Source organism: Lolium perenne, chromosome 4 (assembly GCF_019359855.2).
Source record: "Lolium perenne isolate Kyuss_39 chromosome 4, Kyuss_2.0, whole genome shotgun sequence".
Lineage (NCBI taxonomy): Eukaryota > Viridiplantae > Streptophyta > Magnoliopsida > Poales > Poaceae > Lolium > Lolium perenne.
The window spans coordinates 280,418,122-280,562,300 of record NC_067247.2 but is presented as its reverse complement, the minus strand read 5'-3'; positions in this window follow the sequence as shown (position 1 = coordinate 280,562,300).

Sequence of the window (144,179 nt, the reverse complement as noted above, 5' to 3'; positions counted from 1 at the left end):
GAGAGTGAAGGAAAAAACTGACGTGGTGGGTGAGAGTGAGGTGGTGCATTGGCACCAGCCTTAGATTTGGATAGAAAGAAGCCAACACGGTGCTAGGTACCAGGTGTCCCTCCATTGGTGCTCCACCGCACAAGGCCACACCGTGATTTCTTCATCCACATCGCCGTGTCCAAACCCTTCTTTCCGGCTGGGTGGCCGACGAGCACAGCGGCAACGTGCGGCGCGCTCGATCTACAGAGCACGGAGAGACTGCCGAGCTCAGCGTCATACGGCTCCCACCGGAGGGGATGCCGGCAGCAGCGAAGTGCGAAAGGGCCCTGCGTCGGAGGGTCCGAGGAACTCCGCGCCGAGCTCACAGGAAACCTGCGCGGTACGACTAGACCTAGCCCCCAAAAAATCTGCTCGAGATCGCCCCAATTCCATCACAGGGCCGCCGAGGCGGCGAGGAGCCCTACGATGGTGGGTTCGAGGATCTTTTGGTCAAGCTAATCGCCCACCTGCGCGACGTCGGGGACCATCTCCGCGTGCTCCAGTCAAGTAATCTTCTGAAGGCCGTCATGGTGTTCCTCTCCGCCGGAGCGTCCCAGCGTCGGTGGCTGCCTCCGCGGCTCCCATAGGCTGCTGCGTCTAGGCAGTCGCTCGCCACCGCGAGCGTCCTAGCATCGGTGGCCGCCGCCGCCACTACCACCGGAAATCGCGGCAACCGCGTCTAGCCAGTCTGTCGTCGTTCATCCCGCCCTTCGCTGACGCATCAGCCGTAACTTCGCCTAGCGTGTGCCGCCATACATGTGGAAACAGGTAGGATAGGCGAGAGCACTACCGGCGACACCAACACGGCAGCAGGCAACGGTGCCTACATCGGCCACACTAAGATTTTGGCTCCCAGCCTCCCAGAAGCTGCTGTTGCCGGTGTCTCCAAAGCAGCTTCATAGAGGCTCCAGTGCCACTGGCAAGTTGAACAGAAATGTGGCGTTGAGTTCGGTGACCACCGGCGCGGGGACTCCAGGTGACCCATTAGAGCATGTCTAACAGACCCCTTAAAAGGGGCAAACCCGTATAATAACCGCCAGAATACGGGTTTCGGCTCTACCCGGCCGTCTAGCACGCCCCTAAAAAACGGTCCCCGCTCCGATTTTTCCTGTTTTCGATTACGGGGCGGGACTTCGCCCCCTACTTGTGCGGGCTGGGAGCGGGGATAGTGGGCGAAACCGGTATCGTCCACTCCACTGCGCGCGAAGAGTTTCGCTAAAGCCAACCGCCGCCGCCGCCCGATCTCCTCCGCCCCGCCCTTCCCGGCCGTATCCCGCCGCCATGGACCATCCGCAAGAGCCGCCTACCGCCGGCGGTACACCTCCTTCGGCCGCGGTGGTTGATGTCCCCGTCGGAGGTCCGCCGAACACCGGCGTCGTCTCGGCCATGATCTCCGCCACCATCCCGTCGAAGAGGAAGAGGATTCCGAAGCAATTCTTCGAAGCACCTGCGGCGGCCGCAGCTTCGCCGACCAAGCCCCGCCGGCTGCGAAGAAGGGGGGCAGGCTGAAGACCAAGGCGGTCGGGCCGAGGGGCGCCGCGCCGTCCAAGGTGCGGACAAAGGCAATCAGCCGCATCGGCCTCGCGCCTCCACCGCCCTCCAAGGTCACGACCCCTCCTCCCTCCGTTCCGGCCGATGCGCCACCCGCGCCGCCGCCACCCACCATCGACGTAGACAAGGTGTTCGATGTTGAGTCCACAACATCCTTCATGGACATGCTCAACGAATCTGCGGTGAATTTGGACACCGGTATCGATGCATTCGATGGGGAGTGCAACATTGAAGACCTTGATGATGAGGAGGAGGATGAGGGTGACGAGGAGGAGGTTCTTGAGGTTGATCCGGCTGCCGCCGGTTCTTCGTCGACGCCGAAGCCACGCACGGCGAACTACAGCGAGATCGCAGACGCCATCTTGGTTCGTGCTTGGAGCAAGGTGGGGATGGATGCGTGCACCGGAGTGGACCAAGGCGGCAAGCGCTATTGGCAGTGCATTGAGGATTTGTACCACCAGCTGAAGCCTCGCACCAAGAGCATGGCCGACAGATCCTACCGCTCCCTTGAAGGCCGATGGAACATAATCAAACCAGCTTGTTCTCGTTGGAGTGCTGCCATGGATCAAGTGGCCGACAATCCCCCTAGTGGATGCGTGCCGGAGGACTATGTGAGTTTTCCTTGTTTGTTGTTCTCAATATTATGTTTTGATGATGTGAAAACATCACATACTATTGTTGTGCAGCCCAAGTATGCTCAAGCACGGTACAAGGACATGGCCGGCTCCAAGAACAAGGAATTTCAATTTCATCATTGCTTTTCCATTCTTCAACATCTTCCTAAGTGGAAGTTGAGGGACAACGAGCCAAAGTGCAAGAAGGAGGCACTACTCACCATGGATGATGAAGCGGAGGACATGAGTGGGAGAAACGCCGGCAAACCCGAGGGCAACAAGAAGGCCAAGGAGAGGGTCAAGGTAGAAGGCAAAGCAGGTAGCTTTCGGGAGAAGTTGGATCAACTCATGAAGTCCAAGGAGGCATTGACGATGAAGACATTGGAGACCAAGCTCATCATCACCGACAAGAAGAAGGAGGTGAAGCTTGCCAAGGTGCAAGCAAGGCGGGAAGATGCCAAGCTGAAGGCCGAGCTTGACATGAAGATGATCACACTCAAAGAAGCCAAGGCCATGAAGGAGCTCTTGGCCGAGGAGAGGGATATCATGATGATGCGCACCGACGGCATGGACGAGGATCAGCTGGCGTGGTGGAACGAGACGAAGGCGGACATCGTGGCGAGGAAGAAGGCTGCGCGTCAAGCTCGTGAGGCAAGTGCTCGAGGTGAGTCTCCGGCGAGTGGTGGCGCCGCTGGCGATGGTCTCGTTGATGGTTGATCACATTTGGGAAATTCCGTGGCTTGAACATTGCCTATGATCTTCGCCTTGTGATGTTAAAAACTATGAATTATGCATCATATTTTTTGGATGTGCTATGTATGATCTGAAATTGTTGTCCAAATTGCTGTCTAAAACCCTGTTTTGAGGGGCCAAAACTCGGACGAGCTAGCAGAACCCGTATCGCCACCCCGTAAAACAGAATACCGGCGAAAAGTGAATACAAGGCACTTTACTCGCGTTTTAAGGGGCGAAAAAATACGGGGCCTGTTAGACATACTCTTAGGCCATTACTCATTTCCTTCCCTTAATCGATCTGGTGTTCTCTCTCCCACCTTTTGTTTCCCCTTATAAGTTCAGTCCAATGAACACCATCAGTTGACCACAATGTTATTTTGTTTCCCTTGGGTTCATTCCAGGTTTGCTATTTCAATCTCACAGTAGCGCCAAACACACAAGTTCGCCGCGTCTGTCCTGGTGGCCTTCATCTCTTTCAGTTCTTCGTTGACATGCGTCGTGTCAAATTGGAGAACTTGGTTATTTTGTTTCCAGTGCATTTGTGAACTAAATTGTATTTTACTTCTTGACTCTTGAGCCTGTAGTTAAATGGAATCGATTTATTTTGGTCTCAAACCATGCATAGATATTTATTCCATAAACTTATATTTTTGTTGAGGGTCTTTGAAGTTTGAACTTATTTCGGCTGCCTTCAATACTGATATGATTTTACTTCTAGATCTTCGAAAATGCTACAGTGCATGGAGACATTGTTCTTGCTGTCCCTGTCGAAGTCACTGTAAAAGAGGTGAGTGTTATTTTATAGATCTATATGATTGGCTTGCAAACATCTTTATAAGGGAATTTTTTATCCTCTGCATCGTACTTTAGCAATGATAATATTTTAGTATGTGTCATCTGGAGATCATCAAACAACCACAATTGTGTCATAACCGACTCTACTTTTTGAATACAAGAAAGAAATTTTTTTGCTGCCTCTGAATATTTTGTGTGTAAATTGATTCAGACAAGCATTCCATATGTCTGGTGATGTCCAGACGTTCCCCTGATGCTTTATGTATTCATAATATCCCAGTTATGGTTTATATACCTCCTTCTGGTATTGCTAGGAGCCAGAAATGGCAGGTGTATATTACTGATGGTAGGTGTGGGTTGCCGCTCTTTCTGTATTTATTTTTGTAGCAAGTACTTGCATTTTCCAATTGTTATCTGATTTATGATTTACTTGTGTTGTTTCTTCAAGCGAGCATGTTGTTGTTACCCTCTTGAGGTAACAGGCTGATCTATTTGGTGCTGATGGATTCATGGAGACATCACGAAGTTGGCATGCCAGTAAGTCGGTACTCAGGTGATGCACTCTCTTTTTAACACCATTTTTTTGTTGTCTTTGGTTGGTATTTTCTCTTCCTTTGTGATCTGTTCTAATTGCAGTGATTTATGTTTTGTAGGCTTGCTGGCCTTCAAAAGTACATTTGTTACAAGATGGCACGTTAATGCGCCTATTCCAGAGATTGTTGTTGTCTGAGAGAGGTTTGTTCTCAAGAGATTTTTGCCTGTCCCATGTCAGGACTGCTATTTGTTTGGTAACATGTTCATTATGGGAATGCTACGGGTCTAAGCATCTGTCATTGCTTATTGAACTACACAGTGAAATCAAGGTCGTGCTGCATAAACGATCGCCTAGATAGCGACACTTGAGCCAAATGACATTATTGTATTTTAGTGCCCTACGGTCTGTCCTTTTGTGCATTCTCTGATTAAATCTATTGTTAATTGTGTTTAGGGTGAGCGCTATAAAGTATCTATTGGAATTACTGAAATCCTTGCATACAAGGGCTGGGATTATATAAGCTGCAAAGAGTGATGGAAGAAAATTAAGTTAGAAGATAGAGTATATAAGTGCCCTTGATGCCCTACTGTTATACCTCTCACAAGGTATGCACACCTGATTGCCATGTCTTCTGTTTTTTGCGAGATTTGATTTTTCTTTTGTGACGGATACTTATGTCGGTTTTTCTTTTTCTTATGTCATTGTTCTGTCAGGTATAGGTTCATTGTTCGAGCAGTTGACACTGGTTCAACAGATTCTCAAAATACCAATTCTGTAGACTTTCATTTGTTTGAGCCTTGTGGAGAGATTGTCATTGTGAGATTGTCCTCAAAATTTCTCGATAAAATGCCAAACTGCATATGAGCGACTAAAAGGAAAATTGGTTCAAATCACCAGAAAAGTGGCATTGCAGCTTGTGTCAAGCGTGAGAGGGCAGGCTAACACCATGCCCTAGGCTTTGCTTGCCATCATGGGAAGGGAATTCAGTATTGTTGCTCCTAGACGTGAATCATTGGATGCATTGCACAATCAACTCCAGTTGCAGATTGTTGAGCCGATCATTTTGCCAGTGTTGCCCAGCGGCACGGCATAGATGGTTCAGCTTTAGGTCAGAGCAGTGAATGCCTCTCTACTCCTGAAACTCAAAAGCAGGCTCGATGTCCTGGTGAGACTTCAGTTCCACCTCCGTCCATGGATCTCATGCCACAAAGTACATTGTCGTCAGCATCTGCTATCAATGAGGTATATCTTTATGGGAAAAAACTCAATGAGGTATAATTTGACAGTCTTAGCAGGGTACTGCTGTTTTGGGGTTTCTGACAGACAATATGTTTCTGTTGTAGACTGGCTCCGATGCCGCTGGAGGAAGAAAGCGCAAGAATGTTGGTGCTGGAAAGAACCCCAAGTCGAAAAAGGGGTTGCATTTCTCAAATGATAACTAGGTTCTTGTGCACATGTCCGTGTGCTTAATGTACCAGTCGCACGGGATGTGAAGAGCAAGATGTTCATGTTGTCTTTTTGCTGCCGTTTCTGCTGTCTGCAGACTGCTCTTTGGCTGGTGTGTGCAGACAAGAAGCTCTGTTATGGGCTCTGTTTTGTGTTGTTCAAGACCCATACAGTGTGTCTGCTAGAATTTTTTTCGCCAGCTGGAAGCCGTAGCTCGCAGACTCTTCTTCCGATGACCTGCATTTATCCGCTGGAGCTGTGTTAGCAGAGTGCCAGGATATGAGCACAAGTTACTCAAAAGGTGTGATCTCTAAGAGGAGAAAACTCCTTAGTCGTAGTGGCACCATATGATTTGTTTGCTTTTGGACAGAAGTGTTTCATATAGTATATTATGGTGTGATATACATGCATTTTTGTATTCAAGCACATTATGGTCTTCAATATATCTACTTTGCTGAGTTTATATAAGCTAAGGTGTATATTTAAGTTGGCGATAATATTTTGCTTCCGGATTTAGATGGTTACAATGTCATATGCAGGGCCGACCCATAAGACGGGGCAGCAAGGTGCCCGCCCTGGGCCCTGGGAGGTAGGGGCTCCAGCCTAGGCAGAACTTCGGTACTCTTAAGTTCAGGTAAAAAGAATAGACTTCTCAAAGAAAAAAGGTAAAAAAGAATAGCGCAAGTTCAAGGTAGCCTATTACATTTATTGGATCTGTACTGCTAAAAGAGGTAACCGATCTAGGTTTTTGCCTTATTATGGACCAAAGGCTCCTAACCCAAGTTTCAAGTCACATAGAACAGCGGCATCGCTGCCATACAGCGGCGCAATTTCCTTCCCCGTCAGCTCTCTTTCCATTCTCCTTCGTGCTGATAGTTTCGGCCTTAAGATCAAGGAATCTACATCGATAATTTAATACCAGGTCATATGCCCATATGCAGGTGTTTCTTATTTTTTCGTATTGACTGCTTTTTTGCAAATTGTTTGATGCCATGTCTGCCGGACAATGTTTATCTAGTAATGATAAAAGGAAGACATAAAAGAGGTCGGTAAATAGTACAATCCCAAAAATGATTAACGAAAAATTATTTTAGATCTTCCAGAAACTCCATGCATCTGTTGAAGACGAAAATGATGGCATCACATTTAGAACACCGATTTCTTGGGCCCGGATTAGACGACTCCTCGAGCTGTATGCATTGTCCTATTTTGAAGAACTATATTGCTTCCTTACTGTCATGAAGCAGTTCTCTCCCATATTACAAATAAATAGATTATGGTGTGAGTTTAATCGTTCAAAGAGGATCGACCTATGCTATGTACTGAAATGGTTTTGCAACACAATGCATTTTAAGAAAAAATGTCAACAAGGGCCCCTTTTATCGTCTTGCCCCAAGGCCCGAATATATATGGACCGACCTGGTCATTTGCAGTTTCAGAAACTATGGTACAAATCAAAGTTCAATGATTTCTAAATAAGATGTTTTCTGGTGATTTCGTGTTTTACTTTACAATGTGGGTCATTGACATCACCTTGGGCATTTTGTACAGGAGATATGGAGGTACCCCTCTGTGATACTTGGTTAAAACTATATGAAGAAAGTCTATGGTAATCTAAAATAAAGTAGCATGAGGTGTGGTTGCATGTACCAAAGGGCTTGAGACATCCAGACTATAAGATGTGAAGCACATAAATCGTAGTTGCATTACTTTTACAACATAGTCGCAGTTAACCGCAATCTTTTGAAAGTAAAGAAGGACAAAAGAACACTTGGCTGCCTATATTTTATGAAATGTAATGTCTTTACCCAATCACAATGTTAATGTTTTTAGCTCCCTATATTATGTGCTTCACTCCGGTGGTTGTTTTTTTCCGTTGCCAGATCACACACCAAGGTGAAAACAATGATGAAAACTATATAATTGTCTCATTTGAGTTCAGTTTAGTCTGAACATGTATTAGAATTTAAGAAGTGTATCCATGTTTTTCACAAAATTTTCCATTGGAACTATACTAGCGCGGCGTGCCGCCGCGCCGATCTTTGCTAGTAAAACCTAAGAGGGAACAAGTTTCTCTCTCGACACTAGCTAGGTTTAGGGTTTCGAGAGTGCGACAAACTTGGACATGATCTCTTTTGAATTAGGGTTTTGAAATGAGGGAGAACATTTGAATTTCACACTTAGAGTTGAGTGATTGAATTTGAAATGAGTTTGAAGTGAAATTCAAACTCAAACAACACATAAAATATAAAGACAATTAATAATTCAAATAATAATATTATAATTGGGTAATATCAATAAGAAAAGAATATGAATATATCACAATAAGCTCATTAGAGAAACATTGAGCTTTATTGATCATCACACACAAGATACATTGTCTTTACAATATTCAAATGGAATAATTATTACATAACTCATTTCAGAAAATGATAAATGAAAAATAAAAAGAAATAAATACAAAAAGAAAAATTACAAGAATCTATAACTAAGGCCCTAACTAATGATCATCATCTTGACCATGATGAAGTGATGCCGCGTGATGCACACGTCCGTTGGGAACCCCAAGAGGAAGGTGTGATGCGCACAGCAGTAAGTTTTCCCTCAGAAAGAAACCAAGGTTATCGAACCAGTAGGAGATGAAGGCCACGTGAAGGTTGTTGGTGGAGGAGTGTAGTGCGGCGTAACACCAGGGATTCCAGCGCCAACGTGGAACCTGCACAACACAATCAAAATACTTTGCCCCAACTTAACAGTGAGGTTCTCAATCTCACCGGCTAGCTGTAAACAAAGGATTAAACGTATGGTGTGGAGAATGATGTTTGTTTGCGAAGAACAGTAGATAACAGAGATTGCAGTAGATTGTATTTCAGATGTAAAAGAATTGACCGGGGTCCACAGTTCACTAGTGGTGTCTCTCCAATAAGATAAATAGCATGTTGGGTGAACAAATTACAGTTGGACAATTGACAAATAGAGAGGGCATAACAATGCACATACATATCATGATGACTACTATGAGATTTACTTACGGCATTATGACAAAGAACATAGACCGCTATCCAGCATGCATCTATGCCTAAAAAGTCCACCTTCGGGTTAGCATCCGCACCCCTTCCAGTATTAAGTTGCAAACAACAGACAATTGCATTAAGTATTGTGCGTAATGTAATCAACACAATATCCTTAGACAAAGCATTGATGTTTTATCCCTAGTGGCAACAGCACATCCACAACCTTAGAACTTTATGTCACTGTCCCAGATTCAATGGAGGCATGAACCCACTATCGAGCATAAATACTCCCTCTTGGAGTTACAACTATCAACTTGGCCAGAGCCTCTACTAGCAACGGAGAGCATGCAAGAACATAAACAACACATATATGATAGATCAATTAATCAACTTGACATAGTATTCCATATTCATCGTATCCCAACAAACACAACATGTAGCATTACAAATAGATGATCTTGATCATGATAGGCAGCTCACAAGATCTAAACATGATAGCACAAGAGGAGAAGACAACCATCTAGCTACTGCTATGGACCCATAGTCCAAGGATGAACTACTCACGCATCAATCCGGAGGTGGGCATGATGATGTAGAGCCCTCCGGTGATGATTCCCCTCTCCGGCAGGGTGCCGGAGGCGATCTCCTGAATCCCCCGAGATGGGATTGGCGGCGGCAGCGTCTCTGGAACTTTTCTCGTATCGTGGCTCTCGGTAATAGGGTTTTCGCGACGGAGAGAATATATAGGCGAAGGGGCAGAGTCGGGGGACGCTCGAGGGGCCCACCCCATAGGGCGGCGCGCCCAGGGGTGGGGCCGCGCCCCCCTAGGGTGTGGCCGCCTCGCGTCCCCTCTTCGTCTCCTCTTCGGACTTCTGGAAGGCTCCGTGGAAAATAAGACCGTGGGCTTTTGTTTCGTCCAATTCCGAGAATATTTCCTGTGTAGGATTTCTAAAACCAAAAACAGCAGAAAACAGGAACTGGCGCTTCGGCATCTTGTTAGTAGGTTAGTGCCGGAAAATGCATCAAAATGATGTAAAGTGTATATAAAACATGTGAGTATTGTCATATAACTAGCATGGAACATAAGAAATTCTAGATACGTTTGAGACGTATCAAGCATCCCCAAGCTTAGTTCCTACTCGCCCTCGAGTAGGTAAACGATAACAAGGATAATTTCTGAAGTGACATGCTACTATCATAATCTTGATCAATACTATTGTAAAGCATATGAAGTGAATGAAGTGATTCGAAGCAATGGTAAAGATAATGACTAAACAACTGAATCATATAGCAAAGACTTTTCATGAATAGTACTTTCAAGACAAGCATCAATAAGTCTTGCATAAGAGTTAACTCATAAAGCAATAGATTCTTAATAGAATGTTTTGAAGCAACACAAAGGATGATTAAAGTTTCAGCAATTGCTTTCAACTTGTAACATATATATCTCATGGATAGTTGTCAACATAAAGCAATATAACAAGTGCAATAAGTAAACATGTAAGAATCAATGCACACAGTTGACACAAGTGTTTGCTTCTAAGATAGAAAGAAGTAGGTAAACTGACTCAACATAAAGTAAAAGAAAGGCCCTTCGCAGAGGGAAGCATGGATTACTCATGTGCTAGAGCTTTTTATTTTGAAAACATGGAAACAATTTTGTCAACGGTAGTAATAATTCATATGTGTTATGCATAAAACCTCCTATAAGTTGCAAGCCTCATGCATCGAATACCAATAGTGCCCGCACCTTATCCTAATTAGCTCGGATTTCCATGGATTATCATTGCATTACATATGTTTCAACCAAGTGTCAGAAAGGGGTACCTCTATGCCACCTGTACAAAGGTCCAAGGAGATAGATCGCATTGGATTTCTCAGTTTTGATAGATCTCAACTTGAGGACATCCATACCGGGACAACATAGAAAACAGATAATGGACTCCTCTTTTTAATGCTTAAGCATTCAACAACAGATAATATTCTCATAAGAGATTGAGGATTAATGTCCAAGCTGAAACTTCCACCATGATACATGGCTTTGGTTGGCGGCCCAATGTTCTTCTCTAACAATATGTATACTCAAACCATTTAATCATGATAAATCACCCTTACTTCAGACAAGACGAACATGCATAGCAACTCACATGATATTCTACAAAGGTGTAAAAAGTTGATGGCGTCCCCAGAAACATGGTTACCGCTCAACAAGCAACTTATAAGAAATAAGATACATAAGCAACATATTCAATACCACAATAGTTTTTAAGCTATTTTCCCATGAGCTATGTATTGCAAATACAAGGAATGAAATTTTAAAGGTAGCACACAAGCAATTTACTTTGGAATGGCAGAAAAATACCACATAGTATGTAGCTATGATGGACACAAATGGCATGCGTTTTGGCTCAAGGTTTTGGATGCACGAGAAGCATTTCCTCTCAGTACAAGGCTTTGGCTAGCAAGGTTGTTTGAAGCAAAACACAAGTGTGAACCGGTACAGCAAAACTTACATAAGAACATATTGCAAGCATTATAAGACTCTACACTGTCTCCTTGTTGCTCAAACACTTTTACCAGAAAATATCTGGACTGTAGAGAGATCAATCATGCAATCCAAATTTCAACAAGCTCTATGGTAGTTCTCCACTAATAGGTTTAAACTACATGATGTAAAAAGCTTAAACATGATCTATGAGAGCTCAAAACAATTGCCAAGTATCAAATTATTCAAGACCATATACCAATTACCACATGAAGCATTTTCTGTTTCCAACCAAATAGCAATCAACGAAGCGGTTTTCAACCTTCGCCATGAACATTAAAATAAAGCTAAGAACACCAGCGTTCATATGAAAAAGCGAAGCGTGTCTTTCTCCAACACAAGGAATGCTAGGATCCGATTTTATTCAAACAAAAACAAAAACAAACAGACGCTCCAAGTAAAGCATATAAGATGTGACAGAATAAAAATATAGTTTCACTAGAGGTGACCTGATAAGTTGTTGATGAAGAAGGGGATGCCTTGGGCATCCCCAAGCTTAGATGCTTGAGTCTTCTTGAAATATGCAGGGATGAACCACGGGGGCATCCCCAAGCTTAGACTTTTCACTCTTCTTGATCATATTATATCATCCTCCTCTCTTGACCCTTGAAAACTTCCTCCACACCAAACTCACAACAAACTCATTAGAGGGTTAGTGCATAATAAAAAATTCACATGTTCAGAGAGGACATAATCATTCTTAACACTTCTGGACATTACCAAAGGCTACTGAAAGTTAATGGAACAAACAAATTGATACGTCCAAAACGTATCTACTTTCCTGAACACTTTTGCTATTGTTTTGCCTCTAATTTGTGTATTTTGGATACAACTAACATGGACTAACGCTGTTTTCAGCAGAATTGCCCTGGTGTCTCGTTTTTGTGCAGAAATTCAACTTTCAGGAAAATCCCCGGAATCAATGTCGAAGGGCCTATTTTCCCAGAAAACTCACGGAGCCAGAAGACCAGAAGGAGGGGGGCCACGAGGCGCCAACCCCATAAGGCGGCGCGGTGGGCCCCTGGGCCGCGCCGCCCTATGGTGGTGACGCCTCGGGCGGCCCCAGACGCCCCCTCTAGACTACTTAAGGTCTTCGACCTAAAAACGCACGGGGGTTAGACGAAATCGCCAGAAGCCATCCAGAACACCGCCGCCATCGCGAAACTCCGTCTCGGGACCAGAAACTCCGTTCTGGCACCTCGCCGGGACGGGGAATTGGAGGAGATCATCGCCATCATCACCACCGACGCCTCTCCATCGACCAGCCATGTTTCCCCATCCACGTGTGAGCAATTCCCCCGCTGTAGGCTGAAGGGGGTGGTAGGGATTGGATGAGATTTTTCATGTAATAGCATAAGATTGTTAGGGTATAGTGCCTAGTGTCCGTAATTGGTACTTTTATGATATTGTTGCAACTTGTTATGCTTAATGCTTGTCACTAGGGCCCGAGTGCCATGATCTCAGATCTGAACATGTTATTGTTTCATGATGATATTCATTGTTTTATGATCTTACCTGCAAGTTGTATACACATGTTGCTGTCCGGAACCCGAGGCCCCAAAGTGACAGAAATTGGGACAACCGGAGGGGAAGGCGGTGATATGAGGATCACATGTGTTCATGGAGTGTTAATGCTTTGCTCCGGTGCTCTATTAAAAGGAGTACCTTAATTTCCAGTAGATTCCCTAGAGGCCCGGCTGCCACCGGCTGGTAGGACAAAAGATGCTGTGCAAGTTTCTCATTGCGAGCACGTACGACTAAATATGGAACACATGCCTATGGATTGTTTAGTACTTGGATACTGTTTTATTACTATCTGCAAAAGGCCTATCTTGATTGTTACATGAGTTTCTCTCATCCATGCAACGCCCGTTCATCCATCCCTGTGCCTACAGTATTTTAATCCTGCTGTTTACTATAATCACTACTGCTGTCTTTGTTACTCTGCTGCTGATATTTCACTACTGCTACTGCTATAAAACTGTTACTACTGATAAACTCTTGCGAGCAAGTCTGTTTCCAGGTGCAGCTGAATTGACAACTCCACTGTTAAGGCTTACAAATATTCTTTGGCTCCCCTTGTGTCGAATCAATAAATTGGGTTTTACTTCCCTCGAAGACTGTTGCGATCCCCTATACTTGTGGGTCATCAAGACTATTTTCTGGCGCCGTTGCCGGGGAGCATAGCTTTATTTGCAAGTTCACCTGGATTGATATTGTTCGCTGCAAATTCTCCATCATGGGTAAACCTCGCGATACTAAAGTCGCCATATTACCATCCACTACAAGAAAAGGTACAACTCTGAGTACCTCTGCTGCTCTTGATTCACCATCTGTGATAAGTAAACTTGTTTCACCACCACAAGCTTCAAATGCTGGTACTTCTGCTGAATCTAAAAATTCATCTTATAATTTTGATGATGCTTCTGCTGTGCTTGATAATGATGGTTCATTAGGATCTTTTCTAGATGCTACAATTGCTAGGTCTAGACAAATTGAAAGTACTGAAATTCCTAATGAAAATGCTGCTACACCTGTTAATTCACCTGAGTCTGTTGAATACTCTAGTGATGATCTTGATGAAGATTGTGTAGAACTTGATGATGATTTCATTGATAAATGCAATGCTACTACTGATGCAATTAAAATTAAAAAGCTTCTTGCACAACATACTGTTAGATATAAATTGTCTCCTGATCCTAAATTTGCCACATCTCCTATAAATATTAAGGATAAGGATTATGATTTTTCTCTTGATTTATCTCATATATCTATTGTTGAGAAAACACCTTTTTGTGGTACTGAAAAAGAAAGTGCTGTAGAACACATGAATGAACTTTCAACTCTGAGTAGCTTGTTTTCTGATGATATTAAGAAGCGTACTTATTTCGTTGCTAAAATTTTTCCTTTCTCATTAAAGGATGATGCTAAAACTTGGTATAATAGTTTGCCTCCTGATTCTATTGATAGTCCAAAAGATTTGCTTGATGTTTTCTTTCAGAAATACTTTCCTGCTAGTGCTCAACATATTGCTTTGCAGAGAATTTATAATTTTGACCAGAAAGATGGAGAGAAATTGCCTGAGGCTTGGGCAAGATTTTGCTCTCTTATCAGAGCTCGGCCTGGACATGATTTGGAAAAGCATGATTTACTTGATATATTCTATAGTGGACTAACCATTGAGTCTAGGGCATACCTGGATAGTTGTGCTGGTTGTGTTTTCAGGAAAAGAACTCCAGACGACGCTGAAGAATTATTGGCTAGAATAGGCCGGAATCATGATGATTGGACTACACCTGAACCAACTCCGACACCAATATTGAATAAGAGGGGTATGATCAAATTAAGTGATGAAGATATGAGGGAAGCCAAGAAGTCTCTTAAGGAGAAAGGTATTAAATCTGAAGATGTGAAGAATTTACCTCCCATAGAAGATTTATGTAAGATAACTCCCCCTTCATCCATGATTGAGGTACACTCTCTTCAACGCTTTACTAGGGAAGATATTCCGTATTCAAAACCTCCTGCACAATGCTTAGATGGGTTTGATAATTATATTGTTAAGCAAGATAATTTTAATATGAGAGTAGAGAATCATTTAATGGAAAATTCTCGAGCTATTAGTGAATTGCATGGTATTGTGGAGAGAACCTCCAATGATGTTAAGATGCTTGTTAAACATTTTCATATGGTTCAAACTCAAATTGATCAACTCACTAAAGTGCAAAATGACTTGTTGAAAAATAGTTCTAAAGAAAAACATGCTTATGAAGTAACAACTAGAGGTGGTGTTTCTACTCAGGATCCTCTATATCCTGAGGGGCATCCCAAAAGAGTTGAACAAGATTCTCAACGAACTGAAACTAGTGCTCCTTCTAAGAAAAAGAAAAAGAAACATAAAACTGTTGTAGAGACCTCACGAGCACATTAATGATCCTAATAGTATTTCTATTTACGATGCTGAACCGAAAGTGGTAATGAACATGATAAAGATAATGATAAGAATGATGCTTCTGATAAAGAAGAGGTTGAGGATGAACCTGAAAAGCATGCTAAAAATAAAAAGTATACTAAAGAAGATTTTATTGCTAAGAAACATGGTAATGAAAGAGAACCTTGGGTTCAAAAGAAAATGCCTTTTCCTGCTAAGAAACTAAAATCAAAGGAAGAAGAACACTATAATAAATTTTGTGATTGGATGAAAGCTTTGTTCCTGCAAATCCCTTTGACTGATGCTATTAAATTGCCTCCTTATTCAAAGTATATGAAAGATATTGTCTCTAACAAAAGGAAAATTCCTAATGAGGAGATTTCCACTATGCTTGCTAATTACTCTTTTAATGGCAAGGTTCCAAAGAAGCTGGGCGACCCAGGTATACCGACTATTCCTTGTTCCATCAAGAATAATTATGTTAGAACTGCTCTATGTGATTTGGGAGCAGGTGTTAGTGTTATGCCTTTTTCTCTTTATAAGAGACTTTATTTAGATAAGTTGATACCAACTGATATATCTTTGCAAATGGCTGATAAATCTACTGCTATTCCTGTTGGTATATGTGAGGATGTTCCTGTTCAAGTTACTCAAAACTGTTTAATATTAACTGATTTTGTTGTGTTGGAAATGCCTGAAGATGATAATATGTCTATTATTCTTGGGAGACCTTTTCTTAACACCGCAGGGGCTGTTATTGATTGCAATAAAGGAAAAGTTACTTTCAATGTCGATGACAAGGAACATACTGTTTATTTTCCCAAGAGGATTGATAAAGTATATGGAGTTAATACAATTTCTAATTTGAGATCTATCAAGGTGGGAGATATTGATTGTTCAATATATGAGCCTAAAGAAGAATATCAAACTCTTGTGATTGGATCCATATCAATACAATATAAGGTAACATGATTGATTTGAGGTTTATTTCTTCTTATGACATGTAAGATTTATTTGGTAGCAAGACTTGATCAACCTTGTTAACAAGTATATTTTATATGCATAGAAGAGCTAAACAACATTTCTTTCCTTCTCCACTTGTTTTACTCGCTGTAGCACTACTTGTTATACAAGATGCTTAGTTGTTTAGGAGTTTGAAAATCTTTTTCTGCCCTGTAATAATAATTTTGACACCCAGGAATGTGCATTTTTCAAAGTTCTCAAAAATTTACAAAAATTATACTGTTGGTCTTATTTTTCGAAGAGCTACCTGGGAGCACCAGGGGCTGACCAGTGGGGCATCCTGGGGTTGGACCCCATGGGCCGGCGCGGCCAGCAAGGGGGGCGCGCCACCCTGTGGTGTGGGCCCCTCCTTGCCCCACTAACTCATCTCTTCCTCCCATCTCACTCTCTCTCCCGAAAAAACTCGTACTCACTTTCTCTCACTCGCGTTTCTGCTCAAGAGCTCAAGATTTCTCGATCTCTTTGCTCAGCCCAGATTTCTGTCTGAAATTTGGCACATTTGCTCTCCAGTATGTGACTCCTCCGATTATCCAAATAGAATTTTGTTTGGTTGAGTATATCTTGAATATTTTGCTACTGTAGGTAACATGTTAAGTGAGCTTGCATGCTTGTTCTAAGTTGTAAAAATTAGTTTTGATGCATGTTTAGTACTCTACCAAGTTCCTATAGTAGTTTCCCTCAATTTTATGTCTCCAAATCAACTTTTATAATGTTTGTTGAAAAAATTTCAGAAAAGGAAGATGGATAATTATAACTTTGGAGAAGTGTTCGAAAGAGAGACGACAAGCACGGGGAGGCCCTCAAGGGCAGCCACTCGATTCAGACGATCCTATAATGAGGATGTCCTCGCACCGAGCTTCGAAGCCGAAGAAGACAATGGAGTCCCTAACGCTGCATCTTTTCCATGTTATAACTTTTTGAGTAATGCAGGGTTGCTGGATGATTTCTTGGTCCTCGTCGGTAATGGGGGCTTAACCACCTATATGGAAGATGAGAGGGATCAATACTACATGCTAACTAAAATCTTCGTTGAGAGCTTTCAGTTCAACAACAAGCACTATCAACCATCAGTTGCATTCAGGATTTATGGTAATCCAATTACTATGAAGTTGAAGGATTTTTGTACTGCATTGGATATTGCCCCTGTAGGTATAGCGAAGAAGATCGAGAATAATCTCAAGGCTTTGCTGGAGCTCTATCGAGATATTACCAATGATGATAGCCGCACCATTCAGCGCAGCAAGATAAGAAACGTTCAACTCCCTGCCATTAGATATTTCGCTTACTATCTTGCTACTAGCATTCTTGGTAGGGAGAACACTAGCAATATTTCTAGTTATCATCTTGCTTTCTTAGTTGCTGCACTTACTAGAGAGACACCTTATCATCTTGGTGCTCTTGTTGCTCGCAGTTTGTCTAACAAGGGGCCTATTTTTGGAGGAATTGTTGCCTCACGCATTTTAGCATATCTAGATCTTCCTCTTGACCCTACTGATGTGAAATTAACTCCTATAAGGCTTGATATTGCTGCTATGAAGAGTCATCAAATCGTTACAACTGACTCTAGTTTAGATAATATTGTCTATAGAATGTTGTTTACTGACGGGGATGAGAAGGAAATCCCTTTACCGTAGCCAGATTTGTTCAGTATTCACAGGAAACCGTGGTTGCGCTCTAAGGAGGAGGTGGATGAGCAGCTGAAGATACATGGCTTCCACCAGCAGCATGACTCTGAGGACGCCGAGCCCTCCCACGGGTACACCGTCACGTATCCTGGTGCATCTTCCAGCACATACCCGGAACAGGATCCATCTTCATCGTACTACGGAGGTGCCACTTCATGGGCACCATGGGATTGAACTCCACTTAGGCCAAAAGCCTAAGCTTGGGGGGAGGTATACCGGCATCACTCATTCATTGCATATTATAGTTGCTGGATACTTGTACATAATTGTTTAGCTTCTTAAAGTGGTTTTCTAATAAGAGGAAGATGATATTTGGGGAAGTGCTGATTGAAAACAGATTCTGAACTGATACCAAAAAAATTCTCAAAAACAGCCAGAACGTTATTTTACGAAGCCAATTTTTGTGCATGTTCCCCAGGTTGTTATCTAACTTTCATTAGTTGAACACTTTTCGAGATGAGCAGCGGAAGAATTTCTTAAAAATCGATTACTGCACTGCTGTCAAGTTTTGGCAGATTTCTACCACTTTGCTTTTCTGTGATTCTTCTAGCTTTCATTTCCTTGTTTTTGCTTTGTTTCTTTCCTAAAACACAAAAGACCAAAAATATTTCTGTTGTTTCTCTTTACCATTTGCTTATTTTGGTTTCTTATTCCTATTTCACTTTATTTGCTATCGTTGGTTTGCTATAAGAAAATCCAAAAAGATTTTGCTTTATTTGCTTGTTTCCTTTTGTTCTTGTTTCCAATTCGAAAACACCAAAAATATTTGTTGTTCTTCTTTGGTTTTGTAAAGTTCACTTTGGAGTTCAGCGGTCTTCGGTGGTTGGAGCTTGGTTTTCATTCCATATTATTCAAGCTACACAAGTGAAAGGCAATAATGACGATCTACGGCAATCCGACTGTGGTGAGAGGCTGGTATGAACTCTATTTGTTTTCATTTTTGTACATATACTCATCCATGTGGGCATGCTTAGTTGGTTCATGTGAGGTATATGTCATTTAATGAAGTCTATAGTTCATGATCTCTCATGTTTAGCTCCAATTTATTAATATGAGTAGCATGTCGTACATATTTGCTTGTATTGTTTTATTCATAGATAGATATGACATCGTGGTATCCTCCTCTAAATAATTCACTTGAATCAACTTGGCACATGCTCACGCATGCATATGACTGAACAAAAGTCAATTAAGCCTCGATGATTTACTTCACCTCAGAGTTCTTGTATCACTTTTATACCTCTGTTAATTTATTTTGTCGCAAGCATGATTATGACAGTTACTGCTCTCTTGATTGTCGCTTCCCAGTCTATTGCTAGCCTTCACTTGTACTAAGCGGGAACGCTGCTCGTGCTTCCAAACCCCTAAAAACCAAGTTATTCCAAAGTGTCCACCATAAATACCTATGCATGGCATTTCAAACCATTCCAAGTAAATTCTCATGTGCTACCTTTAAACCTTCAAAATGCTTCTCGATTTGTATTAATGTTTTATAGCTCATGAGGAAGTATGTGGTGTTTATCTTTCAATCTTATCATTTACTCCTGACAGACTTTCACCAATGGACTAGTGGCACATCCGCTTATCCAATAATTTTGCAAAAAGAGCTGGCAACGGGGTTCCCAGCCCCAATTAATTAACTTTCATCAATAATTCTCTTCACATGCTTTGCCCTGATTTATCAGTAAGCAACTTAATTTGCAAATAGACACTCTTCCATGGTATGAGAATGTTGGAAGGCACCCGAGGATTCGGTTAGCCATGGATTGTGTAAGCAAAGGTTGGGGGGAGTGTCATCCATAATGAAACTAAAATACATGTGTAAACAAAAGAGAAGAGGGATGATCTACCTTGCTGGTAGAGACAACGTCCTTCATGGGAGCCGCTCTTGAAAGTCTGGTTGACGAGGTAGTTAGAGTACCCACTATCATTCGTTGACAACAACAAACACCTCTCAAAATAATTTTACTTCTGTCTTTAGAAAAATGAAAAGCTCTAGCACATGTTAATCCCTGCTTCCCTCTGTGAAGGGCCAATCTTTTACTTTTATGTTGAGTCACCATCCTTTCTTTGAGCACTTTCTTGAGAGCACAACTGTCATTCTTAGTATAACATGCTTGTCCCAAAATGTGATTAATTGTGGTATAACTTTGATGCTCTTATCTTTGATAATCTCTACTTCCAATCTTTCCATGAACCTCAAAGGTGCCCGAGCATTTATGTTTTGTTGTACAAATACGAGCAAGCAAGATACCACTTTATCATATCCTTTTATGAACATTGCAATCCTGCTGATAGACATGATTCATGATGCTTATTATTAATTTGTTGGTACCTTTTCCATGATTGACATAGCTATTAGATGACTTTATTTGCATGTATCTTATTATGAATTGCCTAAGTACTTGTCCATATCATGAGAATATTTACATCATATGAACAAATGTGTTCGTGAAAGTTCTTTTATCGCACTCAGTTGTTAATTGAATTGCTTGAGGACAAGCAATAAGCTAAGCTTGGGGGGAGTTGATACGTCCAAAACGTATCTACTTTCCCGAACACTTTTGCTATTGTTTTGCCTCTAATTTGTGTATTTTGGATACAACTAACACGGACTAACGCTGTTTTCAGCAGAATTGCCCTGGTGTCTCGTTTTTGTGCAGAAATTCAACTTTCAGGAAAATCCCCGGAATTAATGTCGAAGGGCCTATTTTCCTAGAAAACTCACGGAGCTAGAAGACCAGAAGGAGGGGGGGCCATGAGGCGCCAACCCCATAAGGTGGCGCGGTGGGCCCCTGGGCCGCGCCGCCCTATGGTGGTGATGCCTCGGGCGGCCCCAGACGCCACTCTCTGGACTACTTAAGGTCTTCGACCTAAAAACGCACGGGGGTTAGACGAAATCGCCAGAAGCCATCCAGAACACCGCCGCCATCGCGAAACTCCGTCTCGGGACCAGAAACTCTGTTCTGGCACCTCGCCGGGACGGGGAATTGGAGGAGATCATCGCCATCATCACCACCGACGCCTCTCCATCGACTAGCCATGTTTCCCCCATCCATGTGTGAGTAATTCCCCCGCTGTAGGCTGAAGGGGATGGTAGGGATTGGATGAGATTTTTCATGTAATAGCATAAGATTGTTAGGGGTTAGTGCCTAGTGTCCGTAATTGGTACTTTTATGATATTGTTGCAACTTGTTATGCTTAATGCTTGTCACTAGAGCCCGAGTGCCATGATCTCAGATCTGAACATGTTATTGTTTCATGATGATATTCATTGGTTTATGATCTTACCTGCAAGTTGTATACACATGTTGCTGTCCGGAACCCGAGGCCCCAAATTGACAGAAATTGGGACAACCGGAGGGGAAGGCGGTGATATGAGGATCACATGTGTTCACGGAGTGTTAATGTTTTGCTCCGGTGCTCTATTAAAAGGAGTACCTTAATTTCCAGTAGATTCCCTAGAGGCCCGGCTACCACCGGTTGGTAGGACAAAAGATGTTGTGCAAGTTTCTCATTGCGAGCACGTACGACTAAATATGGAACACATGCCTATGGATTGTTTAGTACTTGGATACTGTTTTATTACTATCTGCAAACCTATCTTGGTTGTTACATGAGTTTCTCTCATCCATGCAACGCCCGTTCATCCATCCCTGTGCCTACAGTATTTTAATCCTGCTGTTTACTATAATCACTACTGTTGTCTTTGTTACTCTGCTGCTGATATTTCACTACTGCTACTGCTATAAAACTGTTACTACTGATAAACTCTTGCGAGCAAGTCTGTTTCCAGGTGCAGCTGAATTGACAACTCCGCTGTTAAGGCTTACAAATATTCTTTGGCTCCCCTTGTGTCGAATCAATAAATTGGGTTTTACTTCCCTCGAAGACTGTTGCGATCCCCTATACTTGTGGGTCATCAGAAATCCACTCAACACAGTAAAGGAGGCAATGTGAAATAAAAGGCAGAATCTGTCAAAACAGAACAGTCCGTAAAGATGAATTTTTTCGAGGCACTTAACAGGCTCAGATGAAAAAGCTCAAATTGAATGAAAGTTGCGTACATATCTGAGGATCACACATGAATTTTTTCAGCATTTTACGAGTTTCCTACAGAGAGATCTACTCAAATTCGTGACAGGTAAAAATCTGTTTCTGTGCAGGAATCCAAATCTAGTATCAACTTTACTATCAAAGTCTTTACTTGGCACAACAATATGATAAGGAGAGGTTGCTAAAGTAGTAAAAACTTCCAAGACACAACAAAATAGTAGTAAAAATAAAAACATCATGGGTTATCTCCCAAGAAGTGCTTTTCTTTAATGCCTTTCAGCTAGGCGCAGAAAGTGCAAATCAAGTATTATCAAGAGAAGAAGCATCAACATCATAATTTGTTCTAATAATAGAATCAAAAGGTAACTTCATTCTCTTTCTAGGGAAGTGTTCCATACCTTTCTTGAGAGGGAATTGATACTTAATATTTCCTTCCTTCATATCAATAATAGCACCAACAGTTCGAAGAAAGGGTCTTCCCAAAATAATAGGACAAGATGCATTGCATTCAATATCCAAGACAACAAAATCAACGGGGACAAGATTATTGTTAACCATAATGTGAACATTATCAATTCTCCCCAAAGGTTTCTTTATAGAATTATCAGCAAGATTAACATCCAAATAACAATTTTTCAATGGTGGCTAGTCAAGCATATCATAGAGTTTCTTAGGCATAACAGAAATACTTGCACCAAGATCACATAAAGCATTACAATCAAAGTCATTGACCTTCATTTTAATGATGGGATCCCAACCATCTTCCAACTTCCTAGGAATAGAAGCTTCAAGTTTTAATTTCTCTTCTCTAGCTTTAATGAGAGCATTTGTAATATGTTTTGTAAATGCCAAATTTATAGCACTAGCATTAGGACTTCTAGCAAGTTTTTGTAAGAACTTAATAACTTCAGAGATATGACAACTATCAAAATCTAAACCATTATGATCTACATCATTCTGAAAAATTTCAACACTTTTATCACAAACAGTTTCAGCAGTTTCAAGCAATTTTGCACGCTTTGTACTAGGAGTAGAAACATTGCCAACACCAATTATTTTACCATTGATAGTAGGAGGTTTAGCAACATGTGAAGCATCAACATTACTAGTGGTGGTAAAAGTCCAAACTTTAGCTACATTATTCTCTTTAGCAAGTTTTTCTTCTCTTTCCCACCTAGCATGCAATTCAGCCATCAATTTAATATTATCATTAATTCGAACTTGTATGGCGTTTGCTGTAGCAAATAACTTAATATCTTTATCTTCATTAGGTATAACTTTCAATTTTAAAAGATCAACATCAGCAGCAAGACTATCAACCTTAGAAGCAAGAACATCAATTTTACCAAGCTTTTCTTCAACAGATTTGTTAAAAGCAGTTTGTGTACTAATAAATTCTTTAAGCATGACTTCAAGACCAGAGGGTGTACTCCTACTATTGTTATAAGAATTACCATAAGAATTACCATAACCATTACCATTATTAGAAGGATATGGCCTATAGTTGTTACCAAAATTATTCCTATAAGCATTGTTGTTGAAATTATTATTTTTAATGAAGTTCACATCAACATGCTCTTATTGAGCAACTAATGAAGCTAAAGGAACATTATTAGGATCAACATTAGATCTACCATTAACAAGCATAGACATAATAACATCAATCTTATCACTCAAGGAGGAGGTTTCTTCAACAGAATTTACCTTCTTACCTTGCGGAGTCCATTCGGTGTGCCATTCAGAGTAATTGATCATCATATCATCAAGAAGCTTTGTTGTAGCACCCAAAGTGATGGACATAAAAGTACCTCCAGCAGCTGAATCCAATAGGTTCCTCGAAGAAAATTTTAATCCTGCATAGAAGGTTTGGATGATCATCCAAGTAGTTAGTCCATGGGTAGGGCAATTCTTCACCAAAGATTTCATTCTTTCCCATGCTTGGGCAACATGTTCATTATCCAATTGCTTAAAATTCATAATGCTACTTCTCAAAGATATAATTTTAGCAGGAGGATAATATCTACCAATGAAAGCATCTTTACATTTAGTCCATGAATCAATACTATTCTTAGGCAAAGATAGCAACAATTCTTTAGCTCTTCCTCTTAAGGAGAAAGGAAACAATTTTAGTTTTATAATATCCCCATCTACATCCTTATACTTTTGCATTTCACAAAGTTCAACAAAATTATTAAGATGGGCAGCAGCATCATCAGTACTAACACCAGAAAATTGCTCTCTCATAACAAGATTTAGTAAAGCAAGTTTAATTTCATAAAATTTTGCTGTAGTAGCAGGTGGAGCAATAGGAGTGCATATAAAATCATTATTATTGGTGCTAGTGAAGTCACACAACTTAGTGTTCTCAGGAGTATTCATTTTAATAGTAATAAAAACAAGTAAAGCAAACTAAATTAAGTAAAGTAAAACAAGTAACTAATTTTTTTGTGTTTTTGATATAAAGAAAGCAAACAAGAAAGAAAATAAAATAAATTAAAGCAAGACAATAAACAAAGTAAAGAGTGTGAGAGACTCCCCTTGCAGCGTGTCTTGATCTCCCCGACAATGGCGCCAGAAAATAGTCTTGATGGCGCGTGATGCACACGTCCGTTGGGAACCCCAAGAGGAAGGTGTGATGCGCACAGCAGTAAGTTTTCCCTCAGAAAGAAACCAAGGTTATCGAACCAGTAGGAGATGAAGGCCACGTGAAGGTTGTTGGTGGAGGAGTGTAGTGCGGCGCAACACCAGGGATTCCAGCGCCAACGTGGAACCTGCACAACACAATCAAAATACTTTGCCCCAACTTAACAGTGAGGTTCTGAATCTCACCGGCTTGCTGTAAACAAAGGATTAAACTTATGGTGTGGAGAATGATGTTTGTTTGCGAAGAACAACAGAGAACAGAGATTGCAGTAGATTGTATTTCAGATGTAAAAGAATGGACCGGGGTCCACAGTTCACTAGTGGTGTCTCTCCAATAAGATAAATAGCATGTTGGGTGAACAAATTACAGTTGGGCAATTGAAAAATAGAGAGGGCATAACAATGCACATACATATCATGATGACTACTATGAGATTTACTTACGACATTACGACAAATAACATAGACCGCTATCCAGCATGCATCTATGCCTAAAAAGTCCACCTTCGGGTTAGCATCCGCACCCCTTCCAGTATTAAGTTGCAAACAATAGACAATTGCATTAAGTATTGTGCGTAATGTAATCAACACAAATATCCTTAGACAAAGCATCGATGTTTTATCCCTAGTGGCAACAGCACATCCACAACCTTAGAACTTTCTGTCACTGTCCCAGATTCAATGGAGGCATGAACCCACTATCGAGCATAAATACTCCCTCTTGGAGTTACAAGTATCAACTTGGCCAGAGCCTCTACTAGCAACGGAGAGCATGCAAGAACATAAACAACACATATATGATAGATCAATTAATCAACTTGACATAGTATTCCATATTCATCGGATCCCAACAAACACAACATGTAGCATTACAAATAGATGATCTTGATCATGATAGGCAGCTCACAAGATCTAAACATGATAGCACAAGAGGATAAGACAACCATCTAGCTACTGCTATGGACCCATAGTCCAAGGATGAACTACTCACGCATCAATCTGGAGGCGGGCATGATGATGTAGAGCCCTCCGGTGATGATTCCCCTCTCCGGCAGGGTGCCGGAGGCGATCTCCTGAATCCCCCGAGATGGGATTGGCGGCGGCGGCATCTCTGGAACTTTTCTCGTATCGTGGCTCTCGGTAATAGGGTTTTCGCGACGGAGAGAATATATAGGCGAAGGGGTAGAGTCGGGGGACGCTCAAGGGCCCACCCCATAGGGCGGCGCGCCCAGGGGTGGTGTCGTGCCCCCTAGGGTGTGGCCGCCTCGCGTCCCCTCTTCGTCTCCTCTTCGGACTTCTGGAAGGCTCCGTGGAAAATAAGACCGTGGGCTTTTGTTTCGTCCAATTCCGAGAATATTTTCTGTGTAGGATTTCTGAAACCAAAAACAGCAAAAAATAGGAACTGGCGCTTCGGCATCTTGTTAGTTGGTTAGTGCCGAAAAATGCATCAAAATGATGTAAATTGTATATAAAACATGTGAGTATTGTCATATAACTAGCATGGAACATAAGAAATTATAGATACGTTTGAGACGTATCATGAAGCTCTGGATGATTTGATCTTCTTCCAAACCTGCAAGCCAAGAAACACAAATCACCACATTACACCAAGTGGCAAAGCCACTTGGCAGATTAGTAATAATGGGAAATTTGGGGATAAGCTTGCACAAGCCGAGATGATCCACTCCAAGGGCACAAGTTTCAACATGTGAAGCACACAGCTCACAAGGATGCTTGCATGGCCACCAACACACATCAGTTTGGCTAGTCACCAAACCAAATAGCCTGGCTGCCGACCAAGGAGCAAAGCGCCAGGGGATATAAAAGCTTTTCAGCCACAAACCCTAGATGCTCATCGACACAAGCACCAGAAGGGTAAGAACAGCAAGAACACCACAGTAGCCAAACCATCCAGTATATATTCCACCAAGAACAAATAACTGTTGAGCAAGAAATGGAGTAGCACCATCACATACTAATCAGTAGGAGCTGGGCAAGCACCAACCCAACAGCCAGAAGAAAATCCTCTACACCAACACCATCTAGGAGATGGAGTGAGGTATACATTGAATCATGGACAAACCAGATGGTTTTGTCCATAATATTGCACAGGCATTCTACATACAAACACACAATGGTGGAGAACCCTAATTGATCATCATTTGGTCATAGACCAAGTGAATCTGGTGAAAATGGCAAAGCATCCAGAGATGAATCAAACTTATGCCCATGGTTATGCCAACCATTCAAATGATAGCATCTTCCAAATGGAAATAGGAAGGAAACCATCCCAGAAAATTACACCATATCTACTAGACTACACTAGCCCTTTTAAAACCATCAGAAAAAGGCAGTAAAAATGTTTCTACCACTATTTTTCAACACCAAAAGCTCCTGGCAATCCAAATGGATCACACAGCAAGCACTTATCCCATCACAGCAAGCCAACAAGGTGGGAGATACCAAAACAGCATCCAGATGCTACTCAGGCCAACTCAACCACACACAAAGCATCCAAGCAGCAAGCCAAACACATATATCATCACCCAGAAGGGTTCAAGATAGAGCTAGGGTCCCCAACAGTAGTTGGCATCCCTCTAGGTCAAGCATATGCATCATAAGATTCATTACTGCAAAGCAGTTCATCTCATTTATCCATTTATTCATGATAAGCAATACATATAAATGAAATAAGCAATTAACCAGCAACAGAAACACTTGCTAAGCATCCAATGGTTCACTGCAAGCATAAGCGCATGCTTTATCAAGCATTAGCAATCACCAGTACATGGTGAGGTGCTACACAAGCACAAGAATAACCATTAGCAAGCACGGATAGGATCACAGTGAGCAGTTCTCAAGTAACTGATGATCATGTGATCATCCACTTGCTAGAGCTTGCTAGGACCAACCAGAGTATCAATAACTCATAATAGTTACTGAATTATCACAGCCAAGTCATAACTGAATTAACAGTAATTGAATAAGCAATTTTATAATTGTATCCAGAAGCACATCAAGGAATTGATGTACCACTGAATCAAGCAACAAAAGAATGGCACAGCAGCACACATCACACATCACTGACACTCGCACAGGCAAGGATTGCTCAAGGCAATTAGCCAGAGACATAAATTATTGATAAACAGGAATATACAATGGCACAACAACAGCTGGAGCAGCATGGCAAGGCCATGAGCATCACAGCATGAGCATGAGCATCACAACATGAGCATGAGCATCACAACAGCATCAATAGCATGGCAAGGCCATGAGTATCACAGTAGCAGTAAGAGCACACACATGAGCTTGAGCACAGCAAGAACATCAGCTAGGGTAGAGCAACATAAGCAAGAGCATAGCAGTAGCAGTAATTAGGGTAGAACAACACACACATAAGCACAACAACAGCATAGCTAGAGCAGCAGCAGTAGGGCATGGCTAGCAGCAGCAGCTCTAGCCATGGCCTAGATAGCAAGGAGCACAAGCACGACAGCAGGAGCACCACTACTGGTGTACTGGAAAGTCCAGTGCACAAGGGCAATGGATGCAGCGCATCCAAAGGAGGAAGAAGGAGTAGATCAAGGGAGAGAGAAAGGGGAGGAGCACATACTAGGCGAAGCAGACGACAGACGCGGCCATGGCGGCCACGGCGACACGCGCCAAACCACGGCGGCGCCAAGACAGGCCAGGCCATGCCATGGAGAGCGTCGCAGTGCCCAGCACGGCACGGCATGCCCCTGGACCACACCAGGGCAAGCCTGGAGCACCGCCGGTGTGGAGCAACGACGGCGGCCGTGACCCTATGCGCCACGAGAGGGTCGAGGACGAGCAAAAGGAGGCGATACCGTCAGATCGACGCGGATGAGTCAACGCGACGTCACAAGACGTGTCGAACGTGCCCCATGGCGAGGGCAGAGACGACCGGAGCTGGCCGGAATCGGTAGGCGACGACGGAGGCGACGCGAAATCGCGGGAGGAGCTAGGGTTAGGGTTCGGACAGAGACGAGGGGAGCGAGTGTGGCCGAGCGGGCCGAACCAGGTTGGGCTGGTCCAGTCTAACCCACTGGGTTCGCCTGACAGGTGGGCCCAGGGGCAAAATGGTCAATTTACTTTTTATTTTTAAAATAGAAACTTTGACATAAATCCATAAATCATGAATAACTCTAAAAAATAGAATAAAATATGTAAACCACTTTAAAATTTATTCTCCATCATAAACAAATACTAGTTAGAATATTTTAACCAAGTGAAAATTAATCATTATTTATCCAAAGAATACTGCATTAATAAAAAGCAATTAAAATAGACCTCATATTTTTAACAATTAAATAAGTCCATAAATTACTTTGAAGTTAACTAATTCTTGGAAATATTCCAAGACACTATTTTTACTCTTAAGGAGTATTATAAATTGTGCTTATTCGCCAACTCCGACATTAAATAATTAAGCATCGGGAAGGGGGAAACAACCCTAAATGTCAAAAGCATGCATATTTGAATCTTTAACCATTGCCCTTATCGAACAATGATGCTATCTTTCAGAAATAGAGGACCAGGGTCAGTCCAAACAATCCAACTACACTATCTTGCAGTCACCAGGCAAGTTCATCACTTGCTCATGTCACTTTGAGTATTTTTATCAAATTACTTGCAAAGTACTACACTTATCACTCTTGCATGAAAAGCAAAAATGCTATTTTTATAACTATGAATATGACTATGTGGTGGGCCATGGAACCATGGTATGAGTATGGTGGAGGTTCCATTGCAAAGGGTTTATATCCATCTAGGATTAACAACAAATGTTGTCCAGTGATTCTTGTGCCGTAAGACCCGTGTTAACCATAAGATCTGGAGTGGGACGGAGTAGCTAGTTATGTTTCTTCCTCTCGTACATCAACGGATGCGCTTACCGTAGTAGTTGTGTCATGCGAGAACAACTGGTGGGTGGGGATCCCATTCTAATTCCCCACGGTAATGTGGTCTATGATGGGTTGCAACAGACTGGCGAAGGTATCGAGGTCGTGGTACCCGATAGTAGTCGAGATCGGATGATATCCAATGGATATGCTGACCGGCGAGGACCCAAGGTCGGAACTGCAACAAAGGGTGGGTGTGCGGGGTCGCGGAGAAACGCAAGATTGGCTAGGACCTTATACCGGGCCTCACACCATGGACATGTGAACGGGAAAGTTCTCCGGTTGGCACCAAGGTTAAGATCTCTTATGGGTAAAGTGATGGGATTCGTAGCATAGAAAACAAAAAAAATTCCTACCGCAAGAACGAATAACAAGCCAAGATCTAATCGAGTAGATGGTAGCAACGAGAAGATCATGAGACTAACCCTCGAAGATTTCCAAAGCCTACGAGATTAGATCTCGTTGTTGCTGTAGTTGATCACTTGCCGCTTTCAAAAGCGCGTAGAAGATCTTGACGGTGCCACAGTCGGGCAGCACCTCCGTACTCGGTCACACGTTCGGTGTTGATGACGACGTCCTTCTCCCCGTTCCAGCGGGCAGCAGATGTAGTAGATCCTCCTCGGAATCCCGCCAGCACGACAGCGTGGTGACAGTGGTGGTGGAGATCTCCGGCAGGGCTTCGCCGTAAGCGCTGCGGGAGAAGAAGGAGGAGGGAGTAGCTAGGGTTTGGGAGAGAGGGAGGGCTTTGGGGCGCCGGCCAGGGGGGCCCTTTGGTGGTGCGGCCAAGTGTGGCAGCCCCTCCCCTCTCCTCCCCTTTAAATAGGTGGAAATCCCTAGGGTTTACCCCAAAATCACATTGGAGTCCAACTCCAAAACTTACCAAATTTGGGAAACCTAGACAAGGTGGGATTCCTCCCCTTCCTTGTGGTATGGCCGGCCAACTAGGTGGAGTCCACCATGGACTCCACCTTCCCACTTGGTGGGTTGGCTAGGGTTGGTGGAGTCCCTCCGGGACTCCTTGATACGTCTCCAACGTATCTATAATTTCTGATGTTCCATGCTAGTTTTATGACAATACCTACATGTTTTGCTCACACTTTATAATGTTTTTATGCATTTTCCGGGACTAACCTACTAACAAGATGCCGAAGTGCCAGTTCCTGTTTTCTGCTGTTTTTGGTTCCAGAAAAGCTGTTCGGGCAATATTCTTGGAATTCGACGAAACAAAAGCCAAACCTCCTATTTTACCGAGACGGACCTAGAACACCGAAGGAGAGACGGAGAGGGGCCAAGGGGGCCCCACACCACCTAGCGGCACGGCCAAGAGGGGGGTGCGCCCAGCTATGGGGTGGGCCCCCCAGGCACCCCCTCGCGCCGCCCTTTCGCATATATATTCCTCGCGACGCGAAAACCCTACATCAATCAATCATACTTCAGAAAGACTCCAGGGGCGCCGCCGCCATCGTGAAACTCCGTTTCGGGGGACAAAATCTTTGTTCCGGCACGCCGCCGGGACAGGGAAGTGCCCCCAAAAGCCTACTCCATCGACGCCACCACCTCCATCATGCTCCGTGAGTAGTTCCCCCATGGACTACGGGTTCTAGCAGTAGCTAGTTGGTACTCTCTCTCCCATGTACTTCAATACAATGATCTCATGAGCTGCCTTACATGATTGAGATCCATCTGATGTAATCGGTGTTGTGTTTGTTGGGATCCGATGAATTGTTACATTATGATCAGTCTATCTATATAAGTTTGTGAAGTTATTGTTGTTGCAACCTTGTTGTGTTTAATGCTTGTCACTAGTGCACGAGTGGCATGATCTTAGATTTGAGCTCTATAATTATTGCTTAGATTGTATCTACAAGTTGTTTGCACATGTCTATGTCCGGAACCCGAGGCCCCAGAGTGACCGCAACTAGGATAACTGGAGGGGAAGGCTTAGATATGAGGATCACATGTTTTCACCAAGTGTTAATGCTTTACTCCGGTGCTCTATTGAAAGGAGTACCTTAATTACCAGTAGATTCTCTTGAGGCTCGGCTGCCACCGGCTGGTAGGACAAAAGATGTTATGCAAGTTTCTCATTACGAGCACGTATGACTATATATGGAAAACATGCCTACGTATAATTAATAGTCTGGATGTTCTGTCTTAATGCTATTTCAATCCTATCAATTGCCCAACTGTAATTTGTTCACCCAACACTTGTCACTTGTTATTGGAGAGTTACCACTAGTGTAGATAGCTGGGAACCCCGGTCCATCTTTCATCATCAAATACTCACTCAATCCTATATGTCATTGGAAGTAGTATCAACTATTTTCTGGTGCCATCGCTTCTGTGTTACTGCTACTGCTGCTGTGTTACTGTTACTATTGCTCTCATATTACTGCTGCTTTCACATCACCCCTGTTACTAGTGCTTTTCCAGGTGCAGCTGAATTGACAACTTAGTTGTTAAGGCTTATAAGTATTCTTTGTCTCCCCTTGTGTCGAATCAATAAATTTTGGTTTTACTTCCCTCGAAGACTGTTGCGATCCCCTATACTTGTGGGTCATCAAGACTATTTTCTGGCGCCATTGCCGGGGAGGCATATCTCTACTCATAAGTTCACCTGGGGAGTACACTCTACCTCTCTCTCTGTTTTTATTTTGTTTTGCTTAGTTTACTTTTGTCTAGTTTATTTGTGCTTAGTTTATTTCTGTCAATTATTATTTTGCTTAGTTTACTTTTGTCTAGTTTGTTTTTTTCTTGTTTTATTTTTCTTATATACCCGAAAATCCATAAAAATTTGAAAAACCGAAAAATTAAAAACTGTTGTTATGGAAGAACCCACAACCTATATGGAGCTTATATAATTATATATGGATTATAGAGAATCAAGAAAAGGTAAAGTTATGAGTGCCGTGTTAGAAAAATTGAATACAATTGCTAAAATGTTGCTTAAACGCCATGATATAAACTGTTGCTCTGAACAGGATACTAAACATCTTAAATTCCAATGTGTCTTTAGTGAAGAAGTTTTAATTGTGAACTATCATTGGAATAACTATATTCTTCTTGGGTTTGAAGAAGTAGAACAATTTGTTTTATTTATGGGAGCCTCTGAGATAGAATCCTTTATGTCTAAAAATTATGAAACCTGTGTTGCTTGTAAGGACCTTAAAGATTATGTCTCTTCCATTCTTGATTATTGCATAGAACATTACATCAATAATCCTTATATCATTGATTATAAAGAGAGACTCATTCATGCACAAGAATGCACTCACAATTTGCAGGAACCTGTGGAAGAAGAAATTGATGAACCTAAAAGCTCATTAGATGAAAAAGAGGAGGAGAGTGATGAACAAAAGGAGGAAGAATGGATTAGCTACCCATGCCAACCTTCTAATGAGAGTAACTCTTTATCTCTTACACTGTTTGATTGTCCTCCATGCTTACCAAAGGAGGATGAATGTTATGTTCCTGTGGTTTCTCTTGAAATATTTCCTATGAGTAAAACTTGTGAGAATAATTATGCTACTGTTATCTATGATAATCCATGCTATTTTGATAAATCTTATGATAATGCTTTGTTTGTGCCTGATATCGAAGTGCATGGTACTAAAGAGTTTTGCTTAGCAAATGTTTATGATAAAGCTCTAGATGATGGTCCTATGTTACTTGATAATATTAATTGTACCACTAATGAAAATGGGATTGGAGAGGTCTTGACTTTATCTAGGAGTCCCATATCTCTTGAGAATGATCAATCATCTTGTTATAGATTTTTAAAAAGTGGGTTTGAAAGTTTTGATCCCACTATTTTTGAGCTTGATAAAAATTATGTGTTTGTAGATAATGAAAAATATGCTTGATGTGATAGTTATATTGTTGAGTTTATTCATGATACTACTGAAAATTATTATGAGAGAGGAAAATATGGTTGTAGAAATTTTCATGGTACTAAAACACCTCTCTACATGCTGAAAATTTTGAAGTTACTCGTGTTTTATCTTCCTATGCTTGTCACTTTTTTTCTTTTTGAATTTATTTGTGTACAAGATTCCTATGCATAGGAAGTGGGTTAGGCTTAAATGTGTTTTGAATTTGCTTCTTGATGCTCCTTTTGCTTCATTTTCTATTTTCATGTGAGCATCATTAAAATCTTTTGCGCCTAGCTGAAAGGCGTTAAAGAAAAGTGCTTATGGGAGACAACCCATTATTTTATTTCCGCAATTTTTCTTTTATTTTTGAGTCAAGGTGCTGTTTACTTATGTAGCAATGCCTTTGTATCTTTATTTTATCGCATTGTTGTGCCAAGTAAAGTCTCTAATAGAAAGTTGATACTAGATTTGGATTTCTGCGTAGAAACAGATTTTTAGCTGTCACAAATTTGAGTTGATCTCTCTGTAGGAAACTCGTAAAATTCTGAAAAAATTCATGCGTGATCCTCAGATATGTACGCAACTTTCATTAGTTTTGAGTTTTCTGATTTGACCAACGGAAGTACCTCGAATAAATTCATGTTTACTGGCTGTTCTGTTTTGACAAATTCTGTCTCTGTTTTTTGCATTGTCTCTTGTGGACTTTAATTAATGCTTTCTAGACGTGGAGAGCTGTAGCTAATGTTTTATTGAGTTCTTGCAATGTGTCACTACAGAACTAAAGTGGATTAAAGTTTTTTTGAGTACTAACCCCTCTAATGAAGTTTATGAGAAGTTTGGTGTGGCAGAAGTTTTCAAGGGTCAAGAGAGAAGGGTGATATAATGTGATCAAGAAGAGTGAAGAGCCTAAGCTTGGGGATGCCCCCGTGGTTCACCCAAGCATATTTCAAGAAGACTCAAGCGTCTAAGCTTGGGGATGCCCAAGGCATCCCCTTCTTCATCAACAACTTATCAGGTCATCTCTAGTGAAACTATATTTTTATTCTTCCACATCATATGTGCTTTACTTGGAGTGTCTGTGTGTTTTTATTTTTGTTTGTGTTTGAATAAATTCGGATCCTAGCAATCCTTGTGTGGGAGAGAGACACGCTCCGCTCTTTCATATGAACACTGGTGTTCTTCATTTTATTTTTCATGTTCATAGCGAAGCTGAGAGCCGCACCACTTATTGATATTTGGTTGGAAACAGAAAATGCTTCATATTGTCTTGAATAATTTGATACTTGGCAATTGTTTTGAGATCTTAAGTAGATCATGTTTAAGCTCTTGCATCATGTAGTTTGAACCTATTAGTGGAGAACTACCGTAGAGCTTGTTGAAATTTGGTTTGCGTGATTGGTCTCTCTAAGGTCTAGATATTTTCTGGTAAAAGTGTTTGAGCAACAAGAAAGACAGTGTAGAGTCTTATAATGCTTGCAATATGTTCTTATGTAAGTTATGCTGTACCGGTTCATACTTGTGTTTGCTTCAAACAACCTTGCTAGCCAAAGCCTTGTACTGAGAGGGAATGCTTCTCGTGCATCCAAAACCTTGAGCCAAAACCTATGCCATTTGTGTCCACCATAACTACCTACTATGTGGTATTTTTCTGCCATTCCAAGTAAATACTTCATGTGCTACCTTTAAACAATTCAAAAGTTATTATCTCTTATTTGTGTCAATGTTTTATAGCTCATGAGGAAGTATGTGGTGTTTATCTTTCAACCTTCTCATTTACTTCTGACAGACTTACACCAATGGACAAGTGGCATATACATCCGCTTATCCAATAATTTTGCAAAAAGAGCTGGCAACGGGGTGCCCAGCCCCAATTAATTAACTTTCATTAATAATTCTCTTCACATGTTTTGCCCTGATCTATCAGTAAGCAACTTAATTTTGCAAATAGACACTCCTCCATGGTATGTGAATGTTGGAAGGCACCCGAGGATTCGGTTAGCCATGGCTTGTGTAAGCAAAGGTTGGGGGGGAGTGTCATCAATAATGAAACTAAAATACATGTGTAAACAAAAGAGAAGGGGGGTGATCTACCTTGCTGGTAGAGATAACATCCTTCATATGGGAGCCACTCTTGAAAGTCTGGTTGATAAGGTAGTTAGAGTACCCACTACCATTCGTTGACAACAACAAACACCTCTCAAAACTTTACTTTTATTGTCTCTATATGATTTGAAAACTTGAAAAGCTCTAGCACATGATTTAATCCCTGCTTCCCTCTGCGAAGGGCCTTTCTTTTACTTTATGTTGAGTCAGTTTACCTACTTCTTTCCATCTTAGAAGCAAACACTTGTGTCAACTGTGCATTGATTCTTACATGCTTGCTTATTGCACTTATTATTTTACTTTGTGTTGACAATTATCCATGAGATATGCATGTGGAAAGTTGAAAGCAATTGCTGAAACTTAAATCTTCCTTTGTGTTGCTTCAAAACTTCTTATTAAGAATTTATTGCTTTATGAGTTAACTCTTATGCAAGACTTTTTGATGCTTGTCTTGAAAGTACTATTCATGAAAAGTTTTTGCTATATGTTATCTATTTGTTAGAAAGCTATAGATCATTGCCTTGAGTCACTTCATTCATCTCATATGCTTTACAATAGTATGATCAAGATTATGTTAGTAGCATGTCACTTCAGAAATTATTCTTTTTATCATTTACCTACTCGAGGGCGAGTAGGAACTAAGCTTGGAGATGCTTGATACGTCTCCAACATATCTATAATTTCTGATGTTCCATGCTAGTTTTATGACAATACCTACATGTTTTGCTCACACTTTATAATGTTTTTATGCATTTTCCGGGACTAACCTACTAACAAGATGCCGAAGTGACAGTTCCTGTTTTCTGCAGTTTTTGGTTCCAGAAAAGCTGTTCGGGCAATATTCTCGGAATTCGACGAAACAAAAGCCAAACCTCCTATTTTACCGAGATGGACCCAGAACACCAAAGGAGAGACGGAGAGGGGCCAAGGGGGCCCCACACCACTTGGTGGCGCGGCCAAGAGGGGGGGCGCGCCCAGCTATGGGGTGGGCCCCCTAGGCACCCCCTCGCGCCGCCCTTTCGCCTATATATTCCTCGCGACGCGAAAACCCTACATCAATCAACCATACTCCAGAAAGACTCCAGGGGTGCCGCCGCCATCGTGAAACTCCGTTTTGGGGGACAGAATCTCTATTCTGGCACGCCGCCGGGACGGGGAAGTGCCCCCGGAAGCCTTCTCCATCGACGCCACCGCCTCCATCATGCTCCGTGAGTAGTTCCCCCATGGACTACGGGTTCTAGCAGTAGCTAGTTGGTACTCTCTCTCCCATGTACTTCAATACAATGATCTCATGAGCTGCCTTACATGATTGAGATCCATCTGATGTAATCAGTGTTGTGTTTGTTGGGATCCGATGAATTGTTACATTATGATCAGTCTATCTATATAAGTTTGTGAAGTTATTGTTGCTGCAACCTTGTTGTGTTTAATGCTTGTCACTAGTGCACGAGTGGCATGATCTTAGATTTGAGCTCTATAATTATTGCTAGATTGTATCTACAAGTTGTTTGCACATGTCTATGTCTGGAACCCGAGGCCCCAGAGTGACAGCAACTGGGATAACTGGAGGGGAAGGCTTAGATATGAGGATCACATGTTTTCACCAAGTGTTAATGCTTTGCTCCGGTGCTCTATTAAAAGGAGTACCTTAATTACCAGTAGATTCCCTTGAGGCCCGGCTGCCACCGGATGGTAGGACAAAAGATGTTATGCAAGTTTCTCATTGCGAGCACGTATGACTATATATGGAAAACATGCCTACGTATAATTAATAGACTGGATGTTCTGTCTTAATGCTATTTCAATCCTATCAATTACCCAACTGTAATTTGTTCACCCAACACTTGTCACTTGTTATTGGAGAGTTACCACTAGTGTAGATAGCTGGGAACCCCGTTCCATCTTTCATCATCAAATACTCACTCAATCCTATATGTCATTGGAAGTAGTATCAACTATTTTCTGGTGCCATCGCTTCTGTGTTACTGCTACTGCTGCTGTGTTACTGTTACTATTGCTCTCACATTACTACTGCTTTCACATCACCCCTGTTACTAGTGCTTTTCCAGGTGCAGCTGAATTGACAACTTAGTTGTTAAGGCTAATAAGTATTCTTTGTCTCCCCTTGTGTCGAATCAATAAATTTGGGTTTTACTTCCCTCGAAGACTGTTGCGATCCCCTATACTTGTGGGTCATCACTCCTCCTTCCATAGTGATTTATTCCGGATGATTCTAGAAACTTCTACAACCTTCCATAAAATCACCGGACCATTCCCAAACTTGGAATGTGACTTTCTATATATGAATCTTATTCTTCGGACCATTCCGGAACTCCTCGTGATGTCCTGGATCCCATCCGAGACTCCGAACAATATTCGAACTCCATTCCATATTCCATATCTACTTAAAACGACATCAAGCCTTAAGTGTGTCACCCTACGGTTCGAGAACTATGCGGACATGATCGAGACTCATCTCCGATCAATAACTAATAGAGGGACCTGCAGATCCATAATAGCTCCCACATATTCAATGATGACTTCGTGATCGAAAGAACCATTTACATACGATACCGATTCCCTTTGTCACGCGATATTTTACTTGTCCGAGGTTCGATCATTGGTATCTCCATACCTAGTTCAACCTCGTTACCGACAAGTACTATTTACTCGTACCGTGGTATGTCATCTCTTGTGACCTAGTCACATGCTTGCAAGCTAATCAAATGGCATTCCACCGTGAGGGCCCAGAATATATCTATCCGTCATCGGGATGGACAAATCCCACTCTTGATCCATATGCCTCAACTCACACTTTCCGAATACTTAATCCCATCTTTATAACCACCCATTTATGCAGTGGCGTTTTATGTAATCAAAGTACCCTTCCGGTATAAGTGATTTAGATGATCTCTTGGTCGAAGGACTAGTAACTATGTATCGAAAGCTTATAGCAAGTTGAACTTTAATGACTTGATCTTATGCTACGTTTATATGGGTGTGTGTCCATTATATCATTCATCTAATGACATAACCTTGTTATTAATAACATCCAATGTTCATGATCACGAAACCATGATCATCTATTAATCAAAAAGCTAGTTATACAAGAGGCTTACTAGGGACTCCGGTTGTTTACACAACACACATGTATTAATGTTTCCGGTTAATACAATTATAGCATGGAGTGTAAACATATATCATGAACACTAAGATATAAGAATAACCAATTTATTATTGCCTCTCGGGCATATCTCCAACAGTTTCCCACTTGCACTAGAGTCAATAATCTAGTTTACATTTGTAAAGATATAACACGTTGGCCTTCTGGTGCTTATCATGTTTTGCTCACGGGAGAGGTTTCAGTCAACGAATCTGACACACTCAGAAACGTATGTATTTTGCAATTCATTTGCGTCTTCACGCATCACTCATTTTCCAAATGAGTCGGCATTAATCATATATGTTCAGTCTTCAGGTGGAACCTTAATTCCGCGGTCTGAAATATGTCACTAATATTGTCACACACAATATAGCTTCAAAGTTCTGACACTATCGGAACTACACCAAGTTCTCAAAGAACTCCTTGACTTTAAACATCCTCAGTCATAGTCAAAACAATGACATACTCTGTCTTCGCTTGTAGAATCCGTCACAATATTTAGAACTCATCTAAATCTAGCATAGACTTCTTCTAGCTCATTGTGCTACCTTTTAAACAACACTTAGTCTAATTGAGATTGAAATTTTATTTTTATATGTGACCAAACTAATATCGGTGCAACATCTTACAGATATTTGTTTGTCATTACCCCATACAAAACTATATATATATATCCTTGGTTCTTCTAAAGCACTCAGGGATATTCTTACTATTATCCAATGATCATTACATGAATCATTCTGGTATATGCTCGTAACACTTTAGAGCACAGGACATCTGATTTTGTACATATTATTCGTGATCTAAAATCACTCATGTGTTTTTACTCATCGAGTGTCAAGTACACTCAAGTCTTGTTAAACCTTCACATGGAAAAGAACACCTTCTTAATATTTTTATATTGAACTACTTCAATATACATTCTATGTACTTTGACTTAAACTTATTATGTGTTTCAATCTATCTTCATAGATCTTGACACTAAATATGTTTCAGTCCATATCCTTTCATTGAAGTTAATTCTCAATGAAACATTTTAATCACATCAAGTATATAATTACATCATTTATAATCAATAATATGTCATCCACATATAATATTATAACTATGTCTCAGCGCTCCCACTTAATTTCTTGCAAATGCAAGTATCTTCATCGTTTCTGATGAAATCAAAAACTCTTTGACTATTTCATCCGGTGAAGATTCCAACTCCGTGATACTCAGTTCATCCAATTGAAGTTTGTATACTTATCTATTATTTCACGGACTAGCAAAACTATTTGGTTTGTATCTAGTATACATCCTTCATACATACTTCTGGTAAGGAATGTATTTCTGTCATCCTACTATCATATCTCATAAAAGAAATATGTAGCGATTACTAGAATAATCCACATAGACTATAAGCATCGCTACGGAAGATCTAATCTTATCGTAGTCAACTCTTTGAACTTTGTCGTAAACCATCTTTCGACAAGTCGAGCTTCTTCAAGGATATTCCATCCAAGTCCATCAATTTTATAGATCCATTTACTTTCAAAAAGTATTCACCTATCTTGGATTTCATGGCGCATAGCCATTTTAACGGAGTCAGGGCCCATCATAACTTCTTTGTATGTAGTTGGTTTATCATTGTTCAAAATCAATCCTTTGTCCACAAATCATTTATTTGATCACAAAGTAAACCATACTAACAAGGTTCAATAGGTACTTCGATCTCCATGGCAAAAACACTTTGTAGTCATGGGAGCCATGATCGTCGTGGCCGCTTCCGGAACCATTTCCGATGCTGCGTTACTTTGATCATTATGCTCAGGTTCATAAACGTTATCATGTTCTATTGTCCTCCCACTCAAATACTTCACTAGAAAACAATTTCTTGGAAATAAGCAAGTAACATTAACAAACACTTTTGTCTTTTACTTCACAGTGGAAAGAATTCCCAATTTGTTTTCTGGGATAACCATCAAAGACATTCATCCGTTTTTGGTTGTAAACTTATTTACTTATGCTATGCATACCAAAATTTAAGAAAGGACTATTAGGGTTTATACCCATGCCATAACTCGTATGGTGTCATTTCAACGGATTATGATGATGCTCTATTTAGTGTAAAAGCGGTAGTCTCCAAAGCATAATCCACAAAAATATAATGGCGTCATTTTATTTTATATCATCATTAACCCAACAAGGTTTGGTTACGTCTCTCGGATACTCCATCATCACTATGATACTCCAAGAAACGTGAGTTGTAGAACAATTTCATAACTCTCTCTTAGATGTTCGCTAAAAACTCGTAATTCAAATATTTCCACCATGATCCAATCATAGATATTTGACTTTTCTATTACGATGATTTCCACTTCATGCTGAAATTTATTTGAATCTATTCAAATGTTTCAAACTTCTTCCTTATCGAATAAATATATCCACATATATATACTCAATTCATTGTTGGAAGTTTTCATGAAGTAGAAGAATCTCCCGCACACAACTATGTCCAGTGAACCACATACATCATCATGTATGTTTCCACTAAGTTAGTTGCCCGTTCAACTCTTGGCCTATGAACGGTATTTCAGTCATTCTCTTTAGAAGAGGTTTGCAAGCGCCAAACGATTCAAAAATCAAATGACTCCAAAAACCCATTTGCATGGAGTTTCTTCATGCGTTCCTTTCTAACATGACCTAAATGGCGGTTCCACAAATAAGTGGAATTCAAATCATTTGCCTTATGGCATTTTAGCGTCAGTGTTATGCATGTGTGTTTCACCATTAAGATTTATAATAACTTATCCATCGTACATGGAGTACGGTCATAACTTTTAACAACTCATTGTTTTTCTTTGACCAGAACAAAACAACAATTATGAAGTACTTTATTATAAATCTGAAGGGCTAGATAGAATGCCAACGATGAACATAATAACACTTTATTTTTGTTCCAGATGTGCATTCCTATCATATTCCTTGTTGGTCACTTAGGCCATTGTATTCTTGTATTGCGTTGTTTTGTATGACACTTCATACCAACCAATATGGTACAAATACCCAAGAATTTCATTGTGTGACCAAACTAGGAATACATTCATAACATGTATATCATCTATATACACCTGAGCTAGAATTTCTAGTCTTTTCTTTCTTTCTACCAAAAATCTTTTGTAGTTTCTCTTTTAGCTTTCCTCATTATTCAGAAAAACACTTCAACATCAATAACTTCTAGGTTTGTTGGTCAAATACCAATAACCTTGAGGTTCTTACTTTGAAGTTGATCATCATATGATAAGTGTTTTGGATTTCACTATTAGTAACCTTTTAATGTGATGAACAATTTCACTTGTATCCATCAAATCATGACATCTTTCTGAGACCATGTCTGTACATGCTAGGCTCGTAAAGTTTAACCTTAGTATTCGCATGTGCAAATCTGGCTTGCACCCGTTGTATGCACACGTAGAATCTATAACACCCGATCATCATGTGATGCTTCGAAACGACGAGTCTTAGCAACGGTGCATAATAAGGACGATCACTTCATGGATATGCGAATATCGTTAGTGCCCAACTAGTTGGAGGATTGGGACGCCTGGCGTCTTCAACCTTCGTACATTCCCATAAAACTTATGAGTTTATGTAGTCTCACTAGATTATATTCTATCATCTTGCAATAAGGTCTTAGATATCAAATATATCTTATACCTCGCTTATTTCTGAAAACAAAATTTCCAGCTCCTTACTATTCAAACGGATTTGAACTTCAAGTTACACGGAGACAAGATGATTTAGGTACTAATTGAAACCATTGTTCTTTGAATCAGCAATGTGAGGTTTACTAAAAGTTTGCAATAAGACTTAATCATTTCTTGCTTCTTTAACAATACGGTACCAGTCTGTAAAGTTACTTGTCAGACTTAACAGTATTTCTATCTCAATTACAAGACTAGCGCGCATGGTAGAAAACGGATGCCAATTGTACAAATTTAATTCAAAATACTATTCAGATTATGTTCATGATAATGAGTTCATGTTTTAATCTAATTACTAATGAACTCCCACTTAATACAACATCCCTCATAGTTGTTAAGTGGCACACGATCCATATCCACTACACCAAAACCGATCATCACGTGAGATGATGTAGCTTCAATGGTGAACATCAACATGTTGATCATATCATCCATATGACTCGTGTTCAACCTTTCGGTTTCCTGTGTTCTGACGCCATGTCTGTACATGCTAGGCTCGTCAAGCAAACCCAAGTATTTCCGCCTGTGCAACATGGCTTACACCCGTTGTATGTGAACGTAGAATCTATCACATCCGATCATCACGAGATGCTTCAAAACGACGAACTGTAGCAGCGGTGCATACGAGGGGAGAACACTTTATTATCTTGATATTAATGTGAGGGGTCATCTTATAATGCTACCGTCGCGATCTAAGCAAGATAAGATGCATAAAGGATTAACATCACATGCAATTCATAATGTGATATGATATGGCCCTTTAGTCTTTGCGCCTTTGATATTCATCTCCAAAGCACGGATACCATCATCATCGGTGTAGCGTCAAGGTCCATGGCGCCGTCTTCATGGTTGTCCACCACATGTAGCAACTATTACAGCTACTTTGAAATAATGCTACTACATGAAATATAAAGACATCCATAAGACTACTGCCGGTTGCCACAATACAATAATGATCATCTCATACATATTCATCATCACATCATGGCCATATCACATCACCAAACCCTACAAAAACAAGTTAGACGCCTCTAATTTGGTTTGCATATTTTACGTGGTTTAGGGTTTTCGAGTAAGATCCAATCTACCTACGAACATGAACCACAACGGTGATACTAGTGTTGTCAATAGAAAGAGTAGATTGAATCTTCACTATTGTGAGAGAGACAGACACCCGCAAAGCCACTTATTCAATACAAGTTGCATGTCGAGCGTGGAGCAAGTCTCATGAACACGGTCATGTAAAGTTAGCCCGGGCCGCTTCATCCCACCATCCCGCAAGATGAAAAGTACACTAACTAAAAATAACAAAAACATCAACGCCCACAAATCAATTGTGTTCTACTTGTGCAACCAATCTATGCATAGACACGGCTCTGATACCACTAATAGGATTCGTAGCATAGAAAACAAAAAAATTCCTACCGCAAGAACGAATAACAAGCCAAGATCTAATCTAGTAGATGGTAGCAACGAGAAGATCATGAGACTAACCCTCGATGATTTCCAAAGCCTACGAGATTAGATCTCGTTGTTGCTGTAGTCGATCACTTGCCGCTTTCAAAAGCGCGTAGAAGATCTTGACGGTGCCACAGTCGGGTAGCACCTCCGTACTCGGTCACACGTTCGGTGTTGACGACGACGTCCTTCTCCCCGTTCCAGCGGGCAGCGTATGTAGTAGATCCTCCTCAAAATCCCGCCAGCATGACAGCGTGGTGACGGTTGTGGTGGAGATCTCCGGCAGGGCTTCGCCGTAAGCGCTGCGGGAGAAGAAGGAGGAGGGAGTAGCTAGGGTTTGGGAGAGAGGGAGGGCTTTGGGGCGCCGCCCAGGGGGGGCCTTTGGTGGTGCGGCCAAGTAGGGCAGCCCCTCCCCTCTCCTCCCCTTTAAATAGGTGGAAATCCCTAGGGTTTACCCTAAAACCACATTGGAGTCCAACTCCAAAACTTACCAAATTTGGGAAACCTAGACAAGGTGGGATTCCTCCCCTTCCTTGTGCTATGGCCGGCCAACTACGTGGAGTCCACCATGGACTCCACCTTCCCACTTGGTGGGTTGGCTAGGGTTGGTGGAGTCCCTCCAGGACTCCTCCTTCCATAGTGATTTATTCTGGATGATTCTAGAAACTTCTACAACCTTCCATAAAATCACCGGACCATTCCTAAACTTGGAATGTGACTTCCTATATATGAATCTTATTCTCCGGACCATTCCGGAACTCCTCGTGATGTCCTGGATCCCATCCGAGACTCCGAACAATATTCGAACTCCATTACATATTCCATATCTACTTAAAACGACATCAAACCTTAAGTGTCTCACCCTACGGTTCGAGAAGTATGCGGACATGATCGAGACTCCTCTCCGATCAATAACTAATAGCGGGACCTGGAGATTCATAATAGCTCCCACATATTCAACGATGACTTCGTGATCGAAAGAACCATTTACATACGATACCGATTTCCTTTGTCACGCGATATTTTACTTGTCCGAGGTTCGATCATCAGTATCTCCATACCTAGTTCAACCTCGTTACCGACAAGTACTCTTTACTCGTACCGTGGTATGTCATCTCTTGTGACCTAGTCACATGCTTGCAAGCTAATCAGATGATATTCCACCGAGAGGGCCCAAAGTATATCTAACCGTCATCGGGATGGACAAATCCCACTCTTGATCCATATGCCTCAACTCACACTTTCTGAATACTTAATCCCATCTTTATAACCACCCATTTACGCAGTAGCATTTGATGTAATCAAAGTACCCTTCCGGTATAAGTGATTTACATGATCTGATGGTCGAAGGACTAGGTAACTATGTATCGAAAGCTTATAGCAAGTTGAACTTTAATGACTTGATCTTATGCTACGCTTATATGGGTGTGTGTCCATTATATCATTCATCTAATGACATAACCTTGTTATTAATAACATCCAATGTTCATGATCACAAAACCATGATCATGTATTAATCAACAAGCTAGTTATAGAAGAGGCTTACTAGGGACTCCGGTTGTTTACACAACGCACATGTATTAATGTTTCCGGTTAATACAATTATGGCATGGAGTGTAAACATATATCATGAACATTAAGATATAACAATAACCAATTTATTATTGCCTCTCGGGCATATCTCCAACACAAAGCAACACACCTCTGCAGAGTGTAACGAATCGTGACCTGTCACTCCCTGTTCTGGGTTATGGAACTGCGAACGCGGTCGGAAAGGAACTCCATGAAGTTCTAGACACCCGATGAAGGCTGACGGATATAGTTCTTTGGAATAAAAGCAACCTTTTGAAGAAATGCTTACGAAAACCTGCATTGGCATTTGACTTTCTGGTCTAATGTCGTAGCTAGTGCATAAAATACCTCTTTCCTATAATCAACTTGTTGAGTACGCTCGTACTCATACTTCTTATAACCCCATGCTTAGATTGTCTGAATCACCTGGAGGAGGCTACTTGTAACATCCCAAATTTTAAAACAAAGAGAAAATGAATTTCCTTGTTTCCAAAAATGAGAACCAACAAAAACTTTTATTAAATAAGGTGCTATGCATAGTACTCACACATAATGCTTGTGTATCTCCATGATTGTTTGTTGGTTACCTTGAACATTCTTCCAAAACCCTAAAACCCTAACCATCCCAAAACAAAGTGGATCAAATATGAGAAACCAAAATAAAATAAAAAGACATATGTGGGCATATAGCCCTAATATGTAAATCTTGACCCCTACCATCCTTCCCTTGCTAAAATGGTGGTGAACCATGGTAAACCCCACTAAACCCTAAAACTCACACCTCTTATCACCATCCATTAAAAACAAAATAAAAAGAGATGATATTAAATAAGAAAAAGGGGCCTATGTAAGCCTATGGCTATCTTTGCAAATAATAAATTTTTCCATGGATACCTTGTGTATATGATTTGAAATACCTCAACAAACCTAACCTAGTACTTACCAACAAATCCAAGTGGGAAACAGAAATAAAATAAACATATGCATAGAGGCATATGTGGCACTTAGCCATAATACCAATTCTTGACCTATGCACCCACACTTTACCAAAATGGTTTGAAACTCTTATCGAACTCAATCTAACCCTAAATAGATCCTAACACATGCCCAATTGGGTCAAGTGAACCAAAATGGAAAAATAAGAAAAATTGCAATTCCACACACACATGTGCTTATGAACATTTTGCAAATCTTTGATCTAGACCAATTTGGCCTTCACCATTAGTTGTATTATGTTACTAAACACTTATTACAACTTTTGGAATCAAACAAACTCAAATCAAATCATTTTTGAACTCAAATTGAGATCACATGCAATGATGGTCAATTCTGCCATTTGCAATCTGGTCACTACTTTGAGCCCCTGGATTTGAAGATTTTCAAACCAAACAAATCAAATTCTTTGCACCTCATCCAAGTACACATGAAGGTGAACAACTTTAGTAAAGACCACCATATCAAATTCATCTTGGATCAAAAACTATGCTCAATCAAAGTTGAGACTTTTTAACAATTTCAACATCACTCCCACTTTGAAAATTTGCATTTCTTTTATTTTTAAAATTCCACCACCACCTTTGTGTGTCTCTGGTCTTTTGCAACCAATCCAACCAACCCAATTTCAAATTTTGGAATGGCTTTGCATAGAGAAAATTTGACAAAAATTTGGAAATGCAAATCCCACTCAAATCCAAAACACTATTTGGAATAGTGTTGGTCCAACCCTACTCAAACACTTGCCTCCTACATGTTCCCTGGTCCCCTCTCACCACAACCCTTGCCATTAAAACCCTTGATGAAGGTCAAACCTGGCCATGGCAATGCCATGCTGGCCATGTTCCACATGACCACCCCCCTCTCTCCTCTCACCACCAAACCCTGCCACCATGTCACATTGATTCCCCTTGGTCCCCTGATCGTGCTCATAAGTGCCAATCGTCAAATGGTGGACAACAACGCCCAGGCCAGCCCATGCCCGCGACGTCCTGGCACGACAGGAGCGGCATGGCCATGCCATCCCGTGTCTGCTGGCGCGCACCACGGCCACACGGCGCTTCGACGAGCTGCGCAGCCCCTGGCCCCCCTCTCTGCACGATAAGCTTCACCGCCGCACCAGGAGCCCGCCGGACACGCTCCTTTGCCCGCGCGAGCGCTGCCGCCGTCGACATCGTCGCCGCTTCTCCGCACACGTGCCGCACGGCATCACCATCGCCAGCGCTCACCCGACCGCCCCCATCCTAGCTAGCAGGCTCCCTAGCATCGCCTGGATGTCTCCTACGCAACCCTACTCTCGCCTGTTCCCTACTCTCGCCTGTTCCCTTCGCTCACCGGAAAGGCCGCGCCATGGTCGACCTCGTCAGCACCCCCACGGCACTCCTCGCCATCTATAAAAGGAGAGCCTCCCCGAGCTATCCAAGCATGATGACCCACAAGTATAGGGGATCGCAACAGTCTTCGAGGGAAGTAAAACCCAATTTATTGATTCGACACAAGGGGAGCCAAAGAATATTTGTAAGCCTTAACAGCGGAGTTGTCAATTCAGCTGCACCTGGAAACAGACTTGCTCGCAAGAGTTTATCAGTAGTAACAGTTTTATAGCAGTAGAAGTAGTGAAATATCAGCAGCAGAGTAACAAAGACAGCAGTAGTGATTATAGTAAACAACAGGATTAAAATACTGTAGGCACAGGGATGGATGAACGGGCGTTGCATGGATGAGAGAAACTCATGTAACAATCAATATAGGGCATTTGCAGATAATAATAAAACGGTATCCAAGTACTAATCAATCCATAGGCATGTGTTCCATATTTAGTCGTACGTGCTCTCAATGAGAAACTTGCACAACATCTTTTGTCCTACCAGCCGGTGGCAGCCGGGCTTCTAGGGAATATACTGGAAATTAAGGTACTCCTTTTAATAGAGCACCGGAGCAAAGCATTAACACTCCGTGAACACATGTGATCCTCATATCACCGCCTTCCCCTCCGGTTGTCCCAATTTCTGTCACTTTGGGGCCTCGGGTTCCGGACAGCAACATGTGTATACAACTTGCAGGTAAGATCATAAAACAATGAATATCATCATGAAACAATAACATGTTCAGATCCGAGATCATGGCACTCGGGCCCTAGTGACAAGCATTAAGCATAACAAGTTGCAACAATATCATAAAAGTACCAATTACGGACACTAGGCACTATACCCTAACAATCTTATGCTATTACATGACCAATCTCATCCAATCCCTACCATCCCCTTCAGCCTACAGCGGGGGAATTACTCACACATGGATGGGGAAAACATGGCTGGTCGATGGAGAGGCGTCGGTGGTGATGATGGCGATGATCTCCTCCAATTCCCCGTCCCGGCGGAGTGCCAGAACGGAGTTTCTGGTCCCGAGACGGAGTTTCACGATGGTGGCGGTGTTCTGGATGTCTTCTGGCGATTTCGTCTTACCCCCGTGCGTTTTTAGGTCGAAGACGTTAAGTAGTCCAGAGGGGGCGTCGGAGGCCGGCCGAGGGGGCCTCACCATAGGGCGGCGCGCCCCCCTCCTAGGCCGCGCCGGCCCATGGTGTGGGGACCATGGGCCCCCCTGGCCTGCCCTTCTGGCTCCGTGAATCTTCTGGAAAAATAAGCCCTTTGACATTAATTCCGGGGAATTTCCTGAAAGTTGAGTTTCTGCACAAAAACGAGACACCAGAGCAATTCTGCTGAAAACAGCGTTAGTCCGTGTTAGTTGTATCCAAAATACACAAATTAGAGGCAAAACAATAGCAAAAGTGTTCGGGAAAGTAGATACGTTTTGGACGTATCAACTCCCCCCAAGCTTAGCTTATTGCTTGTCCTCAAGCAATTCAGTTAACAACTGAGTGCGATAAAAGAACTTTCACGAACACATTTGTTCATATGATGTAAATATTCTCATGATATGGACAAGTACTTAGGCAATTCATAATAAGATACATGCAAATAAAGTCATCTAATAGCTATGTCAATCATGGAAAAGGTACCAACAAATTAATAATAAGCATCATGAATCATGTCTATCAGCAGGATTGCAATGTTCATAAAAGGATATGATAAAGTGGTATCTTGCTTGCCTGCATTTGTACAGCAAAACATAAATGCTCGGGCACCTTTGAGGTTCATGAAAAGATTGGAAGTAGAGATTATCAAAGATAAAAGCATCAAAGTTATACCACAATTAATCACATTTTGGGACAAGCATGTTATACTAAGAATGACAGTTGTGCTCTCAAGAAAGTGCTCAAAGAAAGGATGGTGACTCAACATAAAAGTAAAAGATTGGCCCTTCGCAGAGGGAAGCAGGGATTAACATGTGCTAGAGCTTTTCATTTTTCTAAAGACAGAAGTAAAATGGTTTTGAGAGGTGTTTGTTGTTGTCAACGAATGATAGTGGGCACTCTAACTACCTCATCAACCAGACTTCCAAGAGCGGCTCCCATGAAGGACGTTATCTCTACCAGCAAGGTAGATCATCCCTCTTCTCTTTTGTTTACACATGTATTTTAGTTTCATTATGGATGACACTCCCCCCAACCTTTGCTTTCACAATCCATGGCTAACCGAATCCTCGGGTGCCTTCCAACATTCTCATACCATGGAAGAGTGTCTATTTGCAAATTAAGTTGCTTACTGATAAATCAGGGCAAAGCATGTGAAGAGAATTATTGATGAAAGTTAATTAATTGGGGCTGGGAACCCCGTTGCCAGCTCTTTTTGCAAAATTATTGGATAAGCGGATGTGCCACTAGTCCATTGGTGAAAGTCTGTCAGGAGTAAATGACAAGATTGAAAGATAAACACCACATACTTCCTCATGAGCTATAAAACATTAACACAAATTGAGAAACATTTTTGAAGGTTTAAAGGTAGCACATGAGAATTTACTTGGAATGGTTTGAAATGCCATGCATAGGTATTTATGGTGGACACTTTGGAATAACTTGGTTTTCAGGGGTTTGGAAGCACGAGCAGCGTTCCCTCTCAGTACAAGTGAAGGCTAGCAATAGACTGGGAAGTGATACGTCCCAAACGTATCTATAATTTCTTATGTTCCATACTACTTTTATGATGATACTCACATGTTTTATACACATTATATGTCATTATTATGCGTTTTCTGGAACTAACCTATTGACGAGATGCCGAAGTGCCAGTTCCTGTTTTCTGCTGTTTTTGGTTTCAGAAATCCTAGTAAGGAAATATTCTCGGAATTGGACGAAATCAACGCCTAGGGTCCTATTTTTCCACGAAGCTTCCAGAAGTCCGAAGAGGAAACGAAGTGGGGCCACGAGGTGGGGACACGAGAGGCGGCGCGGCCCAAGCCCTGGCCGCGCCGGCCTAGTGTGTGGCCCCACCAGGACTCCACCGACCTTGCCCTTCCGCCTACTTAAAGTCTCCGTCGCGAAAACCCTACCACGTTCGACGAAACCAGAGAAAACCTTCCAGAGCCGCCGCCATCGCGAAGCCAAGATCTGGGGGACAGGAGTCTCTGTTCCGGCACGCCGCCGGGACGGGGAAGTGCCCCCGGAAGGCTTCTCCATCGACACCACCGCCATCTTCATCACCGCTGCTGTCTCCCATGAGGAGGGAGTAGTTCTCCATCGAGGCTCGGGGCTGTACCGGTAGCTATGTGGTTCATCTCTCTCCTATGTACTTCAATACAATAATCTCATGAGCTGCCTTACATGATTGAGATTCATATGATGATGCTTGTAATCTAGATGTCATTATGCTAGTCAAGTGGATTTTACTTATGTGATCTCCGGAGACTCCTTGTCCCATGTGTGTAAAGGTGACAGTGTGTGCACCGTGTGGGTCTCTTAGGCTATATTTCACAGAATACTTATTCACTGTTATGAATGGCATAGTGAAGTGCTTATTTATATCTCTTTATGATTGCAATGTGTTTTGTATCACAATTTATCTGTGTGCTACTCTAGTGATGTTATTAAAGTAGTTTATTCCTCCTGCACGGTGTAATGGTGACAGTGTGTGCGTCGTGTAGTACTTGGCGTAGGCTATGATTGTGATCTCTTGTAGATTATGAAGTTAACTATTGCTATGATGGTATTGATATGATCTATGCCTCCTTTCGTAGTGTGAAGGTGACAGTGTGCATGCCATGTTAGTACTTGGTTTGGTTATGTTGATCTGTTATGCACTCTAAGGTTATTTAAACATGAACATTGAATATTGTGGAGCTTGTTAACTCCGGCATTGAGGGTTCGTGTAATCCTACACAGTTAGTGGTGTTCATCATCCAACAAGAGGGTGTAGAGTCTAGCATCTATCTATTTATTCTGTTATGTGATCAATGTTGAGAGTGTCCACTAGTGAAAGTATGATCCCTAGGCCTTGTTCCTAAATACTGCTATCGCTGCTTGTTTACTATTTTACTGCATTTATACTGCCTGCAATATTACTACCATCAACTGCACGCCAGCAAGCACTTTTCTGGCGCCGTTACTATTGCTCATATTCATTCATACCACTTGTATTACACTATCTCTTCGCCGAACTAGTGCACCTATTAGGTGTGTTGGGGACACAAGAGACTTCTTGCTTTGTGGTTGCAGGGTTGCTTGAGAGGGATATCTTTGACCTCTTCCTCCCTGAGTTCGATAAACCTTGGGTGATCCACTTAAGGGAAACTTGCTGCTGTCCTACAAACCTCTGCTCTTGGAGGCCCAACACTGTCTACAAGAATATAAGCACCCGTAGACATCAGGAAGCGACAATCAAGAGAGCAGTAACTGTCATAATCATGCTTGCGACAAAATAAATTAACAAAGGCATAAAAGTGATACAAGAACTCTGAGGAAAAGTAAATCATCGAGGCTTAATTGACTTTTGTTCAGTCATATGCATGCGTGAGCATGTGCCAAGTTGATTCAAGTGAATTATTCAGAGGAGGATACCACAATGTCATATCTATCTATGAATAAAACAATACAAGCAAATATTTATGACATGCTACTCATATTAATAAATTGGAGCTAAACATGAGAGATCATGAACTACTAGACTTCATTAAATGACATATACCTCACATGAACCAACTAAGCATGCCCACATGGATGAGTATATGTACAAAAATGAAAACAAATAGAGTTCATACCAGCCTCTCACCACATTCGGATTGTCGTAGATCGTCATTATTGCCTTTCACTTGTGTAGCTTGAATAATATGGAATGAAAACCAAGCTCCAACCACCGAAGACCGCTGAAATCCATAATGAACTTTACAAAGCCAAAGAAGAACAACAAATATTTTTGGTGTTTTCGAATTGGAAACAAGAACAAAAGGAAACAAGCAAACAAAGCAAAATCTTTTTGGGTTTTCTCATAGCAAACCAACGATAGCAAATAAAGCAAAATGAGAACAAGAAACCAAAATAAACAAATGATAAAGAGAAACAACATAAATATTTTTGGTCTTTTTGTGTTTTAGGAAAGAAATAAAGCAAAAACAAGGAAATGAAAGCTAAAAGAATCACAGAAAAGCAAAGTGGCAGAAATCTGCCAAACCTGACAGCAGTGCAGTAATCGATTTGTAAGAAATTCTTCCGCTGCTCAGCTCGAAAAGTGTTCAACTAATGAAAGTTATATAACAACCTGGGGAACATGCACAAAAATTGGCTTTGTAAAATAACGTTCTGGCTGTTTTTGAGAATTTTTTTGGTATCAGTCCAGAATCTGTTTTCAATCAGCACTTCCCCAAATATCATCTCCCTCTTATTACAAAACCACTTTAGGAAGCTAAACAAGTATGTACAAGTATCCAGCAATTGTAATATGCAATGAATGAGTGATGCCGGTATACCTCCCCCCAAGCTTAGGCTTTTGGCCTAAGTGGAGATCAATCCCATGGTGCCCATGAAGTGGCACCTCCGTAGTACGACGAAGATGGATCCTGTTCCGGGTATGTGCTGGAAGATGCACCAGGATACGTGACGGTGTACCCGTGGGAGGGCTCGGTGTCCTTGGAGTCATGCTGCTGGTGGAAGCCATGTATCTTCAGCTGCTCATCCACCTCCTCCTTAGAGCGCGACCATGGTTTCCTGTGAATACTGAACAAATCTGGCTGCGGCAAAGGGATTTCCCTCTCATCCCCGTCAGTAAACAACATTCTATAGACAATATTATCTAAACTAGAGTCAGTTGTAACGAATTGATTACTCTTCATAGCAGCAATATCAAGCCTTATAGGAGTTAATTTCACATCAGTAGGGTCAAGAGGAAGATCTAGATATGCTAAAATGCGTGAGGCAACAATTCCTCCAAAAATAGGCCCCTTGTTAGACAAACGGCGAGCAACAAGAGCACCAAGATGATAAGGTGTCTCTCCAGTAAGTGCAGCAACTAAGAAAGCAAGATGGTAACTAGAAATATTGCTAGTGTTCTCCCTACCAAGAATGCTAGTAGCAAGATAGTAAGCGAAATATTTAATGGCAGGGAGTTGAATGTTTCTTATCTTGCCGCGATGAATGGTGCGGCAATGATCATTGGTGACTCCTCGATAGAGCTCCAGAAAAGCCTTGGGATTGTTCTCGATCTTCTTCGCTGTACCTACAGGGGCAATATCCAATGCAGTACAAAAATCCTTCAACTTCATAGTAATAGGATCATCATAAATCCTGAATGTAACTGATGGTTGGTAGTGTTTGTTGTTGAACTGAAAGCTCTCAACAAAGATTTTAGTTAGCATGTAGTATTGATCCCTCTCATCTTCCATATAGGTGTTTAAGCCTACATTGCCGACGAGGACCAAGAAATCATCCAGCAACCCTGCATTACTCAAAAAGTTATAACATGGAAAAGATGAAGCGTTAGGGACTCCATTGTCTTCTTCGGCTTCGAAGCTCGGTGCGAGGACATCCTCATTATAGGATCGTCTGAATTGAGTGGCTGCCCTTGAGGGCCTCCCCGTGCTTGTCATCTCTCTTTCGAACATCTCTCCAAAAGTATGGTTGTCCATCTTGTTGGAGATATGCCCAAGAGGCAATAATAAAAGTGGTTATTATATATCTTTATGTTTATGATAAATGTTTATATATCATGCTATAATTGTATTAACCGAAACATTGATACATGTGTGTTATGTAAACAACAATGAGTCCCTAGTAAGCCTCTTAACTAGCTTGTTGATTAATAGATGATTAGTTTCATAATCATGAACATTGGATGTTATTAATAACAAGGTTATATCATTATATGAATGATGTAATGGACACACCCAATTAAGCGTAGCATAAGATCACGTCATTAAGTTATTTGCTATAAGCTTTCGATACATAGTTACCTAGTCCTTTCGACCATGAGATCATGTAAATCACTTATACTGGAAAGGTACTTTGATTACATCAAACGCCACTGCGTAAATGGGTGGTTATAAAGGTGGGATTAAGTATCCGGAAAGTATGAGTTGAGGCATATGGATCAACAGTGGGATTTGTCCATCCCGATGACAGATAGATATACTCTGGGCCCTCTCGGTGGAATGTCGTCTAATGTCTTGCAATCATATGAATAAGTTCATAAGAGACCACATACCACGGTACGAGTAAAGAGTACTTGTCAGGAGACGAGGTTGTACAAGGTATAGAGTGATACCGATGATCAAACCTCGGACAAGTAAAATATCGCGTGACAAAGGGAATTGGTACCGTATGTGAATGGTTCATTCGATCACTAAGTCATCGTTGAATACGTGGGAGCCATTATGGATCTCCAGATCCCGCTATTGGTTATTGGTCGGAGAGAGATCTCAACCATGTCTACATAGTTCGCGAACCGTAGGGTGACACACTTAAGGTTTGATGTTGTAAATAGTAGAACTTGAATATGGAATGGAGTTCGAAGTATTGTTCGAAGTCTCGGATGGGATCCCGGACATCACGAGGAGTTCCGGAATGGTCCGGAGAATAAGATTCATATATAGGAAGTCATATTGCAAGTTTGGAAATGATCCGGTGTATTTATGGAAGGTTCTAGAAGGTTCTAGAAAAGTCCGGAAGAAATCACTTTGGAAGGCAGAGTCCCGAAGGGGCTCCACCTCCCATGGCCGGCCAACCCTAGAGGGGTGGAGTCCCAGGTGGACTCCACCAAGGGTGGATGGCCACCCCCCCCCCCATGGAAGGGTGGGAGTCCCGCTTGAGGTGGGAATCCCACCTTGGGTAGGTTTCCCTACAACATGGAAGGTTTTGGGTTGGGGTCTTATTCGAAGACTTGTAGTCCAACACTTGGGGATCCACCTATATAATGAGGGGCATAGGGGAGGGGCCGGCCACCAAAAGCCACCAAGCTCGCCGCACCCCATAGAGGCCGGCCACCCCCTCTCCCCAAACCCTAGCCGCCCCACTCCTCCCCCTCTCCCGCAAAGCTTAGCGAAGCTCCGCCGGAGATCTCCATCGCCATCACCACCATGCCGTCGTGCTGCCGGATTCAAGGAGGAGCTACTACTTCTGCTGCCCGCTGGAACAGGGAGAAGGACGTCGTCTTCATCAACACCGAACGTGTGACCGAGTACGGAGGTGCTGCCCGATCGTGGCACCGTGATCAAGATCTTCTACGCGCTTTTGCAAGCGGCAAGTGATCGTCTACCGCAGCAACAAGAGCCTCATCTTGTAGGCTTTGGAAATCTTCAAGGGTGAGTCTCGATCATCTCCTCGTTGCTCCCGTCTTCTAGATTGCATCTTGGCTTGGATTGCGTTCTCGCGGTAGGAAATTTTTTGTTTTCTATGCAACGAATCCCTACACATCTTTCTTTTCTCAAAATTTTCAACAAACATTACAAAAGTTGATTTGGTGACATATAATTGAGGAAAACTACTATAGGAACTTGGTTGAGTACTAAACATGCATCAAAACTAATTTTTACAACTTAGAACAAGCATGCAAGCTCACTTATCATGTTAGCTACAGCAGCAAAATATTCAAGATATACTCAACCAAACAAAATTCTATTTGGATAATCGGAGGAGTCACATACTATAGAGCAAATGTGCCAAATTTCAGACAGAAATCTGGGCTGAGCAAAGAGATCGAGAAATCTTGAGCTCTTGAGCAGAAACGCGAGTGAGAGTAAGTGAGTACGAGTTTTTTCGGGAGAGAGAGTAGAATGGGAGGAAGAGATGAATAAGTGGGGCAAGGAGGGGCCCACACCACAGGGTGGCGTGCCCCCCCTCCTTGGCCGCGCCGGCTGGTGGGGTGCAGCCCTGGTGTGCCCCACTGGTCATCCCCAGGTGCTCCCAGGTAGCTCTTCGAAAAATAAGACCAACAGTATAATTTTTGTAAATTTTTGAGAACTTCGAAAAACGCACATTTCTGGGTGTCAAAATTATTATTACAGGGCAGAAAAAGGTTTTCAAACTCCTAAACAACTAAGCATCTTGCAAAACAAGTAGTGCTACAGCGAGTAAAACAAGTGGAGAAGGAAAGAAATGTTGTTTAGCTCTTCTATGCATATAAAATATACTTGTTAACAAGGTTGATCAAGTCTTGCTACCAAATAAATCTTACATGTCATAAGAAGAAATAAACCTCAAATCAATCATGTTACCTTATATTGTATTGATATGGATCCAATCACAAGAGTTTGATATTCTTCTTTAGGCTCATATATTGGACAATCAATATCTCCCACTTTGATAGATCTCAAATTAGAAATTGTATTAACTCCATATACTTTATCAATCCTCTTGGGGAAATAAACAGTATGTTCCTTGTCATCGACATTGAAAGTAACTTTTCCTTTATTGCAATCAATAACAGCCCCTGCGGTGTTAAGAAAAGGTCTCCCAAGAATAATAGACATATTATCATCTTCAGGCATTTCCAACACAACAAAATCAGTTAATATTAAACAGTTTTGAGTAACTTGAACAGGAACATCCTCACATATACCAACAGGAATAGCAGTTGATTTATCAGCCATTTGCAAAGATATATCAGTTGGTATCAACTTATCTAAATAAAGTCTCTTATAAAGAGATAAAGGCATAACACTAACACCTGCTCCCAAATCACATAGAGCAGTTCTAACATAATTATTCTTGATGGAACAAGGAATAGTCGGTATACAGGTCGCTTGACTTCTTTGGAACCTTGCCATTAAAAGAGTAATTAGCAAGCATAGTGGAAATCTCCTCATTAGGAATTTTCCTTTTGTTAGAGACAATGTCTTTCATATACTTTGAATAAGGAGGCAATTTAATAGCATCAGTCAAAGGGATTTGCAGGAACAAAGGTTTCATCCAATCACAAAATTTATTATAGTGTTCTTCTTCCTTTGATTTTAGTTTCTTAGCAGGAAAAGGCATTTGCTTTTGAACCCAAGGTTCTCTTTCATTACCATGTTTCTTAGCAATAAAATCTTCTTTAGTATACTTTTTTATTTTTAGCATGTTTTTCAGGTTCATCTTCAACCTCTTCTTTATCAGAATCATCATTCTTATCATTATCTTTATCATGTTCATTACCACTTTCAGTTTCAGCATCAGAAATATAAATACTATTAGGATCATTAATAGGTTCAGAGGATTCTACAACAGTTTTATGTTTCTTCTTCTTTTTCTTAGAAGGAGCACTAGTTTCAGTTCGTTGAGAATCTTGTTCAACTCTTTTGGTATGCTCCTCAGGATATAGAGGATCCTGAGTAGAAACACCACCTCTAGTTGTTACTTCATAAGCATGTTTTTCCTTAGAACTATTTTTCAACAAGTCATTTTGCACTTTAGTGAGTTGATCAATTTGAGTTTGAACCATATGAAAATGTTTAACAAGCATCTTAACATCATTGGAGGTTCTCTCCACAATACCATGCAATTCACTAATAGCTCGAGAATTTTCCATTAAATGATTCTCTACTCTCATATTAAAATTATCTTGCTTAACAATATAATTATCAAACTCATCTAAGCATTGTGCAGGAGGTTTTGAATACGGAATATCTTCCCTAGTAAAGCGTTGAAGAGAGTGTACCTCAATCATGGATGAAGGGGGAGTTATCTTACATAAATCTTCTATGGGAGGTAAATTCTTCACATCTTCGGATTTAATACCTTTCTCCTTAAGAGACTTCTTGGCTTCCCTCATATCTTCATCATTTAATTTAATCATACCCCTCTTCTTCAATATTGGTGTCAGGGTTGATTTAGGTGTAGTCCAATCATCATGATTCCGGCCTATTCTAGCCAATAATTCTTCAGCGTCGACTGGAGTTCTTTTCCTGAAAACACAACCAGCACAACTATCCAGGTATGCCCTAGACTCAATGGTTAGTCCACTATAGAATATATCAAGTAAATCATGCTTTTCCAAATCATGTCCAGGCCGAGCTCTGATAAGAGAGGAAAATCTCGCCCAAGCTTCAGGTAATTTCTCTCCATCTTTCTGGTCAAAATTATAAATTCTCTACAAAGCAATATGTTGAGAACTAGCAGGAAAGTATTTCCGAAAGAAAACATCAAGCAAATCTTTTGGACAATCAATAGAATCAGGAGGCAAACTATTATACCAAGTTTTAGCATCATCCTTTAATGAGAAAGGAAAATTTTTAGCAACGAAATAAGTACACTTCTTGATATCATCAGAAAACAAGCTACTCAAGGTTGAAAGCTCATTCATGTGTTCTACAGCACTTTCTTTTTCAGTACCACAAAAAGGTGTTTTCTCAACAATAGATATATGAGATAAATCAAGAGAAAAATCATAATCATTATCCTTAATGTTTATAGGAGATGTGGCAAATTTAGGATCAGGAGACAATTTATATCTAACCGTATGTTGTGCAAGAAGCTTTTTAATTTTACTTGCATCAGTAGTAGCATTGCATTTATCAATGAAATCATCATCAAGTTCTACATAATCTTCATCAAGATCATCACTAGAGTATTCAACAGACTCAGGTGAATTAACAGGTGTAGCAGCATTTTCATTAGAAATTTCAGTACTTTCAATTTGTCTAGACCTAGCAATCGTAGCATCTAGCAAAGATCCTAATGAACCATCATTATCAAGCATAGCAGAAGCATCATCAAAATTATAAGAGGAATTTGAAGCTTGTGGTGGTGAAACAAGTTTACTTATCACAGATGGTGAATCAAGAGTAGCAGAGGTACTCAGAGTTGTACCTTTTCTTGTAGTGGATGGTAATATGGCGACTTTAGTATCGCGAGGTTTACCCATGATGGAGAATTTGCAGCGAACAATATTAATCCAAGTGAACTTGCAAATAAAGCTATGCTCCCAGGCAACGGCGCCAGAAAATAGTCTTGATGACCCACAAGTATAGGGTATCGCAACAGTCTTCGAGGGAAGTAAAACCCAATTTATTGATTCAACACAAGGGGAGCCAAAGAATATTTGTAAGCCTTAACAGCGGAGTTGTCAATTCAGCTGCACCTGGAAACAGACTTGCTCGCAAGAGTTCATCAGTAGTAACAGTTTTATAGCAGTAGCAGTAGTGAAATATCAGCAGCAGAGTAACAAAGACAGCAGTAGTGATTATAGTAAACATCAGGATTAAAATACTGTAGGCACAGGGATGGATAAACGGGCATTGCATGGATGAGAGAAACTCATGTAACAATCAAGATAGGGCATTTGCAGATAATAATAAAACGGTATCCAAGTACTAATCAATCCATAGGCATGTGTTCCATATTTAGTCGTACGTGCTCGCAATGAGAAACTTGCACAACATCTTTTGTCCTACCAGCCGGTGGCAGCCGGGCCTCTAGGGAATCTACTGGAAATTAAGGTACTCCTTTTAATAGAGCACCGGAGCAAAGCATTAACACTCCGTGAACACATGTGATCTTCATATCACCGCCTTCCCCTCCGGTTGTCCCAATTTCTGTCACTTTGGGGCCTCGGGTTCCAGACAGCAACATGTGTATACAACTTGCAGGTAAGATCATAAAACAATGAATATCATCATGAAACAGTAACATGTTCAGATCTGAGATCATGGCACTCGGGCCCTAGTGACATGCATTAAGCATAACAAGTTGCAACAATATCATAAAAGTACCAATTACGGACACTAGGCACTATACCCTAACAATCTTATGCTATTATATGACCAATCTCATTCAATCCCTACCATCCCCTTCAGCCTACAGCGGGGGAATTACTCACACATGGATGGGGGAAACATGGCTGGTCGATGGAGAGGCATCGGTGGTGATGATGGCGATGATCTCCTCCAATTCCCCGTCCCGGCGGAGTGCCAGAACGGAGTTTCTGGTCCCGAGACGGAGTTTCGCGATGGCGGCGGTGTTCTGGATGTCTTCTGGAGATTTCGTCTTACCCCCGTGCGTTTTTAGGTCGAAGACGTTAAGTAGTCCAGAGGGGAGCGTCGGAGGCCGGCCGAGGGGTCCTCACCATAGGGCGGCGCGCCCCCCTCCTAGGCCGCGCCGGCCCATGGTGTGGGAGCCGTGGGCCCCCCCTGGCCTGCCCTTCTGGCTCCGTGAATCTTCTGGAAAATAAGCCCTTTGACATTAATTCCGGGGATTTTCCTGAAAGTTGAGTTTCTGCACAAAAACGAGACACCAGAGCAATTCTGCTGAAAACAGCGTTAGTCCGTGTTAGTTGTATCCAAAATACACAAATTAGAGGCAAAACAATAGCAAAAGTGTTCGGGAAAGTTGATACGTTTTGGACGTATCAAAGCACGCCATTGTCTTCCCCTCTTCCTCCTGAGTCTCCCTAACCACCTCCCTTCGCCAATTACAACCTCCGCCGCCGCAATTTGATCGGAGACCGCCGCGCCAGTACCTCAGCAACGACGATGATTGGCGCCACCCCCGCTTCCCCCACGACCACCGCTGACCTCGCCATCGACTTCCAGTTCAGCTGCGACCTGCCTCGACCCTCGCCGGAGCTCAGGTGAGCCGCCGGATTCAAACCCTCGCCGTGCCCGTCCTGCCTCTCGTCGACGTAGGCGACGACTGTGCGTCGTTGGATCATCTTTTGATCCAACGGCCCGCATCCTCCCGTACTGCTTCGGCGTGGATGACCCGCTGACAGGTGGATCCCACCGTCAGACGGCCCGTGGCGCATGAGACGCGAAACTGGGCCGGCCCACTTCTCTCTCTCCCTTCCTAGCCCAGTTAGTTTCCCGCCAAGCCCGTTAATTCAAACTCGATTTAATTCTTTTAGTCTAAATTAAAATACTGGTGCTTTGCTAAAATTAGAATAAAACAAAATCCACCCAAACCAAATTTGATGAAATTTATAGTGTTGGAAAGCTTATGAAAGGCTCCATCCAACCACACTGGTTTCACACCAAAATCTTTTGTAGAATTAATGTGACAAAAAGAACAAGTCAGGGACTTTTGCACATTCAAACAATTATTAAAAATCAACCAAAAATGCTATTGAGTTGATTTCAACTCTCATAAATCACACTTCACATACTTTAATTGATTATGCAAAAATATGGTGTGGTTACTCTGAGTGATCATGGCCTAAAGTAAATACAGGACTCTATGGCTATTTTAGTTAGTTGATATTGTCCAAAACTATATAATAAATCATATGAGAGGCTTGCTCTCATTTAAACCTTGTCCCAAGTACTATCATATGAAGTATGACCCTGGTCTAATTACTCTCACATGGAATTACTTGGTGATATTAAATCATAATGATGGTAGTGTTAAATTGCATGAGGTGCTCTACCTCATTTAAATCATTTTCCCAAATGATGATTATGAATGGTTGGCCTTGGTCAACATGGATTCATAGGTTATTCATTTGAGGAGATTAAATCTTAACAAGATTCAATTAGAGGAAATTATTTCCTCCAAGAACTAAATAGAAACTCTAATCTACATAGTGTAATGAGAGGAAATTATTTTTCTTGTAAAACGAAAACAAAGCCAACTCACATACTAGTAAGTGTGGAATGCTAGGATAGTTGTGTGAACCCATAGTGTGTGCTTAGTATAGCTCTTGAACCTTGTTTGGTGATTGTTACTTCGTATCCGTTTTTAGACGCTAGCACCAAAGAGTACCAGGAGGAGGAGGTCTACCACCAAGAGGAGGAAGACCACTTTGACCAGTACACCAACCAAGGCAAGCTGATATTCTTGCAAAGTGCAAAGCTCTGCCAGAGCAAGGCACACCCACCTCTTAATTTATGCTTCATACTCCCATCCCAAGTTTTATCCTTATGATGTCTACGGGTGCTTCTATTCTTGTAGACAGTGTTGGGCCTCCAAGAGCAGAGATTTGTAGAACAGCAGCAAGTTTCCCTTAAGTGGATCACCCAAGGTTTATCGAACTCAGGGAGGAAGAGGTCAAAGATATCCCTCTCATGCAACCCTGCAACCACAAAGCAAGAAGTCTCTTGTGTCCCCAACATACCTAATAGGTGCACTAGTTCGGCGAAGAGATAGTGAAATACAAGTGGTATGAATGAATATGAGCAGTAGTAACGGCGCCAGAAAAGTGCTTGCTGGTGTGCAGATGATGGTAGTAATATTGCAGGCAGTATAAATGCAGTAAAACAGTAAACAAGCAGCGATAGCAGTATTTAGGAACAAGGCCTAGGGATCATACTTTCACTAGTGGACACTCTCAACATTGATCACATAACAGAATAAATAGATAGATGCTAGACTCTACACCCTCTTGTTGGATGATGAACACCACTAACTGTGTAGGATTACACGAACCCTCAATGCCGGAGTTAACAAGCTCCATAATATTCAATGTTCATATTTAAATAACCTTAGAGTGCATAACAGATCAACATAACCAAACCAAGTACTAACATAGCATGCACACTGTCACCTTCACACTACGAAAGGAGGAATAGATCACATCAATACTATCATAGCAATAGTTAACTTCATAATCTACAAGAGATCACAATCATAGCCTACGCCAAGTACTACACGATGCACACACTGTCACCATTACACCGTGCAGGAGGAATAAACTACTTTAATAACATCACTAGAGTAGCACACAGATAAATTGTGATACAAAACACATTGCAATCATAAAGAGATATAAATAAGCACTTCACTATGCCATTCATAACAGTGAATAAGTATTCTGTGAAATATAGCCTAAGAGACCCACACGGTGCACACACTGTCACCTTTACACACGTGGGACAAGGAGTCTCCGGAGATCACATAAGTAAAATCCACTTGACTAGCATAATGACATCTAGATTACAAGCATCATCATATGAATCTCAATCATGTAAGGCAGCTCATGAGATTATTGTATTGAAGTACATAGGAGAGAGATGAACCACATAGCTACCGGTACAGCCCCGAGCCTCGATGGAGAACTACTCCCTCCTCATGGGAGACAGCAGCGTTGATGAAGATGGCGGTGATGTCGATGGAGAAGCCTTCCGGGGGCACTTCCCCGTCCCGGCGGCGTGCCGGAACAGAGACTCCTGTCCCCCAGATCTTGGCTTCGCGATGGCGGTGGCTCTGGAAGGTTTTCTCTGGTTTCGTCGAACGTGGTAGGGTTTTCGCGACGGAGACCTTAAGTAGGCGGAAGGGCAGGTCAGGGGGCCACACGAGGGCCCCACACAACAGGCCGGCGCGGCCAAGGCCCAGGCCGTGCCGCCCTAGCGTGTGGCCGCCTCGTGGCCCCACTTCTTATCCCCTCCGGTCTTCTAGAAACTTCGTGCAAAAATAGGACCCTGGGCGTTGATTTCGTCCAATTCCGAGAATATTTCCTTACTAGGATTTCTGAAACCAAAAACAGCAGAAAACAGCAACTGGCCCTTCGGCATCTCGTCAATAGGTTAGTTCCGGAAAACGCATAATAATGACATAAAGTATGCATAAAACATGTAGATATCATCAATAATGTGGCATGGAACATAAGAAATTATCGATACGTCGGAGACGTATCAGCATCCCCAAGCTTAGTTCCTGCTCGTCCCGAGCAGGTAAACGATAACAAAGATAATTTCTGGAGTGACATGCCATCATAACCTTGATCATACTATTGTAAGCATATGTAATGAATGCAGCGATCAAAACAATGGTAATGTCATGAGTAAACAAATGAATCATAAAGCAAAGACTTTTCATGAATAGTACTTTCAAGACAAGCATCAATAAGTCTTGCATAAGAGTTAACTCATAAAGCAATAAATCAAAGTAAAGGTATTGAGGCAACACAAAGGAAGATTAAGTTTTAGCGGTTGCTTTCAACTTATAACATGTATATCTCATGGATAGTTGTCAATGTAAAGTAATATAACAAGTGCAATATGCAAGTATGTAGGAATCAATGCACAGTTCACACAAGTGTTTGCTTCTTGAGGTGGAAAGAGATAGGTGAACTGACTCAACATAAAAGTAAAAGAAAGGCCCTTCAAAGAGGAAAGCATCGATTGCTATATTTGTGCTAGAGCTTTTATTTTGAAAACATGAAACAATTTTGTCAACGGTAGTAATAAAGCATATGTATCATGTAAATTATATCTTACAAGTTGCAAGCCTCATGCATAGTGTACTAATAGTGCCCACACCTTGTCCTAATTAGATTGGGTTAACATTGATTATCATTGCATAACATATGTTTCAACCAAGTGTCACAAAGGGGTACCTCTATGCCGCCTGTACAAGGGTCTAAGGAGAAAGTTCGCATTGGATTTCTCGCTTTTGATCATTCTTCAACTTAGACACCCATACCGGGACAACATAGACAACAGATAATGGACTCCTCTTTTAATGCTTAAGCATTCAACAACAGTTCATATTCTCATAAGAGATTGAGGTTTTATGTCCAAACTGAAACTTCCACCATGATTCATGGCTTTAGTTAGCGGCCCAATGTTCTTCTCTAACAGTATGCATACTCAAACCATTTGATTGTGAAAACCGCCCTTACTTCAAACAAGACGAACATGCATAGCAACTCACATGATATTCAACAAAGAGTAGATGGCGTCCCCAGGAACATGGTTATCGCACAACAAGCAACTTAATAAGAGATAAAGTGCATAAGTACATATTCAATACCACAATAGTTTTTAAAGCTATTTTGTCCCATGAGCTATATATTGCAAAGGCGAATGATGGAAATTTAAAGGTAGCACTCAAGCAATTTACTTTGGAATGGCGGAGAAATACCATGTAGTAGGTAGGTATGGTGGACACAAATGACATAGTGGTTGGCTCAAGGATTTTGGATGCATGAGAAGTATTCCCTCTCGATACAAGGTTTAGGCTAGCAAGGTTATTTGAAACAAACACAAGGATGAACCGGTGCAGCAAAACTCACATAAAAGACATATTGTAAACATTATAAGACTCTACACCGTCTTCCTTGTTGTTAAAACTCTTTACTAGAAATTATCTAGACCTTAGAGAGACTAATTATGCAAACCAAATTTTAGCAAGCTCTATGTATTTCTTCATTAATAGGTGCAAAGTATATGATGCAAGAGCTTAAACATGAGCACAACAATTGCCAAGTATCAAATTATTCAAGACATTTTAGAATTACTACATGTAGCATTTTCCATTTCCAACCATATAACAATGAACGAAGCAGTTTCAACCTTCGCCATGAACATTAAAAGCTAAGAACACATGTGTTCATACGAACCAGCGGAGCGTGTCTCTCTCCCACACAAGCATTTATTCAAACAAAAACACAAACAAAAGCACACAGACGCTCCAAGTAAAGTACATAAGATGTGACCGAATAAACATATAGTTTCAAGAGAAGGAACCTGATAAGTTGTTGATGAAGAAGGGGATGCCTTGGGCATCCCCAAGCTTAGATGCTTGGGTCTTCTTGAAATATGCAGGGATGAACCACCGGGGCATCCCCAAGCTTAGACTTTTCACTCTTCTTGATCATAGTATATCATCCTCCTCTCTTGACCCTTGAAAACTTCCTCCACACCAAACTCAAAACAAACTCATTAGAGGGTTAGTGCATAATAAAAATTCACATGTTCAGAGGTGACACAATCATTCTTAACACTTCTGGACATTGCCCAAAGCTACTGGAAGGTAATGGAACAAAGAAATCCACCCAACACAGCAAAAGAGGCAATGCGAAATAAAAGGCAGAATCTGTCAAAACAGAACAGTCCGTAAAGACGAATTTTAAAGTGGCACCAGACTTGCTCAGATGAAAACGCCCAAATTCAATGAAAGTTGCGCACCTATCTGAGGATCACGCACGTAAATTGGCAGATTTTTCTGAGTTACCCACAGAGAATTAGTCCCAGATTCGTGACAGACAGAAATCTGTTTCTGCGCAGTAATCCAAATCTAGTATCAACCCTACTATCAAAGACTTTACTTGGCACAACAATGCAATAAAATAAGATAAGGAGAGGTTGCTACAGTAGTAACAACTTCCAAGACTCAAATACAAAATAAAAGTACTGTAGTAAAATAAACACATGGGTTATCTCCCAAGAAGTGCTTTCTTTATAGCCATTAAGATGGGCTCAGCAGTTTTAATGATGCATTCGCAAGAAATAAGAGTTGAAGCGAAAGAGAGCATCAAGAAGCAAATTCAAAACAAATTTAAGCCTAACATGCTTCCTATGCATAGGAATCTTGTAAATAAACAAGTTCATGAAGAGCAAAGTAACAAGCATAGGAAGATAAAACCAGTGTAACTTCAAAAATTTCAGCATATAGAGAGGTGTTTTAGTAACATGAAAATTTCTACAACCATATTTTCCTCTCTCATAATAACTTTCAGAGGCATCATGAACAAATTCAACGATGTAACTATCACATAAAGCATTCTTATTCACATGCATAAAAGTATCATTACTCTCCACATAAGCATAATCAATTTTATTAGTTGTAGTGGGAGCAAATTCAACAAAGTAGCTACCATTTTTATTCTCATCATCAAATATAGGAGGCATATTGTAATCATAATCAAATTTATCCTCCATAATAGGCGGTACTAAAAGACCAATATCATTATAATCATCATAAATAGGAGGCAAAGTATCGTCAAAGTAAATTTTCTCCTCAATGCTTGGGGGACTAAAAATATCATGCTCATCAAAGCCAGCTTCCCCAAGCTTAGAATTTTCCATATCATTAGCAACAATGGTGTTCAAAGCGTTCATACTAATATGTTCCATAGGTTTTTTAATTTTCGCATCAAACCATCCATGTCTTAAATCAGGAAATAGAATAAGAAGCTCATTATTGTCCATTATGCCTAACTAGTGTAAACAAGAAACAAAAAGATGCAATTGCAGGATCTAAAGGAAATAGCTTCGAGCACACACACAACGGCAACAGAAAAGTACTTTACCTGGGACCGGAGTATGAGTACCTTTTACCTTTCCTCCCCATCAATGGCGCCAGAAAAGTGCTTGATGTCTACGGGTGCTTCTATTCTTGTAGACAGTGTTGGGCCTCCAAGAGCAGAGGTTTGTAGAACAGCAGCAAGTTTCCCTTAAGTGGATCACCCAAGGTTTATCGAACTCAGGGAGGAAGAGGTCAAAGATATCCCTCTCATGCAACCCTGCAACCACAAAGCAAGAAGTCTCTTGTGTCCCCAACACACCTAATAGGTGCACTAGTTCGGCGAAGAGATAGTGAAATACAATTGGTATGAATGAATATGAGCAGTAGTAACGGCGCCAGAAAAGTGCTTGCTGGCGTGCAGATGATGGTAGTAATATTGCAGGCAATATAAATGCGATAAAACGATGAAACAAGCAGCGATAGCGATATTTAGGAACAAGGCCTAGGGATCATACTTTCACTAGTGGACACTCTCAACATTGATCACATAACAGAATAAATAGATAGATGCTAGACTCTACACCCTCTTGTTGGATGATGAACACCACTAACTGTGTAGGATTACACGAACCCTCAATGCCGGAGTTAACAAGCTCCACAATATTCAATGTTCATATTTAAATAACCTTAGAGTGCATAACAGATCAACATAACCAAACCAAGTACTAACATAGCATGCACACTGTCACCTTCACACTACGAAAGGAGGAATAGATCACATCAATACTATCATAGCAATAGTTAACTTCATAATCTACAAGAGATCACAATCATAGCCTACGCCAAGTACTACACGATGCACACACTGTCACCATTACACCGTGCAGGAGGAATAAACTACTTTAATAACATCACTAGAGTAGCACACAGATAAATTGTGATACAAAACACATTGCAATCATAAAGAGATATAAATAAGCACTTCACTATGCCATTCATAACAGTGAATAAGTATTCTGTGAAATATAGCCTAAGAGACCCACACGGTGCACACACTGTCACCTTTACACACGTGGGACAAGGAGTCTCTGGAGATCACATAAGTAAAATCCACTTGACTAGCATAATGACATCTAGATTACAAGCATCATCATATGAATCTCAATCATGTAAGGCAGCTCATGAGATTATTGTATTGAAGTACATAGGAGAGAGATGAACCACATAGCTACCGGTACAGCCCCGAGCCTCGATGGAGAACTACTCCCTCCTCATGGGAGACAGCAGCGTTGATGAAGATGGCGGTGATGTCGATGGAGAAGCCTTCCGGGGGCACTTCCCCGTCCCGGCGGCGTGCCGGAACGAGAGACTCTGTCCCCAGATCTTGGCTTCGCGATGGCGGCGGCTCTGGAAGGTTTTCTCTGGTTTCGTCGAACGTGGTAGGGTTTTCGCGACGGAGACCTTAAGTAGGCGGAAGGGCAGGTCAGGGGGCCACACGAGGGCCCCACACAACAGGCCGGCGCGGCCAAGGCCCAGGCCGCGCCGCCCTAGGGTGTGGCCGCCTCGTGGCCCCACTTCTTATCCCCTCCGGTCTTCTGGAAGCTTCGTGCAAAAATAGGACCCTGGGCGTTGATTTTGTCCAATTCCGAGAATATTTCCTTACTATGATTTCTGAAACCAAAAACAGCAGAAAACAGCAACTGGCCCTTCGGCATCTCGTCAATAGGTTAGTTTCGGAAAACGCATAATAATGACATAAAGTATGCATAAAACATGTAGATATCATCAATAATGTGGCATGGAACATAAGAAATTATCGATACGTCGGAGACGTATCACCTTACGAGCTTTTACTTTGATTATTAAAGCTTACTTTTATAGTTAACTTTGGTCTAAATATAGAGTATTACAAGAGTATCAAATTTAGCCTAGAAAGCTACAAGATAATTAGCACCCCTCATGACTAGTTGCTAGTGCTAACAAATAAAATTGACTACTCTAGATGGGAACATGTGAAATGAAATGACTTTGAAGGATTTTGAAGGTGAATGTGACTTGAATGACATGGTGAACTTTAGAAAAACTGATGGTTGGGTTCAGATGCGATACCATTCCAATTTACAAGTACCCCCACAATACCTGATTATGGGTAGGGCTTAACTGGAAGTTTATGTGTCTTAGTATGGGTTCCCTCTAAACAAGCGTCATAGGGGTGATGCCGAGGCTGCCTCCGTTGAAAGTGAACTGATGTGAAATGACATGAAATGAGGTGAATGTCCGGCCCAAGCCCTGTGCAGTTCCCAGGCTGACGGTTTGTTTTCACGGGGAGGCCAAACTCATGGGGAGAGGTGCCTATACTAGGATATGTAAGTGAAAGGTTATGGTTGATGAACCGCGTACTGAGTTACGAATATTCAGGGCTACCCCTGATGGATGTAATCAAATGTTGTGGCACAAGTGTGCAACCTCTGCAGAGTGTAAATCTATTCGAATAGCCGTGTCCACGGTTATGGACGGTTGGAAAGGCCATACTGTTCCGTCGTCAGACCAATTTTCAAAAGTGTGACATGTGAAAGGTGACTTGTGACTTGAACTTGAATGGAATGGTGACTTTGACTTGAATCACAACAGAGTTGTGGGAATGACACTAATGTTCCCACCTGAGTTAGTTAGCAATTGAAGAGTCTTTTACTAAATGTTTATGAACTAAAATTGGCTTTATGGAAATAAACCCAGAGCTTAGAACCCCTTGAATAAAATTGATAAGTACTTACATTAGTTTTAGTTTGCGAGTGCTTTAAAAGTACTCACGGCTGTGTCCCTGGCTATTCAAATGGCCAGACTATGAAGAGGAGCAGCAGTATGAAGATGATGGATAGCAGGACGTCTACGACAACTAGGACTACTCCTGACGTCAAGCGTTGGCCTGTGGACTAGATAGTCTGTTACTACTTCGCTTCCGCTATTCGTGATGTTTGTTGATCAATAGATCAACTATTGTTGTAATATTGGATCATGTGATCTACTTTTGAAAGACGATTATGGGTTGTAATGAATGATGACTTATGATATTCAATTGTTATGTCTCGCAACAACAATCTTCCTGGGATTGCGATGTATGGCATAATAAGCATCTGGACCTGAAAATCCGGGTGTTGACAAGTTGGTATCAGAGCCATTGTTTGACCTTAGGAGACCCTAGTTAGAATGGACGTCTGAAAAACTTAGTTTCAAAACCAATGAAGTTAATATTTATGAAAACCTATTCTCACTCTTATCCTTGAGATCTTTTTCGAAATGAGAAATTCATGCACTACTTTTTCCTTATAGAACTACATAAAACTTTACACACTTGACCACTTCTTTAACTTACTCATCCTAATTGCTCCCAGATGGAGTACACCTGCAAGTCCTATCAGCTTGGCCACGGAGGAAACCTGGTGTTCGAGAAGGATTTGAAGCAGCTAGTTGAATATCTAGGACGCCCGTATCCCGAGTTCTTCGGTATACCCCTCAATAATCACTCAGGAGGACCACCTCGGTGGGAAGTTACCGCAGATCTGCGAAGAAAGCTTGGAGCCCCAATATGGGAAACCATATGGTTTTCTGTAACGGGAAACACTTGGAAGGAAGGACTTGTCAGAGCTATGCAGGAAGCAATCGCCTGTCTGTGTGGACAAAATGATAACAAGATCAAGAACACTCGCTTCATCTACTACCCAAGACATGACCTCATGGGAATACCGATGGTCATGCCACCGCACACGGAGATGAACCACTATGTAGCACACCTGGACTTCATGCTGTACAAAACCCGCAAGGATTTGGACAACGCCCTCGCCTTTCGCCAAGCACATTACCCGTGAAGACGAAGAATCCCCCCCTGAAGAGTAGTATCATTAAAGCACTTTCGTAGGTGTGAGTTTGTATCAGGATCCCCTTGTATCGTAGAACGAATGAATGGTTCTTCAAACCAACGGTGTGTTAGTTTTGTAATGTGTGATGCTTGGTAGGAATGAAAAAGTGTTGTTGGTTTTTACCCCCGCAACACTACTCCAAAATTTCAAGTTATGAACTTTTTAAACTTTAAACCAAACAAACCATAGAAATTTCCCTCTTATCTTAGTATCTACCTCAATGTTCAGATGGCCCCACCAACCCGCAGCACCAACCAAGACGCCATGATGCAGATGCTAGAGATGATGATGGCAGACCGAGAAGCCGAGAGAGCTGAACGCCAAGCCAACATTGCCGCACTGCAACAGATCGCTCAGAACAACCAAGGCCATGGAAACCACGACCATCCTGAGTCAAAGCTGAAGAACTTTCAGAACACCAACCCACCTATTTTCAGCAAGACCGAAGAGCCACTTGATGCAGATGATTGGCTCCAGACAATGGAGAACAATCTGGAAGTTGCGGGAGTTGAAGCCACAGAGAAAGTGCTATTCGCCACCCACTACCTGTCAGGACCTGCAAGAGCCTGGTGGACAAGCGCCCGTGCAATGAATGCGGGATAGATGATGACCTGGGAAGACTTCAAGCTGAAGTTTAACAAATACCATGTGCCCCAAGGATTGATCAAGAAGATGAGAGACGAGTTCCGTGAACTCAAACAAGGAAGGATGCCCGTAGTAGAATACCGCGACAGATTCCTTACTCTGTCAAGGTACGCCCCGGACGAAACCGACACCAATGAGAAGAGGAAAGATAGATTTCTGAACGGACTGCACGACGAAATGCAGACTGTACTGGTCAACATTCCCTTTGCTGACCTAGAAGCCCTGGTGGACTCCGCCATCCAGATGGAAGGGAAGCTTCACCAAGCCAACGAGAACCGCAAACGCCAGATGATGAACCAGAATGGGTCCAACAATGCCCAAAAGTACCACAACAACTCAACTGGAGGGTTCACCCCAAGAAACAACAGGCCACCTTCTCAGAATTACCGCCCAAACTACACCCACAACCATGGAGGACCCCCGAAGCCCGGAGGTAACAACAACAACAATCACAACAACAACAACAACCCCAACAGCAACAACAACAATGGGAACAACAACAAGACCAACACTTGCCCAAGGACTGGAAGCAATGCCATCCCCGTCACCCCCAAGGACAAGTCGACCATAACCTGTTACGAATGTGGAATTGTGGGACACTACTCCAATGAGTGCCCCAAAAGGTTAGCCAAGATCGCCGCCAATACCACTGCATCTGCTCAGAACCAGCGCCGCTTTGCAGCAAGAAGGAACCAGAACAACAACAACGGCCGTCTCTACCACATGAATGCAACAGAAGCACCGGAAGCACCCCAGGCCATGCCAAGTACATTTTACTGTTAATCCAATTGCCCAATCTCTCTTAGGAACCTAACTTTTCTTAAAATCTCGGGACGAGATTTGTTTAAGGGGGGAGGGTTTGTAACATCCCAAATTTTAAAACAAAGAGAAAATGAATTTCCTTGTTTCCAAAAATGAGAACCAACAAAAACTTTTATTAAATAAGGTGCTATGCATAGTACTCACACCTAATTCTTGTGTATCTCCATGATTGTTTGTTGGTTACATTGAACATTCTTCCAAAACCCTAAAACCCTAACCATCCCAAAACAAAGTGGATCAAATATGAGAAACCAAAATAAAATAAAAAGACATATGTGGGCATATAGCCCTAATATGTAAATCTTGACCCCTACCATCCTTCCCTTGCTAAAATGGTGGTGAACCATGGTAAACCCCACTAAACCCTAAACCTCACCCCTCTTATCACCATCCATTAAAAACAAAATAAAAAGAGATGATATTAAATAAGAAAAAGGGGGCCTATGTAAGCCTATGGCTATCTTTGAAAATAATAAGTTTTGTCATGGCTACCTTATGTAGATGATTTGAAATACCTCAACAAACCTAACCTAGTACTTACCAACAAATCCAAGTGGGAAACAAAAATAAAATAAACATATGCATAGAGGCATATGTGGCACTTAGCCATAATACCAATTCTTGACCTATGCACCCACACTGTCCCCAAATGGTTTGAAACTCTTATCAAACTCAATATAACCCTAAATAGATCCTAACACATGCCCAATTGGGTCAAGTGAACCAAAATGGAAAAATAAAAAAAAATTGCAATTCCACACACACATGTGCTTATGAACATTTTGCAAATCTTTGATCTAGACCAATTTGGCATTCACCATTAGTTGTATTATGTTACTAAACACTTATTACAACTTTTGGAATCAAACAAACTCAAATCAAATCATTTTTGAACTCAAATTGAGATCACATGCAATGATGGTCAATTCTGCCATTTGCAATCTGGTCACTACTTTGAGCCCCTGGATTTGAAGATTTTCAAACCAAACAAATCAAATTCTTTGCACCTCATCCAAGTACACATGAAGGTGAACAACTTTAGTAAAGACCACCATATCAAATTCATCATGGATCAAAAACTATGCTCAATCAAAGTTGAGACTTTTTAACAATTTCAACATCACTCCCACTTTGAAAATTTGCATTTCTTTTATTTTTAAAATTCCACCACCACCTTTGTGTGTCTCTGGTCTTTTGCAACCAATCCAACCAACCCAATTTAAAATTTTGGAATGGCTTTGCATAGAGCAAATTTGACAAAAATTTGGAAATGCAAATCCCACTCAAATCCAAAACACTATTTGGAATAGTGTTGGCCCAACCCTACTCAAACACTTGCCTCCTACATGTTCCCTGGTCCCCTCTCACCACAACCCTTGCCATTAAAACCCTTGATGAAGGTCAAACCTGGCCATGGCAATGCCATGCCGGCCATGTTCCACATGACCACCCCCCCTCTCTCCTCTCACCACCAAACCCTGCCACCATGTCACATTGATTCCCCTTGGTCCCCTGATCGTGCTCATAAGTGCCAATCGTCAAATGGTGGACCACAACGCCCAGGCCAGCCCATGCCCGCGACGTCCTGGCACGACAGGAGCGGCATGGCTATGCCATCCCGTGTCTGCCGGCGCGCACCACGGCCACATGACGCTTCGACGAGCTGCGCAACCCCTGGCCCCCCTCTCTGCACGATAATCTTCACCGCCGCACCAGGAGCCAGCCGGACACGCTCCTTTGCCCGCGCGAGCGCTGCCGCCGTCGACATCGTCACCGCTTCTCCGCACCTGTGCCGCACGGCATCGCCATCGCCAACGCTCACCCGACCGCCCCCGTCCTAGCTAGCAGGCTCCCTAGCATCGCCTGGATGTCACCTACGCAACCCTACTCTCGCTTGTTCCCTTCGCTCATCGGAAACGCCGCGCCATGGTCGACCTCGTCAGCACCCCCACGGCACTCCTCGCCATCTATAAAAGGACAGCCTCCCCGAGCTATCCAAGCACGCCATTGCCTTCCCCTCTTCCTCCTGAGTCTCCCTAACCACCTCCCTTCGCCAATTACACCCTCCACCGCCGCAATTTGATCGGAGACCGCCGCGCCAGTACCTCAGCAACAACGACGATTGGCGCCACCCCCGCTTCCCCCACGACCACCGCTGACCTCGCCATCGACTTCCAGTTCAGCTGCGACCTGCCTCGACCCTCGCCGGAGCTCAGGTGAGCCGCCGGACCCAAACCCTCGCCGTGCCCGTCCTGCCTCTCGTCGATGTAGGCGTCGACTGTGCGTCGTTGGATCATCTTTTGATCCAACGGCCCGCATCCTCCCGTACCGCTTCGGCGTGGATGACCCGCTGACAGGTGGATCCCACCGTCAGACGGCCCGCGGTGCATGAGACGCGAAACTGGGCCGGCCCACTTCTCTCTCTCCCTTCCTGGCCCAGTTAGTTTCCCACCAAGCCCGTTAATTCAAACTCGATTTAATTCTTTTAGTCTAAATTCAAATACTGGTGCTTTGCTAAAATTAGAATAAAACAAAATCCACCCAAACCAAATTTGATGAACTTTATAGTGTTGGAAAGCTTATGAAAGGCTCCATCCAACCACACTGGTTTCACACCAAAATCTTTTGTAGAATTAATGTGACAAAAAGAACAAGTCAGGGACTTTTGCACATTCAAACAATTATTAAAAATCAACCAAAAATGATATTGAGTTGATTTCAACTCTCATAAATCACACTTCACATACTTTAATTGATTATGCAAAAATATGGTGTGGTTACTCTGAGCGATCATGGCCTAAAGTAAATACAGGACTCTATGGCTATTTTAGTTAGTTGATATTGTCCAAAACTATATAATAAATCATATGAGAGGCTTGCTCTCATTTAAACCTTGTCCCAAGTACTTTCATATGAAGTATGACCCTGGTCTAATTACTCTCACATGGAATTACTTGGTGATATTAAATCATAATGATGGTAGTGTTAAATTGCATGAGGTGTGATGCGTGCAATTAACACACGTCCGTTGAGAACCCCAAGAGGAAGGTGTGATGCAGACAGTAGCAAGTTTTCCCTCAGAAAGAAACCAAGGTTTATCGAACCAGGAGGAGCCAAGAAGCACGTTGAAGGTTGATGGCGGCGGGATGTAGTGCGGCGCAACACCAGGGATTCCGGCGCCAATGTGGAACCTGCACAACACAACCAAAGTACTTTGCCCCAACGAAACAGTGAGGTTGTCAATCTCACCGGCTTGCTGTAACAAAGGATTAACCGTATTGTGTGGAAGATGATTGTTTGCAGAAAACAGTAAAGAACAAGTATTGCAGTAGATTGTATGCGATGTAAAGAATAGGACCGGGGTCCACAGTTCACTAGAGGTGTCTCTCCCATAAGATAAATAGCATGTTGGGTGAACAAATTACAGTCGGGCAATTGACAAATAGAGAGGGCATGACAATGCACATACATGATATGATAAATATAGTGAGATTTAATTGGGCATTACGACAAAGTACATAGACCGCTATCCAGCATGCATCTATGCCTAAAAAGTCCACCTTCAGGTTATCATCCGAACCCCTTCCAGTATTAAGTTGCAAACAACAGATAATTGCATTAAGTATGGTGCGTAATGTAATCAATAACTACATCCTTGGACATAGCATCAATGTTTTATCCCTAGTGGCAACAGCACATCCACAACCTTAGAACTTTCTCACATCGTCCTGCATATAATGGAGGCATGAACCCACTATCGAGCATAAATACTCCCTCTTGGAGTTAAGAGCAAAAACTTGGCCAGAGCCTCTACTAATAACGGAGAGCATGCAAGATCATAAACAACACATAGGTAATAGATTGATAATCACCATAACATAGTATTCTCTATCCATCGGATCCCGACAAACACAACATATAGAATTACAGATAGATGATCTTGATCATTTTAGGCAGCTCACAAGATCCAACAATGAAGCACATAAGGAGAAGACGACCATCTAGCTACTGCTATGGACCCATAGTCCAGGGGTGAACTACTCACTCATCACTCCGGAGGCGATCATGGCGGTGAAGAGTCCTCCGGGAGATGATTCCCCTCTCCGGCAGGGTGCCGGAGCGATCTCTGAATCCCCCGAGATGGGATTGGCGGCGGCGGCGTCTCGAAGGTTTTCCGTATCGTGGCTCTCGTGATCGGGGGTTTCGCGATGGAGGCTTTAAGTAGGCGGAAGGGCAACGCAGGGGGCCACACGAGGGCCCCTCACGCCAGGGCCGCGCGGCCCCGGCCCAGGCCGCGCCGCCCTAGTGTGGCGGCGCCTCGTGGCCCCACTTCCTTTCCCCCTCGGTCTTCTAGAAGCTTCGTGCAAAAATAGGACCCTGGGCGTTGATTTCGTCCAATTCCGAGAATATTTCCTTACTAGGATTTCTGAAACCAAAAACAGCGAAACAAGAATCGGCTCTTCGGCATCTTGTTAATAGGTTAGTGCGGAAAATGCATAAATACGACATATAATGTGTATAAAACATGTAGATATCATCAATAATGTAGCATGGAACATAAGAAATTATCGATACGTCGGAGACGTATCAGCATCCCCAAGCTTAGTTCCTGCTCGTCCCGAGCAGGTAAACGATAACAAAGATAATTTCTGGAGTGACATGCCATCATAACCTTGATCATACTATTGTAAGCATATGTAATGAATGCAGCGATCAAAAACAATTGTAATGACATGAGTAAACAAATGAATCATAAAGCAAAGACTTTTCATGAATAGTACTTCAAGACAAGCATCAATAAGTCTTGCATAAGAGTTAACTCATAAAGCAATAAATCAAAGTAAAGGTATTGAAGCAACACAAAGGAAGATTAAGTTTCAGCGGTTGCTTTCAACTTATAACATGTATATCTCATGGATAGTTGTCAATGTAAAGTAATATAACAAGTGCAATATGCAAGTATGTAGGAATCAATGCACAGTTCACACAAGTGTTTGCTTCTTGAGGCGGAGAGAGATAGGTGAACTGACTCAACATAAAAGTAAAAGAAAGGTCCTTCAAAGAGGAAAGCATCGATTGCTATATTTGTGCTAGAGCTTTTATTTTGAAAACATGAAACAATTTTGTCAACGGTAGTAATAAAGCATATGTATCATGTAAATTATATCTTACAAGTTGCAAGCCTCATGCATAGTATACTAATAGTGCCCGCACCTTGTCCTAATTAGCTTGGGTTAACACTGATCATCATTGCATAACATATGTTTCAACCAAGTGTCACAATGGGGTACCTCTATGCTGCCTGTACAAGGGTCTAAGGAGAAAGTTCGCATTGGATTTCTCGCTTTTGATCATTCTTCAACTTAGACACCCATACCGGGACAACATAGACAACAGATAATGGACTCCTCTTTTAATGCTTAAGCATTCAACAACAGTTAATATTCTCATAAGAGATTGAGGTTTTATGTCCAAACTGAAACTTCCACCATGATTCATGGCTTTAGTTAGCGGCCCAATTTTCTTCTCTAACAGTATGCATACTCAAACCATTTGGTTGTGAAAACCGCCCTTACTTCAGACAAGACGAACATGCATAGCAACTCACATGATATTCAACAAAAAGTTGATGGCGTCCCCAGGAACATGGTTATCGCACAACAAGCAACTTAATAAGAGATAAAGTGCATAAGTACATATTCAATACCACAATAGTTTTTAAGGCTATTTTGTCCCATGAGCTATATATTGCAAAGGCGAATGATGGAATTTTAAAGGTAGCACTCAAGCAATTTACTTTGGAATGGCGGAGAAATACCATGTAGTAGGTAGGTATGGTGGACACAAATGGCATAGTGGTTGGCTCAAGGATTTTGGATGCATGAGAAGTATTCCCTCTCGATACAAGGTTTAGGCTAGCAAGGTTATTTGAAACAAACACAAGGATGAACCGGTGCAGCAAAACTCACATAAAAGACATATTGTAAACATTATAAGACTCTACACCGTCTTCCTTGTTGTTCAAAACTCAATACTAGAAATTATCTAGACTTTAGAGAGACCAAATATGCAAACCAAATTTTAGCAAGCTCTATGTATTTCTTCATTAATGGGTGCAAAGTATATGATGCAAGAGCTTAAACATGAGCACAACAATTTCCAAGTATCAAATTATTCAAGACATTTTAGAATTACTACATGTAGCATTTCCCGATTCCAACCATATAACAATTTAACGAACAAGATTCAACCTTCGCCATGAATACTATGAGTAAAGCCTAAGGACATATTTGTCCATATGCAACAGCGGAGCGTGTCTCTCTCCCACACAATGAATGCTAGGATCCATTTTATTCAAACAAAAACAAAAAACAAAAACAAACAGATGCTCCAAGCAAAGTACATAAGATGTGACTGAATAAAAATATAGTTTCAGGGGAGGAACCTGATGATGTTGTCGATGAAGAAGGGGATGCCTTGGCCATCCCCAAGCTTAGACGCTTGAGTCTTCTTAAAATAAGCAGGGGTGAACCACCGGGGCATCCCCAAGCTTAGAGCTTTCACTCCTCTTGATCATAGTATATCATACTCCTCTCTTGACCCTTGAAAACTTCCTTCACACCAAACTTCAAGCAAACTCATTAGAGGGTTAGTGCACAATAAAAATCCACATGTTCAGAGGTGACACAATCATTCTTAACACTTCTGGACATTGCACAAAGCTACTGGACATTAATGGAACAAAGAAATTCATCCAACATAGCAAAAGAGGCAATGTGAAATAAAAGGCAGAATCTGTCAAAAACAGAACAGTCCGTAAAGACGAACCTGGAAGGGGCACTTAACTTGCTCAAACGGAAAAACTCAAAACTAATGAAAGTTGCGTGCATATCTGAGGATCACGCACGTAAATTTGCAGATTTTTTTGATTTTTTTACAGAGACTTCTGCGCAAATTCGTGACAGACAGCAATGCTGTTTCTGTGCAGCAATCCAAATCTAGCATCAACTTTACCATAAAGACTTTACTTGGCACAAAAACATGATAAGGAGAGGTTGCTACAGTAGTAAACAACTTCCAAGACTCAAATATAAAACAAAGTACTGTAGTAAAAACATGGGTTGTCTCCCATAAGCGCTTTTCTTTAACGCCTTTCAGCTAGGCGCAGAAAGTGTAAATCAAGTATTATCAAGAGATGAAGCATCGGCATTACCTTGGGCTTTACCCTTACCTTTATTGTTCTTTTTCTTACTCTTTGATTTAGGGAATATATGTCTACCCCCGGGTGTGGAGGTGAATTTTAGGGTGCCTTCTCTCATATCTATGACTGCTCCCAATAGTTTCAGCAGGGATCTTCCGAGTGTGATTTGTCCTGTTCCTGCACATTCAATAACAAGATAATCAATGGATATTGTTCTCCCAAGAATGGTTGTATGCACACCCGCAGCTATTCCTTTAGGAATTATAACAGAGTTATCAATAAGAGTTATTCCTTCTCCCCCTTCAACGAATCCCCAAAGTTGCAAAGATTCATGAATACTCCTAGGCATTAAGCAAAATTCAGACATAATATCACAATTGGCATGAAGAGTTTGGTCACCGATAACAATTTTAATAGTAGGATCCCATAATGAAGGTTCAGAGTTCACTAAAACTTGATCAAGACGGTTACGAACATATCTATAATTTTCATTCAAGCGAGATGCTCTTGTCTCAAGAGCTATTATAAATGCTAATAAGGGCTGAATCAAAGTTATTAGCTGAATCATGTGATGCAACCAACTTTTTTATGGCATTAAAAGCTTGATCCCCATTGCAATGAAGGAAATCTCCTCCCACTACAGCATCCAAGGCATATCTATAGCGAATCATAAGACCAAAATAAAAATTACTAAGGAGCAAACTTAGCGTCATTTGAGGTTCAGCTTTACGATAAGAAGTAAAAATTCTCGACCAAGCATCTGTAAAACTCTCCTCATCCCCTTGTTTAAAAGTAAAAACTAATTCCTCGGGTGAAGAAGTAACAGGTGCAGAGCTAGACATGATAACAAAAGTAAACTAGATGCAAGTAACTAATTTTTTTTTTTTGTGTTTTTGATATAGAGAACAAGACAAGTAAATAAAGTAAAGCTAGCAACTAATTTTTGTGTGTTTTGTTTAAGTGCAGCAAACAAAGTAGTAAATAAAATAAAGCAAGAAAAAAACAAAGTAAAGAGATTGGATTGTGGAGACTCCCCTTGCAGCGTGTCTTGATCTCCCCGGCAACGGCGCCAGAAAAAGAGCTTGATGCGTGCAATTAACACACGTCCGTTGAGAACCCCAAGAGGAAGGTGTGATGCAGACAGTAGCAAGTTTTCCCTCAGAAAGAAAGCAAGGTTTATCGAACCAGGAGGAGCCAGGAAGCACGTTGAAGGTTGATGGCGGCGGGATGTAGTGCGGCGCAACACCAGGGATTTCGGCGCCAACGTGGAACCTGCACAACACAACCAAAGTACTTTGCCCCAACGAAACAGTGAGGTTGTCAATCTCACCGGCTTGCTGTAACAAAGGATTAACCGTATTGTGTGGAAGATGATTGTTTGAGAAAACAAGAAAGAACAAGTATTGCAGTAGATTGTATGCGATGTAAAGAATAGGACCGGGGTCCACAGTTCACTAGAGGTGTCTCTCCCATAAGATAAATAGCATGTTGGGTGAACAAATTACAGTCGGGCAATTGACAAATAGAGAGGGCATGACAATGCACATACATGATATGATAAATATAGTGAGATTTAATTGGGCATTACGACAAAGTACATAGACCGCTATCCAGCATGCATCTATGCCTAAAAAGTCCACCTTCAGGTTATCATCCGAACCCCTTCCAGTATTAAGTTGCAAACAACAGACAATTGCATTAAGTATGGTGCGTAATGTAATCAATAACTACATCCTTGGACATAGCATCAATGTTTTATCCCTAGTGGCAACAGCACATCCACAACCTTAGAACTTTCTGTCACTGTCCCAGATTTAATGGAGGCATGAACCCACTATCGAGCATAAATACTCCCTCTTGGAGTTAAGAGCAAAAACTTGGCCAGAGCCTCTACTAATAACGGAGAGCATGCAAGATCATGAACAACACATAGGTAATAGATTGATAATCACCATAACATAGTATTCTCTATCCATCGGATCCCGACAAACACAACATATAGAATTACAGATAGATGATCTTGATCATGTTAGGCAGCTCACAAGATCCAACAATGAAGCACATAAGGACAAGACGACCATCTAGCTACTGCTATGGACCCATAGTCCAGGGGTGAACTACTCACTCATCACTCCGGAGGCGATCATGGCGGTGAAGAGTCCTCCGGGAGATGATTCCCCTCTCCGGCAGGGTGCCGGAGGCAATCTCTTGAATCCCCCGAGATGGGATTGGCGGCGGCGGCGTCTCAGTAAGGTTTTCCGTATCGTGGGTCTCGGTACTGGGGGTTTCGCGATGGAGGCTTTAAGTAGGCGGAAGGGCAACGCAGGGGACCACACGAGGGCCCCACACGCTAGGGTCGCGCGGCCAAGGCCTGGGCCGCGCCGCCCTAGTGTGGCGGCGCCTCGTGGCCCCACTTCCTTTCCCCCTCGGTCTTCTGGAAGCTTCGTGCAAAAGTAGGACCCTGGGCGTTGATTTCGTCCAATTCCGAGAATATTTCCTTACTAGGATTTCTGAAACCAAAAACAGCAGAAAACAGCAACTGGCTCTTCGGCATCTTGTTAATAGGTTAGTGCCGAAAAATGCATAAATACGACATATAATGTGTATAAAACATGTAGATATCATCAATAATGTAGCATGGAACATAAGAAATTATCGATACGTCGGAGACGTATCAAGGTGCTCTACCTCATTTAAATCATTTTCCCAAATGATGATTATGAATGGTTGGCCTTGGTCAACATGGATTCATAGGTTATTCATTTGAGGAGATTAAATCTTAACAAGATTCAATGAGAGGAAATTATTTCCTCCAAGAACTAAATAGAAACTCTAATCTACATAGTGTAATGAGAGGAAATTATTTTTCTCGTAAAAAGAAAACAAAGCCAACTCACATACTAGTAAGTGTGGAATGCTAGGATAGTTGTGTGAACCCATAGTGTGTGCTTAGTATAGCTCTTGAACCTTGTTTGGTGATTGTTACTTCGTATCCGTTTTTAGACGCTAGCACCGAAGAGTACCAGGAGGAGGAGGTCTACCACCAAGAGGAGGAAGACCACTTTGACCAGTACACCAACCAAGGCAAGCTAATATTCTTGCAAAGTGCAAAGCTCTGCCAGAGCAAGGCACACCCACCTCTTAATTAATGCTTCATACTCCCATCCCAAGTTTTATCCTTACGAGCTGTTACTTTGATTATTAAAGCTTACTTTTATAGTTAACTTTGGTCTAAATATAGAGTATTACAAGAGTATCAAATTTAGCCTAGAAAGCTACAAGATAATTAGCACCCCTCATGACTAGTTGCTAGTGCTAACAAATAAAATTGACTACTCTAAATGGGAACATGTGAAATGAAATGACTTTGAAGGATTTTGAAGGTGAATGTGACTTGAATGACATGGTGAACTTTACAAAAACTGATGGTTGGGTTCGGATGCGATACCATTCCAATTTACATGTACCCCCATAATACATGATTATGGGTAGGGCTTAACTGGAAGTTTATGTGTCTTAGTATGGGTTCCCTCTAAACAAGCGTCATAGGGGTGATGCCGAGGCTGCCTCCGTTGAAAGTGAACTGATGTGAAATGACGTGAAATGAGGTGAATGTCCGGCCCAAACCCTGTGCAGTTCCCAGGCTGACGGTTTGTCTTCACTGGGAGGCCAAGCTCATGGGGAGAGGTTCCTATACTAGGATATGTAAGTGAAAGGTTATGGTGGATGATCCGTGTACTGAGTTACGATTATTTTGGGCTACCCCTGACGGATGTAATCAAATGTTGTGGCACAAGTGTGCAACCTCTGCAGAGTGTAAATCTATTCGAATAGCCGTGTCCACGGTTATGGACGGTTGGAAAGGCCATACTGTTCCGCCGTCAGACCAATTTTCAAAAGTGTGATATGTGAAAGGTGACTTGTGACTTGAACTTGAATTGAATGGTGACTTTGACTTGAATCACAACAGAGTTGTGGGAATGACACTAATGTTCCCACTTGAGTTAGTTAGCAATTGAAGAGTCTTTTACTAAATGTTTATGAACTAAAATTGGCTTTATGCAAATAAACCTAGAGCTTAGCACCCCTTGAATAAAATTGATAAGTACTTACATTAGTTTTAGTTTGCGAGTACTTTAAAAGTACTCACGGCTGTGTCCCTGGCTATTCAAATGGCCAGACTGTGAAGAGGAGCAGCAGTATGAAGATGATGGACAGCAGGACGTCTACGACAACTAGGACTACTCCTGACGTCAAGCGTTGGCCTGTGGACTAGATAGTCCGTTACTACTTCGCTTCCGCTATTCGTGATGTTTGTTGATCAATAGATCAACTATTGTTGTAATATTGGATCATGTGATCTACTTTTGAAAGACGATTATGGGTTGTAATGAATGATGACTTATGATATTCAACTGTTATGTCTCGCAACAACAATCTTCCTGAGATTGCGATGTATGGCATAATAGGCATCTGGACCTAAAAATCCGGGTGTTGACACTACTGAAGGACAAAAAGGAGCAGATGGTATCTGCTATGAAGAACTAGACCTCTCTGAAGGAGTAGAGGGGGTAGACTACATTATCGTGTACGGAACCGGGGAGGTTCCGGAAGAAGACAACGCTTGAGTAACACTAGTAGTAGTAGTAGTCGAGCAGCACAAACTCTATAGTATTTAGCTGCTCGAGTAGAAATGGTGTTAAGCCTTCTTAGACCTATACTGTATAAGTTAAGTAGGGTTAACCTAGAACCTCGGAGTTATCCTCTATGGACCCAGGAGGAGCTCCAATGTGATGTACATATATGGCTTGTAATATTAAGTGAGTGAAATAAAGACCAGCTATGCTTCTGTTGTACTACTCTGAGAGATGTAATACTTGCGGATTGGTACTTCGCACATGTTATATCAACGATTGGCATACTACAACATGCAGTGATATACAGGGTCACCACAGTATCTAAACATGTGAAGAAACGGTGGATTCCACCAGCAGAAGGAATGGCGAAAATAAACGTTGATGCAGGTCTTGCTAGATCGGGTGAGCGTGGTGCTATTGTTGCAATCTGCCGCGATGCTAGTGGTAAATATCTGGGATATTCTGCTGTTGTCTACAAAGTACTGACTGATCCAACAATTTTTGAAGCAATGGCATGCAATGAGGGCCTTTCTCTTGCACTTGATCTCAACCTGTCAAGAATCCTTGTTGTCTCAGACTGCCTAGAGGTTATAACTAATCTGAAGAGTGGTGCCCCTTGCAGATATGCAACAATTCTGTCGGAGATGAAGCACAAGCAACGAATCTTTGTTCCGGGATGTCTCTTTTAGTCATGAAAATCGGATTTTGAATGTACGTAGATGCTCATAATTTAGCTAGAGCGGCATGTTCTCTTCAAGAGGGTCGTCATATTTGGTTACTGAATACTCCAGACATTACTTGTATCCCTTTGGTTATTATAAATAAATAAAGCCCGATTTTCACCCTAAAAAACGAGAATAAAAAATTGTAACCCCTAAAAAAACATGTTCGAATAAAATTTGACCACAAAAATACGTGCTATATGTGCAACCTCAAAGAAAAGATAAATCTAGGGTGTAAATCGTGTGAAATACTATTTATCTAAATCTATACTATTCACTATTGAGTTTATCTTTTTTTGTTTCTGCATATGTAGATGCATTTTTTAGGTGAATCATTTTAGAGTTTAACCGGGCAAGAAACCGGGCATTCACTGTCGAGTTTATCTTTTTACTCTTTTTGAATTTGACGATTCTAAAAATTGTCTAACCGGGTAAGCCCTGGTGAATTCAGATATATTGTGCGGTTTTTTCGAGTTTGTATGCAACCATAAATCCAGTTTGATGATTTTGCAACACAATTTTGCAAAAAGAGTCGAAATTCATGTTTATTAATTTTCAATGGTACTAGATGACATAATACATGGGCATCTCGAAGGATTTTATTTTTTGAAATTTCTATCTATTTCTTTTGTATTTTACAGAGGTAAAAAGACGATCCACGTGGGTTTGAAGTTGCGTGGGGAGCAAAAAAAATCTGTGGCGCATGGAGCTCATGTGCGTTTCTGTGGCGCAACAGCCCATGTGCGTCACATAAAGTCTTATTTTTGTGGCGCACCAGGCAAGGTGGGCCACAAAATGTCCTATTTCTGTGGCGCACGTGGTCCTGTGCGTCACAGAAATAGTGAAACCAATTATTGGGACTGGTTGGAGGTGGGCCCCACCATATTTCTATGTCGCGTGTGTGCGTGGTGCGCCACAAAAATACGCTATTTATGTGGCGCATGCAAAACTGGTGCGTCACAGAATAACATCCCACCTATAGCTAGTTTCCTACTAGCTAGTGTGTAAAACTTTTATTTTTATTTGAATTACCATGATCGTCCTAGCCTTCTTTGTAAATTGCATTTTTGATTGTAGAATTATCCATGCCTCCAAATAAAAGAATAAATGGAGAGTATTATTGACGAAGGTTTTTTTTGGTGTAACAAAGTGTTTTTGGGTGACAGGAGTGTTTTTGGCCAATCCCCTTGAAAAAACACTCTCACTTACTCAGTAATACACTTCAACCTAACAAGTCCTTAGAGGTGATCTTAGAGCATCTCCAACAGGAGCACTAAAAATCGGCGCGGTAAAAATCGTTTTCGCCGCGCTGTAAATCGATAGCGCGCGCTACGCTGAAAGTTGCCCCGCCGGATGTGGCATTTTACGGCGCGTGCTCGGGCGGTAAAAGTGGTCCTCCGCCGGGTGCGCCATTATGCATCGCGCGGCGCGGCGCGAACGGCTAGTTTGATCGTTTTTGGTTCGAAACAAATCAAACAAAACACGAAAAATTAACTAATAATACGAAATATATTAAAAGTTTAACGGTACAGCAACATATTATTTAAACTACCCTAAAATCTACTCCGAGTCCCAGTCGAAGTCTGACGAGTGGCTGCTCAGAGTAGTGTCGGACACCGGAGTAGATGTCCACTCGAAGGAGGAGGAGGAGGAGGAGGAGAGGATGATCGTGGATGGCCCGGTGCCGTTTTTCTTCTCCTCCGCCCTCCTCGCCGCCTTCTCCACCCTCGCCGCCTTCCTCGACGCGGACTCCGCCCGACGCTTCTCGCGGTCCGCCTTCTTCTTTGCCACCGCCGCCTTCTGCTCCTCCTTCTGCGCGTAGAACGCCTCCATCGTGGTGACGTCCTCCGGGAACTGCCGCGCCCACTCGAGGCGGAGGCGCTCGTCCTGCTCCGCAATGAGGAGGCGCTTCTCGAGCTCGCGTTGGCGTAGTTGCTGCTCGTGCGTGACGGCCGGCGATGGCGACGCGAGCTGCTCCGCCTACTCCCGCGTCCACACATCGTGGAAGTTCATCTGGCGGCGGGAGCGGCCGAGGCGCCAGGCGACGGCGTCGTAGGCGCGCACCGCCTCGTGCGCCGTGTCGAAGGTGCTGAGGCGGATGCGCTCCTCACCGGAGCGGATCTCGGCATCGAATCGTCCGCTTGGCCGCGCGCGAACGCCGCGGTAGTCGAAGGCGGAGCGGCAGCATGGAGGCATGCTGTCGTCGGAGACGGAGCGGCGGCGCGGGCGTGACGTGGGAGGCAGTGAGGCGAGAGGAGGGAGGCGGAGGCGGAGCGACACGCGGGCAACTGAAGATTCCGGACAGTTGGCGTGCGCGCCCGCGTGGCGTTTGTAGCGTGCGCCAGCCGAAGCGGCAACTTTCCTGCGCGCGATAGCCCAAAAGCGCGGGCGCGGTAAACTTTTTAGCGCGCGCCTCTTTTTCACGCATCCGCTGAAAATTCACGCGGGCACCCACGCACGTCAAATTGACGGTTTTTTTTTAGCGCGCGTTCTTTTGCCCCGCGCGTTCGAGATGATCTGGAAGCCGGAGGGCAGGGTTAAATCCTCCCGAGGATTTTTTTTCCTTTTTTTTTGTTGCTATTGATCCTCGTCTCGTGCCTTTGCCCACATGGGAAAACTTGTGAAAGCGCATGAACAAGAATGCATGGCGGACCCCAACACGAATGGCCCGTTGCCAAAAGCCACGGGCGGCTGGACTCGTCCAAGAACAAACGGCCCGTAGCCTAGCCGAAAGCAGCGGGCCGCTCGACTCGTCGAAACAACAAATAAAACCTACCCAGCTTTCCAGCTGAACGGAAAAAAAAAAATTAAACCTACCAGCTGAATGCTTTGTCTCGCAAGGAGAAAAAAAAGAGAAACGTCCGGCTCCGGCGGAACGAACGCGCAGCAGCAACACTGAACACACGTATAAATAAACCGACCGACCAAGTAGTCAGCAGTCACCATAACTGCCATCAACCGCCACGACCGACGCTCGACGTGAACGTTCGCATCGGCTCTCGGCCGACACCGGGTCGCCATTCGCCGGCTGTCCCTCTCCCGTTCATGCGGTAGCCGACGGGGTCGCGTAGTATGTGCACGGTGGCGACGAGGCCAACCGTTCATCGGGATCGAGCGAGGTCAAAGGCCGGTATTGCGCGTGCGGATAACACAGTGTGACAGTCCGGATAACACATTACGGCATACGGCCGGCGCCGCGCGTCACGCGTCTTCGGGAGACAGGATCAAGAAGTTCAAGCGAAAATATTTTCCTCTTTATGGTTCACTTGGAGAAAATCTGACCCCAACATTGGCACTGAACATGTGCCAGCATGGCGAGGCGGGGCCAACGATTCGTGACCTCAACTCTCTTGACAAGGGCGCTACCCCTTTGAAGTTCAACTCTCCTGTTAAGGATGTTACCCTTTGAATTATGTTAAATCGCGTGGACCGCCCCATCCCCTCCAGCTACCACTTACCCCTTAGCCCCGACCTTGAAGGAACCAGGGCGCGCCCACCTCTCTCTCCCCTCTCTAATCCTTCCCCAAAATCCCCTAGATTTGAAGATTTCTTTGGTGGATTTTGGTCTCCCATTGATGCAAAGAGGTGTTCTCTCCGATCCACTTCATTTTGTCCGATTAATGTCATGTTTTTTGTTCTATTTTGGTAAATTTTGGCAACCCTAGAAAATTGGATTTGGCCACCATTCTATGTTCTATTGTTGTCGTATAGTCCATTGGTGGTTTGTATGATGTCTATGTAAGATTTTTAGTTTAGGGTTAGCTAGCCCTATGATGGGATTCGTAGTATAGAAAACAAAAAAATTTCTAACGCAAGAACGAATAACAAGCCAAGATCCAGTCTAGAAGATGGTAGCAACGAGAAGATCATGAGACTAACCCTCGAAGATTTCCAAAACCTACGAGATTAGATCTCGTTGTTGCTGTAGTCGATCACTTGCCGCATTCGAAAGCGCGTAGAAGATCTTGACGGTGCCACAGTCGGGCAGCACCTCCGTACTCGGTCACACATACGGTGTTGATGACGACGTCCTTCTCCCCGTTCCAGCGGGCAGCGGATGTAGTAGATCCTCCTAGGAATCCCACCAGCACGACGGCGTGGTGACGGTGGTGGTGGAGATCTCCGGCAGGGCTTCGTCGTAAGCGCTACGGGAGGTGTATGAGCAGGTAGGTGTGCTAGGGTTTGGGAGAGAGAGGGGGCTAGGGCGCCGGCCATGGGAGCCCTAGGTGGTGCGGCCAAGTCATAGGCTGCCCCCTCCCTCTCCTCCTCATTATATAGGTGGAACCCCAAGGGTTAGCCCAAAGTCTTCGAATAAGACCCCAATTCAAAAACTGCCTTATGGACGAAATCTAGAGGAACATGGACTCTCCCCTTCCCCCCTTTCTTTGGCCGGCCAAGGAGGTGGAGTCCTCCATGGACTCCACCCTCCCACTTGGTTGGCTGGTTGGGTTTGGTGGTCCAACCGGGACTCCACCTTCCATGGTGATTTCATCCGGAAGGTTCTAGAACATTCTAGCGCCTTCCATAAATGCACCGAATCATTTCCAAACTTGGAAAGTGACTTCCTATATATGAATCTTATTCTACTGACCATTCCGGACCTCCTCGTGATGTCCTGGATCCCATCCGAGACTCCGAACAAAACTTCGAACTCCATTCCATATTCCATATCTACTTAAAACGACATCAAACCCTAAGTGTGTCACCCTACGGTTCGTGAACTATGTAGACATGGTTGATACTCTTCTCCGACCAATAACCAATAGCGGGATCTGGAGATCCATAATGGCTCCCACATATTCAACGATAACTTATCGATGGAACCATTTACATACGATACCGATTCCCTTTGTCTCGCGATATTTTACTTGTCCGAGGTTAGATCATCGGTATCTCCATACCTTGTTCAACCTCATCTCCTGACAAGTACTCTTTACTCGTACCGTGGTATATCATCTCTTGTGAACCATTCACATGCTTGCAAGCTAACCAGGCGACATTCCACTGAGAGGGCCCAGAGTATATGTATCCGTCATCGGGATGGACAAATCCCACTCTTGATCCATATGCCTCAACTCATACTTTCCGAATACTTAATCCCACCTTTATAACCACCCATTTACGCAGTGGCGTTTGATGTAATCAAAGTACCCTTCCGGTATAAGTGATTTACATGATCTCATGGTCGAAGGACTAGGTAACTATGTATCGAAAGCTTATAGCAAACTGAACTTAATGACATGATCTTATGCTACGCTTATTTGGGTGTATGTCCATTATATCATTCACCTAATGACATAACCTTGTTATCAATAACATCCAATGTTCATGATCACGAAACCATGATCATCTATTAATCAACAAGCTAGTTATACAAGAGGCTTACTAGGGACTCCTTGTTGTTTACATAACACACATGTATCAATGTTTCGGTTAATACAATTATAGCATGGTATGCAAACATTTATCATAAACACAAAGATATATTATAATAACCATTTTATTATTGCCTCTTGGGCATATCTCCAACACCCTAGATCTATTTAGAGACATAGATGTAGTTAGGGTTAGCCCTAGATCTATTTGGCCACCATTCTATCTTCTTATTTTATTGTTGAAATGCATATGTTATCATGGAATATACATATATTTGATGCATTCGGGTTGTTGTAATTTGGTTACAGATGGCGAGAATTGTGAGTGTTCACTATGTGGACAAGGACGAATTCATGAAAGGCAATGTCGAGCTAGACCCCGATGAGGTTGTGATGGTGTTTGAAAGAAGTCCTAACTATGTCGAGGTTGTGGACAAAGTGAGGATTTAGTTGAAATGGATGAGCCCAACGATAACATAGAATTGGAGGGAAGGTATAAGGGTTTCCTTTGGTATGCACAATCGTTGGAAGACAGTGAAGCTCAACTCAGATGAAAAGTGGAGTGCATACAAGGAGGTGGTGGCCGAATCGCAAGACAAGGGTCTTGAGTTTTTTGCCACAAAGAAGGTATCATTGCGTCCGTACTTGGACTTGAACCGACGTGCCTCCCCAATTCATGGTAGGATCCCATTTGTTGAACCCGATGTTGACATCTCAACAAGTAGTCCTCCTCCGATGACACAAGATGTCATGAACCAACAAGAAATCAGCCAACCACCGAGCCTAATTCGTAATGGCAATTATGAAGCAATGGAAGAAGATAATGATGACTACGAGGGGTCCGGGGGTGATCACAATGACAACGAAGTTGGCAATTTGGATGTTTATTGTGCGCAAGAGTACATGGACCATGACATACCTTATATCTGATGCTACGCATCGGAATCAGAGGATGAAGGTTCCCGAGGAGGAGCTTGATGGAGAGGGGTTCACGGCTAAAGAAGCCAAAATTTTCAAGAAGGTAGTTGGCCGGGATCATCGGATACCATTGTTTTGGATCTTAGTCTTGCAGATAAAGCCATGGTAGAGGTGGTGAGACCTTTGTGCTTAGAAAAAAGCCAAGTTCGAAGCGGGATATGAATCACTAAAGGTATGGGATCAAAAAAAGAGTGAACTTTGAAACCTTGTTGGAATTTCAAATATGGATCAAGGAGTATGCGGTTAAGTATTTCCATCCATACAAGGTGGTCACTCAGACATGAAGAAGCGTTACACAGTTAGATGTGGGGATGATCGGTGTCCATGGGTTGTGCATGCAAGACCATTTAAAGGAGGGCTGCAATGGCACGTATCAAGTCGTGTTTCGACTCATATGTGCGAGGGAAAGGACCTTGATGACCCAGAAGAGAAAGATGTTGACTGGCAGTTATCGTCCGATTTTATCGCTTACAAATTATCGAATAGCATTAAGGCACTCCCAACAATGACGATCAAGCAAGTCATTGATACAGTGAAGTCATATTTCGGTTATGAGGTGAAGTACAGGAAGGCATGGAAGGCGAAGAAAGCCGCATTTAAGATGTTGTATGGTGATTGGGAAGAAGCATACAACCGACTCCCTTGGTTGTTGGGCGCTATGGCGGCTACCAACCCGGGGATGTATCACGTGGTTGAACCTTTTGGGCAGAAAACTAGAAAGTACATGATGCAACGGCCTGAGTATTTGGCCATGCATTTTGGTCCTTTCAGCAATCTGTAAGGGCATTCCAACACTGTAGGCCGGTCGGTCATCTCAGTTGATGGCACTTTTCTGACTAAACAATTCAAGGACATACTATTGGTTGCAATATGTAATGACGGGAATAATCGTTGCCTTTGGCTTTTTCCCTGGTTACTCTAAGAACAACGATAATTGGGAGTGGTTCATGCGTCTTGTGAAAACCAAGGTTATTCCAGCTAATATGGAAGTTTGTGTCCTTTCGGACCGCAACCAGGGTACTCTCAACACTGTGCAGATACACATTGCAGGGCATGCTTCTTTGCACCATAGATGGTGCATGAGACATTTTGTGTCCAACTTCTATACACTACAAGAAAAGTTGCCATGGCCGACTAAGTTGAAGTCGCGCCGTGGTTGCTGGTGACCATGGCCGACGATTTTTGGTCTCTCCGTTGTGCATGTCAAAACGTTTTTTTTCTCATTTTTGAGGCCACCTAGCCCGACGAAAACGGCCAAAACGTGGCGTATGGTGGCCCGGGACGTGGTGCATCTCGAAATCTCGGGTTCGCCGGCCGAGTCAACGCAAATCCGCACCGCCGAGGGATGTAAGGCCCAGATGGCAGCCTCTCTGGCATTGTTTTTTTTCTCGATCGCGCCATCTCGTTCAATGCTCTCCGATCGAGCCGTTTACGATGCAGGATCATGGGTCCCGCATGTCATCCTCTATGAACCAAAATTCTTTCTATTCTTGGATTTTTTTTGACCCCACGATTTCTCGGCTACTTCCTTTTTCTTTTGATCCCTTGCCGCCTTGGAAACGTTGAGACCGCTGCTGCTAAATGGGACCCGCATGTCATCCTCTATGTGCAATCAACTTTCTTTTCTTGGAGTTTTTTTTTGGCACCTCATATTTGGTCACTTGCCTTTTTCTTTCGATCCCCTGCCGCCTCTCAAACGGTGATACCATCTTTGCTAAATGGGACCCGCATGTCATCCTCTATGTCTTTGTAAAACTTTCTTTTCTTGAATTATTTTTGGCACCTCATATTTGGTCACTTGCCTTTTTCTTTCGATCCCGTCCCGCCTCTCAAACGGTGATACCGCTGCTGCTAAATGGGACCCGCATGTCATCCTCTATGTACTATAAAACTTTCTTTTCTTGAATTATTTTTGGCTCCTCATATTTGGTCACTTGCCTTTTCCTTTCGATCCCGTGCAGCCTCTCAAACGGTGATACCGCTGCTGCTAAATGGGACCCGCATGTCATTCTCTATGTACTATAAAACTTTCTTTTCTTGAATTATTTTTGGCTCCTCATATTTGGTCACTTGCCTTTTCCTTTCGATCTCATGCCATGTTTGAAACGTTGAGGAACCTGCTGGCTCATGGGACCCGCATGTCATCCTCTATGTACTATAAAAGTTCATTTTCTTGGTTTTTTTTCACCCTCTGATTTTTGGCTATTTCCTTTTTCTTTTGATCCCCTGCCGCCTTTGAAACGTTGAGGACTCTGCTGGCTCATAGGTCCCACATGTCAGCCTCTATGTACAATCAAGTTTCTTTTCTTGAATTATTTTTGGATCCTGATATTTGGTCACTTGCCTTTTTCTTTCGATCTCATGCCACGTTTGAAACGCTGCTGGCTCATGGGACCCGCATGTCATCCTCTATGTACAATCAACTTTCTTTTTCTTTTGATCTCAAGCCGCATTTGAAACGTTGAGACCGCTGCTGCTAAATGGGACCCGCATGTCATCCTCTATGTACAATAAAGTTTGTTTTCTTGGATTATCTTTGGCTCCTGATATTTTGTCACTTGCCTTTTTCTTTCGATCTCATGCCGCCTTTGAAACGTTGAGTAAGCTGCTGGCTCATGGGTCCCGCATGCCATCCTCTACGAACAATAAAAGTTTTCTTTCTTGGAGTTATTTTTGACCCCTAATTTCTGGCTATTTGCCTTTTTCTTTTGATCTCCTGCCCCCTCTGAAACGATGAGGACGCTTGTTGTTGGCGGTCGGTCCCACATGTCATCCTCTATGAACAATAAAAGTTTCCTTTGATGGATTTATTTTGAACCCCTAATTAATTTACGGATATTTCCCCTGCCGCCTTGGAATCGTTGAGGATCTTTGCTGCCTCATGGGTCCCGCATGTCATCCTCTCGAAACGGTAAATGTTTATTTTCTTGGATTTTGTTGACCAAACGACTTTTGGCTTATTTTTTCTTTCGATCACTGCAGCCTTTAAAACGTTGAGGACGCTCTTGGCTCCACGGGTCCCACATGTCAACCTCTATGAACAATAAACGCGAGGATGCTTTGCTGCCTCATGGGTCCCGTATGTCATCCTCTCGTAACGAAAATGTTTCTTTTCTTGGATTTTTTACCAACAAGATTTTTGGTTTATTTTTTCTTTCCATCCCCTGCCGCCTTTAAAACGTTGGACGACGCCGCTTGGCTCATAGGTCCCCGATGTCGGCCTCCTCGTACAAGAAACATGTGATATCTTGATTATTTTGCGGACAATAAACGGTGTATTTCGCTCCGAGCTATTGCAAACGGATAAATTAAATCTTTATTTTTACATAAACAAACTTATATGTTGAATCTCCTTGTTTTGTGTTTTTGCGAAGCATAGGACTTTCTGTTTTTTTAGAAAAATCCGAACTTTCCTGTTTTGGAGTGGGCTGAAATTGTACGTGTCAAAAGGCCCGGCGAGGATAGTTCGAAGGCCCGAATGTCCAGATGCAGCCCAATTGAAATCTTTCTTTCCTTGGATTTTTTCACCCCCTGATTTACGGCTACTTCATTTTCTTTTGGTCTGTGCCACCTTGAAAACGTTGAGATCGTCGCTGCAAAATGGGACCCGCATGTCATCCTCTATGTACAATAAAATTTCTTTTCTTGGATTATTTTTGGCTCTGATATTTGGTCACTTTCCTTTTTCATTCAATCTCATGCCGACTTTGAAACGTTGAGGAAGCTGCTTGGCTCATGGGTCCCGCATGTCATCCTCTCGTGAACAATAAAAGTTTCCTTTGTTAGATTTATTTTTACCCCTAATTTACGGCTATTTGCCTTTTTCTTTTGATCCCCTGCCCCCTTTGAAACGATGACGGCGCAGGTGGCGTCGGTCCCACATGTCATCCTCTATGAACAATAAAGGTTTCCTTTGATAGATTTATTTTTGACCCTAATTAATTTCTGGCTATTTCCTTTTTTTATTTTGATCCCCTGCCGCCTTGGAATAGTTGAGGATCTTGCTGCCTCATGGGTCCCGCATGTCATCCTCTCGCAAAGGTAAATGTTTCATTTCTTGGATTTTGTTTACCAACTGTTTTTTGGCTTATTTTTTTTGTTTCGATCTCCTGCCGCCTTTAAAACGTTGACAACGCTTTGCCTCATGGGTCCCCAATGTCAGCCTCCCCATACTGCAAATCCTCTTTACTCGCAAAGGTTGTATTTCTAGCTAGATAGCTAAGGTGGATTCGAATCTGCCGTGGTTCGAGCAGCTCGGGTAAGCCTTCTTGCACTTTGATTAATGGAACTAGTGTATAGCAAGGTCAAGACATGTGGCTCGGTGTAATGAATCTATTTGAATCATGTTGTGGATTCAATCGATAGTTCTCTAACAAAGTCAGACCAAAATAGAAATTAAGTTTTTTTCTAAAACGGAAATGCAAATTAAGATGAACACAAACATTAGTTATCATAATAGCTGATCATACATACATACTTGCTAAGAGCAAAAGCTTGCCAGAGTTTTACCACCCATACAATTAATTAGCAGTTCAGATAAGATAACCTTATATAAGTATAACTACAAATGCATTTGCTAAGGGCTCATGGGACAACAGAACTAGACAACCGCGAACTTTATGACCAGCATGTCACAGTGGCATCGAAAGATCTTGACCTTCAACTTTGATCCAATGCGAAGTTTGGCACCGTCAATGAACTTTTTCCACCTGGAAGTAACAGCCAGCGGCCATCTCTGTGGACCGACGGAGTACCGTCCCTCCACGGTGAGACCTTCACTCTCCAAGACGAGGGCAATCTTGCCCCTTCGGCCAGCATTGAGATCCTTGGAGATACTTTTAGGCAATTTCTGATTCAAAGCAAGAGATACCACCAAAAATTAGTCAATGGCACCAATGCACCTAAGACTCGAACCATGCGAGACTTTGAGTAGAGAAGACATCAAGATAAGAGCAGTTATGCCGTCATATACTCACGAACATAGCCTTCAGATGCGTCCTGGTCACCACACGGGTGGCCACGGCAATGAGCCGAGACCTCGGTGATCCGTGAAGGCGGGTGCGGGAGCCCGGGCTGGTACACGAGCCGGGTCTTGATGCAGGAGGCTTCTTGGGCAGGTGCAATAAACGGTGCCTCTAGAGGAACCGGTGCTGATGCTGAGATCATGAGCAAGGTGCGATGCGGTGCAGCCTAGAGGAACCAGTCTTGATGCGGAGCCTGCTGGGTAGATGCAGTAAACGGAGCTGGTACAGGAACGGTGCCGATGCGGGGAGAGTGGGAAGCCGGTGCCGGTGCCGGTGTGGGTGCCCTTTGTGACACCCGCTCCTGTTCCATCAGGGGATCTGTAACTTTGATCATGTTAAACCCAGCAAGCTAGAACAGAGGGAATGGTTTAGAACAACTGCTCAGAATGCAGTAATCAAAGGATATGAGTACAAAAAGTTACATAATATATATTTGAAGTGTCTCCAACTCGTAAGTAGTTACGTATATCTGCCCATTTGAGTTTCGATCCTCAGCTCGTCGCCCTTCTTCGCACCATAGTCAAAAGCAAACTTTCTCCAATCATGTCCATACAAATATGTGATGGCTCGCGTCTTGTAGACATACACCTCATAGACCGTGTAGGTGTTCATCAATTTGCCATTGCCATGCATCTTGAAAGACCCTTCATGCGGACACATCTGGTTAATCATTGGACGAAGTTCACAAGGTACGATCTGCAGGTGAAAATTGATACTAATGTAAGAAGCGGAAGACTAAAAACAAGACTTTACTATATGCCAATTCATGCTAAACTACTGAGAATTCATACCAGTAACTCGTGAAGGAGTTATTAGAAAGGTAGATAGAGCCATAGGAGGTGTTATATGCGGGGTATGTACATGGGCCCACCATATTCCCGCAAGCTCGGCATCGGGATGGTGAAGGAAACATGGGAGGTACTACCGGTGCGTAGCGCTGAATGTAAGTGGAAGAATTAGGTTGTGTAAAGTGCATAGTTCAGAGCAATGCAAATGTTGACAAGCGAGTGCATAACACTATGTTACAAACTGAACAATCAAAATTTAGTGTATGATGAATATAAGCATGCTAATTTGGCGTTTCAATTCCAAAAAGCATTAGACAGAGCCGGTGATAATATCGGACATAAATCATGGCATGTAAATGTGGCTTAAGAAAATATACCCGAACCCTTGGATGGTTACGGCCCGGCTGGTCCTTGGACTTGAGCTTATATAAGCATCCGAAGGTGGGGCCGACAAGAACTTGGTGGCAGCCTCTGCAGATGCCTCATCAGCAGCAGTTGCAATCCTTTTGACCAATGAAGGCTTAGCGCTTTCAGCCGCATATGAAAATTGAAGAGCAACGGACATCAGCGGTGATATATAAAATGAATCTATGAGACAACGATGCATATAGTGCTTGGATGTAAGTGGAAGAATAGGGTTGTGTGTGTTTTAACTATTGGTAAGCATTAGACAAAGCCGGCAATAAACAGACAAATCAAATCATGTATGAGGATTAAGAAAATATACCTGCTTGAAAAGGATACCACCCACTAGCCCATGGCCTTGTGCTTGAGGAGGTTTTCGAGAAGATGGTAGCGGCACCATCGTCTTCACAAGCAGCCTCATCAGATCATTTTTTTCCATTTGAGTAGAGGCACGAAGCTTCATCCTGCATATGAATAGCAACAGAACTCATCATTGATATTTAATAAATCTATGAGATAGACTGATGCAAATAGTGCGGGATGTAAGTGGAAGAATAGGGTTGTGCATAGACAACAGTTGACAACAATGCAAATGATTACAAAAGAAGCCAACGGAACTCAACAGTTTATATACTTTGGATGAGACAGATCGAAAAGTGAAAAATTAGTGCATGATGATTGTAAGCAAACGCAGTGTTTCGAACTTTTGGTAAGCATTAGGCAAAGCCAACAGAATTAAACGAGATAATAATAAAATCATGTATGTGGATTAAGAAAATATACCAGGTTCATTAAAAGGTCACCACCCAACCGGCCCATGGCCTCGTGCTTGTAGAGGTTTTCGGATGATGGTGCCGGCACCATCGTCCTCACAAACAGCCTCATTTTGCATCCACTTGAGTAAAGGCGCAGCAGCTTTCAGCCTGCATAAGAATGGGAACAGATCTCAGCAGTGATATTGAATGACTCTGAGACAGACTGATGCATATAGTGCTGGATGTAAGTGGAAGGGTATGGCTGTGTATGGACAACCGTTCACAACAATGCAAGGGTGTGTTCGGTTCTGAAACAGCATGGAATGGAATGGAATGGTTCCATTTCAGAGGAATGGAATGGTTACATTTTTGTTCGGTTGGGAAAAATGGAGAGCAGCAATGTGTCGAGGTTAAACTAATCATTTGTCTCAAAATTGTAATTAGCAATTGTAAATGACATTTTAATCTCAAAGTCATAATTAACAGCGCCTAATGGTGCTCTTTTAATCTAAAAATCGTAATTAACATCGTTTTTTGTTGGGTTAGGGGAACTGGAGAGTAGATGAACATTACTGTATGATGATTGTAAGCAAACGAATTTGGTGTTTCTAAACTTTTGGCTTCGAGATCTTATGGGCTTCAACTCTAGCCTACCTCAACTTGTTTGGGACTGAAAGGCTTGGTTGTTGTTGTTGTTGTAAACTTTTGGCAAGCATTAGAAAAAAACGACAATAAACAGACAAAAATCAAGGCATGTTTTGTGGATTAAGAAAATATACCATATTCATTAAAAGATCACCACCCAGCTGGCGCGTGGCCTTGTGCTTGTAGAGGCATTTAGAAGATGGGGGCGGCATCAACATACTGGCAGCCTGATCAGCCGCAGTTTTGATCTTCCTTTTGAGTAAAGGCCCTAAAGTTTCAGTCTGCATATGAATAGAAAAACAAAAGGCAGACCTCAGCAATGATATTGAATTACTGTATGAGATAGACTGATGCATATAGTGGATGCTCTTAGACTTTTGCACCATGAACACTAGCTATATGGACAGACAAAAAAAACTAGTTGACTCAGCTTTGTCTAGATACCTCCATCCCAAAGCTTAAGGCTTATTTATTTTTGAGAAATCAAAACAAGTAAAGTTTGACCAAAATTTTAGAACATTCTATCAACAAATATAATATTGTGTAGATACCGTAGGAAAATATATTTCACAACCTATTTAATGATATTAATTTTGTATTTTGCATGTTAATGATTTTTGGTAAAAGCTTAGTCAAACATGGTATAGTTTGACTTTCTAAAAATAATATAAGCCCTAAGCTTTGGGATGGAGGTAGTAGTATCTAGAGCTAAAACACATCTAGATACATCCGTATCTACAGATAGTTGAGTCAATTAATTTGGATCTGAGGGAGTATCAGATTCAGACTACATGGTAAGTTGGTTAAAAAAAATTTTCCCCTGGGCGGTCCCTGCCCAGCTCGGCACTGGCATTTCGCTTCTTGTGCTGCAGATCTGGCCATGCTCCTGCAGCAGGTGGGGCGCTATCGTTCCCCATAGCCTCAGTGATGTCTACGCCCCCCTCCTTTTCCTGTAGACAGTGTTGGGCCTCCAAGAGCAGAGGTTTGTAGAACAGCAGCAAGTTTCCCTTAAGTGGATCACCCAAGGTTTATCGAACTCAGGGAGGAAGATGTCAAAGATATCCCTCTCATGCAACCCTGCAACCACAAAGCAAGAAGTCTCTTGTGTCCCCAACATACCTAATAGGTGCACTAGTTCGGCGAAGAGATAGTGAAATACAGGTGGTATAAATAAGTAGTAGCAACGGCACCAGAAAAGTGCTTTGCCCAGGACAGTAAACAAGCAGTAGTAATGCAGCAGTAGTAACGCGATAAAACGATAAACAAGCAGCGATAGCGATTTAGGAACAAGGCCTAGGGATCATACTTTCACTAGTGGACACTCTCAACTTTGATCACATAACAGAATAGATAAATGCATACTCTACACTCTTTTGTTGGATGATGAACACCATTGCGTAGGATTACACGAACCCTCAATGCCGGAGTTAACAAGCTCCACAATTCAATGTTCATATTTAAATAACCTTAGAGTGCATGAAAGATCAACACGACTAAACCAAGTACTAACATAGCATGCACACTGTCACCTTCACACTATGTAGGAGGAATAGATCACATCAATACTATCATAGCAATAGTTAACTTCACAATCTACAAGAGATCATAATCATAGCCTACGCCAAGTACTAACACGGATGCACACACTGTCACCATTACACCGTGCAGGAGGAATAAAACTACTTTAATAACATCACTAGAGTAGCACATAGATAAATGGTGATACAAAACACATTGCAATCATAAAGAGATATAAATAAGCACTTCACTATGCCATTCAACAGTGAATAAGTATTCTGTGAAATATAGCCTAAGAGACCCACACGGTGCACACACTGTCACCTTTACACACGTGGGACAAGGAGTCTCCGGAGATCACATAAGTAAAATTCACTTGACTAGCATAACGACATCTAGATTACAAGCATCATCATATGAATCTCAATCATGTAAGGCAGCTCATGAGATTATTGTATTGAAGTACATAGGAGAGAGATGAACCACATAGCTACCGGTACAGCCCCGAGCCTCGATGGAGAACTACTCCCTCCTCATGGGAGACAGCAGCGTTGATGGAGATGGCGGTGGTGTCGATGGAGGAGCCTTCCGGGGGCACTTCCCCATCCCGGCGGCGTGCCGGAACAGAGACTCCTGTCCACCAGATCTTGGCTTCGCGATGGCGGCGGCTCAGGATGGTTTCTCGTACCGTGGCTTTTTCGTATCGAGGTTTTAGGTTGAGGGGCTTTATATAGGCGAAGAGGCGGCGTCAGAAGGTCGAAGGGGCGCCGACACTATAGGGGGGCGCGGGCCCCCCCTTGGCCGCGCCAGCCTAGGGTTTGGTGGGCCTGTGCCCCCTCTCTGGCGGTTCTCGTGTGTTCTGGATGCTTCCGGGCAAAATAGGAACCTGGGCGTTGATTTCGTCCGATTCCGAGAATATTTCTTTACTAGGATTTCTGAAACCAAAAACAGCAGAAAACAAGAATCGGCACTTCGGCATCTTGTTAATAGGTTAGTTCCAGAAAATGCACGAATATGACATAAAGTGTGCATAAAACATGTAGATATCATCAATAATGTGGCATGGAACATAAGAAATTATCGATACGTCGGAGACGTATCAGCATCCCCAAGCTTAGTTTCTGCTCGTCCCGAGCAGAAAAACGATAACAAAGATAATTTCTGGAGTGACATGCCATCATAAACTTGATCATAATATTGTAAACACATGTAATGAATGCAGCAATCCAAAACAATGGTAATGACATGAGTAAACAACTGAATCATAAAGCAAAGACTTTTCATGAATAGTACTTTCAAGACAAGCATCAATAAGTCTTGCATAAGAGTTAACTCATAAAGCAATAAATTCATAGTAAAGGCATTGAAGCAACACAATGGAAGATTAAGTTTCAGCCGTTGCTTTCAACTTGTAACATGTATATCTCATGGATAATTGTCAACATAGAGTAATATAACAAGTGCAATATGCAAGTATGTAGGAATCAATGCACAGTTCACACAAGTGTTTGCTTCTTGAGATGGAGAGAGATAGGTGAACTGACTCAACAATAAAAGTAAAAGAATGGTCCTTCAAAGAGGAAAGCATCGATTGCTATATTTGTGCTAGAGCTTTGATTTTGAAAACAAGAAACAATTTTGTCAACGGTAGTAATAAAGCATATGTATCATGTAAATTATATCTTACAAGTTGCAAGCCTCATGCATAGTATACTAATAGTGCCCGCACCTTGTCCTAATTAGCTTGGATTACCGGGATTATCGCAATGCACATGTTTTAACCAAGTATCACAAAGGGGTACCTCTATGCCGCCTGTACAAAGGTCTAAGGAGAAAGCTCGCATTGGATTTCTCGCTATTGATTATTCTCAACTTAGACATCCATACCGGGACAACATAGACAACAGATAATGGACTCCTCTTTTATGCATAAGCATGTAACAACAATTAATTTTCTCATATGAGATTGAGGATATATGTCCAAAACTGAAACTTCCACCATGGATCATGGCTTTAGTTAGCGGCCCAATGTTCTTCTCTAACAATATGCATGCTCTAACCATAAGATGGTAGATCGCTCTTACTTCAGACAAGACGAACATGCATAGCAACTCACATGATATTCAACAAAGAGTAGTTGATGGCGTCCCCAGTGAACATGGTTATCGCACAACAAGCAACTTAATAAGAGATAAAGTGCATAAGTACATATTCAATACCACAATAGTTTTTAAGCTATTTGTCCCATGAGCTATATATTGTAAAGGTGGAGAATGGAAATTTAAAGGTAGCACTCAAGCAATTTACTTTGGAACGGCAGAGAAATACCATGTAGTAGGTAGGTATGGTGGACACAAATGGCATAGTGGTTGGCTCAAGTATTTTGGATGCATGAGAAGTATTCCTCTCGATACAAGGTTTAGGCTAGCAAGGCTATTTGAAACAAACACAAGGATGAACCGGTGCAGCAAAACTCACATAAAAGACATATTGAAAACATTATAAGACTCTACACCGTCTTCCTTGTTGTTCAAACTCAATACTAGAAATTATCTAGACCTTAGAGAGACCAAATATGCAAACCAAATTTTAGCATGCTCTATGTATTTCTTCATTAATGGGTGCAAAGTATATGATGCAAGAGCTTAAACATGAGCACAACAATTCCCAAGTATCACATTATCCAAGACATTTTAGCAAGTTACTACATGTATCATTTTCCAATTCCAACCATATAACAATTTAACGAAGAAGAAACTTCGCCATGAATATTATGAGTAGAGCCTAAGGACATATTTGTCCATATGCTATAGCGGAGCGTGTCTCTCTCCCACACAAAGAATGCTAGGATTCATTTTATTCAAACAAAACAAAAACAAAAACAAACCGACGCTCCAAGTAAAGTACATAAGATGTGACCGAATAAAAATATAGTTTCAAGAGAAGGAACCTGATAATTTGTCGATGAAGAAGGGGATGCCTTGGGCATCCCCAAGCTTAGATGCTTGAGTCTTCTTGAAACATGCAGGGGTGAACCACCGGGGCATCCCCAAGCTTAGAGCTTTCACTCTCCTTGATCATAGTATATCATCCTCCTCTCTTGACCCTTGAAAACTTCCTCCACACCAAACTCGAAACAAACTCATTAGAGGGTTAGTGCATAATAAAAATTCACATGTTCAGAGGTGACACAATCATTCTTAACACTTCTGGACATTGCACAAAGCTACTGGAAGTCAATGGAATCGAAATATCCATCGAACATAACAAAACTGGCAATGCGAAATAAAGGCAGAATCTGTCAAAACAGAACAGTTCGTATTGACGAATTTTATTGAGGCACCAGACTTGCTCAAATGAAAATGCTCAAATTGAATGAAAGTTGCGTACATATCTGAGGATCACTCACGTAAATTGGCATAATTTTCTGAGTTACCTACAGAGAATTTTTCCCAGATTCGTGACAGCAAAGAAATCTGTTTCTGTGCAGTAATCCAAATCTAGTATGAACTTTACTATCAACGACTTTACTTGGCACAACAAAACACTAAACTAAGATAAGGAGAGGTTGCTACAGTAGTAAACAACTTCCAAGACACAAAATAAAAATAAAGAACTGTAGCAAAATAACACATGGGTTATCTCCCAAGAAGTTCTTTCTTTATAGCCATTAAGATGGGCTCAGCAGTTTTAATGATGCACTCGCAAGAAATAGTATGTAAAGCAAAAGAGAGCATCAAGAGGCAAATTCAAAACAAATTTAAGCCTAACATGCTTCCTATGAAAAGGAATCTTGTAAATAAACAAGTTCAAGAAGCATAATGCAACAAGCATAGAAAGATAAAACAAGTGTAGCTTCAAAAATTTCAGCATATAGAGAGGTGTTTTAGTAACATGAAAATTTCTACAACCATATTTTCCTCTCTCATAATAACTTTCAGTAGTATCATGAGCAAACTCAACAATATAACTATCAAATAAAGCATTCTTATCATGAGTCTCATGCATAAAATTATTACTCTCCACATAAGCATAATCAATTTTATTAGTTGTAGTGGGAGCAAATTCAACAAAGTAGCTATCATTATTATTCTCATCATCAAATATATGAGGTATATTGTAATCATAATCAAATTTATCCTCCATAACAGGTGGCAGCAAAAGACCACTATCATTATAATCATCATAAATAGGAGGCAAAGTATCATCAAAGTAAATTTCCTCCTCATTGCTTGGGGGGCTAAAAAGATCATGCTCATCAAAACCAGCTTCCCCAAGCTTAGAATTTTCCACAGCATTAGCAACAATAGTGTTCAAAGCATTCATATTAATAACATTCCCATTAGCATGCATATAAAGTTCCATGGGTTTTTAAATTTTCTCTTCAAACACATCATGTCCTAATTCAAGATAAAGTTCATAAAGATCTCTCATATTTTTGTTGTTTTCCATTATGCGTTACTAGTGTAAACAAGAAACAAAAAGTTGCAATTGCAGGATCTAAAGGAAATAGCTTCGAGCACAAACACAATGGCGCCAGAAAAGTACTGTTACCTGGAACCAAAGTATGAGTGCCTTTTACCTTTCCTCCCCGGCAACGGCGCCAGAAAATAGCTTGATGTCTACGCCCCCCCTCCTTTTCCTGTAGACAGTGTTGGGCCTCCAAGAGCAGAGGTTTGTAGAACAGCAGCAAGTTTCCCTTAAGTGGATCACCCAAGGTTTATCGAACTCAGGGAGGAAGAGGTCAAAGATATCCCTCTCATGCAACCCTGCAACCACAAAGCAAGAAGTCTCTTGTGTCCCCAACACACCTAATAGGTGCACTAGTTCGGCGAAGAGATAGTGAAATACGAATTGGTATAAATAAGTAGTAGCAACGGCACCGAGAAAAGTGCTTTGCCCGGGACGATAAACTAGCGGTAGTAATGCAGCGGTAGTAATGCGGTAAAACGATGAAACAAGCAGCGATAGCAGTATTTAGGAACAAGGCCTAGGGATCATACTTTCACTAGTGGACACTCTCAACTTTGATCACATAACAGAATAGATAAATGCATACTCTACACTCTTTTGTTGGATGATGAACACCATTGCGTAGGATTACACGAAGCCTCAATGCCGGAGTTAACAAGCTCCACAATTCAATGTTCATATTTAAATAACCTTAGAGTGCATGAAAGATCAACACGACTAAACCAAGTACTAACATAGCATGCACACTGTCACCTTCACACTATGTAGGAGGAATAGATCACATCAATACTATCATAGCAATAGTTAACTTCACAATCTACAAGAGATCATAATCATAGCCTACGCCAAGTACTAACACGGATGCACACACTATCACCATTACACCATGCAGGAGGAATAAAGCTACTTTAATAACATCACTAGAGTAGCACATAGATAAATTGTGATACAAAACACATTGCAATCATAAAGAGATATAAATAAGCACTTCACTATGCCATTCAACAGTGAATAAGTATTCTGTGAAATATAGCCTAAGAGACCCACACGGTGCACACACTGTCACCTTTACACACGTGGGACAAGGAGTCTCCGGAGATCACATAAGTAAAATTCACTTGACTAGCATAACGACATCTAGATTACAAGCATCATCATATGAATCTCAATCATGTAAGGCAGCTCATGAGATTATTGTATTGAAGTACATAGGAGAGAGATGAACCACATAGCTACCGGTACAGCCCCGAGCCTCGATGGAGAACTACTCCCTCCTCATGGGAGACAGCAGCGTTGATGAAGATGGCGGTGGTGTCGATGGAGGAGCCTTCCGGGGGCACTTCCCCGTCCCGGTGGCGTGCCGGAACAGAGACTCCTGTCCCCCAGATCTTGGCTTCGTGATGGCGGCGGCTCTGGATGGTTTCTCGTACCGTGGCTTTTTCGTATCGAGGTTTTAGGTCGAAGGGCTTTATATAGGCGAAGAGGCGGCGTCAGAAGGTCGAAGGGGCGCCGACACTATAGGGGGGCGCGGGCCCCCCTTGGCCGCGCTGGCCTAGGGTTTGGTGGGCCTGTGCCCCCTCTCTGGCGGTTCTCGTGTGTTCTGGATGCTTCCGGGCAAATTAGGAACCTGGGCGTTGATTTCGTCTGATTCCGAGAATATTTCTTTACTAGGATTTCTGAAACCAAAAACTGCAGAAAACAGCAACTGGCACTTCGGCATCTTGTTAATAGGTTAGTTCCAGAAAATGCACGAATATGACATAAAGTGTGCATAAAACATGTAGATGTCATCAATAATGTGGCATGGAACATAAGAAATTATCGATACGTCGGAGACGTATCACTCAGCACGGAACCTGGAGGTACCAACCTGATACAGAGAATATAGAGCTCCGGAAATTCAATTCGGCTCCCGGGTGCGTATACTCCCTCTACCAACAAAACATATTTCAAAGTGTGGAAAAATTTTGACAAAAAATTCTACATGTACATCTCCATAATATATGTGTATGCGTCAAGTTTCACGAAAAAATAATATTTTTTGTGGACTATGTAAAAAAGAGAAAACTTATCATGTGAAAAGCATTGTTTTCAGCACTGAATTTTGTCTTTTTTACACACGTCACATGATAAGTTTATTTTTTTTGAAACGACTTTGTGAGCGCGTAGCACATGAAGATGTACATGCAAATTTTTTGTTTAAATTTTTTTGAAATTTAAAATATGTGTAAGATGCATTTCAAAATATAGGGAGCATATGCTCCCATGTTCCAAAACATCACTCCCATGGTGTCACAGAGGCTTTACGCACAAACAGCTGAAGACATGTGCTATTTTAAGCATTTTCCAGAACAGGAACAGATTGAGGATGCAGACAAACAGAGTGGATAAGCAAACGGAGTACCTGCTTTGCGGGGCTGGGGACGCAGCTCGGGCTCAGCCAACTGCCCACATGCGTGGTGGCCTTACGCTCCATTGGCCCCCCCCACCACCACCACCACCGATCGAGGTCTTCCCTTTCCTGTACAAGCTGACAAAAGATACATTGAGGATCAGCAGAGACTACAAGGGTTGCAAATGTCGACAAATGAAGGAAGAACACCCCAATCCAAGCAAAGGTAGCCCCCGCCCCCACCCCCATCCCCATCAATCACTCCCAGCGCGAGGGTGACCAGAAAGACACCCCTTCGCCCAGAATAGGAAATAGATGCGCAAGATATCGAGGTGAGGAAAAAGGAATCGATATCGAGAAAGGATAGAACATTACTAGTAGAGTACTACCTAATCCGCTTGGTCTAGATGCAGCTTGCCCCTCCAAGCTGGATGCCTGGACGGTAGAGGCGAAAGGAGGGGATCGAGCTAGCGGCTTGCATCCGTCGGCTGTCGGCACTCGATCGGGAGAGACAAGGGGGGCTACATAAAGGGGAGGGGTAACATATTTTATTACACAGTGAACTTACTGATGTGACTAGTCATTACATGTCTCACTGAAACTGGGGCCCATAGTGTGGCACCCCAAATTCACTTGAACCTCCCCGGCGGGACACATTGGCGCGTCAACAAACCCCCTGAATTGTAGCGGGGAAATGAAACATTTCACAAAAATTTGAAATTCAAGCACACTGCCACGCGCCAAGCACGCGGGCTGTTCCTTCCTCTTCCTCGGTTCCTCCTCCCCTATCCGAAAAAACCCCAAATCCCAAGCTCAAACAACAACAAAGAAAACCAAATCCCCTGGCCGCCATGCATGTCCTCGTTAACCTGCTAGAGATCGTTCCGGGACGAGGCGGACCCCCCGCCCTGAGATCCCGAGTTCGTCCGTTCCGTCCACCTCGAGGCCAGCTGCGTCTTTGTCTCGCGACGGCGGCTTGAGGGCGCTGCAGAGGAAGTTCCGCCGGAAAGTGCTCATGGCAACCGTGCAAGCTCACCGGCGTGCCGTATCCCGAGAGGAACTGGTCAAAGCTTTGCTATTCGCAAAAAAAAAAAATGGGCCAAGATCTGGTCAAAGCTTCGTCGATGGCTTGCCGCGAGAGGCTTGGAGTCCAGAGTCAATAAACTAGCTGCTCGAGGACTTGGGCGGTTTACACCGATTCATATTAACTGACTCAAGTTTGTTAGTCTAGTTAACAAATGCATCTAGATACATCCATATCTAGACAAAATTGAGTCAATTTAAATGAATCAGAGGGGAGTGCCTGAAAGTGTTTCATGCTACCAATTAATGCGCTGGCAGGACTGGCTGTAGAAGTAATTGTGCTACTACTCATGCGATGAACTGATTGTGTGGGTGTCAAATTTTGCAACGCGATCATCCACTGAATGCTTAATTATAGTTCTAGCGCCAAAGGCGTACAAATCATAACAAAGATAGTACATACTACAGCACCAGGACATAAGAGTACGAATCATAAAGTAGCTCAACATTTTGCATCAGGGTTGGGTGGTCCAGAGACTACCGGGACGCCCCTGATGATCTCCGGGCGTGCATCCACTTCAACGCAAAACTATGTACTCGGTCCACGGCCTCCTTCTGTAGGCTGGATAATCTCAGGTGCAGGACCTTCGTCTATGAAAGGCTCGTCATCAGTACCATCCACAGGTGCATCAGGGCTGGGTGGTCTTGAGACTACCCGGACGCCCCTGATGATCTCTGGGCGTGCATCCACTTCAACGCAAAGCTGTGTACTCGGTCCACGGCCTCCTTCTGTAGGCTGGATAATCTCAGGTGCAGGACCTTCATCTATGAAAGGCTCGTCATCAGTACCATCCAGAGGTGCATCAAACTGAGATTCATCTTCAAATCTCCCATCAAACTGAGAGACCTCTTCAACTCTATGCTTCTGCAATTAGTACATCAACAGATTAGACAAACATCTAAGGGATGCAACCTGAACAAATGTCGTTTTACATATTTACCTTCTCATCTGGCACAGCACATGTCCCAGAGCTGAAATCCGTTTCCTGAAGCAAGCGCTTTTTCTCTCCTTCCCGTCCATCCATCTACAACAAGTTAAATTTGAGTACAGAACCTTGCACAGCAATGCAAACTATTGATCGAAACAGCGGCAACATCAATATAAATAATTAACTACATATGCCAGCACACGTACAGTGTGAGCAAGATCTGCTTCTCCCGCTGAAGGATCATTATATGGTTCACCATGATAAACCCACCTAACATATGTGCGGTCCATCCCAAAAATGTGTAAATGATCTTCCACTACATGGTGAGGCCTCTTCTCACCATTCATACATGTGCAGCGCGGGCATACACGTCCAGGTTGTGACCTTCATGAGCTCTAATAAACCCCATAAAGGGTTGAACACCATTTATATATGAAGGGGAACATAAGTGTCCATGCAGTATCCAAGTTCTGTCCATCTGTTTAATTATGAGATACAATGGTTGGTGATTAATTTTTAAGGCGAAGTAGGAAATGTATATCCATCGAGTACAAAACTATACTACATGATTATGCATTTCAGCAATCATGTCGAGTACAAAACAAAAAATGCCCATCGACATTTTAGCAAACAGATTGTGTACAAAACTCTGCCATGGCATTTCAGCAAATTAACGGATCTAGTGCAGAACTGACTCTATATGCCCATGCAAATGAACAAATTGATCGAGGACAAATCGAGCGGAAAACTATAAAGTGCCAATTAGTTCGAGCATACTGACGATTTTTTTTAGCAGCATCAAGAAAATATAAATCGTTAGGCCGTCTTGCCCGATGCATGATTGAGCTAGAGATAGCAGCCCTACCGTGGATCAACTTGACCGCCGGTGCGTCTCGAGAAGAACGACGGGGAGGGGAAGCTTCTTCTTCGCACGGACGGGACGGGGAGGGGAAGCTGTTCGCACGGACGGGGATAAGTTGTGTAGGGGTGGGTGGGGGTCATGCGGCCGGGCCGCCCGGTAGGTGGTGTTTAATGGAGTTGCGTGTGTAATTTGCCGTGCACAAGGTTGAGGAATAGGCGGTTCCCTTTGCCGCGCGCACAATTCAAACTATCCCGCCCATGTAGTTTAAATTCGCCCTATTTTTGTTAAATCGACATAAAATCATGTGAGTGGGTGGAAATTAGCAAAGTTGCTTGAAAAATAGTAAAACTCTGGAATTGTCCTTTAAATATGCTCTACTTCGTGTGAAAATTGGGGTGTGGAGGCATGTTGAGCTGTTTTATTTGTACTTTCTTCATTGAAACTCCCATTTTATGCACTTTGGATGGAAAGAAATCATTTGTACATAAATTTTGACAACGCCATTTGCAAAAATTAATTGTTTTACATGCCAAGATGCACCCATCCACCAAATATGGGGCAAAAGTTTATCACAATCTAGATATATATGTATAATTAGTGAGGGACCCCTTTTGATTTTGTGCAATTTCCACTAATTAGCTAGAGAGAAGGGGTCAATTAATTAGGCCATGCATGTTAGGGGCTATGTGTTTTAGATTAGGGTTGTGTGGATTCAAATACAACTTCTTTATTTGTGTGCTATGATTAATCAAAACTAGATCGATCGAATGCGCACACATTATTAGAGGCACATGCCTTTGCGTGCACAAAGTGCAGGTTAGGGTTTAGGGCTTAGTGTTTAGGGTTTCGGGTGTAGTGTCTAGGGTTTAGGGTTTAGTGTTTAGGGTGTTTAGGGTGTACGTTTAGGGTATAATTCGGGATTAGGGATATTAGGGTTTTAGGGTTTAAGGTTTAGGGATCATCGATCGAGTGCACACACACATTATTAGACGCACCCGCACCTTTGCGCATAAAGTGCATGCGTATATAAACGTGTGTGTTTTGGCCACCAACGATATATAGATCGAGAGAGAGATTAAAAATATATATATCCCCAAGAATATGTTCAGATATATATTGAAATATATGCACGAATGATATGTGCAAGGTATGACATGCGCGCATGCACACACTAATTATATATATATATATTATGAGGCAACTTAATCAAATGTGTTTTCATATATTCGAGAGAACTTGTCAAAAATCAAGTTAATTAATTTATCAGCACTAATTAGTTGGTCGCCTGCTTGATGCGCAATGAAGTGTCGTTGGCCTATATATATATATGTAGGGTTTATTAGGGTTTAGGGTTATCTAGCTAGGGTTTTAGGGTTAGGGTTAGAGTTAATTAGGGTTTATGGTTTAGGGTTGATGGTTTGGGGTTTAGTTTTAGGGTTTAGGGTTTAGTGTTTAGGGTGTAGTGTTTAGGGTTTAGGTCTAGGGTTTAGGGTTTAGTGTTTAGGGTGTTTAGGGTGTACGTTTAGGGTATAATTAGGGATTGGGGATTAGGGTTTTAGGGTTTAAGGTTTAGGGACCATCGATCGAGTGCACACACACATTATTAGAGGCACCGCGCCTTTGCGCATAAATTAAGTGCATGCGTATATAAGTGTGTTTTTTGGCCACCAACGATATATAGATCGAGAGAGAGATTGAAATATATATATATCCCCAAGAATATGTTCAGATATATATTGAAATATATGCACGAATGATATGTGCAAGGTATGACATGCGCGCATGCACACTAATTGTATATATATTATGAGGCAACTTAATCAAATGTGTTTTCATTCGAGAGAACTTGTCAAAAATCAAGTTAATTAATTTATCAGCGATAATTAGTTGGTCGCCTGCTTGATGCGCAATGAAGTGTCGGTTGGCCTATATATATGTAGGGTTTAATTAGGGTTTAGGGTTTAGGGTTATCTAGCTAGGGTTTTAGGGTTAGGGTTAGGGTTAATTAGGATTTAGGGTCTAGGGTTTAGGGTTTGGGGTTTAGGGTTTAGGGTTTAGGGTCTAGGGTTAGGGTTTAGGGTTTAGTGTTTAGTGTTTAGGGTTTAGGGTGTAGTGTTTAGTGTTTAGGGTTTAGGGTCTAGGGTTTAGGGTTTAGTGTTTAGGGTGTTTAGGGTGTACGTTTAGGGTATAATTAGGGATTAGGGATTAGGGTGTTAGGGTTTAAGGTTTAGGGATCATCGATCGAGTACACACACACATTATTAGAGGCACCCGCGCCTTTGCGCATAAAGTGCATGCGTATATAAGTGTGTGTTTAATTTTGGCCACCAACGATATATAGATCGACAGAGAGAGAGATTGAAATGTATATATATCCCCAAGAATATGTTCAGATATATATTGAAATATATGCACAAATGATATGTGCAAGGTATGACATGCGCGCATGCATGCACACTAAATGTATATATATATTATGAGGCAACTAATTAATCAAATGTGTTTTCATTCGAGAGAACTTGTCAAAATTCAACCTAATTAATTTATCAGCGCTAATTAATTAGTTGGTCGCCTGCTTGATGTGCAATGAAGTGTCGTTGGCCTATATATATGTAGGGTTTAATTAGGGTTTAGGGTTTAGGGTTATCTAGCTAGGGTTTTAGGGTGTACGTTAGGGTTAGGGTTAATTAGGGTTTAGGGTCTAGGGTTTAGGGTTTAGGGTTTGGGGTTTAGGGTTTAGGGTTTAGGGTCTAGGGTTAGGGTTTTGGGTTTAGTGTTTAGTGTTTAGGGTTTAGGGTTTAGGGTGTAGTGTTTAGGGTTTAGGGTCTAGGGTTTAGGGTTTAGTGTGTTTAGGGTGTTTAGGGTGTACGTTTAGGGTATAATTAGGGCTTAAGGATTAGGGTTTTAGGGTTTAAGGTTTAGGGATCATCGATCGAGTGCACACACACATTATTAGAGGCACCCGCGCCTTCGCGCATAAATTAGTGCACGCGTATATAAGTGTGTTTTTTGGCCACCAACGATATATAGATCGAGAGAGATTGAAATGTATATATATCCCCAAGAATATGTTTAGATATATATTGAAATATATGCACGAATGATATGTGTGCAAGGTATGACATGCGCGCATGCACACTAATTGTATATATATATATATATTATGAGGCAACTAATTAATCAAATGTGTTTTCATTCGAGAGAACTTGTCAAAATTCAAGTTAATTAATTTATCAGCGCTAATTAGTTGGTCGCCTACTTGATGCGCAATGAAGTGTCGTTGGCCTATATATATGTAGGGTATAATTAGGGTTTAGGGTTTAGGGTTATCTCTAGCTAGGGTTTTAGGGTTAGGGTTAGGGTTAATTAGGGTTTAGGGTTTAGGGTTTAGGGTTTAGGGTTTAGTTTTGGGTTTAGGGTCTAGGGTTTAGGGTTTAGGGTGTATAGTGTTTAGGGTTTAGGGTCTAGGGTTTAGGGTTTAGGGTTTAGGGTGTATAGTGTTTAGGGTTTAGGGTTTAGGGTGTAGTGTTTAGGGTGTAGGGTCTAGGGTTTAGGGTTTAGTGTTTAGGGTGTTTCGGGTGTATGTTTAGGGTATAATTAGGGATTAGGGACTAGGGTTTTAGGGTTTAAAGGTTTAGGGATCATCGATCGAGTGCACACACACATTATTAGAGGCACCCGCGCCTTTGCGCATAAAGTGCATGCGTATATAAGTGTGTTTTTTGGCCACCAACGATATATAGATCGAGAGAGAGATTGAAATATGTATATATATATCCCCAAGAATATGTTCAGATATATATTGAAATATATGCACGAATGATATGTGCAAGGTATGACATGCGCGCATGCACACTAATTGTATATATATTATGAGGCAACTTAATCAAATGTATTTTCATTCGAGAGAACTTGTCAAAATTCAAGTTAATTAATTTATCAGCGCTAATTAGTTGGTCACCTGCTTGATGCGCAATGAAGTGTCGTTGGCCTATATTTATATGTAGGGTTTAATTAGGGTTTAGGGTTTAGGGTGTCGTACGTGGTTTAGGGTTTAGGGTGTACTGTTTAGGGTTTAGGGTCTAGGGTTTAGGGTTTAGTGTTTAGGGTGTTTAGGGTGTACGTTTAGGGTATAATTAGGGATTAGGGATTAGGGTTTTAGGGTTGAAGGTTTAGGGATCAACGATCGATCGAGTGCACACACACATTATTAGAGGCACCCGCGCCTTTGCGCATAAAGTGCATGCGTATATAAGTGTGTTTTTTGGCCACCAACGATATATAGATCGAGAGAGAGATTGAAATGTATATATATCCCCAAGAATATGTTCAGATATATATTGAAATATATGCACGAATGATATGTGCAAGGTATGACATGCGCGCATGCACACTAATTGTATATATATTATGAGGCAACTTAATCAAATGTGTTTTCATTCGAGAGAACTTGTCAAAATTCAAGTTAATTAATTTATCAGCGCTAATTAGTTGGTCGCCTGCTTGATGCGCAATGAAGTGTCGTTGGCCTATATATATGTTGGGTTTAATTAGGGTTTTGGGTTTAGGGTTATCTAGCTAGGGTTTTAGGGTTAGGGTTAATTAGGGTTTAGGGTTTAGGGTTTGGGGTTTAGTTTTAGGGTTTAGGGTCTAGGGTTTAGCGTTTAGGGTTTAGGGTGTTTAGTGTTTAGGGTTTAGAGTGTAGTGTTTAGGGTGTAGGGTCTAGGGTTTAGGGTTTAGTGTTTAGGGTGTTTCGGGTGTACGTTTAGGGTATAATTAGGGATTAGGGACTAGGGTTTTAGGGTTTAAAGGTTTAGGGATCATCGATCGAGTGCACACACACACATTATTAGAGGCACCCGCGCCTTTGCGCATAAAGTGCATGCGTATATAAGTGTGCTTTTTGGCCACCAACGATATATAGATCGAGAGAGAGATTGAAATGTGTATATATATATATCCCCAAGAATATGTTCAGATATATATTGAAATATATGCACGAATGATATGTGCAAGGTATGACATGCGCGCATGCACACTAATTGTATATATATATTAATTATGAGGCAACTTAATCAAATGTATTTTCATTCGAGAGAACTTGTCAAAATTCAAGTTAATTAATTTATCAGCGCTAATTAGTTGGTCGCCTGCTTGATGCGCAATGAAGTGTCGTTGGCCTATATATATGTTGGGTTTAATTAGGGTTTTGGGTTTAGGGTTATCTAGCTAGGGTTTTAGGGTTAGGGTTAATTAGGGTTTAGGGTTTAGGGTTTGGGGTTTAGTTTTAGGGTTTAGGGTCTAGGGTTTAGCGTTTAGGGTTTAGGGTGTTTAGTGTTTAGGGTTTAGAGTGTAGTGTTTAGGGTGTAGGGTCTAGGGTTTAGGGTTTAGTGTTTAGGGTGTTTCGGGTGTACGTTTAGGGTATAATTAGGGATTAGGGACTAGGGTTTTAGGGTTTAAAGGTTTAGGGATCATCGATCGAGTGCACACACACACATTATTAGAGGCACCCGCGCCTTTGCGCATAAAGTGCATGCGTATATAAGTGTGCTTTTTGGCCACCAACGATATATAGATCGAGAGAGAGATTGAAATGTGTATATATATATATCCCCAAGAATATGTTCAGATATATATTGAAATATATGCACGAATGATATGTGCAAGGTATGACATGCGCGCATGCACACTAATTGTATATATATATTAATTATGAGGCAACTTAATCAAATGTATTTTCATTCGAGAGAACTTGTCAAAATTCAAGTTAATTAATTTATCAGCGCTAATTAGTTGGTCGCCTGCTTGATGCGCAATGAAGTGTCGTTGGCCTATATTTATATGTAGGGTTTAATTAGGGTTTAGGGTTTAGGGTGTAGTGGTTTAGGGTTTAGGGTGTAGTGTTTAGGGTTTAGGGTCTAGGGTTTAGGGTTTAGTGTTTATGGTGTTTAGGGTGTACGTTTAGGGTATAATTAGGGATTAGGGATTTGGGTTTTAGGGTTGAAGGTTTAGGGATCAACGATCGATCGAGTGCACACACACATTATTAGAGGCACCCGCGCCTTTGCGCATAAAGTGCATGCGTATATAAGTGTGTTTTTTGGCCACCAACGATATATAGACCGAGAGAGAGATTGAAATGTATATATATCCCCAAGAATATGTTCAGATATATATTGAAATATATGCACGAATGATATGTGCAAGGTATGACATGCGCGCATGCACACTAATTGTATATATATTATGAGGCAACTTAATCAAATGTGTTTTCATTCGAGAGAACTTGTCAAAATTCAAGTTAATTAATTTATCAGCGCTAACTAGTTGGTCGCCTGCTTGATGCGCAATGAAGTGTTGTTGTCCTATATATATGTTGGGTTTAATTAGGGTTTTGGGTTTAGGGTTATCTAGCTAGGGTTTTAGGGTTAGGGTTAATTAGGGTTTAGGGTTTAGGTTCTAGGGTTTAGGGTTTGGGGTTTGGGGTTTAGGGTTTAGGGTCTAGGGTTAGGGTTTAGGGTTTAGTGTTTAGTGTTTAGGGTTTAGGGTTTAGGGTGTAGTGTTTAGGGTTTAGGGTCTAGGGTTTAGGGTTTAGTGTTTAGCATGTACGTTTAGGGTATAATTAGGGATTAGGGATTAGGGATTAGGGTTTTAGGGTTTAAGGTTTAGGGATCATCGATCGAGTGCACACATATTAGTGGCACCCGCGCCTTTGCGCATAAAGTGCATGCGTATATAAGTGTGTTTTTTGGCCACCAACGATATATAGATCGAGAGAGAGATTGAAATATATATATCCCCAAGAATATATTCAGATATATATTGAAATATATGCACGAATGATATGTGCAAGGTATGACATGCGCGCATGCACACTAATTGTATATATATTACGAGGCAACTTAATCAAATGTGTTTTCATTCGAGAGAACTTGTCAAAATTAAAGTTAATTAATTTATCAGCGCTAATTAGTTGGTCGCCTGCTTGATGCGCAATGAAGTGTCGTTGGCCTATATATATATGTAGGGTTTAATTAGGGTTTAGGGTTTAGGGTTATCTAGCTAGGGTTTTAGGGTTAGGGTTAGGGTTAATTAGGGTTTAGGGTCTAGGGTTTAGGGTTTGGGGTTTGGGGTTTAGTGTTTAGGGTCTAGGGTTAGGGTTTAGGGTTTAGGGTTTAGGGTTTAGGGTGTAGTGTTTAGGGTTTAGGGTTTAGGGTTTAGTGTTTAGGGTGTATGTTTAGGGTATAATTAGGGATTAGGGTTTTAGGGTTTAAGGTTTAGGGATCATCGATCGAGTGCACACACACATTATTAGAGGCACCCGCGCCTTTGCGCATAAAGTGCATGCGTATATATATAAGTGTGTTTCTTGGCCACCAACGATATATAGATCGAGAGATAGAGATTGAAATCCCCAAGAATATGTTCAACTATACGCACACACATGAATTACTAGAGGCACCCGCGCCTTTGCGCATAAAGTGCATGCATATGTGTGTTGTTCTGGCCACCAACGATAGATCGAGAGAGAGAGAGAGATTGAAATCCCCAAGAATTAGAGGACCCCCTTGCACAAGTGTTGGCCATCTATATATATTATGAATCCCAATAATGTTCATACATTATAGGGCATATGTGTGAAGCAATTTTTTTCTGAGAACTTGTAAAGATTCAAATTTATCAGTGCAAATGGAAACTAGTGCACATTAGAGGACCCCTTTGCACACGTGTTGGCCATCTATGTATAGTTTGAATCCCAATAATGTTCATACATGATAGGCTATATGTGAATCAATTTTTTCTTCCAAGAACTTGTCAAGATTCAAATTTATCGGTGCTAATGGAAACTAGTGCGCACTAGACGATCCCCTTGCGCAAGTGCTGGCCATTACATATAGTAGTTTAAATCTTAAGAATGTTCATACATGATAGGCCATATGTGCAAAGAATTTTTTTCCCGTGAACTTGTCAAAATTCAAGTTTATCGTTGCAAATGGAAACTAGTCCAAAAAATTACATAGAGGTCCAAAAGAACTAGACAATAACTAATAGGACCTGCAACTTTACAAAAAGGACCCCAAAACATATAGAAGAAAATCAATCGAGTCCTTCTGGACCGCACATCAGATCTCTGCTCCGCATCCTTTCCAGCAACTACATCGTCGGGGACGCACCACTTGGGACGGTGTCGCCGGTAGTCGCCAGGACGAAGGAGAAGAATGGCCTCAGCAACGGCATATTGGCTCTGAGAAGGGCCGCTGAAAGGCCAAGATGTTCACGGGCAAGACGGATGACGCCGTCGTATGCCCCGAGCTTGTGAACGTTAGCAGCTTGACTTCCCCGTTGGCCAGATCTGAAGCACTAACCAAAGCAAGCCTCACCGTTAGCGCCATCACCTTGATGGCACCAGATCGGGGTTTGGCCGGCAAGATCCGCCAGATCTGATCCGCGTATTCACCATAGGCCAGATCTGAAGCCGATGACGAGATCCCCGACTCCATTGCGCCATTCTGCTCATGGGAAACACTGGATCTAAGCTTACAACAACACTAACTCCCTCGGATCCAAATTAGCTGACTCAACTTTGCTTATCTAAATATGGATGTATCCACACATGTTTTTACTCTAGATACATACACGTCTAAGGAAAGTTGAATCAATTAATTTAGTTCGGAGGGTGTACGATATACAGAGAGAAGTCGGCCTCGTCTCCGGCCGGCGAGGCCGCCGGAGAGAAGGGGGAGAGGATCCGGGGGAGTGAGAGAGACTCGAGAGAGAAAGAGAAGAGGAGAGCTCCCTGGGGAAAAACATTATTTTTGTCGTTCTGCTCGTAGCTTGAAACTGAAAATTTCGGCCCCGCGCCAAATCATCCCGCCGAATCCATTCGAAAATCCCGTGACCAGTTTTACCCTTTTAACCCTGGTCCGGAAGTTACAACCCACCGACCATGGAGGGCTCATTCGGTAACAATGAAATATCTTGCCTAGATCCCGAACCCTCCCCACAGGCCCACACCCACCCACCAACCATTCGCCCCCATTAGCTCAAAAATACTCTCACACGCCAAAGCTCTGACTCTCTACAGTACTAGATCTGCTTCGCCGCCGGCATACTCCTCCACAGCGTAGCCTTATCGTGTTGGCTGTCCACCCACCTGATCCGCTCCCCCGCCGCCCTCGCCACCGACGGATCTGCTTCACCGCCGACCTCGCCACCGACGGATCTGCTTCAACGCCGACCTCGCCACCGACGGATCTGCTTCACCACCGACCTCATCCACATCATAGCAATCAACGCCTTTTCCTGTCGACGCACCGGATCCTCTCCAACGGAACCGGGTCTACTTCACCGCGGCCCCCCCTCCACAGAAGCCGATCTATTCCACCGACTAGCTCGGCGCACCGGCTATATCAACTTCACCGAATCCCTTGCCAGCCAACCAGATCTGCTTCACTAACGTCCGCTTCTACTGAAACAGGGTCGACTCATCGTCTCCCGCGTTCGCCGCCGCTGGAATGCAAGTTGCCGCCCCCCGTCCACCCCGCTGCAGCTTGGTTAGTACGCTGGCCCGTTAGATCGCGGTGTTTCTTTAGCCATGTTTTGTGTAGTTATTTGCAGATCTCATATGCCATTAACTTTCTTTATTTGTTACTTCGCATGAAGTTCGTTTAAATATTGTACAGTACAAAAGCATTATCCGGTCGCTACCATCCTGTTCATTCTACTGACACCTGTGTGCATCCACATACTTATAGCCTTATACCCATTCATTTGCTGCCAACTGTTTTTGTACTGCATGCTATTCCTTTTATAGTCATGCTATGGGCATTTCCAATCTGGTTGTTCTTATACCACGTCATTAGCTCACCGCTAGCCGCTAGCTGTTTTCTCGTGCCTGCTATTCTCACACTGCTTTTATAATCATGCTATGTGCATTTCCAATCTGCTTGCTCTTATACCTCGTCTTTAGCTTATAGCTATTTTTTTCCATGAATGCTCCTGTCGCATAGCTTGTATAGTTATTGCTGCGTGCATGTCTGGTCTTTGTATTATCGTAGACTAACCTGTCAATGTTATTTTTCCTAGGGATTGATCATGCGAACCACTTATTAGAATATCCAACATTAACAGCGGGAACGCTAGGGAAGGTTGGAATCTGAGTTCTTGGTTGGTAATTTTGGCAGTTTACTTCCGTCATTATCTATAACCTATATGCATTGTTCCTTATGCAAGAGATTAACACTTGGAACCCTGCCATAGCAATGCCATTCATGCTTTACTATGTTTCTACCTATTTGATATGCTTGTCTTGGAGCAACTGTGAAGGTGATTTGAACCTGACATTTGGTCATTCTTAATGCCAGTTTACTTTATGTGGAAAACCTTGGCATTACCCTACTCTAAATCTGAATGTCTGAAATTCGTATCTCATGAAAAGCAACATATAGTTGGTTTTAATCTGATATCTGGTAAATATTGGCTTATTCATTTGGCAGCTCAAGTTTTTTGTTATTTGAAACCAGCTGACTTGGTCTTAAATGTGATATCTAAACACATATTAAGGACAATGGAGCAGGAGGATTAGCATTTCACTTGATGGCTGAACCTAAAATGACAGGCATGTCGACCACGACTAGTGCACGCAAGAGAAGGACCTGCAGCGAGCCAGTATGTGCTTAGTACATGCATCTTATCTTATCTTGTGCTTATTTCTGCTACATGCTATTATCTGATCTCTACATTGCGTAATACATGTTTGAATAGTTAATTGTTGTAACTATGTTTGCAATATTACCAGAATGCAGTTTTAATGAAGCAGTCATCATTAGAAGATAGTCGCCAAAGCGACCCTGTGCAACATTATGATGTAAGTCTGTGCTTAGTACAAGTTCCATACATTGTCTTATTTATGCAACTTGATATTATCTTATATCTACATTGCATAATAAATGTTTGAATAGTTCACTGTTGTAACTTTGTTGCAATATTACTAGAATGCAGGTGTAATGAATAAGTCCTTAGTAGAAGATAGAGCGCAAAAAAGGTTCCGGGGTGAGCCTATGCAACGATATAATGTAAGTCTGTGCTTAGTACTTGTGACTATCTCATATCGACAATGCTTAATACATGTTTGCATAGTTCATCGTTTAACTCTTTTTGCATTATTATCAGAATGCAGTTGTGATGAAGCAATCTTCATCAGAAGAGAGGCCCACAAAAAGTTCTGATCTTTCTTCTGATGCATCCTCTCATAGCCGTCAACCTAGACAATTCCTTTCATCAAACAGTAAAGATCTCAAGGCTGTACTTTATAAAAGACATGGTATTGCTGCTTTAAGATTTGTAGCTGATATGTTGACCAAGAGTACACAAGATTCAATCAAGGCGATTGCCAAATGTCAACGTGTTATTGATGATGCTAATAGAAGTCCTCAATGATTCTATGTGATTTTTTTATTTGGGCACATTAATTGCCTTGTAATTTTCCTAGTTATTTTATTTGTGTATGTAATTGTGTGTATCATTGATACCAGATTTTAGGCTCATGAAATTTAATGCAAGTTGACTAGTCAAACAACCAGGGCCCTACAACTGATTGGGCCGGCCCACTTACAGTAGTGTGGGACCCACTTTCATTTTGGGTCGGCCCACCTACTTATTGGGCCGGCCCGTTAACAGGGAAGTGGGCCCCACCAGCTTATTGGGCCGGCCCACTATCTTGTTGGGCCAGCCCACTTGCTATATTATGGACCCCACATACTAAATGGGCCGGCCCTTCAACAGGAAAGTGGGACCCACCTGTGTTTTTGGCCGGGCCCACTATCTTGCTGGGCCGGCCCACTTGCAATATGGTGGACCCCACATACTAAATGGGCCGGTCCTTTAACAGGAAAGTGGGACCCACCAGTGTTTTTGGCCCGGCCCACTATCTTGTTGGGCCAGCCCAATTGCTATATGGTGGACCCCACATACTAAATGGGCCGGCCCTTTAACTGGAAATTGGGACCCACCTGTGTTTTTGGCCCGGCCCACTATCTTGCTGGGCCGGCCCACTTGCTATATGGTGGACCCCACATACTAAATGGGCCGGCCCTTTAACAGGAAAGTGGGACCCACCTGTGTTTTTGGCCCGGCCCACTTTCTTGTTGGGCCAGCCCATTTGATCTATTGTGGACCCCACGTACTAAATGGGCCGGCCCGATAGCAGGAAAGTGGGACCCACATGCTAATTGGGCCGGCCCAATAACTTCTTGGGCCGGCCCAGTTGTTTTAAGGTGGACCCCACTAGGTAAATGGGCCGGCCCGATAACAGGAAAGTGGGTCCCACGTGTCTTGTGGGCCGGCCCTTTTGCCTGTTGACCGGTCAAACGAGTGCATTCGGCCCGGCCCACAAGCTTAGTGGGCCGGCCCATTAAAGTTTTGACCAGTCAACCTTACAGGTTAGGCCCGGCCCACGTAACTAATGGACCAGCCCTGCTATATAGTTGACCGGTCAAACTAAGTGAGCTGGCCCGGCCCGCAAACTTAATGGGCCGGCCCGCTTAAGACGTGGCAGGCCACGTGTGGGCCTACCATCTACCACGGGGTTTCAGCCGGTTAACGCCGTTAATCGCCGATTAACGGCGTACGCACGTGGCGGTTGCATGACGTCGCGATCAGCAGACTCACGGAAACACTTGCGCAACGGTCCGATTTTCCGTGGTGGAAGGGCGTCCAAGCGCGACGGACCAAAAAAATCGTCGTAGGACTTTGCCTGACGCAGTTTCCACAACAGAACCCAAATCGTCGGGTTAGGCCCATAGGCGACGAAAAATACCCCTTAGTGGACGATTTTGAGACATTGTCTATCAGAACTTTTCTTGTAGTGATAGGGCATGTGGGAACAAGGAGTTGTCTGACGATCTTAAACATTTTTGTCTCGCTTACACAGACGTCCGATTTATGATATTGTACAATAAATTGGTGGCTCAAAAGAACCTCACGCCAGGTGGTTTTGAGTCCCTTATTAGGTGTTTGGAATTGAGGGTCAAGTGGGCACGAGCCTATGATGAAGGTGGTAGAAGGTATGGTCAGATGACAAGCAACATGGCATAATGCTTCAACAGTGCGCTTAAGGGTGTCGTTGCATGACACAAAAGCCTTATTTTTTTAAGAGAAATACAAAAACCTTGTTAGATTGACTACAATAAAAAAACAGAGTAATTTTTGACAGATCAAACATGCAGAGTAAAAGTTAACTGGAAACTCTCAAGAACTGTAACCAATTATACACTTAGATTACATCACAAACATGAAGTAAGGCCAGATGACCGCATTAATACAAATGTTTACTGTTTCAAGAATCACAAAACAGATGAATATTTGGACCTTCAACAATGGACCGATCTACAACTGTTGGATCCTGCAAAGGAAATCAATTCTCTTTGTTCCCAAAAAAAACTCTCACCATTCTATAGTTCAAGTCCTAACTTGACAATTTATCCGATTAGCACCACGATTAGATCAGTGCAACCCAACAACAACCACACCCAAAACCTAGGGTCGTAGTTCACTGGCGCAAACAGGGAGAGGATTAATTCAAATCGAGGACTAAGGGGAGACGGGAGGGAGCCTTAGAGGCAGTACGACTTGGAGAAGGTGACGGCGTCGTGGTCTTTGACTATGGATTTTACGAAGGACGCCGGCTTGGACGCCGACACGGATCCGAAGGCGGCGGCGCGGGCAAGCGGTGCGATGTGGGCGACAGGAGTGGCGCGGGCGTCGGGCGTGGGGAGCTTCCCATGGGCGCGTGCGTGGGTAGACAATTCAGTTAGGTTACGAATGCCTACTGTTCTATTCAGATAAGATAAAAGGATAGTGCCACGATCCAGGGCGCTATGTTGTGTAGGGTAGCGCCACGGTGCTTGCTACAGTCCCTGGGTAGCTCTAGCGCATGCGGCGCTACCCTAATCTCTGTTATGTCAAAACAAAACACCTCAATCAACCCTCTTTAAATAATAATTCATAAATACATATGTAACATCTACAAATTAATAAGATCTACAATAACAAATTCTCCGATTTAAAATTTTTATAACAACAAAATACCGACATTAAGGTTTACAAGATTAAAGTGTACGATACAAAGAAATTTTTATCAAATAGGTGGCATTAAGTCTTAAAGTTTACACCAGCAAATTCTAAAAAATAAAGTAGAAGACATGTCTCTATTGAGTCCAACGGGGTACTTTCCCTTCCGCTTGGTTGCATCTTATTTCGCTTCCGCCTCTTCGCTTGCACGACGAGCCCTCTCTCCCTTTTTCTCTCTCGTTCCGCCTCACGAAGATCCTTATGTTCTTGCTCCTTCTTATCTTTCTCCAAACATTGTTTCTGAAATCTAATCTTCATCTTTTTCTCCCGCTCCTCCTCACGAATCAACTGAAACATGTAGTTCCACTTCCTTTGCTCCTCATATGCAACCTCTTCCGTGTGGCGGGGATCTTGCTCCAAATCTATCCACTTCACAAATTGACAAAGGGGTGGAGGAGACTGATGATACGTCTCAAACGTATCTATAATTTTTATGCTCCATGCTTGTTTTACACCAATTTATATATGTTTTCCTTACACTTCGTTGCACTTTTATACATTTTCCGATACTAACCTATTGACAAGATGCCACAGTGTCAGTTCCCTGTTTTCTGTTGTTTTGTATTTCAGAAAAGTTGTACAGGAAATATTCTCGGAATTGGACGAAACAAAAGCCGAAGATCTTATTTTTCCGTAACGAAGACGAAGTCCGGAGGAGAGACGAAGGGGGGCCACAAGGTGGCCAGACCATGCCTAGGCGTGGCCTGGCCCTGGCCCGCGCCTACGGGTGGTGTGGAGCCACCTAGCGTCCATCGACCTCGCTCTTCCGCCTATAAGAAGCCTCCCGACGCGAGAATCCTAAATCAATAAGCCTCCATCCATGAAAAATTCCATAGCTCCACTGTCGTCGCAGACAAGATCCGGGGGATAGAAGTCTCTGTTCCGGCACCCTGCTGGGATGGTGAATTGCCCCCTGAGCCATCTCCATCGACTCCACCGCCATCTTCATCGCCGCCGCTGACTCCCATGGTGAGGAGGGAGTAGTCCTCCCCGAGGCTAAGAGCTTTACCGGTAGCTATGTGGTCTATATCTCTCTCCCATGATATGATCTTTATGTGATCGTGAGCTTTGTAATCTAGTTGAATATGTAGATGTTATTCTTAAACTATTGTGCTACTCAAGTGGTTTTATTATGTGATCTCCGGGGACATCTTGTCCAACGGTGTGAAGGTGACAGTGTACACACCGTGTTTGTTTCTTAAGCTTGATTTACAGAAATACTTATAAATTATGGTGTATAGTTAGTACCATTTTTGTATGCTCAAAGTAACAGCGTGAGGTGTATATAGATTGGGAATGCGAACTTTAAGGAATGCTTATGCAGCCCTACACAGTGAATTTATGTTTATTATCAAACCGGAGAGTGGTTCGGAGTAGCATAGTGAAGTGATAATATCTATGTATTCAATTATGGTATCATTGTTGAGAGTGTCCACTAGTCAAAGTATGATCCCTAGGCCTTGTTTTCAAGCATCGAAACACCGTTTACAACCAGTTCTGCTATATGTTTGCTTGCTGCCATTTTTATTTCAGATTGCAATTACTACTTACAATCATCCATATTAGTTGTATTTCACTATCTCTTCGCCGAACTAGTGCACCTATACACCTGACAAGTGTATTGGGTGTGTTGGTGACACAAGAGACTTCTTGTATCATAATTGCAGGGTTGCTTGAGAGGGATATCTTTGGCCTCTACCTCCCTGAGTTCGATAAACCTTGGGTGATTCACTTAAGGGAAACTTGGTGATGTTCTACAAATCTCTGCACTTGGAGGCCCAACACTGTCTACAAGAATATAAGCGTGCGTAGACATCAAGCTCTTTTTTGGCGCCGTTGCTGGGGAGGTAAGGTAAAAGGTATTCACATCCTCTGGCTACTAAGCTATCTTCTAGTACTGTTGCTAGTGTGTGAGTGCTCGAAGTTATTTCCTTTAGATTCTGTAATTATATCTTTTTGTTTCTTATTTTTATTTTCACTAGCTAGGCTTAATGAAAAACAACAAAAAAATTAGAGAGCTTTATAGTATTTATCTTGAGTTAGGACATGAGTTGTTTGAAGAGAAAATGAAAAAACATATGGAACTTTATTTGCGTGCTAGTAGCAATGTTATTAGTTTGAATTCTTTGAACACCATTATTGCTAATGCTATGGAAAATTCTAAACTTGGGGAAGATGGTTTTGATGAGCATGATATTTTTAGTCCCCCAAGCACGGAGGAGGAAATTTACTTTGATGATACTATGCCTCCAATATATATATGATGATTACAATGATGATTATGTTATTTTTAATCCACCTACTATTGAGGGAAAAAGTAATTATGATTACAATATGCCTCCTATATTTGATGATTATGGTGATGAGAATAATAATGATAGTTATTTTGTTGAATTTGCTCCCATTACAATTAATAAGAATGACTATGCTTATGTGGGGGGTGCGGTAATAATTTTATGCATATGGCTCACGATAAGAATGTTTTATGTGATAGTTATATTGTTGAGTTTATTCATGATGCTACTAAAAGTTATTATGAGAGAGGAAAATATGGTTGTAGAATTTTTCATGTTACTAAAACACCTCTCTATATGCTGAAAATTTTGAAGTTACACTTGTTTTGCTTTCCTATGCTTGTTACCATGTGCTTCTTTGATTTATTTTCTAACAAGATTCCTATGCATAGAAAGTGGGTTATACTTAATTTTTTTTCATATTTTCTCCTTGATGCTCTCTTTTAATTAAATTCATATTTCTTATGTTAGCATCTTCTTAAATTACTGAGCCTAGCTGAAAAATGTTAAAGAAAAGCACTCCTAGAAAATAACTCATGTTTTATTTCAGTAACTTTTCTTTTGTTGAGTATTGGAAGTTATTATCTCTGTAATGAACTCTCGTTATCATTTTTTATTTCATTTTTGTGCCAAGAATAGCCTCTAATAGGAAGAAAGTAAGATTTGGGGAAGTTGCTGTCTAGAAACATATTATGTGATGTTATAATAAAAATTCGTATTCCCAGCAAGAACGTAATTTTGAGCTACCAATTTTTTAGCATATGCCCCGGGTTATTATCTAACTTTCGTTAGTTTAACACTTTTCTATCTAAGCAACAGAAGATTTTCGAACAAATCGATCTTTACTTGTTGTTCTGTTTTGACAGATTTCTGCCACTATTTGCATTTGCCTCTTAATCTCTTTCTTTTTGAATTTTTTTCAGAAAAAGATCTTTTTAAAGAAGTTGCTACAATAGCTAATGTTTTAATGGATGTTTGATATATGTCATAACTGAACCCAAGTGGATTTGTTATTTTGAATGCACTAATGCTGCTAATAAGAATTATGTGAACTTTTGTATGAAGGAAGTTTTCAAGTGTAGGGAGAGAAGAATGATGTAATGAGATGAAGAATGGACAAAAGCTCAAGCTTGGGATGCCATTGCACCCCAAAAAATATCCAAGAGGTACAAGCATCAAAGCTTGGGGATGCCCAAGGCACCACCTCTTCATCAACAAAGCATCATGCCATCTTTCTATACGTTATATTTGTATTGCTTCATATGATATGTGTTGTTCTTGGAGCGTCTTTATTTTTGTTTTTTGTTTTCTTTTCTTTTGTTTTCTGCAGCATATGGTTGGATCTCAGCATATTTGTTTTGAAGAGACACACGCTCCGTTTTAATTGCATAGAACACTCTAGTTTTTGCTCTTATTGTTCTGCGAGTGTTCTAGTTTGCTAGTACTGCATTTAGCTCTTGGTTTTCCACTCTTATTTTGTTTAGAGCTTGTTAGTTTTCTTTATTTATGTATGACTAGCTATCTGGTTCATATTTATTATTATCTATGAGAGTTGTTTTAAATAAGTTGATTGGTGTTGGAGATGAGTAAATTGTTTCATGCTTATAGTGATGCAAAAGGAAGTTTGTCTAGACTGTGGCATAGACTTTGGCATGTCATGTTGGATGTTATTATTGTCATATTCTTGGTATTTATTGTTGTAGCATGACTTGTCTCAAATAGCTGGGAGTGCATAATGTGTCAGTGAAAGAATCATTTGTTGTTTTTATTATAAAAAAGCATAATATTGTGGTATTCTCCTTTGATGCTTTATTGGGTTGAATTGGCGCATGTTTACATCATGTTATGACTACTACCAGTCAACTAAAGCCTCTATGATCATTTATTTTTTGACTTGTAATACCACTTTACACTTTGATTAATAATGTTTTGTCGCTATGCATGATTATGGTCGTTATTGCTCTCTTAGTTGGTCTCTCCAGTCTTTTGCTAGCCTTCATCTGTACTGAGATGAGCTCTACTCGTGCATCCAACCACTAAAAACCAAAGTTTGCCAATTTTGTTCACCATATCTACCTACTAGCATCATTGATATTTCAAGTATATTCATCATGTTTTTATTTATCTTCCAAATTAAATTTTGTCATGATAAAATTAGTTAGTAAAGCTCTCACGAACTTGATGGCACATTTACTTTCTTGCACTTAATAAACCTGGACCGTTGTGACTATCTTATAAAGTTTATATGTTTGCAAATTGCGAGTTGGGAGTTAGCATAACCATGCTTTCATGGGGAACGCTTTCAACATTGCACTTATTCATATTTAGTTGATGTCATGTTCTGTTGTTTATGGTTGCCTACCGGTGTGAAATAAAATAGAAACTTGTAAGTCCATGGAGTTTTTATATGTGTTAGAGAAACGCATGGACTGCCAATTTAAGCTATGCATCATTCATGGTGGAAATTTCCAGCGAACCATAGTGGGCATTCTATGAAGCATCTTCAATAAAAAGCTATACCCATAGTAAATAAAATGATTGCTGAGATGCTCATTGTCTGTTTGTCTTGTCATTTTGGCATGGGATTGCTCCTACGCAGGAGTGCTTCCATATCATGGGGCATGAGGTACCCCGTTGGCGGTTCTCGATGCTACATGTATACTTACAATGACAAGAACTTATTTGGGACCTAAGTTGAGTAGCATGAGGTTTAGTTACTCGTATTCAAGGGCATGAGATTTTCAACTTGTGATTTGTCAAGCATATAACTCATATTTGCCCTCACATTAACTTTAACCATTCAAGATGCTTATGATAGGGGCAATGAGAGCTCAAAGCTAATGAGTACCATATTTTTTGGAAGGTTAATAAAACTTGTTAATCTTACTTCCTCTGCAAAGAGTCTTTCTTTTACTTTCATGTTGAGTCTCCATCTTCTTGCTTTATGCACCAATTAAGAGAGCATAGTTGTCATTCTTAGTATAATGTGCATAGTCCCAAAATTATTATTGATTGATTCATGATTATGCTATTGCTTGTTCTCAAATTACTTGTATCTAGTCACCCTTTGAACTTTGAACTTTGAAGGTGACCTAGCATTTATGTTTTTCTACTTCATAAAGGACATGCTGAGTACCACTTTGCTATGTTTTATCTATGCTCATAAACGAACAGTTGCTTTCAATACACAATTATTCATGATCCTTTGTTTGAGTTACTTCTCATGTTATAACATAGTTTCTAAGTTATATTGTTAGAATTATATCTATCATGCCTATGTTTAGAGTACTTTGATCCCAGCTCACAATGCTTTACAATGCTTGATCAAGATTGTATTGGCTTCATGTCATCTCAAAAATTATTTTGTTATCACTTACCTACTCGTGGACGAGCAGGAGTAAAGCTTGGGGATGCTTGATACGTCTCAAACGTATCTATAATTTTTGATGCTCCATGCTTGTTTTACACCAATTTATATATGTTTTGCTTACACTTCACTGCGCTTTTATACATTTTCTGGCACTAACCTATTGACAAGATGCCACAGTGTCAGTTCCCTGTTTTCTGTTGTTTTGTATTTCAGAAAAGTTTTACAGGAAATATTCTCGGAATTGGACGAAACAAAAGCCGAAGATCTTATTTTTCCGTAACGAAGACGAAGTCTGGAGGAGAGACAAAGGGGGGCCACAGGGGTGGCCAGACCATGCCTAGGCGCGCCTAGCCCTGGCCCGCGCCTAGGGGTGGTGTGGGGCCACCTGGCCTCCACCGACATCGCCCTTCTGCCTATAAGAAGCCTCCCGACGCGAGAATCCTAAGTCAATAAACCTCTATCCACGAAAAGTTCCATAGCTCCGTCGCCGTCGCAGACAAGATCCGGGGAACAAAAGTCTCTGTTCCGGCACCCTGCCGGGACGGGGAATTGCCCCTGGAGCCATCTCCATCAACTCCACCGCCATCTTCATCGCCGCTGCTGACTCCCATGGTGAGCAGGGAGTAGTTCTCCCCGAGGCTAAGGGCTTTACGGGTAGCTATGTGGTCTATCTCTCTCTTCCATGATATGATCTTTATGTGATCGTGAGCTTTGTAATCTAGTTGAATATGTAGATGTTATTCTTCAACTATTGTGCTACTCAAGTGGTTTTATTATGTGATCTCCGGGGACATCTTGTCCAACGGTGTGAAGGTGACAGTGTGCATACCGTGTTTGTTTCTTAAGCTTAATTTACAGAAATACTTATGAATTGTGGTGTCTTGTTAGTACCATCTTTGTATGCTTAAAGTGACAGCGTGGGGTGTCCATAGATTGGGAATGCGAACTTTAAGGAATGCTTATGCAGCCCTACACAGTGAATTTGTGTTTATTATCAAACCAGAGAGTGGTTCGGAGTAGCATAGTGAAGTGATAATATCTATGTATTCAATATGGTATCATTGTTGAGAGTGTCCACTAGTAAAAGTATGATCCGTAGGCCTTGTTTTCATGCATCGAAACACCGTTTACAACCAGTTCTGCTACATGTTTGCTTGCTGCCATTTTTATTTCAGATTGCAATTGCTACTTACAATCATCTTTATTACTTGTATTTCACTATCTCTTCGCCGAACTAGTGCACCTATACACCTGACAAGTGTATTGGGTGTGTTGGAGATACAAGAAACTTCTTGTATCGCAATTGCAGGGTTGCTTGAGAGAAATATCTTTGACCTCTACCTCCCTGAGTTCGAGAAACCTTGGGTAATCCATTTAAGGGAAACTTGATGCTGTTCTAGAAACCTCTGCATTTGGAGGCCCAACACTGTCTACAAGAATAGAAGCATGCGTAGACATCAACTTCAAATACACACTTAGTATTATTAACGACAAGCACTCAAGAAAAAAATAATTACAAGTGGAGACCCATACCGGTGGGTAGTCGTATGGGTTTCTTGGCTTGGCCTTGTCATGAGCATAGTTAGGACACATGCAAAACCTCCTTCCGTGTTTGGCATCCCAATCATCACATCGCTTGGAGACACAAAGGTCACCGCACCAACAACGAGCCCGTTCCATCCCTTCGGGAAAATTGGATGGCCAAAGGTCAACGGTGTGCTTCCACTTCCTTGGTTTCTCTTTCGGATCGGACGACGCCCTACCTACAACAATTTTAAATTAAATTTACTATGAACGATATTTCCAAATAAGATAAGCAAATAATTCTAAGACAAAAGGCAAACACAAAATGCCTACAACAATGCTTGAAACCTAAGATAGGTGAACAATAATGCCTACAAAAAGTCTTTCCATCTACAAAATAGCTATAAAAACCAAATGCACAAACAATCAGTATATTAATTATAATCTTCACATTCTAAGTTTATCTAGATCTACAATACCAAACTCTAACCATACATGGCAATATTGACAACAAATCATAGTCACATACCATAACTCTAACTAGCAAAATATGCCAATCTAGAGGCTAATAAAACTATCGAACTAAAAGAAAATCCATAAGAATGGATCTAGGGTTTCACCAATACTACAAAAAATAAGGTTTAATGACACAAGATTTTTGAATAAATTTGGTGGGATCGAAAGAAAATACCTGAGGGAGGGATGGGTAGCAAAATTCACCAAAGATATCTTCAGATATAGGGAATTTTGGAGAAGGATTTGAGAGGGGAGAAAGAGGTGGGCGTGCCTTGGTTCCTCCTTGGTGGGGGTCTGAGGGCTAAGTGGTAGGTGGAGGGGACGGGGGTGGCCCACTCGACTTAACATATTCTAAAAGGTAGCGCCCTTGTCAGGTTAGTTCAACTTCAAAAAGGGGAGAAGTAGAGGTGTTGCGATATTCTGGAAGCGTAGTGTTAATGTGTCTTTGAGATCAGTGGGGAGGAGACATGTTGATGTTGATATAACAAGGGAGGATGGAAGGGTGTGGAGGCTTACGTGGGTTTATGGTGAGTCACAAGGAGATCGAAAGGCGGAGACTTGGCGCTTGTTGAGGACGCTGAAGCAACAACACCAGGACGACAGACCTTGGTTGTGTTTTGGATATTTTAATGAGATTTTGTCCAATATCGAGAAGCTTGGAGGTGTGCCACGTTTACAGTCTTGTATGGATGGATTCAGAAATGCATTGCAAGTATGTGATCTAGCTGATCTGGGGTTTGAAGGTGACCCATTTACATGGAGGAATCACAGTAAAAATACCGGAACGTATATTTGTGAGAGGTTAGACAGAGCTCCAGCCACGACTGAGTGGTGTGCTATGTTTCCAAATTTTCGTGTTGTTCATGGAGATCCATATCACTCTGATCATCGGCCAGTAATTGTACATTTGGAGGAGGGAGATGTGGCACGTGTTAATCTTGCAAGCGGTCCTTTCAGATTTGAAGCTAGGTGGCTACAAGAGGAGGGGTGCGATGAAATAGTCGAGAAGGCATGGAAGGAAGGATGGGAGAGAGGAGCACTGAATGTCTCTGACACTCTGAAATATGTGGCTTCCAATTTGAAATCGTGGGATAATAGTGTTGTGGGAGACTTATCGAGGAGGATTAAAACAACGAAGAAAGATCTAGACAAATGTATGCGTCAGCCAATTTCGCAAGAAAAGGTGAATGACGAGGTGAGACTTAGATGCCACCTCTAGTTGCTAGAGGAGATGGATAATACTAAGTGGCAGCAACGTGCTCATGTGTGGTGGCTGTGTGATACGTCCATTTTGCATCACTATTTTATATCATAATTTACTGTTATTCATTGATATATTTCATATTTAAAGATGATACTTATGTTATTTCATCTATTTTGCATGTTTCATGATTATTGGAGAATCATTCACCGGAGTCAGGATTCTGCTGGAAAAAGCGCCGTCAGAATGCAATATTTCTGAAGATCAACAATTGATGGAAATTACACCGAAGATCTTATTTTTCCCGAAGACGAAGCCAGCCAAAAGGAGGGACCGAGGAGGGCCGCCATGGGTCCCCCATAGGCCGGCGCGGGCCCTGGCCTGGCCGCACCGCCTTGTGGGGAGGGGGCCCATAGCCCCCTTCGGTCGCCTCTCCTTCGCGTACTTCTTCGCCCCGAAAACCTAAGCTCCAGGAAATAATCGCGAGGAGACACAGCCGCCTCTGCGGGACGAAAAACACCAGAGAGAAAAGAGCTCTCCAGCGGGCAGGAATCCGCTGGGGAAATTCCCTCCCAGAGGGGGAAATCGACGCCATCGTCACCGTCATCGAGCTGGACTTCATTGGGAACATCATCACCATCATCTCCACCATCGACACCGCCATCACCACCGCTGCACCTCGTCACCGCTGTAACATCTAGGGTTGAATCTTGATTGTTTGATAGGGGAAACTCTCCCGATATTGATTACTCCTTGTTATTGATGCTATTGAGTGAAACCATTGAACCAAGGTTTATGTTCAGATTGTTATTCATCATCATATCACCTCTGATCATGTTCCATATGATGTCTCGTGAGTAGTTCGTTTAGTTCTTGAGGACATGGGTGAAGTCTAAATGTTAGTAGTGAACTATGTTGATTGATATTCAATGTTATGATATTTAAGTTGTGGTGTTATTCTTCTAGTGGTGTCATGTGAACGTCGACTACTTGATACTTCACCTTTATGGGCCTAGGAGAATACATCTTGTATTCGTTTGCTAATTGTGGGGTTGCCGGAGTGACAGCAACCTGAACCCCCGTTGCTATATCGATGCAGGAGGGATAGCAGGATCTCAGAGTTTAAGGCTGTGGTTAGATTTATCTTAATTACTTTCTTGTATTTGCGGATGCTTGCAAGGGGTATAATCACAAGTATGTATTAGTCCTAGGAAGGGCGGTGCATTAGCATAGGTTCACTCACACAACACTTATCAAAACAATGAAGATTAATCAGCTATATGAAGCGAAAGCACTAGACTAAATTCCCGTGTGTCCTCAAGAACGTTTGGTCATTATAAGTAAACAAACCGGCTTGTCCTTTGTGCTAAAAAGGATTGGGCCACTTGCTGCAACTATTACTCTCACATTTTATTTACTTGTACTTTATTTATCTGCTATATCAAAACCCCCTGAATACTTGTCTGTGAGCATTTACAATGAATCCTTCATCGAAACTGCTTGTCAACACCTTCTGCTCCTCGTTGTGTTCGACACTCTTATTTATTGAAAGTACTACGATACACCCCCTAAACTTGTGGGTCATCAAGACTATTTTCTGGCGCCGTTGCCGGGGAGTGAAGCGCTATTGGTAAGTGGAATTGGTAAGGGAAACCTGGACTGTACGTGCTGATTTTATTTCTGCCTACTGCTGTAATTCATTATGGAGAGATCTTCTCTTGAATTCCTATTTGGAAAATCTACTACTACTGCAAAGGTAGTGGATGAGGCGCCAGGTGAGAAAGAGGTTCCATACAAAATACCTATGAAAATTATTGAACGTGTTGTGGATAACCGCTATGAAGGGGATGGAACTGTCCATCCTGGAGATCATTTACTGTTTTTACATGAATTATGCGGTTTATTCAAGTGTGCAGGTATTGCTATGGATGAAGTTAGGAAGAAACTATTCTCTATATCGCTGTCTGGTAAAGCGGCGCATTGGTATAAATTGCTGAAGAATGGTGATTCTCTTGATTGGAAGGATATTGTGCCTCTATTTTATTCTAAATTCTATCCTCCAAGTGAAATTCACAAAGACCGGAACCGCATATATAATTTCTGGCCTCATGATGGAGAGAGTATTGCCCAAGCATGGGGGAGATTGAAGTCTTTAATGCTCAAATGCCCCATTCATGAGCTTCCTGGTAAAATTATCATTGATAATTTCTATGCAAGACTTTCTTTTCAAGATAAAACCTTGCTGGATACTACTTGTTCTGGATCATTTACACGCAACAAAGAAGAGTTTAAATGAGACCTTTGATACGTCTCCAACGTATCAATAATTTCTTATGTTCCATGCTTGTTTTATGACAATACCTACATGTTTTATACACATTTTATGTCATATTTATGCATTTTCTGGAACTAACCTATTGACGAGATGCCGAAGTGCCAGTTCCTGTTTTCTGCTGTTTTTGGTTTCAGAAATCCTAGTAAGGAAATATTCTCGGAATTGGACGAAATCAACGCCCAGTATCTTATAATTCCACGAAGCTTCTAGAACACCGGAGAGGGGCCAGAGGAGAGGCCCAGGGCCACCACACATGGTGGAGGCGCGGCCCAAGGGGGGGCGTGCCCCCTGTTGTCTGGCTGCCCCAGACCCCCTCCGACTCTGACTCTCCGCCTATAAAAGCCTTCCTGACCTAAAAACTTCGGAAGAATAAGCCACGGTACGAGAAAACTTCCAGAGCCGCCGCCATCGCGAAGACAAGATCTGGGGGACAGAAGTCTCTGTTCCGGCACGCCGCCGGGACGGGGAAGTGCCCCCGGAAGGCATCTCATCGACACCACCGCCATCTTCATCACCGCTGCTGTCCCCCATGAGGAGGGAGTAGTTCTCCCTCGAGGCTAAGGGCTGTACCGGTAGCTATGTGGTTAATCTCTCTTCCATGTACTTCAATACAATGATCCCATGAGCTGCCTTACATGATTGAGATTCATATGATGAGCTTTGTATCACTATTAATCTATGTGCTACTCTAGTGATGTTATTAAAGTACTCTATTCCTCCTCCATGATGTGATGGTGACAGTGTGTGCATCATGTAGTACTTGGCGTAGTTTATGATTGTAATCTCTTGTAGATTATGGAGTTAACTATTAGTATGATAGTATTGATGTGATCTATTCCTCCTTTCATAGTCTGTCGGTGACGGTGTGCATGCTATGTTAGTACTCGGTATAATTGCGTTGGTCTATCATGCACTCTAAGGTTATTTAAATATGAACATCGAATGTTGTGGAGCTTGTTAACTCCGGCATTGAGGTGCTCTTGTAGCCCTACACAATTAATGGTGTTTGTCATCCAACAAGAGAGTGTAGAGTGGTTTTATTATGTGATCAATGTTGAGAGTGTCCACTAGTGAAAGTATGATCCCTAGGCCTTGTTTCCAAATACTGCAATCATCGCTTATTTACTGTTTTACTGCATCTTTACTTCCTGCAATATTACTACCATCAACTGCACGCCAGCAAGCTATTTTCTGGCGCCGTTACTACTACTCATATTCATTCATACCACTTGTATTTCACTATCTCTTCGCCGAACTAGTGCACCTATACATCTGACAAGTGTATTGGGTGTGTTGGGGACACAAGAGACTTCTTGTATCGTGATTGCAGGGTTGCTTGAGAGGGATATCTTTGACCTCTTCCTCCCTGAGTTCGATACACCTTGGGTGATCCACTTAAGGGAAAACTTGCTGCTGTTCTACAAACCTCTGCTCTTGGAGGCCCAACACTGTCTACAGGAAAAGAAGTGTGAGTAGACATCAAGCTATTTTCTGGCGCCGTTGCCGGGGAGGAAAGGTAAAAGGCACTCATACTCCGGTCCCAGGTAACTAGGTTATTTTCTGGTGCCATTGTAAGTGCTCGAAGCTATTTCCTTTAGATCCTGCAATTGCATCTTTTTGTTTATTGTTTTTATTTCACTAGTTAGGCATAATGGAAAGCAACTATGAGCTTTTTAAGCTATTTCCTGAGTTAAGACATGGATTATTTGCTGCGAAAATTTAAAAACCTATGGAATCTTATTTGCATGCTAGTAGCAATGATATTAGTATGAACGCTTTGAACACCATTGTTGCTAATGATATGGAAAATTCTAAGCTTGGGGAAGCTGGTTTTGATGAGCATGACATTTTTAGTCCCCCAAGCATTGAGGAGAAAATTTTCTTTGATGATACTTTGCCTCCTATTTATGATGATTATAATGATAGTGGTCTTTTGGTGCCGCCTACTATGGAGAGTAAATTTTATTATGATTATACGATGCCTCCTACACTTGATGAGAATAATAATGATAGCTACTTTGTTGAATTTGCTCCCACTACAACTAATAAAATTGATTATGCTTATGTGGAGAGTAATAATTTTATGCATATAGCTCATGATAAGAATGTTTCATTTGATAGTTATATTTTTGAGTTTGTTCATGATGCTACTGAAAATCTTTATGAGAGAGGAAAATATGGTTGTAGAAATTTTCATGTTACTAAAACACCTCTCTATATGCTGAAATTTTTGAAGTTACACTGGTTTTATCTTCCTATGCTTGTTGCATTATGCTTCATGAATTTGTTTATTTACAAGATTCTTTTTCATAGGAAGTGGGTTAGACTTAAATGTGTTTTGAATTTGCTTTTTGATGCTCTCTTTTGCTTCAACTCTTATTTCTTGGGAGTGCATCATTGAATTACTGAGCCCATCTTAATGGCTATAAAGAAAGCACTCCTTGGGAGATAACCCATGTTTTTATTTTGCTACTGTTTTATTGTGTCTTGGAAGTTGTTACTACTGTAGCAACCTCTCCTTATCTTATTTTATTGCATTGTTGTGCCAAGTAAAGTCTTTGATAGCAAGGTTCATACTAGATTTGGATTATTGCGCAGAAACAGATTTCTGTCTGTCACGAATTTGGGCAGGGTTCTCTGTAGGTAACTCAGAAAAATCTGCCAATTTACGTGCGTGATCCTCAGATATGTACGCAACTTTCATTCAATTTGAGCATTTTCATCTGAGCAAGTCCAGTTCCTCTAACAAATTCATCTTTACGGACTGTTCTGTTTTGACAGATTCTGCCTTTTATTTCGCATTTCCTCTTTTGCTGTGTTGGATGGATTTCTTTGTTCCATTGACTTCCAGTAGCTTTGGGCAATGTCCAGAAGTGTTAAGAATGATTGTGTCACCTCTGAACATGTGAAATTTTGATTATGCACTAACCCTCTAATGAGTTGTTTCGAGTTTGGTGTGGAGGAAGTTTTCAAGGGTCAAGAGAGGAGGATGATATATGATTAAGAAGAGTGAAAAGTCTAAGCTTGGGGATGCCCCCATGGTTCATCCCTGCATATTTCAAGAAGACTCAAGCGTCTAAGCTTGGGGATGCCCAAGGCATCCCCTTCTTCATCAACAGTTTATCAGGTTTCTTCTCTTGAAACTATATTTTTATTCGGTCACATCTTATGTACTTTACTTGGAGCGTCTGTTTGTTTTTGTTTTGTTTGAATAAATTCATGCTTGTGTGGGAGAGAGACACGCTCCGCTTGTTCATATGAACACTAGTGTTCTTAGCTTTACTTTTAATGTTCATGGCGAAGGTTGGAAACAGAAAATATTGCATGTGGTAGTGGTATAATTAAATACTTGCGTAATCTTGTAGATCATTGAGATTTGATAACTTGATTATTTGCAAATGTTTTGAGGTATTTAGATGGTAAGGCTTGCTGGATAAATAAGTTAAAATTAGTAGTGGATTGTTGTCTTTAAGCTTGTGCCGTACTACAAACTCTATTTAAATAGTTGAAGGTGTAGTTGGACTTGATAGCTTTCCATGTCTGAGAGTTCATCGTAATAACTAAGTTGTGCTGAAGGTCGAGGGAGCTAGCGGGGTACTTGTGTCACCGTGAACGGCCCTCCTTGGAGTAAATTTTAATCATGCTCTTAATGTTGAACCTGCTAGATGTTTGCAATAAGCTTGTGAGTTCTTTTTGACTAATGTTAAGCTACGGTTTTTGGCACTTCCACCATCCATATTTGCTAGCCACTTCGGTACTGTGCATTGCCTTTTGCTCACATTGAGAATTGTGCATACTTCGCCGGTACATCCAAACCCGTGGGAGGACTTTCTCTTGTTCTCCTACACATAAGCCCATACATCTCCTCAAAACAGCCACCATACCTACCTACCACAGCATTTCCATAGCTGTTCCGAGATATATTGCCATGCAACTTCCATTTTACATTACATGTTGTCATTTATTATTTTTTATATTGCTTTGCATGATTCTATACAGCTGATGTGTGGTTTACCCATGTTACGCTAGATCATTGCACATCCTGCTACACTGGCAGAGGCATACAGTTTCATACATCATGTTTTATTCGTTATGAGTTATTTGTACCAAAAATTGTGTTGTCATATTAGGATGTTGCCCCTAAAAGTGAAAAGAGCCATGGAGGCCATCAAAAAGAGAAAAAGAAAAGAAAGAAAAAAATAGAAAAGAAAAAGGAAAAAGAGAATAAAGAAAAAGGGGGCAGCATTACTATCTTTTATCCACACTTGTGCTCATGTTTTAGCACCTGCATATTCATAGTCATCATTTGTGCTCATGTTTAGCACCTACACTCCATATGAGAGAGTTTTCATGTTTTACTAGTATAACTATGTGGGGAATTTACACTATAGAACTTGGGTTGTATATTCCAATGATGAGCCTCCTCAAAAGTGCTCTAGGTCTTCGTGAGCAACCAAGTTGGATGCACCCCCACTAGTTCCATTGGAGAGCTTTCATACACATATAGCTCTATGTGCATCCGTTGCATGGCAATCACTACTCCTTGCATAGCTTCGATTATAAGACTTCCTCTTGTCTAATAATCACTTATAGCTTTGTAAGACTTTCTTCCATTTGGCCTTCCAAACCCCCATTAACGTTCTTTATGCCATAACATCCTGGTGCTAATACCAAATACTTGCGCTCACCGGTTGAGTAGACTTCGAAACAGTTGATTCATGACGTTCATGTTTATGTTTACTTGACTGAATCCTTCTTATGTTGTGAAAATTTACTTGATGCTTGGAATGAAGGATAGAACTTCTACGCTGAATACTTAACACATCTTTAATGAAATTTGTACGATTTCATGTCTTTGAAGCAATAGTTCATGAAAACTTCTAGCTTGTTTAACTCTTGCATTATCATCTCTTATATCAATATAGACATTTGCTTTGAGTGATTTGATCTCAGTTCACATTCTTTACATCATTATTGGATCAAGATTATGTTGGTAGCATGTCACTTCATAAATTATCTTTGTTATCGTTTACCTACTCGAGGACGAGTAGGAACTAAGCTTGGGGATGCTGATACGTCTCCAACGTATCGATAATTTCTTATGCTCCATGCTTGTTTTATGACAATACCTACATGTTTTATACACACTTTATGTCATGTTTATGCATTTTTTGGAACTAACCTATTGACGAGATGCCGAAGTGCCAGTTCCTGTTTTCTGCTGTTTTTGGTTTCAGAAATCCTAGTAAGGAAATATTCTCGGAATTGGACGAAATCAACGCCCAGTATCTTATAATTCCACGAAGCTTCCAGAACACCGGAGAGGGGCCAGAGGAGAGGCCCAGGGCCACCACACATGGTGGCGGCGCGGCCCAAGGGGGGGCGCGCCCCCCTGTTGTCTGGCTACCCCAGACCCCCTCCGACTCCGACTCTCCGCCTATAAAAGCCTTCCTGACCTAAAAACTTCGGAAGAATAAGCCACGGTACGAGAATCCTTCCAGAGCCGCCGCCATCGCGAAGCCAAGATCCGGGGGATAGAAGTCTCTGTTCCGGCACGCTGCCGGGACGGGGAAGTGCCCCCGGAAGGCATCTCCATCGACACCACCGCCATCTTCATCACCGCTGTTGTCTCCCATGAGGAGGGAGTAGTTCTCCCTCGAGGCTAAGGGCTGTACCGGTAGCTATGTGGTTAATCTCTCTTCCATGTACTTCAATACAATGATCTCATGAGCTGCCTTACATGATTGAGATTCATATGATGAGCTTTGTATCACTATTAATATATGTGCTACTCTAGTGATGTTATTAAAGTACTCTATTCCTCCTCCATGATGTGATGGTGACAGTGTGTGCATCATGTAGTACTTGGCGTAGTTTATGATTGTAATCTCTTGTAGATTATGGAGTTAACTATTACTATGATAGTATTGATGTGATCTATTCCTCCATTCATAGTCTGTCGGTGACGGTGTGCATGCTATGTTAGTACTCGGTATAATTGCGTTAGTCTATCATGCACTCTAAGGTTATTTAAATATGAATATCGAATGTTGTGGAGCTTGTTAACTCCGGCATTGAGGTGCTCTTGTAGCCCTACACAATTAATGGTGTTTGTCATCCAACAAGAGAGTGTAGAGTGGTTTTATTATGTGATCAATGTTGAGAGTGTCCACTAGTGAAAGTATGATCCCTAGGCCTTGTTTCCAAATACTGCAATCATCGCTTATTTACTGTTTTACTGCATCTTTACTTCCTGCAATATTACTACCATCAATCGCACGCTCAAAGAAGCTATTTTCTGGCGCCGTTACTTCTACTCATATTCATTCATACCACTTGTATTTCACTATCTCTTCGCCGAACTAGTGCACCTATACATCTGACAAGTGTATTGGGTGTGTTGGGGACACAAGAGACTTCTTGTATCGTGATTGCAGGGTTGCTTGAGAGGGATATCTTTGACCTCTTCCTCCCTGAGTTCGATAAACCTTGGGTGATCCACTTAAGGGAAAACTTGCTGCTGTTCTACAAACCTCTGCTCTTGGAGGCCTGATGTCTACGCCCCCCTCCTTTTCCTGTAGACAGTGTTGGGCCTCCAAGAGCAGAGGTTTGTAGGACAGCAGCAAGTTTTCCCTTAAGTGGATCACCCAAGGTTTATCGAACTCAGGGAGGAAGAGGTCAAAGATATCCCTCTCATGCAACCCTGCAACCACAAAGCAAGAAGTCTCTTGTGTCCCCAACACACCTAATAGGTGCACTAGTTCGGCGAAGAGATAGTGAAATACAGGTGGTATGAATATATATGAGCAGTGGCAACGGCACCAGAAAAGTGCTTTACCCAGGACAGTAAACAAGCAGTAGTAACGCAGCAGTAGTAACGCAGTAAAACAGTAAACAAGCGGCGATAGCAGTATTTAGGATCAAGGCCTAGGGATTAGACTTTCACTAGTGGACACTCTCAACATTGATCACATAACAGAATAGATAAATGCATACTCTACACTCTTGTTGGATGATGAACACATTGCGTAGGATTACACGAATCCTCAATGCCGGAGTTAACAAGCTCCACAATTCAATGTTCATATTTAAATAACCTTAGAGTGCATGAAAGATCAATAAAACTAAAACAAGTACTAACATAGTATGCACACTGTCACCTTCACACTATGTAGGAGGAATAGATCACATTAATACCATCATAGCAATAGTTAACTTCATAATCTACAAGAGATCATAATCATAGCATACGCCAAGTACTAACACGGATGCACACACTGTCACCATTACACCGTGCAGGAGGAATAAAACTACTTTAATAACATTACTAGAGTAGCACATAGATAAATTGTGATACAAAACACATTGCAATCATAAAGAGATATAAATAAGCACTTCACTATGCCATTCATAACAGTGAATAAGTATTCTGTGAAATATAGCCTAAGAGACCCACACGGTGCACACACTGTCACCTTTACACACGTGGGACAAGGAGTCTCCGGAGATCACATAAATAAAACTCACTTGACTAGCATAATAACATCTAGATTACAAGCATCATCATATGAATCTCAATCATGTAAGGCAGCTCATGAGATTATTGTATTGAAGTACATAGGAGAGAGATGAACCACATAGCTACCGGTACAGCCCCGAGCCTCGATGGAGAACTACTCCCTCCTCATGGGAGACAGCAGCGGTGATGAAGATGGCGGTGGTGTTGATGGAGGAGCCTTCCGGGGGCACTTCCCCGTCCCGGCGGCGTGCCGGAACAGAGACTCCTGTCCCCCAGATCTTGGCTTCGCGATGGCGGCGGCTCTGGATGGTTTCTCGTACCGTGGCTTTTCCGTATCGAGGTTTTAGGTCGAGGGGCTTCTTATAGGTGAAGAGGCGGCGTCAGGAGGTCGAAGGGGCGACCACACTATAGGGGGGCGCGGGCCC